This window comes from Oppia nitens, unplaced genomic scaffold (genome assembly GCF_028296485.1).
Source record: "Oppia nitens isolate AA-2021 unplaced genomic scaffold, nextdenovo-longstitch-racon4-pilon3 scaffold7_pilon_pilon_pilon, whole genome shotgun sequence".
In the NCBI taxonomy this organism is placed as follows: domain Eukaryota; kingdom Metazoa; phylum Arthropoda; class Arachnida; order Sarcoptiformes; family Oppiidae; genus Oppia; species Oppia nitens.
Window position 1 is genome coordinate 4,268,310 of NW_026533251.1, and position 141,205 is coordinate 4,409,514.

Here is a 141,205-nt window from a genome sequence, read left to right on the forward strand (position 1 = left end):
TTTTGTAATACCATCTGTTAGCCATATATTTATTGTTGCACTGATAAATTTTGCCACAAAATATGTTTCAACAAATATAGTGACAAATATTATAAAATATCCAATATTTCTAATACGTTTAGATTGTTTAAATTGTTTATCATATGTAAGTCCACCAAATGTTATGCCAATAAATCGGTGACAATATATTAATAGTTTTATTAATGAAATAAAGTTTTTAGAATTCATAGCTATTAATAAATAAATTTATAACATTAACTTAATATAAAATAATAATGAAGTTATGTTAAAAATAATATATAAAATATAAATTTTTATCAATTATCTGTTTTATTCACTTATATTTTTATAGATTTTGAAAATAATAATTTGTATATTTAATATATCTTAAGTATTTAACTATTCAAATAATGGCTTAATTAAGTAATTAAAAAATTATAATAATTAAAATAATTATTTTGTTTACAAAATAAGAATTTACAAAATAATTGTTATCTACTGTAAGTGATTGTTATTTATAGAAATAATAAGATTTTTGTTTATAAATATAATTAAGTTTAAATGTAGTTATTAAATAATCAATATGATAAATACTTTACATAATATTTTTTAAATGCAATAGTTAAAATACAATTATTATTAATTTTATATTTAAAATTTTAATTGTAAAAATGTCAATAATATTTTTATAAATATTGAATATATAAAAATTATTTTTTATGATAGTTAATAAAGTATAATAAATTTTATTATCAATGATAACAAGATTAAAACTTAATCAATAAATACAAAATATATTAAAGTAATATTTATATAAATTTTTATTGTAAAACATTAAATATTGTAATACTTTATTAATAAGATATGATATACAGTAAACTACTCTACTATACGATTGATATCAGTAGATATAAAATTAATATACAATACTTATAATTTTAACATTTAATTATAATTATAGTTTTTAAAAAAAAATTTATTTATGATATAATTATATAGTTTTAGTTTAATGTAATAGATTAATTTTTTTACTTTAAATATAATAAAAAGTACTAATAATAAAATTTAGTTATTATTTATGATTATAATAAAATTGTTATTTAGATGATACATATTAATATTAAGTAAAAAATATTTACATAAGTTCCTATAGACAAAAAATTATAATCATTTTGGTTAATAACATTTATAATTAATACACTATCAAAGTAACAATTTTTTAGGTACAAAATATTTTTCATTAATGTTTATGTTTTTACAATATTGTATTTTATTGTTTAGATAAACTTAAATAACTAAATATGGCTGAAAAAAGTTAATAATGATAAAACTATAAAGTTTAATAACTATAATATTATTAAAATGAAAACATTTTATTTTTATAATTTAAATATTATAATTTACAAATGTTAATATGACTAGTTAATATACTTATACAGTATATTTCATAAAATATATATATTGTATATAAAAACCTTTTCAATGATATATTATATATCACCCCTTTCTATATTTAAAGTTATACCACTTTTAGTGGTAGTAGTAAATAGCCGAGATTTTATGCAATATACTGTATTATGTTATTTAATTGTATATAATATAACAGTATAATATAGTATAAATGTGAATATCTATAAAATTGAAAATAAATATTTGATAATTATTTTTAAATAAATAAATAATTTATTAAAATAAATAAAATACCGAAATAAGTGTTGATTTGTTGAGTTTAGCGAACCCTCCGATTGTCGGACACATTGTCGCTGTGTTTCCAATGATAGCCTTCAATGCAATCCATTGTCTAAACTCATAGTCAGTCATCACTCGGGTATTCATATTATTGACTAACTGTTCAATTGATACAAATTTTTGTTGTATAATATCGCCTAACAAACACATTATAATTAAAGTAAACACCGATAGTGTAACCGTTACTTCCATATAGATATTGGCTTCTTTTGAATTGCTAATAAACTTATCTCTATAATCCATATGCGATACACTGTATATACTATTGACAACTGTCATAATTAATGCACAATCCATGACATTATTTAGTGAATTTACAGTTTTACCAAGCTTAATTATAATAGTTTTACTTTCTATCAGTAAATCATTAGTTAATTTTTCAATAACTAGATTTTCTACATAAATTATAAATAACATTATTGACCATGTTAAAAATATAAATGTGTATACTATTAATGTATATGTAAAAAATACAAATAAAAACAATAGGTTATCGATTGTAGAATTATCATTAGCCAATAATATCAAATTGATAATTTTATAGATAAAATATATTAGTGCTACTGAATCAAACATTGCTAACATAGCAAGCATAATATTATGCAATCTACCTATAGTATTTTTATTATAATAATAACTACCTAGATCATTAACTAGTGTACATAGTAGCATGCACATTTTTGTCGAATTTAGTGTGTAAAATGTGATCATTTTTCGCATATAGATTGTCATAAAAAATATTATGAATAATATTATAACTATTTTTTTAATATCAATTGTTAGCCATAAATGTATTGTTGCGATCAAAAAATTTGTCACATAATATATTTCAAAAAATAAAAATACAAACGTTATAAAATATCCAATATTTCTAATACGTTTAGGTTGTTTAAATTGTTTATCATAGTTATCATATGTTAGTCCACCAAATGTTATACCAATAAATCGGTGAAAATATATTAATATTTTTATTAGTGAAATAAAGTTTTTAGAATTCATAGCTATTAATAAATAAATTTATAACTTTAACTTAATATAAAATAATAATGAAGTTATGTTAAAAATAATATATTAATTATAAATATATATATATATATATATATATTTAACAATTTTCTGTTTTAACCACTTATATTTTAATGGATAGTTAAAAAAAATAATTATCATATTAAACATATCTTAGATATTTAACTCTTTTAAATAATACCTTAAATAATTAATTTTTATATAATAATAATTAAAATAATTATTTTGTTTACAAAACAAGAATTTACTAATAATACTTATATACTGTAAGTAATTAATATTCAGTATAATTATGTTTTAATGTAGTTATTAAATAATCAATATTATAGATATTTCACATAATATTTTTTTTAAATGCAAAGCTGTAATAGTTAAAATACAATTATTATTAATATTTTTATATTTAAAATTTTAATAGTAAAGATGTCACTTAAAAATTATATATTTAAGACATTTTATAAAAGTATAATAAGTTTAATAACAATAATAACACAATTAAAACTTAATCAATAAATACAAAATATATTAAATTGACATTTATCGATATATAAATTTTAATTGTAAAACATAAAATATTTTTAAGTTGATATATTAGTTATTAGTTTGGTTGAATTATTTGCTGTTTGTAATAATATAACAGTGTAATTTAGCATAAATGTAAATAGCTGAAATAAAATTTAAAAAAACAATAATTCATTATTATTTAATTAGAAAAAGTAAATATAAAATTTTTAAAATATTTTTTACGGCAATAAGTGTAGTCCTATTGAATGGCGCGAACCCACCGATAGTAAAGCCAAACGTTTGGTTTGAGCGCAACATATGTTTAAACATAAGCCACTCCTTGTACTCCGTGTCCGACAAATAGCGGGCATTCATGGCGTCCAATGTGTGGCCAACAGTGCGACACTTGTCGGCAAACGATCCGCATATGTAACACGTGATTAGTGTTTCGGTAATACCCGATAGTAAACCCAATCCCATTAGTTTGCTTATCGATGCCTTAGTATTGGACATATGATGTATAATAGTGAACAAATAGATTTGTATCATAATATCAATAATACGTAATGTTATTTTAGCTATATTTATAATATTAAATTTATTATCCAACTTTATAATTGTATCGATAATTTGCCAGCATAATTTTTTATTGTATTCAATACTATTTTTTGATAAATTTTGATAATTTAATTTAGTATTTTTGCCTAAAGAAAAATTAAGTATTATATATTACAATTAGTTAAATAATTTTTTTGAAAAAATTAATTAAAAAATATATACTATTAGCCAAATAAATTTTGCCAATTATTGTTTGATTAATGTCATCGAGTATATTGTTTGCATAGACTGTTATGTAGCACATCAATGCAGCAAATGTCCATGATACTTTATAATAATCGATATACATATAAATAGATATTAATCTCATTGTTGATTGATAATCAGATGAATCGTAATCATTTAGATAGAAAAACAATATCAACAAATCAAATAAAATATGATTGATTATCCACAATAAAAATACCATGGTTATTGTTTTATTAACTGGCTTATTATCTGTTTGCGACCAAATTGTTTTCGTAAATAACTTGACAATACTATGACCATGATAATTTAGATAAAATAATATAGAAATTTTCAAACTATTTGTTAATATTATGTTTAGATATCTGATAATCGGTATAATTATATTGATACGGGATGAAAATGCACTGGCAAATATATGAAAATTAGTGATCAGGTAGACGGCACCAATTATTTCATTTAGCAACATAATCAACTGTACCAAATAGCACCAGTATTTTAATTTAATAGATAGTACAGGTCTACCATTACGATAGTTATATATACCGCCAAATGTTAGACCAAAAATATTGTTGACTGTTATAATCAATAAAAATATATAGTAATTAATTTTTTTATAACTTAATTTTGAAACAAACATTATTATTAATAAGTTAGTATAATGTGAAATAAAATGTGCAATAAATATTAAATATTTCATAAAAATAACTAATTTTTATTGTTTTAAAAGTAATTTATTGAAGAGTGTAAAAGTTGGATATATGAATTAATATAATAGTTTAACTATAATATATTGTAAACTAATACTGTAATAACAAAATATGTATTCAATGTTTAGTGTATATGAAAATAATTATTTACTTAATTTTATATTAAAAGTAAATAAGTTTACTTTTTTATTGTGTTTTATTTTATCAATTAGCTGTATAAAAATATATAATTATATTATTATTATTATATAGAGTATTGCATATATTTATTTATTTATATACAATACTCTGCAATATAAATAAATATTGATATTAAATTATATAACATACTATAGTATAAATATATTAATTTTTAATCATATCTAATGTTAATAGATAAACATTATTTGGTGCACTAAACATCAATGTCTATAAATGTATTGCACTAACTAAATATTTATACCTTAAAAATTAATTAATATATAAGTATACAATAGATATTATTATATATTATATATATATATATATATATTAAAAATATATATATTATAGTTGTATTTTATTAATCATGACAATGTACCTTATATAATAATAAAAGAAATAATAAATAATAGTAAATAAATCTATTTCAATTTTTAATTTAATAGAAATTAATAATATATATCTAAAAATGTTTAAATAATTGTATATATGATAACTTATATATTGTATTTATATATTGTTGTATAAAAAACTAAATGCTTATAAATGTAAATATTGAACATTATGTATTTAGAAAATATAATGTTTTAGATGATTTAAATAATAGAAATATTTAAATAATTATTTTTTTTTAATTATTAGATTACTTTATAAATTAATAATTTTATTAACATTTTTAGTTAATTTTATATTTTCAGTATCTTTTGTGAATAGATTAAAATATATTATTAATAAAATTACATTATTTTTATCAACAGTTTAATGTAATAAATTTTTAAATTAATTATAAATAAAATAATTTTTATTGAATATTTATAAATGTATTATTTCACAATATAAATTTTATATTATCTAGTTAAATAATAAAATATAATTGTTAAAAAAACAATTATAAAATCAATATATTTAATTATATTACATTTATAATTATATTACAATTATATAAAGTAACAAAAATAATTATTTATTTTATTTTATTCATACAAATATGAATAATTATGAATAAAATAGGATGACATCAAAAGAAATCAATATAATTACAAAAATATATTAAAAGTATAATTCATATTTATTAAAAAATAACATTAAAATAGATATATAATTGTTAATAAATATATAGTTTTCAAGCTTATAAATTAGTCTAATTAATCCTAACCTATATCAAAATAAAAAGTCTGAAATTAACAATTATGAAAATTAATTTTAAAATATTATATAACTTTATAAACGTTGTATTAATATTATATCGTTGTATTGGCGTTACATTTAGTGGACTAAAATTTGATACACAAAACTTAAAGATTACAAAATCAAAATGTTTAATTTACCTTGGTTATTTAAAAATAATAGTTACACTAATAATTGTTACACACAACTGTATTAAATTTATCAATCAATATTTGACATTACATTATCAAAATTCAATTATGTTTATTATAGATGTAATCAATTGCTTGCTAATTAACTTACAAATATTAATCACTATATGTACATTAAATTCATCTAATATGTACTTGTTAATTGTTAATTTTATTGAAAATTTTGGAAAATATCTAAAAAATACGTTAAAATTCGGACAAATAATTTTAATTTTATTTAGTTTTACTATATTAACTCTTTATACTGTTAATTATATTATTGATTTAACTGAATTGAACAAAAATCATCAATATCAATTTAAATTATATTTATTTTCAACATTATTTACATTACATATGTACGAAATTACATTATTGTTGACAATATTATGGATAATCTTATTGAACTTATTGGACGTTTTAAATATTATAAAACAGCAAATTATAACCAAAAATATAAGTAAGATTTAGTTTATTATAAAATGTTTTTTTTTTAAATAGTTATAATATTAATTTAATTTATTTGATATGTATAGGTAATATGCTTTTATTAAATGAACCTGGTCATCAATCAATAGTTTCTAACCCAAAATATTTTGATGAAATTCATACAATAATTAGCAAAATTGCTATTTTTATTGATTTATTAAACAATACTTTAAAATATTTTCTACCAATTTTTATTATGGATAATACATTCATTATAATGCTTTGTTTATATGTTTCAACAAATACTAATATAATAGATATTTCATTTAATAAGTATAAAAGAGGTTTATTGTCGCAAATAGTAATAATTATATCCCCAATGTCTATAATTATTACATGTTTTATAAGCGATTTAATTATAAAATCTTTAAAATCACTTAAACGATCGGTTAATTCTATGAATATCCGAGTGATGACTGACTATGAGTTTAGACAATGGATTGCATTGAAGGCTATGATTTGAAACACAGCGACAATGTGTCCGACAATCGGAGGGTTCGCTAAACTCAACAAATCAACACTTATTTCGGTATTTTATTTATTATATATATAAATGTTTAAAAAATATTTAAAAGTCTATATTAATATATATATATTATTTTAATTACAGATATTTACTTTTATACTTAATTACACAGTTATATTATTTCAGACAACAAAATAAAATAATATTTTTATTATAAAATCAACTCTATTTATAATAGTTATGTGTCAATTTGATGTATTTAATATATTTAAAATTTTAAAATATTATTAAAAATCGAATAATATATAACATTGAATATTTAACTATATTATAACTATATTATACTTAAAAAAAACTATTATTATTGTTTCTATTATTATATTTATAGATTTAAATGATTTATTTGTAAAAATAGTTTCATTTTGATTACTATCATTTCTGATACTATTTATTAAAAGATAGAAATTTTATTTTATTGTATATTTGATAAGTATTAGTATTATTGTTATATTAATAAATTTATATTAAAATTAATTATATATTTTTGTTATTATAAAAATTTGACAAAGTATAATTTAAATTATTTTATTATTTTTTTAAAAATATTTTCTCATAATAGTGAGTGATTTTGATTTTTTATGAAATAATCTATTATTTTTAAATTATATATTTTTTGTACACATAATTATTTTCTAAATAAAATCTAGATATATGAAATAAAATATTGTAAACAAAACAATTAAATAATCAATATATTTAATTATATTTTTGATTATTTATTTGTACATATAAGTAATAAAAATATTAATATATCACTATTATAGTTTTATTTAAATTTTTTATTAAGATAACATATAAAATAATATAATTTTTAATAATTTTATTTGTAATTTATAAATCTGTCTAACACTAATCACTAAATCTAAAAGTTTTAAATTTTAAAATTATGAAAATTAATATTAAACTAATTGTTTATTTTATAAACTTTGTATTAATATTCTATCGTTGTTTTGGCATTACATTTGGTGGACTAAAATTTGATACACAAAACTTAAAGATTAAAAAATCAAAATTTCTAATGTATCTTGGTTATTTTAAAATATTTATTACAATGATAATTATTATATACAGCTGTATTATATTGATTAGTCGATATTTGACATTACCCTATCAAACTTCATATATGCTTATCATCGATATAATTAATTGTTTGCTATTAAATTTACTAATCTTACTAACTGTATTTACATTGAATTCATGTAATATGTACTTGATGATTGTTAATTTTATTGATAATTTTAGAAAATATTTAAATAATACTAATGTATCATTTAACAAAATTATTTTACTGTTATTTTGGTTTACTACCATATTTTTGTACACTGCTAATTATCTAATTGATTTGTACAATAATAAACATAAATATCAATTTATCAGTTATCTATTTTTAACATTACTAACATTACATGTGCATGAAACTATTATACTATTGACAATATTATGGATAATGCTATTGTTTGTATTAGATGTTTTAAATATCATCAAACATCAAATTGAAACCAAAAATATAAGTAAGTTTTAGTTCACTATATATTTTTTAAATGTTAAAATATTGATTTTATTTATTTTAAAGGTATAGCAAATATGCTTTTAGTAAATGTACCTGGCAATCCATCAATAGTTTCCAGTGAAAAATTGTTGTCAACATTTTTTGATGAAATTCAATCAATAATTAGCAAAATTGCTAATTTCCTAAACTTGTTAAACAATTTGTTAAAATATTTTCTACCCGTATATATAGCACATCATATGTGTCTTATAATGTTTTGTTTATATGTTTCGACAAATACTCATATAAAAGATACTTCATTTAATAAATTTAAAAGAGGTATAATGGCAATATTAGTGATAATTTTATCCCCAATTGCAATAATTATTACATTTTTAATATGCGATTTAATTACACAACATTTACAATCACTTAAACAAACTGTAAATAATATGAATACCCGAGTGATGACTGACTATGAGTTTAGACAATGGATTGCATTGAAGGCTATCATTGGAAACACAGCGACAATGTGTCCGACAATCGGAGGGTTCGCTAAACTCAACAAATCAACACTTATTTCGGTATTTTATTAATTAATTTTATAAAAATAATAATATAATAATAATATATTTTTGTTTTTTTTTAATTATAGATATTTACGTTTATGCTTAACTACACTGTTTTACTATTTCAAACAATAAAATAAGATTAATTCATTATTTAATATAAATTAAACTTTCTGTACAATAATTATCTTTAAATTTAATGTACTTTATTTACATTAAAGAAATCTAATTAAAAATCTAATCATAAATTACACATCAAATGACATTGAATGTAATTTTATCAAATTTTTAAAAACATTAATAAAAAACAGTAATGATATATTTTTAAATATTATAAATTTAAAATAAAACTTTAATTTATATAAATAATATATAAAATACTTTGTTTAACTTTTATATAAATATGTATCACAATGTAATATCATTATTATTTTTATTAATAAGTATAATAATTAAATGTATTGTCTGTACAACTATTGAACCATTGGTGACCACTAGTTCGGGTACTGTTAGAGGACAGACATTGCATTTGCTAAATAAAAAGATCGATCAATATCTGAATATACCGTTTGCCGAACCACCGGTCGGTAGGTTAAGGTTTGCTAAACCCGTACCATTGATAACATCTAAAAATGTATGTTTTTTCTAGAATTTTAAAAAGTAATATTTATTGATTAGATTTTTACATTAAATATTTATATATTTAAAATTAATTAGGATATCATTGACGGCACAAAACCGGGTAATAGTTGTATACAAACACAAGCAGAAAGTATTTCCAATTTGTTCAGTGGTTTACAGGAAAGCGAGGACTGTCTGGTACTAAACGTATGGTCACCACAAACAACTGGTGCCATCAATGTTGGCGGTGGTGATAGTGATGTTGATCAGCCATTATTAAAGCCAGTAATGTTTTGGATTTATGGCGGTGCTCTCAGTAAGGGTAGCATATTTCAAGACATATACAATGCATCAGCTTTGGCCGCTACTGGTGATGTAGTGATAGTTGCGGCCAACTATCGTGTGGGTGCTCTCGGATTTCTATACGGTGCCGATGATAGTGCACCGGGAAATGTAGGTTTTTATGACCAACTCGTAGCACTTCAATGGGTCAGAGACAATATTCATGCATTTGGTGGCGATAGGGATCAGATTACCATATTTGGTGTGTCAGCCGGCAGTTGGTCTGTATCGGCACACTTACTGTCGCCGCTATCCATAGGACTGTATCGCAGAGCTATCATGCAAAGCGGTGCCGTTATGTTTAACAAGGATCGACCGATTTTGGATACTGTCGATGCTCTAAGCAAAGCCAAACAACTGGCCAACCGTGTCGGTTGCGATCCCTATGACTATTACTGGTTAGACTGTTTGCGTGCAATCAATGATCCGAAACTATTGAAGGACATCAATCCATACGGTGGCACTTATGTTGTAACCTATCCAGTGATTGGTACAGAATTTCTACCAGTGCTCACACAAAAAGCATTTGAACTAAACAATTATAATAAGGGTAACTGTTTAGTACACTATTTTAATAAGTAGCTAGATAACTTTTTATTATTAAACATAATATTTTTAATTGATAATCACAGATATTGATCTGCTTATTGGTGCCACCAGTAATGAGGGCAACGGTTTACTATTGTTAGTCTATCCTGAAACTACCGGTGCAAACATTACTATTGAATTGTTTTATAAAATACTAGACTATATCGACCAAGACATTCATAATGTAGATAAGCTTAAAATTGCCGATTATTATCTGGACAATGTTGACACTACTAACAGTAGCCAATTATTGCGTGCAATGGGCGATCTGTTTGGCCATCTATTACTTTTGTGTCCAACATATAAGTTTGCCAAACAATTTGCCGGACGTACCGCTAGCGGAACAACTAGGGGTGTCGGTGGCGAACATCAAGTCTACTATTATGAGTGGGCGTATAAATCCCGCAACAATATTATGCGTGCATTGGAACAACAACTAGGATTGCCAGCTGATCTGATTCATCATGGTGCTGATATTGATTTTATATTTGGCAAACCATTTATCACCGATGATAACGACTACAGTAAACTGGACTATGATTTTAGTTTAGAAACAATGAAAATGTGGACTAATTTTGCTAAATATGGGTACAGTATTATTATTAGTATTATCATTTATTAATTGCATATAAAATTTAATTTATTATTATAAATACTTTATGTAATTTAAATAATTTATCTTTTTATACTTAATTTTAGTAAACCTAACAATGAATGGCCTGAATTTTTGGACAACAATAATAAAATCAATAATAATAATCAATTAAAAACAATTAAAGTTAAATATTTGTCTCCAAATATCAAACAAATCAATAGTATTTTAGACGATCCTTATGTCCGTACGTGCGATGGTATATGGAGTGACTATTTTTAATAACAGTAGAAATAAACTTATTTTAAAATACATTTATAAAATGTATTTCTATTTTACAATTTTTAATCACTGAAATAGAAAAAATAATAATAAATTTTAATTTTTTAAATAATTTATTCATTCTGTTATATTTTTAAAAGTTTAAACAGAGTATAGTTTCTATTTTCTATTTCTATTTAATAGTTTATTTACAACAAGTTTTTGTAGTATTTTTTAATGTAAGAAATAATTTTTTAAAGTTATTAGTTTAATTATTTTTTGTTCAAGGTCATAATCAGACCCATAACAACTAATAACAATTTTAAACTATTTAGATTTTAGATTTATTTTTAAATTAATTTTTTCGTATCATTAATATAAATTATAATATATTTCATTTTCTTAATAACTTTTAAATCAATATACTATATTGTAATTTAATGTATAAAAATTAAATTATTTTATTTATTATATTAATAAAATTAATATTATTAAAAATAATTTATAACATTTTATTTATGTATTTATTTAAATTGATTTTTTGGATAATAAAAATATTTTTTTTTCTTTAATATCTTTTATCGAATCTAATTATTTTGTCATTAAAAGAACTTTTTAAGTTTATTAAAAAAAACACAACAATTATATATTTCCTAATATATTATATTTTCTATTCATTTATTTTTTTTAATTATATTATTATATATAAATTGATAAAATTGACATTTTAGTTTGAATCTATATTTATCAAGAAAATAGTTTTTTTAGAATTATTAAATAAATAATTATTATTTATAGTAATAAAAAATATTATTTTAACTATTTTTAAAAATTTCATATATTCTTAGTAAATATCAGCAAAATAACAATAAATATGTATATAAGTTTGAGAAAATTTGTTTTATTAGTAAATTTTTTATTATTATTTTATCGCTGTATTGGTATAACATTTGGTGGTCTAAAATTTAATACAAAAAATTATAAGATTACAAAATCAAAATGTTTAATGTATCTAGGTTATGCAAATATTTTAATTACACTAATAATTGTCATATACAACTGTACTATTATGATCAATCAATTTTTGATATTACATTATAATAATACATTTATAATGTATATTGAAATTTTAAATTATTTTATTTTTAATTTGCAAATCTTTATTCTAGTATTGACACTAAATTCATCTAGCATGTACAAAATGATTAATAGTTTTATCAAATATTTTGGCCAATATTTTAAACTAAATATAACATTTTTTCAATTATTACTAATTGTTTTTTGTTTTATTATTATTACTTTTCATACATATAATTTTCTAATTGTAATAATTGATTTTAACACTAATCACCAATATCAATTTGATAAATGGTTGTTTCAAATACATTTAACATTACATTCATATGAATTATCATTGTTTTTATTATTATTTTGGTTAATATTATTGCACGTATTGAACGTTTTGAAAATAATCAAACATAAAATTCAAAGACAAAATCAATTCAATCGTAAGTAATTGAAATAAAATTTATAAATTAATTTACTTTAGACGAAATATATAAAATAATTAAAATATTTTTTTTAAATAGATAAACTGTTTAAAAATGCTAATACTTTTAATACATCTATAACAACAAACAATAAATTTTTATCTATATTTACTGAAATTAAATCAGTATTTAGCAAATTTGCTAATTTTATAAACACATTGAACAATACATTAAAATATTTGCTACCCGTCTATATAACTAACAATATATTAATAGTAATGATTTCTGTATATTTGTTATCAAATGCTAATCAAATAACAGACATGTCTTTTACTGATATTAAATATAGTTTAATACTTAAAATTATTGTAATTATATCACCAGTATCATTAATTATTTTATGTTTAATAATTGATTCAATTCAACAATGTTTACAATCAATTGAACAGTCGGTAAATGATATGAATATCCGAGTGATGACTGACTATGAGTTTAGACAATGGATTGCATTGAAGGCTATCATTGGAAACACAGCGACAATGTGTCCGACAATCGGAGGGTTCGCTAAACTCAACAAATCAACACTTATTTCGGTATTTTATTTATTTTAAAAATTAAAATATTTTTTTTTTAAATAATAATAAATATATCTTTTAAAATTAATAATAATATTTATCACTTATTTACAGATTTTTACTTTTATTTTAAATTATACGGTCATCTTATTTCAAACGGCTAAAATTAAATAATATTTTCAAAATGTCAAATATGTGAATAAAATTAATAAATTGTTTTAAAAGGAATTACATATTTTTTATATTTACATAATATTTTATAGACTATTATAGTAAAATTATTTATTTATTACATAATATATACAATATTAATATTTTGATTATATTAACATAACTTTATTTTTTGGTCTGAAAATCTTATAATAATATTTTAATATTTCTAACTAAAATAACAAATAACAAACATTATTATCATATATTGTATACTTAAAAGATAATTAATATAAAGTACATTATTTTTTAAATACATATAATTTATTTGTTGATATTTTGTCTTTATTTATTTATTGTACTTTATATAATTAATCCATATGTATACAGTATATTAACATATAAATAATATGCATTATAGATATGAATTTGTTAATAAAGTCTACAATTGTATTTACATATTGTTTTAATAAAATTCAATAAATTTATTTATTATTGAAACAAATTATAATAATATATTTTATTGTATTGATCAAGGAGATATATGTAATATTAAGTACAGTATTGTATCAATAGTATATAATACAGTATATAAACTATAGTATTTTGTTTTTAAAATTATATCTATAGTTAGATTTATAAATTAAAAAATTTTCTTTTCTAACATAATGTCTAAACATCACAAATTTGATAAAATTATTAATTTAATTTCATTAAAATTATTTTCAATAATATTATTGTTTTATCGTATATTTGGTATTACATTCAATGGTTTGGTAGTAAATCAACATAATGGTAGTCTAACACAATCACCAAGGCTAAAATATTGGGGCTATCTATCAACATTTTGTGTTGTAATTTTTGATCTAGTATCCTTAATAATGTTGCTATCAAATTTTAACATGCTTACGATATCATTTGGTACCAGCAATATGATACTACCTAGTTGTTATATGATTAGTTTTATATTGCTCAATTTTCAAAAAGTCTATATGTTTGCTTATTTGAATACAAATCAATCCTATTTAATGGCAAAATTATTTCTAAAAAATATTTGGCGACTAGTATTGATTAAAAATAATAGATATGTATTAATGATTTTAGTCTATTGGCTATTGCAATATTTTATTCATGCTATATTAGTTGTAAACTATTTAACCTGGATCATATCATCATGGCAAAATGAATCAATTGTATACAGTGTATCTTCATTTATTATACATGAACACTATGTATTATCATGGTTGTTTGCCACATTTATGTGGATAACAACAATTTATTCAAACAGTATAGTAGATACTGTTAATAAATCATTAATCAAGTATAACAAACAAGGTTTAATAATTTATAATATACAAATTTATGTTTTATATATACTGATTGAATAAATATGTCTAAAAAAAATTATTTATTTTTAGTTATTGCTAACAGAAACCAATTATCGGAAAATATCGGAAATTTATGTATAATTGAAAAAAATAAAAATCTCTTTCAACACATTGTCGACACTATCAATGATTTTGATCGACGATTAAAATTACTTAACACTATTAAACTGACAATTAATTTATTTGTAATTATGATTCACGTCTACAATATTGCAAATGTCGATGAAATTAAAACTCAAAAGATATCGACGAGCAAACTGGCCATCTATGGTATAGTGTCCAGTATTGCCGAAACAGTTATCACATGTTTCATATGCGGCACATTTGACGACAAATGCCGAACCATTGGCCAGACATTGGACGCCATGAATGCCCGCTATTTGTCGGACACGGAGTACAAGGAGTGGCTTATGTTTAAACATATGTTGCGCTCAAACCAGACGTTTGGCTTTACTATCGGTGGGTTCGCGACATTCAATAGGACTACACTTATTGCCGTAAATAATATTTTTTAAATTATATTATTAACGATATTTATAGTTTTAAATATATATATATATATATAATTATTTTTTATTAAATTTAAAATAGATATTTACATTTGTGTTGAATTATACAATAATATTATTACAAACTTCAAACAATTCATCCAAATCAACTATTATTAACAATTATTATGGAAACGTTACAAATATTTAATAATTTATAAAAATAAATAACAGTAAATCTTATAATTATTTTATTAGTTTCTAAACTATTAAAACCTCTTTAATATTTATCTAATGTTCTATAAAGTAATACTAATATTTTATTTAACTATTAATAATTATTTTTTTAGAAAATTTTATTTTATTTATTCAATAATAATGTAAAAAATAAAGCTCTAATATTTCTATTTCAATTTTAAGTTTTAAAAATACGAGAATTATCAGAATATTAAATATATTATTATTACTATTTAATAATTTAAAATACTATAGAATATAGCTGTAAATACTAATTTTTTTATTTTTAAAAATATTTTAATTATATTTTTTATTTTTCTCTAGAATCTAATCAAAAGTAACTCAAATAATAAAGTTATATTTTTTAAAAATATTGTTACTAAACCTACATATACTGTACTATTTAACTTTATGCATATTATTTACATAATAATCATTATTATAATCAATAATCAAAATCATAAAATTTAATTTATTTATATTTAATCAATAATATTTGTATTATTAATTTTCTTACATTATGTTTACTATTTGTTCTTATATAGTCAATAAACAATGTTATTAGAAAAAAGTAATTTAGTTAAGGGATGATTCATATATAACTTTCGCACTTTTTAAGTAATCTAGACCCCTCTATGTTTGCAATTTTTAGCATGTAGTTCTTCGCAAAAATTTGATTTGGCTGACACCCCTTCCCCCCAAGTGCGAACGTAATATGTGAATCACACCAAATTGATATTTGATTTAGTTAAATACAACTAAATAATTTATTCTATACTATAAATATAATAGTTATAAAATATATTCATCTAAATTAGTTAGAAAAATATGTTGAAACATTATAGACATACCCATAAGCTTACTATTTATACAATGCAATTGAAATTATTATCAATTATATTATGGAGTTATCGTCTATTTGGCATTACATTCAATGGTCTACTAATAAATAAACATGGTAATCTAATACAATCTAGATTAATCAAATATTGGGGTTATCTATATATAATGGCAATCGCTTGTTACGAGATTACATCAATATTTATTATGTTGTTTCAAATTAGTAAAATTATTTTATCATTTAACAATATAATACTGTCAGTTATTTATATGATTAGATTTGTATTATTATCATTGCTAAAATTTTATATGCTAGTTTTTATCAATACTAATCAATCATGCTCAATTGCTAAATTATTTCTAGATAGACAGTGTACTAGCCAAACAAATATTATCATGTTATTAATCTATTGGATTGTGCAATATGTTATCTTGGTAATTGTGTTAATATTGTATTTATTATCATTTGTCTCATTATCATCAATTTTATCCATATTACGTTGTGTGTCAATATTAATTTTCAATCAACAATATCTACTATCGTGGATATTCACAATGTTTATATCGATCACAACAATATATTTTAATTGTTTTATTAACAAAATTAATCAAGCATTGATTAAATATAATAAACTAGGTAAGTTACATAAGTTTATATTATTAATTGAATTTAATTGAATATTTTTTTTATAAAAATTGATCTGTTAATTGTAAAACATTTAGTCACTGCAAACAATAGTCATGCAAATAGTATTCAAAATTTACGTGTAATTGAAGAAAATAAAAATCAATTCAAACATTTAGTCGACACAATTAATAACTTTGATAATAGACTTAGATTTATAAATAGTTCAAAATTTGTGATAACATTGTTTCAATTTATGGTCCATATATACTATATGGCAAATGTGAATCATATGTCTGCTAATCGCAGATCACTGAGCAAACTAACAGCTTATGATATAATTGTAAATATTGTAGAAATAGTTATTACATGTTTTATTTGCGGTACATTTGACGACAACTGTCGCACTGTTGGTCAGACATTGGACGCCATAAATGCCCGCTATTTGTCTGACACGGAGAACAAGGAGTGGCTTATGTTTAAACATATGTTGCGCTCAAACAAGACGTTTGGCTTTACTATCGGTGGGTTCGCGCCATTCAATAGGACTACACTTATTGCCGTAAATATTATTAATAAAAATTAATTTTAATTTCAATTATATTTATTTGTTTTTTGTTTTCTTCAATTTTTTTAGCTATTTATATTTGTATTGAATTATACAATAATTATTTTACAAACAGCACAAAATCCTTTAAACTCAACTATCAATAATAATTGCAATTGCAGTATAAATAATAAAACTAATTTATCTAATATTTATAATTAAAAAATTATTATTATTATATAATAAAAAATAATAAAAAGTTAATTTTAATTTTGTATATTTTAAATAAAATAAAATTAAAAAACACTGCTTTTTAAAACTATGATTTTATTATGTAACAGATTATAAAAAATAATTTATATAAATTAAAACACAGAAAAAATTATTATAACTATTATTATAGGCATTACACAAATTATTATAGAAGTAGTAAACATACTAATTATATAACAAATTAAAAAATACTAATTATAACAATTGTTTAAATGTAATAATTTTAGTCTTAGTGTATACTTTATTATAAAATTATAAATTTATTTTAAATTATTATTATTGTATTATCAAAATATATTATATGTAGCAATTAATACAATAAAACAATCAATATATTATTTTAATGATATATTATATTTCAGGTTTATTAATAAAACATTAGTAAATTTTTTATTTTAAGTATGTTATAAAAAATTAACTAATTTTATTATTTTTATAAAAAGTAAATAAAGTTTATATGTACTGAAAAATCTATGTAGAAAAAAATAATTTTAATATACAATAATTTAATGCATATTGATTCGTATGTTACATACATTTTATTGATATTTTATCTAAATTTACTTATTTGGATAACTAAGCAAATATTTTTTATAACAAAAATGTTATGAAATTAATAGATAAGTTTTAAATAATAATAATAAAGTAGCAAAAATGTAATTGTATTAAAATAATAACTATATTGTTTACATAAATAATAGCTAAATTGTAAAATATCAATACAAAAAATACAAATTTAATAATATTTATGTGCTTTTAGATTAAATTTTTTTTAAAAATAATTATGTTTATAATTTTTAAAAGTTGTATAAATTATAAACTAATTTTTGCCACTTGACGTTGTTTGAAATAATATGACAATATAGTTAAGCATGAATGTAAATAGCTAAAATAAAATACAATAAATAAGAAAAACATTAGTTTAATTAATTAAACAATTAATTAAATTTTTTTTATAAAATATTTACTGAAATAATTAGTGATTTATTAAGTTTGGCGAATCCGCCGATTGTGAACCCATAGGACTCTCCATTACCCACACATGACTTAAACTGTAGACAATTGGCATATTGTTCATCGTTTAGGTGTCTCCTATCGATACTATCCAATGACTGTCCAATACGTTTGGCACTACTCTCGACAGTACCGCATATAAGACATGTCAATAGTATTTCAGTTATACCCGTTAGGTTAGTCCACATCCATAGTATCCATAACGTGTAGGTATTATTTTCAAATTTATTGTTAATAATTATTACGTATATCTGAGCCATTAAACCAATCAATGCAAAGACAATAGTCATAATTATAATATATTTGTATCGATTATCCATTGTATTTATTATTTTACGTATATTAATAACAATATGTTTATAAATAGAAATGTTAAATACGGGTACACTATATTTAGCTGATAGTTGATATGCTAAACATATAAAGAAAAGATATAAAAAATATTAAAGTTTAAAAAATTTATTATTATAATTAATTAATTTATAAGTTAGTCTATAAAGTATTTATTACATTTATATTGTTGTCCAAAATTGTCAATATTATCGGCAATAGATTCCATAATATGTGAACATGATAGTGATATTAGCCAGGGAAATTTTGCAAAAATTAAAAAATAATATATCGCAACAATATAATACAAAGAGTTAAGTGGTGAAATTGCAGTAATGTTGATTAGTATTATTATAATAAACACCAAGATACTTAATATAATTGCCAAATACGATATAATGATTAGATAAATATAATGCTTAATTTTAGAAAATCGACATAGTTTATATTCAATTAGTAATAAATAACGTAATTTGTATAAACAATCTTGAAATTTTGTATCGTTTAATTTTATCATTACCAATGGTTTACTTATTATAGTAAGCAAGTGAGTTAGTAAAATTGTACCTAGTATAATTTTTATATTGGGATTTATCAAATTTTGATTAAAAGTTATTTGTATGAAAGTTAAAATGATTTCATAATAAACATATAAATCAATAATAATCATAATCAGAGTAATAAAATATCCATAATATCGATAAAATTTATTAAATGATAATTTATAATTGCTGTCCAAAATTTTTAGTCCACCAAATGTTATGCCAATTAACCGATGAAAACAAATTAGTATATTAATTGATAGTTTAAATAAATTCATTATTTTTTTTGTAATATATAATTGTATAAAGTATTATACAAGTGTACAATATAAAAAAGCTAATTGAAATAAAATCTATATAAACTTTTATACAATAATAAAAGTATATTTAATAGCAGTTCAATATATATTTATTATTTTTAGTATTTTTTATGATTATACTGTTTTTTCTTAAATTATAAATGCAAAATACTGTTTTTTCAAACTAACATTAGACATACTGTATGTATCTAAGTTTAGTTTTATAATTAATGTTTTTTATTTATTTTATTAGAGTTGCAAAACTTGACAAAATAAAGATAAACATAAAAATAATTAATTTTACTTTACTTATAATGTTATATTTGCTAATATTTTGTTGTTTACATAACTAATTACTTAAATATATAGATTACTTTAATAAATTAATGTCAGACTATACTGCATATTGATTAAATTTATTCAATAAAAGTGTAGTGGCATATAAATATATTTATAGTAAAATAATAATTATAATTTATAATTTTATAATAAAATTAATTATATTTGATAATGAAGTTTAGTAAATTATTAATACAATAAATAAATTTAATGATATATGATTTAAATAAATTATAAACTATTGTTTGCCACTTGAAGTTGTTTACAAAAAATATGACAATATTAAAGTTTTCATAAAATAAATCTATATATAAATATAATTTCTTGATTAATATCAAACTTGAATACATCCAACATAAATATTAAATATTAAATTTTATGTTAAACTATTGTTTGCCATTTGATGTTGTTTGCAATAAAATAACAATATAATTAAGCATAAATGTAAATAGCTAAACAATAATGAGAAAATAAAACATTAATATATAATTAAATTAAAAACTTATTTTATTAAAATTAAAATATACTGAAATAATTAGCGATTTGTTAAGTTTAGCGAATCCGCCGATTGTGAACCCATAGGACTCTCCATTTCCAACAATTGACTTAAACTGTAGACAATCGGCATATTGTTCATCGTTTAGGTGTCTCCTATCGATACTATCCAATGACTGTCCAATACGTTTGGCACTACTCTCGACAGTACCGCATATAAGACATGTCAATAGTATTTCAGTTATACCCGTTAGGTTAGTCCACATCCATAATACCCACAATGAATAGTTATTATTTGCATATGTATTGTTAACCATCAATACATAGATTTGTGCCATTAGTACAATCAATGAAAATACAATGTTTAGTATAATGATATATTTGTATCGGTTGTCCATTATGTTTAGTATTTTACGTATATTAATAACAATACGTTTGTATTTAGTGATATTAAATATAGGTAACTGATGTTTAGGCGACAATCGAGATGCTAAAAATGTAAAAAAGAAAATATTTATTTTTTAAAACTAGAAAACTATAGACAAATTATTAGTTTATTTTTTACAATTAAATTGTTGTCCAAAATTATCAATATTATCAGCAATAGATTCCATAATATGTGAACATGATATTGATATTAGCCAGGGAAATTTTGCAAAAATCAAAAAGTAAAATACAGCAATTATATAATACAATGACATTTGAGGTGAAATCATGGCAATGTCTATTAGTATTATTACAATAAACACCAAGATGCTTAATATAATTGTCAAATAAAATGTAATGATTATATAAATATAATGCTTAATATTAGAAAATCGACATAAATTGTTTTCAATTAATAATAAATAACGTAATTTGAACAAAAAATCATGAAATTGTGTAGTATTTAATTTAATCATTAACAATGATTTAATTAATACAGTAATTAAATGTGTTAATAAAAATGTACCTAGTATGAATTTTATATTGGGATTTCTAACATATTGACTGTAAATTATTGTTAGTATGAAAATAAAAATAATTTTATAGAAAACATATAAATCAAGAATAATCATAATCAGAGTAATAAAATATCCATAATATCGATAATATTTATTAAATGATAATTTATAATTGATGTCCAAAGTTGACAGTCCACCAAATGTTATGCCAATTAACCGATGAAACCAAATAAGTATATTAATTAATAGTTTAATTAAATTCATGATCTATTAGTATAATATTATCTTATTATATTAGTATTATACAGTAGTACTGATATAAAATAATACAAAATAATAATTTTTAACTTGAAAAAATGCTATCTAAAAGTAACTAAACTATTTGATTATTTATTTTATAGTCTTCAATTTTTATGTAAACTATATTGATTTATTTTTTCATATTTAAATTGCAAATCGTTTTTTATAAATTAAGTCTATTAATATAAACTGATTTTTTGATTAATAAGATTAATGTCAAAGTTTAATACTTTACATATTAATAACAAATAACAAATTTTATGTTACATTTAAACTATTATTTGATCAAATTTGTTATTTTATTTTATTTACATAACTAAATAAATATTTTTTACAATAAGAAATAATTTAATAAAAATAATGTTAAATTATACAATATTGATTATGTTAGACAAATAACAAAGTAAATGTAAAAATGTATTTATAGTAAAATAAAAATCTATAATAAAAATCTAAATATTATAATACACTTTAATAAACAAATTACTTTATTATTATAATTTAATTTTTTGTTATTATAATACAAAATATTCTAACTATTTTTTGCCACTGGACTTGGTTTGCAATAATATAACAATATAATTAAGCATAAATGTAAATAGCTAAACAGTAATAAGAAAAAAAACATTAGTATAATCAAATTTAAAAATCATTTAATTAAAATTAAATAAAAATATATTAAAATTTACTGAAATTATTAGCGATTTGTTAAGTTTGGCGAATCCGCCGATTGTGAACCCATAGGACTCTCCATTTCCAACAATTGACTTAAACTGTAGACAATCGGCGTATTGTTCATCGTTTAGGTGTCTCCTATCGATACTACTTAATGAATGTCCAATACGTTTAGCACTACTCTCGACAGTACCGCATATTAGACATGTTATTAGGATATCGATTAGACCCGATAGGTTAGACCAGATAAACAATACCCACATCGCCGTAATGTTAGTACCTTTGAAAACATTGTTAATCACCATTACATAGATCAGTGACATTAAGGCAATGAATGAAAATATAATGTTTAATATTGTAATATATTTGTATCGATTATCAATTATGTTTATTATTTCCCGTATATTTAGGACAATACGTTTATATCTAGAGATGTCAAAAACAGGTACTCGATAATTGGTTAATTGTCGATTAGCTTAAACAAATATAATATAAAAAAATTATAAATTATCTACAAGGTTAATTAAGTTTACTATTTATTTTATTTTTGTATACAATTAAATTGGCGTTTAAAACTGTCAACATTATCGGCAATTGATTCCATAATATGCGAACACGCTATTGAAATTAGCCAGGGAAATTTTCCAATAATTAATAAATAATATGATTCTAGAATAAAATATAAAGTTCTTTGGTAGGTATATAATTTTGAACTATCGACTAATCTAACTATAATAACCACCAGGATACTTATCATAATTGTTGAATAACATATAATCAATACGTAAATATAGTGTTTGATTTTATTAAATCGACATAATTTATGTTCAATTAATAATAAATAGCGTAATTTATGTAAGAGATCTTGAAAAATTTTAGTATTTAATTTGATCAAGTACAATGGCTTACTTATCATGCCTAGTATATATATTAGTAAAATTGTACCAAGCACAAATTTCATATTATTATTTTGATCATTATATTGACTATAGATAATAAAAACAATGATAATAGTAGCAATTTCAATTAATAAATATAAATCAACAATGATTATAATTGTTGTAATAAAATAGCCATAGAATCGATAATAATTATTAAATGACATTTTATAATTACTATCCAATGTTGTCAGTCCACCAAATGTTATGCCAATTAACCGATGAAACCAAATCAATATATTAATAGATAGTTTAATTAAATTCATTTTTTATTATAGAGCAAAAAAATATTTATTTTCTATATATAAGTTAGTATTTAAAAACTAATTATTTAAATAATAAGCAACTTATTTATTATTATAAATGTATTAATATTGATAAAAGTATATTGATTTTGATGAATATTTTATTTACAGTTGAATTTCTGTACTATTTTTTTTGCAAATAAAATTTAATTCATTAAATGCATTTGTAAATAAATTTAATGTTATATAAAAACTTTTGTATTAATTATAAATAAATTTATTATTTAGATACTTATTTATTTTACATTACCTGTACATAAAAATCCATTACATTATATAAAATGTTAGTAAAAGAAAATTAGCATAATCAAATTAAAGATAATTTTTAAAATAATTAAATTTAATTTTTTAAAATGTTAAATAAATAATCAAGTTTAAACAGATTTTAATTGTATTAACTATTTTATTTTAATAAAACTATTAATGTATCTTAAACAACTAGTTTCAAAATAAATTTAGCTGAATATAATTATTTATTTTAAGTTTTTAAAAAAACATTAGTATCGATCACTATTAATAAAATAACTATAATAATATAAATTTACTTTATAGTATATAATTATTTATATTTACCATTTTATTAAAGACACAATTTACAATATAATTAATTGTATTATTTAAATTAAACAAATCATATATTTAAACAAAAAAATTCAACAAAAATTATTTTTATGTTTTTTATATACATTTATAAATTAATATTTAACAATTATTACAAAATAAAAACAATCTGTGAAAATATTTTAATTAAATAAAAAAATTAATATATATATATATATATATATAGCAAACATTTATATTGTGATATTTTTATTTTTCCTAAATGTTTATAACATATAGTAATGAAAATAATGAATGAATTTATCGACAAAATAAAGTTAATTATATAATATTTTTTAAAAATATAGATATTAAATGTATACCTAAATTTTTATTAAAAAAATGGCGGCAAATAAGTGCCTATTATGGACTATTTGCCTATTTTTTACATTAATTGGTAAATATATATGTTTTAGATTATTATAATTATCATCTTATTTATTATATTAAAATAAATTTTCATACAATAATTTTGTATTATATTTACACCCACTAACTCATCAACAGGTATACTAACGCAAGGGTATGCCGTCAAAGGTCAGTATCCAAATGTAAACTACTTGTGTGCACACATGATAAAAGTGCAGATAATTATTTTAACAACAATTTTATTTTATTTTTATGATTATCATCGGACAGCACAAGAAGGTAAATCATCCAATCAGGTGGCCGTACAGCGTCCGGTCAAACTACAGGTGTCCGATGCAAAACCCGAACCCACACCGCCGTCATCGTCGCTGTTGAAGACACGGGTTGTAGTTGTACATAACAATATGGTACCGGTGCCTATTGAATGTTTTCAACCGCCCGATTCGGGCACCTGTAGCAAAGATTTAGCCCGTATTTACTACGATCACGAAACCCGTACCTGCAAACCGTTTTCCTATACGGGTTGCGGCGGTAATGCCAATCGATTTCAGAGTATTAAAAATTGTTATCGTATTTGTCATCCGTATAGGTATGTTATGTTCAGTGATAAAAAAAACTTTTTAGACTTTTTTTTTGCTAATTTTCTATTCAATCAACAAAAATATATTATTATAGATACAAAATTAGACCACAGGTGGCACACGACCGATCCAATAAAGGTAACCAAGCGCTCAAAATTAGACGGGTACCAGTGCATCCCGTTGGGCATGGCACTCCTCAAGCAACCTATGCTATGGGTCAACAACAGGCTAATTATGGTATGGGTCAACAACAGACTAATTATGCTATGGGTCAACAACAGGTCAATTATGCTATGAGGCCTCAACCGGCCAATTATGCTGTGGCTAATCAAGCAGCTAATTATGGTATGGGACAATATGGTGCACAACATGTCAATTATGGGGTTAAACCTGGTGATCCAAATTGTCCAAAACCAGTAGCCAACTACGCTCGACCTATGCCTCCACCACCTCCTCCTCCTCCACGTCCAACTTTCTGTCCGTCTCCTAAACCTACTTACTGTCCTAAACCAGTAGCCAATTATGCTCAGCCACCACCACCACCACCACCTCCTCCTCCTCCTCCAAAACCAACATTTTGTCCAAAACCAGTAGCAAACTATGCTCGACCACCACCTCCTCCGCCTCCTACACCTCCAAAACCAATTTTCTGTCCGCCTAAACCTACATTCTGTCCTAAACCAGTTGCCAATTATGCGCGACCACCACCACCACCTCCTCCTCCTCCAAAACCGACATTTTGTCCTAAACCGGTAGCAAACTATGCTAGACCGCCACCTCCACCACCCCCTCCAAAACCAACATTTTGTCCTAAACCGGTAGCAAACTATGCTAGACCGCCACCTCCACCACCCCCTCCAAGACCAACGTTTTGTCCGCCTAAACCAACTTTCTGTCCTAAACCAGTTGCCAATTATGCGCGACCACCCCCACCGCCTCCTCCTCCACCACCACCACCACCCACAGCGTGTCCCAAACCACAACCTCCGCCAACATACTGTCCACCTGGTAGTCGACCATTTTCTCAACATGGTCATCGTCCTGGTGGTCATAATTATCATCCATCTAATTACGGTGCACCACATCATTCAAGTTACAATTATATGGGTAATGGCCATAAAAGTCCTAATTATGGAGCCTATGGTGCCGGCCATGGTGCTCATCAACCAAATTATGGTGCTTATGGTACTGGCCATGGAGCTCATCAACCAAATTATGGTGCTTATGGTACTGGCCATGGAGCTCATCAACCAAATTATGGTGCTTATGGTACTGGCCATGGAGCTCATCAACCAAATTATGGAGCTTATGGTGCCGGCCATGGCGTACCTCAAGCAAATCATGGTGCTTATGGTACTGGCCATGGTGTACCTCAAGCAAATCATGGTGCTTATGGTGCCAGCCATGGTGCTCATCAAGCAAATTATGGAGCTCAGGGTAGTGGCCAGGGTGCCGCTCATGCAAATAATGGAGCTCGGGGTAGTGGCCAGGGTGCCTCTCATGCAAATTATGCTGCAGAAAATGCTAGTAAAAAGTCAAAAGGTTGAATCAAAAATAATAATAATTAATATTCATTATAAATATATTATATTTTTAATAAAAATTGTTATTATTTTTAAAGTTATTTTTATTGAGAGTTAAATAAGTAATTTAAGCAATTTTTTCAATATTTACATTATATAGTCTGTTAATACACATATTATAAAGTTTTATATTTATTTTTTAAGACTTACATTAAATATACAAACAATTGTAAATTATTTTATGTTATTAAGTTATTAAATATATCTTTTTGTTAATATAATTATGTTAATCTAAATTTTATTAATATAATTAAAGACTAATATTTATATTTATATAAAAAATATTTACAAACAAAATAGAAATAGCAAAATAACAAATTTAATTTAATTGATTTTATAAAATAAACATCAATTTAATTAAATTTTTATATGAAATTAAGTTGTAGAAAATAAATATAAATATAAAAATTTTATTTTTATATATTAAAAAATTATTTATTTATTTAATTGAAATACAAATTATTTAAAAAATCCCAAAATATTATTTATATTTTTTACTAGTTAAATGTGCAAATTAGAAACTATTTATTAATAATAGACATTTTATTTTTAATTTAATTGTAAATATTTTTTAACTAAATTTTTAAAGAAAGTATTTAATTTATAACAACTAAAAACAATGTGGTATAATTTATGTATAAAACTTATTTTATGGTTTAATAGATTAATTGGCATATCATTTGGTGGTATAATTATTGACACAAATTTTAATATCAAAACAAATAGATTTTATAAATATTACGGTTATTTTATTATAGTAGCTTTTTTATTAATGAATCTATTTATAATGTATACAATGATAATTTGGGCAATTGTTTTACCTAAAATATTTGCTCAATATAATACCAAATTTGTTCAAAAAATTAGCTTGACTATTATCATGGGAATTATATTGCAGGCTGGTACAATAGTATTGATACCACTAAGTTTATGGTACATGAATAATTCATCATGCAAACTAATTATACAATACATTAAGGAATTAATAGCAATTGAACGTAATATTGTTGGTAAATTGAACAAGCTCAGTTATCTATATGTATTATGCACATGGCTAACTATAATTATGATTAGTATCATTGTAATAATTGTGATATCATCGATTGATAGCAGTAATCACTTTTCAATATTTATTATTACCTATTTAGTCATTGAAATTTACTATGGATTAATTTTGAGCAAACTGATCTGGCTAGTTTCCATAGCATGTTCAAACATTTTTAATAGTTTAGCTAGCCAATTTGATGTTAACTATCAGGGTAAACTAAATAATATATATAACTTTTATTTTATTGATTAATTTTCTATCAAACTATAATCTATAATATAATATATTATATTTAATATTATAATAAACATTTTGATTGTGTATTTAGAAAATTCATTGCAAGTTTCCGCAAATAGAAAATTTCCACAAATTGCCCCATTGAAAAAATTAACAATACGCATTAGACAAATCATTGTCGACATTGATGATAAACTAAAATATTTATTAATAATAAAAACCATAACCATGATATATAGTGTAATGGTTCAAATTAATATTATGATATTGAGAAACAGTTTCAGGGATACATCGGCCGCCCCTATGATGACAATGTGGAGCTGGAGTACAATCTCCAGTCTAACCGATTTTATCCTAACATGTCTGACATGGGGCTCAGTTAGCAATAGTGTCGGACGGCTAAGCACTTCATTGGATAGTATAGATAGGAGAGACCTAACCCGTCAGGAATACACTGAATTGCTAATGTTTAAGACAATTGTGGGAAATGGAGATTCGTTTGGATTGACAATCGGCGGGTTCGCCAAACTTAACAAATCGACAGTCATTTCGGTATAAATGATATTTAATTAATTAATAATAATTATAATTTTTATAATTACAATAATTTTTGTCATTATTTTTTACTTGAAATAGATATTTGCATTTATGCTAAATTATATTATTATTTCTATACAGACAACTAACGCTTATAAGTAGATTTGTTGAGAAAAATTGCAATTGTAAATGTAATTCAATATAATTTATTGTAATAACAAACAATATACTCAAATTGTAATTTAGTAATTTCCAAATTATCATTATTTATAATTCAAACTATAAAATGTATAAATACTTTATTTGTTATTTAAATAAAAAAATATTAACAATCAAATAAGATTAGAAAAAATAAAATTATTATTATAAAAAATTATTTATTTATTATTTATTAATAATGATGAATAATTATGTTAATTAAATTATTTAAATTATTGAAAAAATATTGTAATAATTTTTAAAATAAATGAAATTTTTTCTTTTTATTATCATAGTATAAATTATTAATTTTTTTAATTAATATATCAAAATATTAGTTGTACTAAAGCTATTTATTTTAATTATTAAATATATTTTATTGTAAAAATATTTATTTTATTAAATGAGTAAATGCTTTTTATTTTTATTATTTTATGAAGATAAATAAATAAATAAAATTTACTAATATTTCTAACGTAAGTCTAACACAATATACTGTATTTTATTGATTTTTATTATAAATATAATCAAATAAAAAAACATTTATTCATAAAAGTATTTACTTAAGGTTTATAATAATAACTAAACTAAATTTTATGTAAAATATTAGATTTTATAATAAATACAGATAAGTACATACAGTATAATAAAATGTTACGACAAATATTTATTGCAACATTTTTATGGTTTCATCGTTTAATTGGCGTAACATTTGGAGGTATTGTTATCGACAATGCATTTGGTATTAAAATAAACAAATTATACAAATATTATGCCAATATTATTATTCAATTATTACTACTAATATCAAGTTTGATAGTAATATTTGGACTAATATTGCAACTAATAATACAACCCAAGGAATTGATTATCAAAAAAGTTAATCAGGAAATAGTTAGACAAATTAGTTTATTAATGTATTTAGTTATAGTATTGCAAGCATGTTCAATGGTAATATTACCATATAATTTAGTTTGTCTAAATAATTCAGCATGCAAACAAATTGTCGATTACATCAAGGAACTATTGACAATTGAATATGAACTTGGTCAATTAAAGTTACGAAAATATGGATTCGTATTTTATACCTGGATTATTTACATTATTATAACATTTATAGTTTATTTTATGGTTTCGTTTGTATTTACAGATAATCAAATCCCATTTATTTATATGTTTTATTTTGTAATTAGTATTTATTATAAATTTATTTTAACAAAATTCATGTGGATCATTTCAATATCGTGTTCAAGCATATTTGAGCATGTTGCTATGAAAATTAGCAGTGATACGATGCTTAGTAGTAATGGTAATAAAATAATATAAATAATTTTTTTTATAGATATTACTCTAGTTCTTAAAATACTATTATATTATATTTATTGCTTATATGTTATACATATTTTATTATATTATTTTAAATTTATTTAATATTTATATACATATATCTAGATATATTGTCTAGGCAACAAAATTGTTTACGTCAACTACAACATTTTAAATACTTAATTGTTAAAATAAATACAATAATTGTAAATGTTGATGGTAAACTAAAATATGTTCTAACCTTGAACATTTTCTATACAATATTTGACGTAATGGCAAAAATAGGTATTATGATATTGTTTGTACGGTTATCCAGGTCACATTCAGTGACAATGATGTTGATATGGACATGGAGTACAATAGCCAGTCTAACTGATCTGACCATAACATGTCTGATCAGTGGTACAGTTGCCAGTAGTGCCAAACAGATTAGCCATGCATTAGATAATATTGATGGCACAGTCCTTACTGATGAGGTATACAGAGAGTGGTCAATGTTTAAGACAATTGTGGGAAATGGAGAATCCTATGGGTTTACAATCGGCGGGTTCGCCAAACTCAACAAATCGACAATTATTTCGGTATAAATTATTAAAATAAAAACTAATTAATTATATTTTAAATTAATTTTGTATAAAACTTTGTTTATATTTTTTTATGTTATAGATATTTTCATTTATGCTAAATTTTGTTATTATTGTCATTCAAACAACTAATCATCCAATTTATAATTAATAAAAGACATTTATAATTAATTGATTATTGTTATTGAATTATTATTTTGATAATTAATTTAGTTATTTTAAAAATTTTATTTTAATTATAGCATTATATGATATCATTTTTAAAACTTGTGCAAAATTTTGTATTAACACTGTTGTTAGTTTGTATAATTTTAAGTGTAAATTCTCAAATTATTTATTTTTTTAGTAAAATATTTTTTTTAATTAAATTAATTAATTATTAAGAATATTAAGTTTGAAGTTTTTAATTTATTAAATGTATTTAAAATATTTTAATTTAATAAATCATATTTGTATTTTATACAAATTAATCTATTAATATTATTTTTTTTGCTTATATTAACATTTGCTTAAAATATTAATAAATACATTAATACAATATTATTTATTTATTAATATTTAAATAAGAAAATAATATAGTGTAACAAATAAATATATATATATAAGTAAGTTTTTTTATTAAGTTTTTTTTAATATATGAATATAATTAAATTTATATTGATTATCTATGATATTTACATTAAACATAAAATCTACAATTCAAATAAACATTTTATTAGCAATTCAATAATAACAATATTTAGTAATATTAATAAATATAAAATTAGAGTATATTTGATTGAATAGTAAGTAAAATAGTTGACAAAAATTTTTAATAAAAAAATACATTTCTTATAATAAAAATATGGATTTAATTCGACTAATTATTAATATACTTATTTGGTTTTATCGGGTAATTGGCGTATCATTTGGTGGATTATTAGCATTGAATGACCAGTATCAATTAAAATACAATAAATATTATCGATTTTATGGATACTTTATTACAACATTTGTAATTATTGTAGATTTATATTTTCTATGGACTTTAGGTCATTATTTTATAGTAGTATTAATTTACGATAAATATATGAAACCTAATTTAAAGTTTGTACTGGGTACAGTAATACTAACACATATATTAAACTTGATAAATATACTGATGTCCCTTATATTATTGAATAATATAAAATTTCAAGATTTTTTACACAAATTACGCTATTTATTATTAATTGAAAATAAATTATGTCAACAAATTAAAAGAAATCACTATATTTATCTGTTATTAAAATGCTATTTGGCAATTATATTAAGTATCTTGGTGATTATTTCAATCAAGTTAGTCCATATAGAAAATTGGTCTCACTATTTGTCAATTATTTATCATATTTATAAAATGCTTTATTTGTTAATAATTTATAAATGTATCTGGCTCACATCAATAGCATGCTCAAATATTATGGAATCTATTGGAAATGATATTAATACATTTAGTAAACAATTTGATGGTAATATAGAAAATAAAATTCAACACTTAAAAAATTTAATTTAGTGTATAATTTATTATTTAATAAATAATTTCTATTGTTTTAAAACATATTTATTTAGATGACCGACAATTATCAGCTAAATATCGAATAGTACCTGGTACATTTAACATAAACAATTACAAATGGATAGTTCTAGACATACGCAAAATACTTAATTTACTGGACATACGGTACAAATATGTTATAATATGTAATACCGTATTCCCTTTGATTAGTCTAATGGCACAGATATATGTAATGATGAACAGTTCAGTATTGTTTCAATTGCATAATTCAGCGCTATTTGTATTATGGGTTTGGAGTCTACTATCGAGTATATCCGATGTTTTGCTAACGTGTCTGATATGCGGTACTGTCGAGAGTAATGCCAAACGTATTGGACAGTCATTGGATAGTATCGATAGGAGACATCTAAACGATCAACAATACAGAGATTGTCTACACTTGAAGACAATTGTGGGAAATGGAGACACATATGGGTTCACAATCGGCGGATTCGCCAAAATTAACAAATCATTACTAATATCAGTAAATATAATATTATCTATAATTTTAAATTAATTAAATTAAATATTAATTTCAACTATTTATTTATTTATTTTAATTTTTTAGTTATTTACATTTATGCTTAATTATTGTGTTATATTATTTCAGACAACAAAACAATAAAGGTAATTAAATTTAATGATTAAACAATTTGTATTTAAAATAAAATAAACATAAAATAAATGATTTTATTTTATTTACTAATAATTTTTTTTAGACATTTAATTGAAACATTATGACTGTGTAATTCAATATAAATTTGAATATCTAAAAACAAAAACAAAATAATAATAATTAATGCAATTATTAGAGTTATATAAAAAAATTTATTAATAATTTACAAATAAAATACCGAAATAAGTGTTGATTTGTTGAGTTTAGCGAACCCTCCGATTGTCGGACACATTGTCGCTGTGTTTCCAATCATAGCCTTCAATGCAATCCATTGTCTAAACTCATAGTCAGTCATCACTCGGGTATTCATAGCATTTACCGACTGTTCAATTGAATGAAATTTTTGTATTATTGAATCGCATATCAAACAGATTATAATAAGTGAAATATTGGCGATAAATATATTTATGAGAAAAAATATATCTAAATATTTTGTTGTTTGCATTTTGCCTAACAATGTTATCGACCAAATACCCATCATTATGTTATAAATTTCATATATAAATATATTTATTATTGGATACTTAATAATTGAATTTAATTGTTGCATATAATCGTAGATATTTTGTATGCTTAATTTTATGTAACATAGTTTAGCATTTAATGTATTAAATTTATTATAATTGTATGCAGTATTTGCTATATTAATATATAAAAAAATGAAAATATTATTTTAATTAAATTGAAAAATAATAAAATTTATTTATTCTTATTATAAAATAAACTTATTATAAAATAAACTTATTATAAAATAAACTTATTATAAAATAAACTTATTATAAAATAAATTTATTAAAAATTACCCTGGTGATTTTGACTTGTTAACTTGTGTGTAGTATTTTCAATTACAATTATCAGATCCCGGATATATAGCAATAACATTATTAGTAATATTAAAAATGTTTGTACATAAATATTATTAATAAAATACAACAAATAAGCAAATATTAAATTTAATTTACATAACTCAAAATCTATTGGATCATATATACTAATAAAATAACAAATAGTGTTTACAATTATAAATAATATCAAATAAATAAAACTTATTAATCTATAGAATTTAATAGATTGATTAGTATTATTGTTTGTTTGAATATTATTGAAAATTTTAATAATAAATCTAGATGTACAAGGTGAATTTAGTGACCAACTAATAGCAACATGTTGATTATGAGTTAATATAACTGTTAGTGAAGTAATATATTTCATTATCTTAAATATATTTCCATAACGTTTTTGTTCAAATGATTTATATACTAAAAAGTATAGACTAATTGAATAAGTTTCCCAAATAATAAATACAATAATACAGATATAACCAAAATATTTTAAACGGTTTGATTGTCTGATTTTGTTATCTGAGTTAACAGTAATACCACCAAATGTTAAGCCAATAAAGCGATAATAATATAAAAATATTTTTGTTAATATTTTTACCAACGATTCTATAAAATTCATATTTAATTAAATTTTTTTTAAAAAATTAATAACTAATCTTTTACAATCAAAAGATATTTTTAAAAACATTAATACCAATATAATTTGAAAACAGAAAATTTTATAATAAATCTTCAATATTTTCTATTTCAAAAACATTTAATTATTATTGTTATTAATTTTTTAAAGTTTCAATATAAAACAATTAGTACATTGTTTTGTAATTATTATGTCAAATTTAATTATGATAAAATAAAATGTTTATAAATAATATTATTCGACAATATTTATTATTTATAAGTTGTTTTTTAATAACATCTATTATTAATTATGATATTTTTTAGATCTTTATTGACATTTTTGAATAACTAATATAAAAACTATAAAATATTATAAGAATAATCAGTAATAATTTAATAATAAACTGTTATAATTTAATAAATAACAAATTAATAGTTAATTATATATTAGCATACAATTTATATTCAGTAATATATAAGTTTATTTTAAAGTTAGATAAAATTTGTATTATTTGTATATTATTAATACAATTGAGAATCTAATATAAACTAAACAAAAAGTTCAGAAATGTTAAACTACTTTATAACTAAATTTAAAATATACAACTATTATACAATTATTGTCAAAATAGATGTCAAAAAATATTATTATTATTATTATTATTATCAAAGTTGTGTCTCAATTGAAGTTTTTTTGTTAGCATCAGTAATTATTTATACACTTAAAATATGTCAATTATTTAGTTGTCAATGTATTGTGTTATACTAAAAGTCAATTAATAGCCTTAAAAATGTTTGATAACTTTTTAATTAAATGTTCAATCGAAAAGTTATTATTAGTATTATTATGTTAATTATTATTAAACTGATTAACTAATTATAATTTATTTAATTTCAAAAATATATGAAAAATTATTTCTTATTGTTGTAGACCTGTCTCATATAGTTTTTATTTTCCTCAATCGTTTAATACTTTTACTTTTTTAACTTTTATTCCCATTTAGGGAGAAATGATTAATACTTATTTCTATGACAACAATTGAGTTTTAAAACTTTATACATATTTACTAAGAAAAGTGCATAAATAAAATAATTTTTTTTTTTAAAATTATAACTTCATTTTTAATATTATTCTGTAAAATACAAAATAAAATAAAACTATTTGTTATTTTAAATATAAATACAATTTTAAAATTAAATAATCATTAACATTAACAAATAATAATGTTTGTTTGTTATTTAAAATTTTAATATAATTAATGATTTTGTTTGTAAGTTTTTAAAATAAATTATAAAAATTATGAATACTCTAATCAATAAATTATAAATAAAGTAGCAGTTAATAGATGTTATTAATAATAGTTTTATAGTTTATAGATGTGTTTTAGCAGTAGTTTATATTGTGATGACTAAATTTTAGTCTATCTTTTATTATTATATTATTAATAAGACAAGCAGAGAGAACTGACATACGCCATTGCTTTTTACTCCCAATAAAAATTATCATAAGTCCGGACCTGTATTTCCGGTGCCGTTTGATACAACTCACTTAACTAATACTCAAAATTATATAATTTGTAAGCAATGGTCGCACATATGCTCTCTGGATTCTGCTTGAATGGGGGTTGTAGCTTCCACCACCTGATTTTTATGGATCAGGAACCAGTATGTGGTAACAGACCACTTGTATCATCGACCGTTGGCTAGGCGGCCGGAATCCTATTCTAGTTATTATTCTCAATTACTAATATTAAGTACACTTACAGGTTACTTATAAAATGATATCTAATGTAAAGTTATATTATTGGCAATAAAAATAACAGTAATTTAATAAGGTAATAATGATAAACTGGTCGGTCTAAGTGTTGATATTATAGTAGGTTATCTTATTATCAGGAATTCAATACAACAATACTCAATCTTAATTATCTCAACTTTAAAGCACACAAAGTACCTCAAATAAATCTATATTCTATCTCAATTTCAATAATCAATCCAACAATAAACTCATATACACCCAGTATACGTCTATAACTATTCTCAAAAATCAATACAATTCACAAAGAAATTCACTCATATTCTTTAGATACTCACAAAACCTATCTATATTCAACTAATGATTAAAATCTATAACAGAACCAATTAATATTAATAAGACGTAAATCATGGTAGTCGTCTCAGAGTATAAAACAACACTAATCCAAATACTATGGTTAGCCACGGCTGCCGGCCATTTCCTTTAGACCCGCCTGGCTACCTACAAAAGACCACATCAATCGGGTCTATAATCTAAATACATTATATAAATATCCCATGTACCCTGTCCATGACTAACTTGACAAACATTTAATCTATATTAACTCAACTGCTGTTTGCTATATACTATCATTACAACTCAAGTCTTTACCGGATCGGCCGCCAATATTGGTCCAGTGCCTATCCCAGTAATTGCTAAGGATATATCTATCAACTCTAAATACAGTACAATATCGAGACAATCCCCACACCCATATAAATGTGATGCAATGTCGGCCTGACCCCCGTATTGAACTCATACAGTGCAATGAAAGGACGACCCCCACACCTATATACATGTGATGCAATATTGAATCAATCTCTGTATCAAATCAATCATTTATTTTCATACATATAACCACGTCCGCCATACCCTCATATCTATAAATATGATGCAATGTATGTTCGGTACAATCTAATCCAATCTATCTTCTAATAATCAACTCATTTCTCTAATATAATGGGAATCATAATTCCCAACAAATCACTTAAACAAATTATATATTTGAGTCTTACAAGTGTCACAATCAAGCTAGATTTATTGAATCCCCACTTAACCGCTACATTTCTAAAACTCAACCCGATTTGTGTTTATCCCTGATATTTAACCAAATCAGTTTAATTACTGATATTACCAATATCAACCGACAATCTAATGTCTAGACTCAAACCATGACTAAACTCAACTCAAATACAATCACTGTTATGTTGTTAATAAAAACTTATTAATATAAATCATTATTGTCGTATAAATCTATAAATGTATTTCATCCATAAATCTATTACTTCTAATGGTTACCCGGAGGGTAACACTAAACAAGTAATCTATAATATATTCGTATAATTGAAATCAATCATTGCGATATATGTTTAATAAATAACTAATAACAAATAAACTATACACTGTCTAAGATGTAAGTTAAACTATTTGTTATATAATTATAAATAAAATATCTGAATTTAAATAAATCGAATTCGTATCCTAAATCCTATCAAGTTAAACAATAGTTAGAACCTAATCTAACCCTAGCTATTATTAATAAAACTAACTAATAAATCAATTAATCAACCAATCAATCAATTAATTGATTGAATAATTATTCTTAATTAATAAATAATAGAATAAATATAACTATTAATGTTACATAATAAGTAGTCTAACTCTGACGAACGAAAATAATTGTTATTAAAAGTAAAACAACGGAAATCTTATATATATTAATCCCAATCTAAATTAACCTAACTTAACCTAACCTAACCTATTATTACTTAAATGTATATACTTTATAAGTTAATATATTAAATAATTCGAATATTAAATAAATCTATACTTAAAATAAATGCAACTATTATCTCAATTCTAATTTCAATAAAATATATATCGTATACTACCCGGCCTCCTGGTCAGAGACAAGTATACCTATATCCGTACCTTATATATATATATATATATATATATATATATATATATATATATATATATATATATATATATATATATATATATATATATATATATATATATATATATATATATATATATATATATATCCATATATATATATACACCAATACCCCCTCATACATTCATATTTAATTACCAAACGTTATCAATAAAAAATACCAAAGATTCAATCATTATATAAATAATACTATAATAATTAAATAGTATTAATACTATCATAGGTCATATAGTCATTGGTCTGTATTAAGTATCAAATACTAATGACTAAGATTTAATAAAATCGATTACTATATTAAATAATCGACCAAATATACAAATTAATATTAAATAATACGTATAGGAACGTATATACACTATATTACAGAAATAATAGACAAACCTATAGGTTGTCCTATAAATATATTTATATACTGTATATTACAGCATACAAACCGTACACACGCTAGCAATATAAAACCTACACCGCGCATACACGTGGGTCATAGCCACCGATGCTAACCAATGATAATGAGTAAAACTCATTATCTACTTATTGAGTTTCATATAACTCAGTTAATACGCGCAAGTGCCGTACCGATCGGCACTTCCTAACCCCAGACGCGTGTCTATGTTGACTACAACGTCTATAACCATATTTTACACGATACGCATAGTCATGCGCATAAACCTAAACCCCAACCTATATACCTAACATCCTACACTATTGGCTCGAACCGTATCGTCGGCCATTTTGAAGATCCCCCACCGGATTAGTCAAGGCAGAGCAGAGTTACAAGAACTCTACTGGCCCAGACCACCAAGTTTCTGTCGATCCCCCACCCAGCCAATCGCCGCAGAGCAGAGTTACAAGAACTCTACTGGCGTCGACCGCCGAGTTTCTGTCGATCCCCCACCCAGCCAATCGCCGCAGAGCAGAGTTACAAGAACTCTACTGGCGTCGACCGCCGAGTCTACCAATATACAATCGAATCCTCTCGATTGCATTAAACATGTATATTAAACGCTGCGCCCCGCCCGGCTGCCGTCGGTATATCGGCGCCCGCTGGCTGCTATCTATCTACTGAACAGTCACTAATGCGTAGGACTGGTCTCAGTAACTCAATACTAAACTAATAGAAAGAATACGGTACAACCGCACTACCGGTGCACCGCCACCACCTCACATGCGGTGTAATCGGTGAACCTCGAGTACCGATTCAGTCGGTAGAGCAGGGTTACAAGAATCCTACTGGCCGACCGAAAGGTACGGTGAAACGAATTTGACACTTTTAATACATATTATTTAATTGCAACGCTACTCTCTGCCTGCGCCGCCGCCAGAATGGCCGTCGCCCGCATAATCGCTCAATAATTTAAATAAATCATTTGAATAGATTAAAACATTTAATTACTTGACTTAAATTGACTCATCAAACAAAACCATGAAAGAGAGAGAGAGAGACCGGTGTAGCCGTCGTGGATGGCCACCAGTGCCTGATTCTGGAGATGTTCAGAGATAATCGCCACAGTTGAATTGTGATGATGTCTTGAGTTCACTTTAGCATAAATACAGTATTGTAGTATTATAGAGATAACACAATAAAGGTTTGCTAGGCGTGAGTTCGGATAGCAGGCCCAAAACTCTTCAATGAAACGTGGACTCGGATGGCAGTCCTCGAACTCTTGATTTTGTGTTGAAAACCGAGGTTTATATACTCGTTTTGTGACATCAATCGATATTAAAAAGCACTACGAAGGCTGTATATTGATTTTAGATTACTGATGTTGTATGTGTCCGCCACTGGTGGTTGTCTATGGCTACGAATTCATAGGCTGCGTAGGTCTCGATGATTGACAGGTTTATTGGATTTAACATTAGGGCGGTTAATTGTAATTTACATAATTGTGGCTACAATTATAGTAAATTAGTTAATATGTATATGTTAAGATTTGGCCAGTGTTTACAATAATATTAATTAAAAGTGTGTATTATTTATAACAAAAAAGTTATATTGAAAATAAATTTAAAAGTCGATCGATAGATTTTCGAACGTTAATTAATATATAATTAAAATTAGTATCGATAGATAGGTATATCTGTGAGAATACCGGCACCGGTTGTTGTGTTTAATTATAATTTGTGATTAGTGAGTTATTACTAAACTAATATCACAGTATATATACATATTAAGTCATAGATCATTGATTAATAAAATGGCATATAAAATAAAAATCAATAAGTATATAGAATATGCTGGCGACAAGAGATACTAACGTTTGTTGTAATAATCATAATAATAGTAATAGTAATAATAGTAATAGTAATAATAAAAATAATTGTAATAATAATAGTAATAGTATTCACTGATTGGGTCCATGATTATTAGGGAGGGGGGCACCAGTAGGGTGAATGTAATTAATTTAATGTTTCAAATTAATTAATTGTTGTAATATATATATATATATAATATATATATATATCTGTGATATAGTGTAATATAATAGTATAATATAATTTCATGTATAGTGTATATATATATAATTAGTACAAATTATAAACAGTTAATATAATATGTATATAATTTATAATATTTAATATAATGTATATAATATGTATATATGTGTATAGTATGTGTATAGTATGTTTTTATATAATATATATAAATGTATATAATGTATGATAATGTATATAATTAATATAAACTATATATATATATATATAATAATATATATATATAGTTTTATTCTGATCGTTGACCCCGTACTTGTGTGTGTATGTGTGTGTATGTGAGAGAGAGTGTGTGAGTGTAAGCGTGTGTAGTGTGAGTGTAAATGTGGAGATGGCGTTAGTTGTGAGTGAGTGAGAGAGAGAGAGAGAGAGAGAGAGAGAGAGAGAGAAGAGAGAGAGAGAAAGAGAGAGAGAGAGAGAACGGCAAATGTGTTATCATTAATAGTCATTAATAATTAGATACCGGTGATATACTAGTCAGTTTTGTACGGCCACCAATGCTTTATCCCGGTGATACCGATCCTAGTCGAACCCCGTGAATATCAATCCCGGTTTATCGGTTGGCCACCAACTGGTTGTCAAAACTCCCGGTGCTGTCCAACTCTCCAGATACCGGTGCTATATGGTTACTAGTCAGGAATAGTTAATTTTAGGCAGTTCCCGGTGTATCACTTTTCTAGTCTTTTCTAGTCACTTTCACAAACGAGTACCGGTATCGAAACCGGTGAGTTGGCCAACAAGTGGTCAACTTAATTATATTATTGTCCGTTTATTATTATTATTATTATTATTATTACACACAAAACTAGTCATATAAAAACAATACTGTGATATTATTCTAGTCAATGATATATGTGATATCAAATGCTGGTCAAACACGTCCTTCCCGGTGAGCAGTTGGGCCGCAAATGCGCCTCAACTGCTATTTTGTTGGTGGCTATGGCGATGCCAACCAATTGTATTGTAGGGACTGCTAAACATCGGCAGATGTTTAGTTAGCAGTCCCTATTGTGATGTATTCCCGGTTTTTCTTTTGTACAAATATTTCCCTCTCTTCTCTATTGTTATCTCCCTTCTTCTCTCCCTCTCCCGGTGACCCTAACTATTGTTATTTTTTATATATATATATTTTTAAAAAAAATATTAATATAATTAATTTTATATTTGTTATAATATTTCGTTTTTAGTTAATAAAACTATATTATCCACTATTAAGCATAACATTTGTAATAACTAATTTAGATATACAGTAATCTTATAATAGTTTATAAAGTAATTTGATATTATTTTTAATGAATAAAATTACTAAATTAATCCCACAATCACTTTGGCTGCCGTTAGCCGCACACCAGTTGTATAAAATTGGTTTAATTATATCCAAACCAAAAACTGGTATTACTAGACTTCGGATCAATCATCCAATTGTATTGTTGGCTATATTTTGCTATTATCTAATTTTATATACAATACAATTCATAAATAATGGTAAAAATTTTACATTAATTATATTGTTTGGAAATTTTTCTCATTTATTAGAATTTGGAGTTATATATTATGTAATCAGTTTATGTAGTGTTATATTTGGATTAAATACACTTTTAATATACTATTTCAACCATTTATTTGGTATTTCGCCGACATTTATGTCAGTATTTGATATGATGTCTGGTTTGCGGACACCTCTTAGTGTTGGTCTCACTGAAAGTGAATCTATTATTAAAATACAAAACATCGCAAAATGTTTTGCTAAATATTTTAATATAATACCCTTTTATATGATAACATTTAGTTTTTTATGTCCCATAACATTTTTAATCTATTATCCATTTTCAATATTTACAACAATTTGTTGTTTTATAAATTGTCTAACATTTGGTCTATATATTTATAACTTTTATTCAATACTTTTGTGGCAATTATTTTATTTTTATTTTCTATGTTATTATTTTAATTTACGAATCAAAGCATTAAATCATAGACTTAATGATTGTAAACGTAAACAAAATAATTTTCGCAAAATTTTAATTATATTGAAATCATTGAATAAACTATTTATTGAAATCAATGAATATAACACTACTTATTGGTCAAAATATTTATTAAATATTTGGATTATATTTGGATTGATTTTAATATTTTTGTTAATTATGACCCTATTTTCTAATATTATATTATTGTTACGTTTGTTTTATTTGTTTGCATTTGTATTGTTGGCAACATTTTTCTTAACAATTTTAATGACAGCGGCAAACATTAATTTTCAATCAAATAAATAAAAATAAACTATTAATTAATTTTTATATTAATATATTTATAAATCCAGATAAATAAGTATCTCTTTAGATCTATTTCAACAATTTTGATGACAGCGACGTACAGTAAAATAAATTTTGTAAATTATTTCATCATTAATTGCAATAAATAAATAATTCATAAAATTATAAATTGTTAGATTAAACATAAATATTTATATAATGTTATATTGTCTATTAATTGCAAATTTTAGTCATTTCTTAATAGAAATCGTATTTAATATAATTTAATTAATTCTATATATAATTTTTAAACTATATATTTAAATATCACAAACATTAAATGCCGATTAAAATAGGATAAAATTTTATTATTTACTTTTTAATGTTGTCATTATTATGTATTGTTGCATACAATCATTGATTTACAAAATTACTTTAAACAAAATATCGCTTATAAATATCAATATTCTTGGTATTATCATTAATGTTGACATTACTACAAATCCAATGGGAGTTACAGTATTGATGATAAAGTTTGAGACGATATCTTCAAACTTTTCGCCCAAAATGTCAATTATACCAAAAATACTGTAATTGATTACATTAGGAGCACCAGTAGTATTACTATTACCGTCTATAGTCATTAGTACAGTTGTATGATTAGACATCATCATCACTAACTGTGCGCTTAAACTAACTGTAACTATATAGAAATAAATATTTAATTAATTAATTAATTAGTTGATTTTATAATTATTTTTTTTATTTAATTAATAATTATACCAAACAAAATTGTAAACCATAAATTTTTTAACATTATTCTAATATTAATGTTAAATTGCAAATTTTAACAAACATTACAATTAAACTAAATAAATAATATTTTTAATTATTATTGCAATCTAAATGTAATATTTAACACTAAATGATATTTATTAATAAAAATATGACTTAACATAATTTCAATTAATAATAAGATGATTATTCAATATTTCCAATAGTTTAGCATTTATTTATTTATTTAAATTTTAACAGTGATCATAAGTTTCTATATAATTGTTTTAATTGATTTAAATAAATTTATTCAATTTTAGTATTAGATTATTAATTGTACGTATTTTTAAATATTATAAACTATTGTAATTTACATTGAAATTACATTTATTTAATAAAGTATATCAATAGCTCTAATATATTATAGTGATTTTAGTTCAATTAAATAAAATACTTACAAAAGTATAAATTACAAATTATGATTAAATTTTATACTAAATATTGTATAGTATATTTATTATAATAATGTTAATTATTTTTTTATATAATAATTTTTTTATTTATATTATTGTTGTTTAAGTTATTATATTTTCAGTAAATTTTTTATTGTTTTAATTATTTATTACTACTGTATATGTTAATAACTATTAATAATGATAATACTAAATAAAAACAAACTAATTTAACTAGTACAATGATAAATAATTTTTTTAAATGTTTAAATAAAGTTATTTTTGTTATAGTTTTTTTAAATCCTTACCATAACTAGTATTGATGGTATTTTGAAAAATTATATTATTGTCTCTAAACAGAGGACATACTTGGATGGTATGGATCCAATGGGAACAACATTCATATAAAATATTAATATACTGTATGCATACAAATATGTATAAATTTGTGAACAATATATGCATATTTTTACATAAAATACTTATTTTTTGTTTTTATTGAGGAATAATAGCATCATGGTTCTTTGTCTTGATATGCATGGGTCCATTAAACATCATATTTTTGTTGTCCAATTGTTTGACCATTTCATCCACTCTATCGACCGATTGTCTCCATTCAGCTTTGGTTTCCTTGTTGTATGGATTCATTAGATCTGATCGTCTATTTTTCAAGAAATCCCTGATCCACGACTGTTCACCACCACTGCCGACATGACCACCGTTTGTCTTTTTAATGATGGCATTGATAGAGTCCGGGTCATCACCGTCTCCGTGTTGAATGATACAGTCATATAATGCACACAAACCTAATTGTGATTTGACACCAGCTGTCTGTCCGTGTTTGATGGCTGGTCTGGAAATAATAACAAATACATATTATTATTATTATTATTATTAATTATTAAAAATAAAACTAAATTTTAATTAAAGACATTATTTTTATGTATACCTATAATACATTTCATCGCTAACTTGATCTTGAATTTGACGAAATGCCGGATCTTTAGCCGCCTGTTTCCAAGCCTCACAATAACCTCCAAGTTTGCTAACATCACTGCTTCCCTGTTTAGCTAGTTTTTCTAATACGGGTAAAAATCTGGCCAAAGGGTTGTCTGATTTTTTTATTTGTATATATTTTCTGACCACAACAACTGCATCGCCAGTTCCCGTACAAAAACCGGCCCGACCTGAGGTATATCCTCGTCCGTCGTTAATGTTATCACAGTAACCGTATTGTAAGTCAATGCTGTCGTTCTCAAAGATGGACGTAAACTGTTGGCACCGGTGTTTGGCGCCGGCATTCATGTCGGCCTTCACTCGAAAGGCTATAAATATTATTAGAAATATTAGCGAAAACTTCATTAGTATTAGTTATTGAACTGTTTTTTAAATTGATTTTTTTAACTATTATATTAAAACAGATTTAATTGCTTTTCCAACAGATTTTGTTCCTTTTTATATACTTTTTTTAAAAAAGTCAAAAATATTCTGATTTTTATTATTATTATTATTATCTCAATAAATAATAGATATCATTGTTTATCAGACTAACAATACAAGTAAATAATTTCATTAATTACAAAATAAACAATATTATTTTAATTATATGTTGTAATAATCAATTTAAAAATATAATAATTAATTATACTGTAATTAATATTAATATAAAAAATTAGGATAATATTGTACATAAAATTATATCAAATACTTTTTATTTATCAGTATCATTATTTTTATTTATTATGTTATTATTTAAAATTACGCAAAAAAATCACACTCTTATTGCTTTTAAGCGTTGACTTAATTATCGAAATACATCGCAAACATTATGTTCATTGAATACACTGTTGACATATAAATGTTTATTCAGATAGACTATGTAATAATTTTTATATATTGATATATGCTTAATTTATATTATTTAATTTTTTTTATAAATTATAAAATTTATAAAATATATTATTTTTCACCAGGATGTTACTAATATGGAAATGCCCATAATATATATAAATATCTATGCTATTAACCATTTATGTTATAATAAAAACACATTAAAAATTATATAGGATATGATATACACTGTATATTATACAGTACAAATACAGTATTGAGTATAACCATATATTATTTATGATTATTTTATATATACTTATGTAATATTTTATTAAAACTCATTAGATTTTTGATACATAATTTACTATTATAATTATTGTTAAAATTAATTGATATAATATAATGTTATACTTAATTATTATAAATTGCAGTTAATTTTTCTTTAATTACTAGTACAATAATTTTAATGTAACGTAATGTAATAGTTTATTAAAAGTAACAAATAATTTATTTATATCTATTAATTTGTATATAAAAATTATTTATTTTTTACATTATTTTTATGTATGTAATACTCAATTATCAGTATTATTATAGCACTGACTGTAATAATAGACAATAAAACTAATAAATCAAAAACAAATCTCTGATCAATATATATATCATTATAACTGTTAAACAATTGATATTTTTCCAGATATTTTGCATTTGTCGGTTCACTACTGTGTTGGCTAAACTCCCGTTCAGAGTTCAGTTCCCAAAATATGGTGTTCCTATCGTAGGCCGCATTGTTAATACCCGATTCAACCAAAATTTTCAAACTAGTTATTTAATTTTAAATAAAAAAACAATTTATTATTAAATTAGATTATAGTATTTAAAATATAGAAAATCAAATTATCATACATTTTAAGCAATCTCTCAATATTTTTTGTAGTTTTTTTGTAGTCAATATGATAGAAGTATTGGATGATATTTTTTATCGCTTAACTCCAAATTAAACAATTGATAGCCAAGTTTAGCGTCCAATGCATTTAAGCCGTCTCTAATAAATACCATTTTATAATCGGAAATATTTTTTACATAATTCTACAAAAAAAACATATATATATGTAATAACAATAAAAACATTCATATTTAATAATCTGTTACAATATTAATTAATAGCATAAATTGTACTCTAATTTGTTATAACGCTATAAATATAGATAACAAAAGATAACAAATAATCTAATATTAATAATTTTTTTTAAAAAATAATATTTACTATGTTATCCCAAATTTGTCCATATTGAATTCTACCTTGTTCATACATTTGTTGCATGTGCAAATTTATCATTGATGGTACACGATCATTTTTATAATCATCAATATCAGGATAAATCCACGAATCATTGGGTAACAGTGCTGTCATTTTACTGGTCGCCACCAATTGATCGGTGCTATCAATTTTGACGACATCGACATTCATTATATTATTGATAATATCTTTAGTAAAATAAATTGATAGTATCATTGCCAACGATGACCACAATGTTAGCAATAGATTATGTTTAAATAATTTGCTATCTTGCGATTGATTAACTAGCGTACGTACTATGTTTTCAATTACATCTAGCATGGTCAATTTGTTGTTGTTTTTGTTGCAATTATCAATCAAATATTTTAGATAAATTGTACATGATAATATGACTATTGATGCTATAATTGATAGCCAAATAGTGATGCTAAACGATTGCATAATAGAGCTTAAATCAGTTAGTTTTTTGTATTGACCAGTGACTAGTACTAGACTATAGTCATCTTGATACCATTGACCCTGGGCAAATGTGTAAAGTTTTTCGGTAAGTCCCCATGCGTTTAAAATTATATCTATTTCCTTTTTAAAAATATTTTAAACAAAAAATTAATTGTTATATTTTATAATAATTTTTATTATGTAATATTAATTAGCTATTATCAATAATTAATACTTTATTATTTTCCATAACACTGGGAAAGTCAACATAACAACATTGCATTTCAACTGTTGTATTAAATTTGCTAAACAATGCTCTCATTACAAAACTATCGTAAAAACAATTGGTTCTCTATTTATTAAAAAATTAATAAAAATATAAAAATATTAACATATCTTAATTACATTATTATTGATTATGTATTAAAAATTATATACTTACAAACAAAATTTTAAAAATATAAAGTGGCATGGTATTATTATTTTCATTGAAATAATTAGTGCCCTCATTTAAATTCAAACATCGGCCCAAGTACAATTTAAGTAAAGTAAAATACATTATAAAATTTTAGATATATTTTTATAGTTTATGTGCTAACTGTATATATTTATTATTATCTATAAACTAATTTATATAATAAATACTGTAAAGTACTATAAAATACTGTATAAATATATATACATATGATATATAAATACAATAATGTCAATTTATATAATTGAAAACTAATATCAGATTAAGTTGTTAAAATATTTAGTTATTACATTTTATTTTGTTCAATTCAAATTTATTATATTTGTAATATAAAATATTGGTTATGTTAATTTTGTCAATTATTATTACAAATAAGTTTTATAAATATTCAATATATGTGAAAATAAAACTAATTTGACTAATTAAATTACATTATTATGTTATTAATATGATTAAATTATTTAGTATTAATAAAATAAATATATAAAATCACAATACAAAAACAGATTTTTATATCTAATAATAATTTTTATCATAATTGAAATATTATATTTATTACAATTAAAAATATAATTTATTCGTGAATATCTAATAAAAATTTATGTCTATAATGTTATTCTGATATATTTTCATATCAAATATAGGATGAACAATATATAATATATATCATAATATATTAATTTAACATAAATAAAAATTGATTATATTTCATAATATTTCAATTATTGGTATAGCATTATATTTATGCATAATGAAAATATTAATGTTAACATAAACAATACATAAATACTACTGAAATTAATAAATATATTTTATTAAAAAAAATTCAAAAATTTATATTTTTGATGGCATTATTGGCATTTATCAATAAATAACAGTAAACACATTCATTAATAATTGTTTACTAAAAAAAATTGCGGAAAATTACTGTTAATGGCAGTCATATCAATCATAAAATTAGTAAAAATTTTCAAAACAATTATTTCAATTTTATAATAATAATGATGCAAATAAAATCAGTAACATACTATTATTAATATTAAATTCAATTTCAATGTTGTCAAAAAAATATTATGAATTATGCTATTATTTAGTGCATAAAAAGATATTAATTTAAAACATTATTTAGTAATATAATACTCAATCAATAGTATCAATAGAGAACTCGCAGTGATTATAGACAATAAAACTAATAAATCATAAATAAATCTCTGATCAATGTATATATCATTATAACTGTTAAACAATTGATATTTTTGCAAATATTTAGCATTTTTCGGATCCCTACTGTGTTTGCGGAACTCCCGTTCAGAGTTCAGTTCCCAAAACATGGTTTTCCTATCGTAGGCCGCATTGTTAATACCCGATTCAACCATAATTTTCAAACTAGTTATACAATTAGAAATTAATTTATTATTAAATAAAAACTATTCAATATAAAAAAACTATTAAAATAATTATCAAACATTTTCAACAACTTGTCAATAGTTGGCGTTTTTTTCCTACTAATTACATATGAATTTAAAATTGGATGATATTTTTGTTGGCTTAACTCCAGATTAAACAATTGATGACTAAGTTTAGCCTCTAATGCATTGAAACCGTCTCTAATATAAACCATTTTATAATCGGATATATTTTTTACATATTCCTTACAATAAATAATTTTAATTAATAATTAAATTTGTTTTTAGCTAAAAAAATGATAAATATTAAACAAAATTATTAATTTATAATATATAATTACAATATTATCCCACACTTGTCCATATTGAATTCTACCTTGTTCAAACAATTGTTGAATATCTAAATTAGACATTTTTGGTACTTGATAGTTTTTAAATTTATCAATATCAAAGTAAATCCACGAATCATTGGGTACGAGTGCAGTCATTTTACTGGTCGCTATCAATTGATGGGTGCTATCAATTTTGACGACATCGACATTCATTATATTATTGATAATATCTTTGGTAAAACTAATTGATAGTATCATTGCCAACGATGACCACAATGTTAGCAATAGATTATGTTTCAATAGTTTGCCATATAGTCCTTGATTAACTAATACACGTACTATCTTATCAACTATATCTAACATGGTCACTTTGGTACCAGCAATAAATGATTTTAGATAAAGTGTACCTGATAATATAGCTATTGATACTATAATCAATAGCCATATATCTATGGTAAACGACTGCATAATAGAGCTTAAATCAGTTAGTTTTTTGTATTGACCGGTGACTAGTACTAGACTATAGTCATCATGATGCCATTGACCCTGGGCAAATTTGTACAGCGATTCAGAAATTCCATATGCATTTAAAATTATATCTATTGCCTACAAAAACAACATTTAGTTAAATAATTAGTTAAATAATTAGCATTTAATTTATAAGTACACTATTAGTTTCCATAACATCACCAAAATTAACAAAACAACAATGCATTTCAAGTGTTGTATTAAATTTGCTAAACAATGCTCTCATTACAAAACTATCGTAAAAACAATTGGTTGCCTTAAATTAATAATTAAAAATTATTTTTTTAAAGTTGTAATTAGTAAAGTAAAATAATATACTTACAAACCATATTTTATAAATATAAAGTGGCATGGTACTATTATTATCATTAAAATGATAAATACCATCATTTAAGCCCAAACAGCGACCCAAATATAGTTTTAGAAAATTAAAATACATTATATACTATTAAATTATTATTAGTTAATTATAATAATTTTCATAAATCACTATAAGAGCACATTTATTTATATATCTTAAAAATAGAAAAGTAATTAAAAAAGTTTAACAAAAAAATAAATATTGTATATAAAATTAATACATTAATTATATGATATTATTACATTTTTAAACTCTTATATTTTATTGTTATAGATATTTTCAAAAATGCTATATTTATTATGTTTTTCTAAAACTGAATTTATTTGCAAAAATCTATTCTAGTTTGTAAAATAATAAATAATATTCATAATAAATCATAATTTATCATTTAACACAATGAAAAATATTGAGATTTTTTTTTTAAATATAAATAATATTTCAATCATTATTGTGACACTATTAAATTTAATATAATTTCTAAAATTAATCAAAATTAATATACAGTATAATAGTTATACTGTATTTATTTTATACTTTTTTAATTAAAGTTTTATAAACAGCAGCTATTTATTTGTAATATAAAACTCATTATAATTATTTAATTACAGTTAATATTATATGTGTTTATTTTTTGTAATAATGCTAATAATGTATTTATATATTAATTATGCTAATTTTATTATAATTAGAATATTATAGTAATTAATTTTCAATATTTATTTCTAAAAATATTATTTGCAAAAACTTGACTAAAGTATAAAACTAATTAAATTGCCCACTATATTGATCCCCTGATAATAGGGTAGCAAATTGTGCCAACCCGTCGGTCTACTGTTTGAAATGTGGATACTCTGTGAGATACTGATCCAAGAGTGTCGTATCAGCACTGGTGGCTATTGCCAGATGAGGTATTAATTTACTGTAATAGTTATATACAAATAAATTTATATTTTTTAATAAAACTAACATTTTATTTATACAGTATGTTTAATCATCATACAGTATTTAATTATTATTTTATAATATATAGATACTAATTACTTTTTATATTGTATAATAAAGTAATTACTATAGTATTTATAGAATAATTCTAAAGTTGTTATTGTATTTTACTTATAATTAAAAATTAAAGATAATTATATAATAAATATAAATTTATTTAAGGTTAAACATAATGTAATTTATCTAATTTACATATTATTATAATAAAATAATTAATAAAATATAAAACAAATTAATAATATAATTTTAATAGTAATTGATAATATAATTTTAATAGTAATTAATAATATAATTTTAATAGTAATTAATAATATAATTTTAATAGTAATTAATAATATAATTTTAATAGTTATTAATAATATAATTTTAATAGTAATTAATAATATAATTTTAATAGTAATTAATAATATAATTTTAATAGTAATTAAAATTATGACTAAAATTTCTCTAACTTGTTATATAAGTAGTTTAAATTAAATATTATTTTTTTAGTTATTAATTTTTTTTTGAGTCATAAAAATATAACATTGTTTGCACATTAATTGACTATTTAATTAATTTTTTAAAAACTTCAATTTTATATAATTATTAAAATAAATAAGGTTTTTGCATTAAATATAGTATAAATTGCTATTAAATTGATTGAATATATAAAAATACTTTTATGATATTTTAGTAAATAATTGTTTTTTATATATTATTAGATAAATCTTAATTAATCAATAATGATAAAACGTTATGAATTAATCCCATCATCACTGCGGGTGCCGTTAGCCGCACACCAGTTGTATAAAATTGGTTTAATTATATCCAAACCAAACACTGGTATTACTAGACATCGGATCAATCATCCAATTGTAATGTTTGCTATATTTTTGTATTTTCTAATTGTATATACAATACAATTGATAAATAATGGCAAAAATGATACACTTGTCATCGTGTTTGGCGATTTTGCACATCTATTTAAACTTGGATTTGATTATTATATAGTGATTATAATAGTTATGATTTTCTGTATAATTACTCAATCGATATACTATTACAATCATTTATGTGGTATTTCGCCGACATTTATGTCAGTGTTTGATATGATGTCTGGTTTGCGGACACCTCTTAGTGTTGGTCTTACAGACAGTCAGTCTATCATTAAATTACTTAAAACATCAAAATTATTGTATAATTATTTTTATTATCTTCCATATATCCAAATGATTTGTGCATTTATGTGTCCTCTATCTATTTTATTATTTTATCCAGTTAATTTATTAAATTTAACACTTTGCTTAATAAATAGTATATTATTTAGTATATTAGGCCATAATTTTGTTTCAATAATAATTTGGCAATTATTTTATTTATATTTATTGTGTTATTACTGTAAATTGAGAGTAAACTCATTAATTGCTAAATTTATTGTTTGTAAACGACAATTGAATTATCAAAATTTATTGAATAAATTGAAAGCATTGAATATATTTATTAATCATATCAATGAATATAATATTACTTATTGGTCTAAATATTTATTGAATATTTGGTGTATTTTTGGTTCAGTATTAACATATTTAATATACATTATTATTTTTAGTGATATGTTATTAATGATGAAAATTGTTATAATTTATACAGCATTTTTGATGTCTATATTTTTTTTATTAATTATATTCACAGTATCATCAGTAAACTACCATGCTAATAATTTATATAAAATATTGTTAAAATTCTAAAGTGTTATATTATATTTATTATTATATTTACTTTAACAAATTAATGTTAATTAACTATTTTGTTTATACATTTTTAATTATAATTAAGAATAACTCATTTATTATTAAATGTTAATTTTGTAATATTAGATTATTTAAAATACATTAATAACTAAATTTGATTAAATACATTATATGATTAAAAATAATTTATAATTTTAGATAATACTTATTTATTGTAATTATGTATTTATAATGGAATTATTCATAATTAATTTATTAAATTGATGCATAATTCTGTTAGTAATACCAGTATAGCACTGGCCGTTACAATACACAATACAATCAGCAAATCGTAAACAAATCTCTGGTCAATGTATATGTTGTTATAGTTGTTAAACAGTTGATATTTTTCAAGATATTTGGTATATGTCGAGTTGCGACTGTCCTCGAGAAACCTCCGTTGGCCATCCAGTTCCCAAAATATGTTTTGTCTATCATAGGCCGCATTGTTAATACCATATATTTTAATCTAATTAAAAATAATTTTTTAACTAAAAAAACAAATTTAAATACAACATAAAATTTCTATACATTTTTAATAATTTTATAATAGTTTTAGTTGTTTTGGTACTAATTAGATATGACATATAAATTGGATGATATTTTTTATCACTTAATTCCAGATTAAATAATTGATAATTTAATTTCGCTTCCATAGCATTAATACCGTCTCTAATATAAATCATTTTTGTGTCGGAAATCTGTTTTACATATTCCTATAATAAAATATTTTTTTTTATATAATAAACTTTAATTATTTTTATTTTTTAACTTACAATATCATCTTTCATTTGTCCATATTTGATTCTACCTTGTTCATACATTAGTTGCATATGTGAATTGACCATGGATGATTTATATTTTGTTTGCATATTAATTATATCGTAATAAATCCACGAATCAATTGGTAACAGTGCTGTCATTTTGCTGTCAACCAATTGGTCGGTTGTATCGATTTTGACAATATCTGTGTTCATAGTATTGTTGATAATATCTACGGTAAAACAATTAGATAGTATCAGTGCCATTGATGACCAAATTACTAACAATAGATTATGTTGTAGTACTAGTCCATCATAGGATTGTTTGATTAGATGACATGAAGTTTTTATTAGAAAATCAATCATGCTAATTTTGTATCCATTTAATCGATATCTAATAAACAATGTAATGGATACTAGAATTATGGACAGTCCTATTAGAAGCCATAGTCTAATAGTAAATGCCATCATTATTGAGCTGAGATCTGTTTGTTTTTTAAATTGACCCGTCACCATTACCAAACTAAAATCATCTTTGTACCATTGACCCTGAGCAAATGCGTACATATCTTCGCTAATAGCCCATGGACTTAAAATTATATCGATTAACTATTATTTTAAATTACAAAACTTTTTAACTTATTATATATATATAAAGTATATCCAAAATATTGTCAGATATTTTTAGTTTTATTAAACATTTTATTTTAACTTTTCTAATTGATTTTATTCTCTTAAATATTACTTTAAATATAACCTATTTTTATGTTGATTTCAATATATTAAATATAAAACATTTCATGTATTTATCTTAGTATATCATTTACATTTGAATTTATGAATATAACTATGAATTTTGTTTTACTATATAATAATATTAGACTTAATATAATTTTTATTGTATGTCTAAAAGGGCTACAATCCAAACATTAAAGTATTTCAAAGTAGCCGATTGTGCGGCCACTTACCCATACATGTGTATAAAAATAGGACACCGATTGACCATTAAGGCAATCACTCTCTCCACACACACATTACTATACTTTGTTAAACTTAATTTCATTGACTATTGTAATACTTTTAATAATAAATACCATTTCAATAAAAGTTTTTATAATTATTTCAAAATTACGACTGCAATTATTTTCATATTTTTTGTTTAATAATTTATAATATTTTCAAGCAACTTTATATATATAATAATTAATAGTACAAATGTTTTTTGTAATAATTTATATATAAATATATAGATACCGGATTATTTGTCATTAATTTATTAAAGTCAATCCAACAGCATCTGTACTCAACGGTTGTATCAAATTTTTCAAATAACACTTTCATCACAAAACTGTCGTAAAAACAATCGGTTTGCTATATAAACAATTTTTTTATTACTAAATTTTATTACTAAATATTACTAAAAATATTACTAAATTATATTTAACGTTTAACTTTTGTATTAATATTATATATAATCTAGATTTGTGATAATAATAACTAATAATTTACATACAAACAAAATTTTGTAGATATAAAGTGGTAAACTGTTGTTATTATAATTAAATTTATGTTTACCATCATTAATATCTAAACATTTACCTAGATACTCTTTTAAATTCCAGGTCATTATTATTTTTACTAAATTTTTCTTTAGCACATAATTTTTAAGTTTTGAACTTATTTATGAAATATTTATATAAATGAACTAGTTTATTATATTATTATAATTATACTTAATAATATTAATTATTAATGCAAAAAAATAATTGATTTTTATTAATAAGTTATAATATATTTTTTAGCTAAGTAAATAGTAATATATATTTTTACTAGTTTAAATAAATATAATTAATTTATAATACACTGTATATATATATATAATATATATTTTATATTAAAAACAAATTTGTCCTATAAAATTAAATTAAGAAAATAAATTTCTACTATTAATAAAATATTAAAATCAATAAATTATACCCCCTCGTTTTATTTATTATACTAATTATGTTTATAGTATATTTATATATAAAGTTTTTTTGTAAATATAAAAAATTAATCACTTTAGATTTTAGTTTTTTAATATTTGTACAATATTATTTATATTATAATAAATTAATTAATTTTATTAAATTTTGTTTAAATTTAGTTTATCATATTGTATTGCAATAGTTTTTATGTAAACATAATAAACTAAAATAATTTTATTGTATTATAAAATAAATTAAATGCAATAATTTTTTTTTTGAATTATTAATATAGACTTAATTTTAATAATAATTAGTTTATTTTATGTTTAATATCCTTAATTTTTTTTATTAATTTATTAAAATAATTTAAAAAATAATTTATAAAATTTTATTAACAATTAATTGTTATTAATTGTTATTTATTCATCATTTCCTTCATCTTTGACATATAAGCTTTCATATTGTTAATGAACTGTTGTCTGACTTCCGGCGCCACGATATTGATCTCCTGATAATAGGGTAGCGATTGTGCCAATCCATCGCTCCATTGTTTGAAATGTGGATACTCTGTGAGATCCTGATCCAAGAGTGTCGTACCGGCACTGGTGGCCAACAACGACAAATCGGCGATTGTTAGACGATCGCCGACCAGGTATTGCCGATTGCCGATCAATTGATCGATGAGTTTAATGTTAGCCCACAATTGTTTTTCATCTTCAGGTTTTACAGGCATACCATAATAGCCGGTAACCTAATTATACATTTATAAAAACAATATTTTAAATGTTAAATTAATTTAATACTAATTAATTGTTTTTGTTTAAACAACATTTATTACTTACCAAAGTTTGTCTTATTTTAATATACAATGATATATCCATATTGAGCCACATATCTACCTGTGCTCTTAGTTTAGCATCTTTGGGATACAGTGTACTATCCGGTGCATACTTGTTGCACAGGAATTGCATTATAGCCCGACTTTCCCACATAACAAAACCGTTGTCATCGATAGCGGGAACGGCATGTGTGGGATTCAACTAAAAAAATATTGGTTAAATATTAATTATATTTTTAAAAAATCTTATTTTTATAGCATATAATTAGTTAAATTAATTAAATAATTATAAATACCTTAACAAAATCTGGTGATAATAGTTCACCTTTTGATGGATCTATTAGTTTTTCATTGAGTTTTACATTGATTTCCAGAGCTGTCATCAGCACTGCCCTACAAGGAGGACTAACTTTAAACATGTATATATCAATTGGCATATTGTTTCTTATTAACTTATTCACAAATGTAATAAATTTAAAAAACAAAACTTTCTTTACTTTGCTATTTCTAAAAAAATAATTGTATAAAAAACTGAATAATAGTTTTTTTTATTAATTAATACAATTGTTAATAACTAATAACAAAAATTTGTCTTTTCAAAAAAAAAACTTTTCTGCTTTATATACTAAATGTTACCATAAAATTGTAGTATAAGTTACAGGTAAACCTTTGTAAGTTTGTAATTTCTGAAAAATTTATTTTTTTGCGCACCCACTATTTAATATAAGGTATTAACAAAATAGATTAAAAAATATTACCACAAATACTAATGTATAATATTATTAATGAAAATATTTGCACTATAACATAAACTATTATCTAGTACATTTACTGGCACTGATAGATATCACAATTGATAAAGTAAATATTTTTTATTTTATTTTTAAACTATTGTATTGTTATATATTATACCTGTTTTATTTCATAGTTTATTTCAATACAAAAGTGCATAAACTGTTTTATCAATAATTATTTCGATATTATGTTTAATAACATTGCATTATTTACTACTTGAAAAGTTTATTACAGTATTAATAGTTTATTATTAAAACCAGTATTAAAACAGTAGATTTTAATGCAAAAGTGCAAAAACTGTTTATAAATTTATTGTTTTGTCATACATTAATATATAAAGAAATACAGTATTATATTTTTAACTTAAATGTCAATACTATGGCAATAATTATTACATAGTTTTTACTATTTGTAGAATAAGTTTAGTAAAAATAATAATATCTAATAAATAACCTTGATAATTTGTTTAGATGTGTATGTTACCTTGACACTAAAAATGGCATATGTGTTTATTTATTTATTAATAACATTTAAGTGATTTTATGAAAAATTTAACGTTTTCATAAAAATTATCTATCATAATTTCATTTTTTTAAAATTATAAATAAATATAAAATAATAATAAATAAATTATATGAATTAAGATTATGTAAAAGTGGGTGTATGTGTTTGTTTGTTAATTTAAAAAAAAACAATAATTTGAATTAAAAATTTTATTTATTTTCAACATTTATTTTGTTTTAATTAAGACAAAATTATCATTAATATGGCAAAACATTGCCTCTAAAATCAATTATTTTGCCCCGGTGCTCACTAACTACATTGCGCATAACTGTTAGCAAATCGGCACATGTAGTATCCACTTCCTGGGGCGCCTCCTGTCCACCCATGTCAGTTTTAAGCCATCCCGGATGCAGTCCGACGACCAGTATGTTATCGGCTTTAAGATCATGGGATAGTTGTTTGGTTATCATATTGAGGGCCGCTTTGCTGGCCCGGTAGGGATAGGCAGATATGTTAAAGTCGCTGATCTCGTCAAACATACCAATTGATCCTAACATTGACGTAACATTGATTACCAATGTTTTGCGCTTTGATGAAGCTATCTGTAAGTATTGGTTATTATTAAAATTTAATAAACAACTATATACTATATAAACATAATTATTTTAATTATTAAAAATATTAGTTGTATTATAATAGTTAAAGGGTGTAACAACAAATTGACATACTCTGAGCACCGGTAGTAGGGAACGTGTTAGAAATAATGGTACGACAGCATTGACCTCAATATTTTCAACCATTTGCTCGGGTGAGACATCACTGAGCGATTGGTCAAACTTTATGCCGGCATTATTGATGAGTACGTCTAACCCGTGGTCGCCAACTATGTCGGCCACCTGTTTGGCAAACGTATCGAAACTCTTATAGTCTTTACCCTCCAGTTTGAGAACATGTAGATTAGGATATTGTTCTACGAGCTGATCCAAATCCGGATTAGTTGATTGTCTTGTAGTTGCAATCAAATGTATCGGCGGTTCGGTAGCCGATAGTAATTGTCTGGTCAGTCCCAGACCTATGCCACGGTTGGCGCCAGTGATGAGTACCGATTTGAAGCTCATTGTGTTTTAATAGCATATATTATTTAGTTTATCTATTGTCTAAATGAATGTATAATATAAAAAGTTAAAGTATTTATTTAATACACTTGAATAAAATAAGCAATTAATACAGTAGTCAATAATAATAATAACTATTATTTATATCACATATTAAATACAATATACTATTATTTATTACAATATTTATTTGAAATTAAATGATAAGAATTTCTTGTAAAAAATAGTTATTAATAAATTATATATTATTATACATAAAATATATATATTCTTTATATAAAATATATGTATATAAAAAGTAAAAATAATAAATATTATGCAAAATTAGCTCATTTTTGTAGTTTAATATAAAGTACTAGACGATGGCGCTCAAACAATATAATAAAGGACCTTGAACAAAAAAATATATATTTGTTTTAAATGACTTTGCTGAGTATATTTTCAAAAACTATTCATAATATATTTAAATAATAAAACAATAGAGTTTACTATTTATTATTATACCGGTATAATAAAAATTATTTGGACTAAAATTGATAAAAGTAAAAATCATTTAACAATATTTTAATACATTAATGATATAAATATTAAATTTGATATTATTATTTACATAATACAGTATATTAGTTAACATAAAGATATAAAATTATTTTTAAAATATCTATAACATGTAAATTATAATATTTTTATTTTTCTGCTAAGATATTTAATATTTATTTTTTTTTATTAACAATTACCATGGTAAAATACCGCCCGTATAGTTAACTAATCTACCATTACTACTATCATCAATGAGTTTGATTTGTTTGATTATCCCATTGCAACCATCGGCCACTTCAGTTAGTGCCCTGTGTCCCCCCATATCGGTTTTCAAGTGTCCCGGATGCAAACTAATCACATATATGTTGTCCCGTTTGAGGTCAATAGACAAACATTGGCTAATCATATTGAGCGCAACTTTGCTGCACCGATACGGGTATCTACTGAACCACTGGCCATCGGGTTTGGGTTTAGTCAACTCTATTGAACCCAAATATGCCGATATGTTTATCACTGCTGTCTTGCGTTCAGCAGATGCTACCTATCAATGGATATTAATATATTATGAAGTTTTTATTATATAATAGTATACAGTATATAATATTTATAATACTAGTTATGACATACCTTTAGTTGTGGTAACAGTGCTTTTGTTAACATTAATGGTGAGACAGTATTGATTTCAAAGTTTTCAATCATATCGTTGGCGGTGACGGTATCCAGCGGCGACGTGATGTATACACCGGCATTGTTAATCAATGTATCCAAACCACGGGCACCGACTATTTGCTGTACCTGTGCGGCAATACCAGTAGGTGTGTAGGCCGTAAAACTGTCGTATAATTTGCTATCCATATGCAGCACATGTAGGTTCTGATGTTGTGCGGCCAAAGCGTCCAACTCGGCTCTGTTGGCCGTTGGTCTAGTGGTAGCAATCAGGTGTTTGGGTGGATTCGGTTCGGCCAACAATTGTCTGACCAGTTCGAGACCGATACCCCGGTTGGCACCGGTAATCATAACTGTTTGTAAACTCATTGGAAATTTATTATTTGAAAAATATAAATGCAAATTTTGCTAAAATAAGTTATTTAACAATTTATTTAACCGTATTGTATATTAAAAAAAAATTGAAATAAAAATATCAATTTTACTGCCAATAGTTATTTGTCAATAATTTTATAGTAAAACTGTTTATTTTGTGTACATTTGTACAACTGTACTAATTATGTACTCAACATTGTAATGATAATATTGCAACTGTATATAAAATGTGTATATAAATGTGTGAACTGCAGTCATATAGCATTTAATTTTTATGATAAAATAAATTTTCTAAATTTTATTTTTTATATAATATTTTAATAAAATATTAGTTTTTACTTTTTTATTGCTAATTATTGTATTATAAAATAAAGTAGTAGCAAAAAATGCAATAGTAATAATAATAATAATAATAATAATAATAGCATTGATAAATATAAATTTTTAGAATTTAATAATAAAAACTTCATCATAAAAAATCATTATATTAAAAAACACAATTAGAAATATAAATAAATAAAAATTAAATGTAAATAATTATAATTTTTGTTGTTGTCTTGAATTATAATCATTTTTACTAGACAATCACCAAGGAACTAATCCTCCCTCATGACTAACCAATTTACCATTACTATTATCATCAATTAATTTGATTTGTTTGATCACCCCTTTGACACCATCATTCACATCAATTGGTGCAGTGGGTCCACCCAATTGGGTTTTAAGATGACCCGGATGCATACTAATAACATATATATTGTCCTGTTTGAGGTCATTAGACAAACATTGGCTAATCATATTTAGCGCGGCTTTACTGCACCGATAGGGATATCTACTAAACCACTGGCCTTCGGGTTTGGGTTTAGCCAACTCTATTGAGCCGACTCTCGACGATATATTTACCACTGCTGTCTTGCGCTGAACCGATGCAACCTATCAATTAAAATAATGTATAAACATATGGATTAATATAATTTTTTTATAAACTTGAAATAATAATGTTTAATAACAAATAAATATATTTAGTGTTAATATTAAATAAATTATTATTTTTATATTATTAATAAAATAATAATTTATATTATCTGTGACTATAGAGTAGTTTAAAAGTTCAATTTATCTTTATAATATTATTTTTAATAAATAAATATTATAAAAATTTATATAATTTAATAATTACTGTAAAATCAGTAAAATCATACCTTAAGTAATGGTAACAATGCTTTTGTTAGCATCAATGGTGAGACAGTATTGATCTCAAAGTTTTCAATCATATCATTGGCGGTAACGTTGTCTAACTCTTTAGATATGGCAATACCGGCGTTAATAATAAGTGTATCCAAACCACGGGTGCCAACTATTTGCTGTATTTGGTCGGCAATACCGCCCGTTGCAGCAAAACTATCGTAGGCTTTGCTTTCCATATGCAGCACATGAAGGTTCGGGTGCTGTGCGACCAACGTATCCAATTCGACTCTGTTAGTTGTCGGTCTAGTGGTGGTAATCAAGTGTTTGGGTGGATTCGGTTCGGCCAACAATTGTCTGACCAGTTCGAGACCGATTCCCCGGTTGCCACCGGTAACTAAAACTGTTTGCAAACTCATTGTAAAGTTTATTTATAACAAAATCTTAAATTTAACAATTAAATTAATAAAGCTATTATAAAAATTTAGTACTTTTTATAGTATTCACAGAATATAAACTAAGCAATTGTTCTGCAATTTACTGCAATTTTATAGATAATATATTAATATTATTATTACTATTAGATATATTGTATTGTATAGTATATTATGTATAAATACTAACAGCATTTAATGCACTTCAATGAAATAAGCGATTATTATATTAATAGTAATATACTGTAATATTAATTTAGCAAACATTTTAATTCACTTATATTGTATATTAAATAAAGATAGTTTTTGATATATTATGTTTGATAATACAATAATAAACTTTAGTTTTCAATATATTGAATCAATCAATATATTCAATATTTATACTAAAATATAAACAATAAATACTCAAACAAATTGAAGTCATAATATAATATTGATTTCTAAACGACCTTGTACCAAAATAATATTGACTTTTTTATATAATACTGTATAGTGATATTGTTATAATTTATAACTTATAAGTAACTATTTACAAACACACTAAAATAAATAATTTACTATTTAACAGTATTTTGAATTTTAAAAATAAATTATAATTTTGATCTATATTTTCATACTTAACTGTAATTATTTTTATAGTCAATTTGTTGTTAGTATAACTAACTAACCTGTAAGTATAATATTACATGTATTTCTCATGTGTTAAATTAAATTAAAAATTTTAATTTATATGTTAACAATTTACATTGTTAAATTAATTTTTTATATAATCCTAAAATATTTAATTAATTATTACTGTAATCAGTATATGAAACTTTACTAATGGTAATAATAAATATAATTTTTTATTTAATAGTTTAACAATTTTATTAAGCAACATTTATAGATAAAAAATGAATACCATAATTATTTATTTATTGTTTTTAATTATTAATATTTTAACTATACAATAAAATTACCATGACAATATTCCTCCCGCATAGCTAACTAATTTACCATTACTATTATTATCAATCAATTTGATTTGTTTGATAATCCCTTTGACACCAGCATCAACTTCAACTGGTGCAGTGGGTCCACCCAATTGGGTTTTAAGATGACCCGGATGCATACTAATTACGTATATGTTGTCCCGTTTGAGATCAGTAGACAAACATTGACTAATCATATTGAGCGCCGTTTTACTGCACCGATAGGGATATCTACTGAACCACTGGCCATCGGGTTTAGGTTTAGCCAACTCTATTGAACCCAATAATGACGATATGTTTACCACTGCTGTCTTCCGCTGAGCCGATGCTACCTATCAATTAAAATACAATATAATAATATTTATTAAATATTATTTGCTTTATAACTGAAATTTATGCAAACTTTATATTATTTATATATTTTATAATTTAAACCATACCTTAAGTAATGGTAACAATGCTTTTGTTAGCATCAATGGTGAGACAGTATTGATCTCAAAGTTTTCAATCATATCATTGGCGGTAACGTTGTCTAACTCTTTAGATATGGCAATACCGGCGTTAATAATAAGTGTATCCAAACCACGGGTGCCAACTATTTTCTGTATTTGATCGGCAACACCGCCCGTTGCAGTAAAGCTATCGTAGGCTTTACTTTCAATATGCAGTACATGAAGGTTCGGGTGCTGTGCGACTAACGCGTCCAACTCGACTCTGTTGGCCGTCTGTCTAGTTGTGGTAATCAGATGTTGGGGTGGATTCGGTTCGGACAACAATTGTCTGACCAGTTCGAGACCTATTCCCCGGTTTGCACCGGTAACTAAAACTGTTTGCAAACTCATTGTAAAATTTATTATAACAGCAATTTATTAAATGTATGTTATTATACTATAGTTAAACATTAAATACAATTGTATAAAGTTAATAGTCTTTTTATAGTCAACTTTTTTTTGTAATCAATACCTGAAAATAGTGTAGTGATGTACTAAGTATGCACTAACAAGTAAGCATTGGTACTGCAATTTACTGCTATTTTATCAATAGTTATTATTATCATTAATTTTAATATATTAAATAATACATTAATTATTAGATATAGATTGATGTATTAATGTATATGTAATTTATAAGAGAATATTTAATGTATTTCAATGAAATCAGTGACTATTATAACCAGGGTTGCTAAAGGTATCGATCTTAGGGGGGTATAGGGGATGAGCATTTTTATTGCACTTTTAAACGATATTTTTTTCAAATTTGACTAAATTCCCAATAAATTCCCAATAAATTCCCAATAAATTCCCAATAATTTCCCAATAAATTCACACTAAATTCACACTAAATTTCCAGTAAATTCCCATTAAATACCTACTAGATTGAGTTTTTATAGTTTTGTTATATATATTATGTTATTATGTAGTGTAAATAATGTTGAATAGATGTAATCAAGTATTTTATCTATTTATTTTGTATACTAAAGCTATTAATTTATATTAAATCTCACTTAGTATTTATTTTTTTGTTTAATACAAAATTTTACATAGATGAAAAAATTATCGGCGTTTTCGGCGTCAAAAATTGGTAGGGGGCACCATAATTTTTTAACTTCAGGCTAAGATAAAAGTAGGAACTACCCCGTTATAGCACAATGCACTACCAAGGCTACAGCTCCTCCCCTTTTGCTAGGCAACCAATGGGAGAGCAGCAATGGCGGACAATAACAATGGCGGACAATAACAATGACGTAATAACAATGACGCAATAACAATGACGCAATAACAATGACGTAATAACAATGACGTAATAACAATGACGTAATAACAATGACATAATAACAATGACGTAATAACAATGACGTAATAATTACGTCATAAACCGGTTTTTTATTTTATACATACCAGTTTTGCTTACCCTGGGGGTATTAGCAAGTTTCATCCCCTTCTAAGTCATAGTACCGGACAGAGAGAAAAGACCACCATTATACAGTGGTTCGGGAAAGATATTCTGGCATTATGCACCAGACTTAGAGAGAAAAGACCACCATTATACGCAATAATAACTTGGAGAGTTATACCTTTACACTTAAATTGTGACACTTATGTTTGTTTCTTGCTGTATATATAATTCTGCAGTCCGGACATTGTTTAATATATTTACACAATTTATTCTTCTTGTGTCTGTCGTAGCAATCTTGTTTATTGAATATCCTGTTGCAATCAAAACAGGATATATTTATTAACTCTCCAGAACATTTATCATAGCACTGGGAACATTTAAATTTGCACTTGTGGTCGCAGAAATTGTGATAGGAGATCATACACTCTTCACAATAATATTGCTTCCCAAAGTAACCTCTTATATTCACAATGGCGTTGTAGTGCTCATTATAATGTTCGATGTAAACTTTTTTACTTTTATCTGGACAATGACAATCTTAAACATGACATCTGTCCAATCGTCTGCATGAATTACTATAATTTGATGAAATGGAAAAAACCCTTGAATATGTTTCCATTCATCATGCCCCAATCTTGTGTTTAAATCCATACTACATTTCATCGCCAACTCATTCGCTCCATTATTCTGAGCCAAGTTCTTGTTTTTTCTTATATTCTCCCAAAGTTTTGCATTTAGATTGTTCTTGTTGTCCGTGTGATACTTGGATACGAATAAAGCTCTTAGGCCACAGCTGTTATCGTTATTTATTATGCGTACAACTGATCTCTTATTATGGCTTTGTTGTTCTATAGTTTTTGGATTTTTTTCAATTTTAGGTTTACCGCCACCATCTTGAGTCTTGCTTGTACTAATTGTTAAGTTGAAAAGTTTATCCAGGAAAAATGTCTTGAATGATTGAGCCACCATTTCCATCTTTTCATAAACCATATTAGTAGTGAAATTTTCCTTTCTTGTGTTAATGTATATAGGCGTTTTCATGTCGCGATGAGATAATATTAAAGTAATGACATCCTTAGCATCAGCATCAGGCATCATTTCTTCAATAATTTTATCCAACTGGGATACTAATTCGTGTCTAATTTCATATAAATTGGGATCTTCATTTAAATCGTGCTCAATAGTAAATGTAGTTGATCTTGCCAATTTCAGCTTATTGTAATACTTGGTTGAAATAGCAGAGTGTCTTATTAAATTCAACATTGGAAAAGGTTGCGGTTCAGACATGTTTGATAGACAATTCATTGTAAAATAATTACTATTATACTCTCGGTTTTTTAAATATACTATTACTGATAACGATCTAAAAATCAGTTTAGGGAAAACCCAGATTTCAAAGTATCTAAAATTGGAAAAACCCAGTTATTTCAAGGTCATTGACCTTAAAAACTGGAAAAACTCAGACAAACAGCAATTAAAAGTTCATTGACCCTAAAAACTGGAAAAACTCAGACAAACAGCAATTAAAAGATCATTGACCCTAAAAACTATAAAAACCCAGACAAACAGCAATTTCAAGGTCATTGAGCCTAAAATCTGGAGAAAAAAAAACAGTTAAACAGGAATTTACATAATATAGTCTATAATAGAAAAACTTGAAAACTAATAAAATTAAAATGGAATTAATAAGCTATAAAGAAAAGAAATATTATATATTCAGCACTATTGAAAAAGTTTTTAAATATAATGTTAAAAGTTTATTTTGTATAACTCAATTAAATTTTATATTAGATGAAGAATTTAATAAATATAGTGAAGAAGATATGTTTTGTTTAATATTAACTAATAAACTATATAACGTACCTTTTTATTATGCGCCAATGGAAATAATAAATTATAATTACGAAAACATACTTAATATGATTAATYAAAAACACCACGACTTTACATTTTCACAACCCAGGACTCATAAATCTTAATATGTACGTTAAATAGTATTATATATATATATATATATACTTTAGATATGTTAATACTTAACTAAAAAACACATTTTATAATACAAATTTGATTGAAAGTTACCCAATGGGTCATCCGAAACTGCCTAAATCGACAATTATTGCCTGTCACTTGTAACTATTAATTTATTATAAATATTAATAACCAAATAAGCCTAACCTATCCTAAACTAACATAAGTTAGCCTAAATTAGGCTAATTAGACTAAACTAGCCTAAATTATTAAAAATATCAATTAAACAGCAAATTTAATTAAAATAAACAAGAATTTAGCATAAATATTAATAAACTATAATAACCAAAATAGCTTAATCTATTCTAAATAGCCTAAACTATTTAAATATTAATAAACTATTATAACTTAATCTAATCTAATCTAATAAAAGGTAATTATACTGTATTTTAAGAAATGACTTGTTTACTTTTAAACATATTGTATTTAAGTTTATTTCTTATATTTATTTTTCTGTTATTATTTTTAAGAGATAAAGAAAAAATAATTTGGAATTGTTATTTTGATAACAATACACAAATAAAACTTTGCGAATAATGTAAAAATATATTGATTTAGTTAATATTTTCAAAACATTTGACAATAAAATGTCAGATTTTAGTATTAAAAGATAAAAATAACACAGTTATTGCGGTATCAACTAAAAACTGGAAAAAAAAACTTAAAACAGACTAATTAACATAAAAAGCAATTAAAAATGGAATTTCCTAGAAATAACATAATAGCTATGGTAAACCTACATTAAATAAATAAAATATAGGAAACACACTAATTAACATAAAAAGCAATTAAAAATGAAATTACCTGGAAAACTACATAAAAGCTTGGGAAAACCCTAGTTTCTGTTATTAAAAATCTAATATGTAGTAAAACGCATTAAATAACTAAAATCTACAGAAAAAGTATAATAAACATAGCAAAACCATTAAAATAAGTATAAAATAGCTAAAATCATAGATAAATGCTATTAAAATATACAGTAATCTAAATGATCTTAAAAACTGGAAAAGCTCTTAAATACAGACTAATTAGCATAAAAAAGCAATTAAAGAGGGAATTTCCCTAAAAATAACATAAAATGCAAGTAAGGCTTAGATAAACCTAGACTAAATAGATAAAGATCTAAAATACAGAAAACAGACTAATTAGCATAAAAAAGCAATTAAAGAGGGAATTTCCCTAAAAACAAGCTATCTAAAAACCATATATTCAAAATCCGGTTAAATCTATACACATGACAAAAGATTCACTATGTCTACATTAGTAAATATACGTTGAAAACATCATAAAATCTACTAAAAAAACGAATTTCCCTGAAATCAACATAAAAAGCAACTTAAAGTTGCGAAAACCCAAGTCTATATAGTTACTGATAAAGATCCAATATGTAGTTAAACACCTTAATTAGCTTAAGAAGTAAAGTAAAGAAAATCCTAAACTATGTAGATAAAGATCTTATATGTAGCAAATCGCATAAAATAAATAAAATCTACTGAAAAAGCTAACAAACATAGTAAAACCATTATAATAAGTTTAAATAGCCAAAATCCTAGATAAAAGCTATTAAAATATACAGTAATCTAAATGATCCTAAAAACTGGAAAAGCTCTTAAATACAGATTAATTAGCATAAAAAACAATTAAAGAGGGAATTTCCCTAAAAATAACATAAAATGCAAGTAAAGCTTAGATAAACCTTCACTAAATAGATAAAGATCTAAAATACAGAAAACAGACTAATTAGCATAAAAAAAGCAATTAAAGAGGGAGTTTCCCTGAAAATAACATAATAGCTATGGTAAGTCTACATTTTTAAAAGATTTAAGTCTGTTTTCAAATAAACTGTAATTAACATCTAGAGAATTCATTTTCAACTGCCAGAAATATTCAACTTTCATTGATTTTATACTATTTTATTAGGGAATAAAATTTAATTATTTAAATGCTAAACTATATTAAGCTATCTAAATCCATACAGTCAAAAACCGGTTAAAACTATAAACATATCAAAAGATTCACAAAGTTTACAATAGTAAATATACGTTGAAAAAAGCATAAAATCTACTAAAAAAAAAATTTCTCTGAATTTAACATAAAAGCAACTAAAATTGGGAAAAACCAAGTCTATATAGTTACTGATAAAAATCTAATATGTAGTAAAACAGCTTAATTAGCTTAAGAAGTAAAGTTAAGAAAAGCTTAGACTATGTAGATAAAGAACTAATATGTAGCAAATTGCATAAAATAATTAAAATCTACATAATAATACTAATAAACATAGTAAATTTATCAAAATAAGTTTAAATAGCTAAAATCCTAGATAAATGCTATTAAAATATACAGCAATATCAATGATCATATAAACTGGAAAAAACCTTAAAACATACTAATTAGCATGAAAAAGCAATTAAATAAGGAATTTACTTGAAAAATAAAATTAAAGCAATGGTAAGCCTACACTAAATAGATAAATATAATCTTAAAAACAGACTAATTAGCATAAAATATTTAAAATAAGTATTAAAAATACTAAAATAGGGGAATTCCTATGAAAACAACATAAAATATTTATATATCTACACTAAATAGATAAAGATATAAACAATATAAAAACAGACTAATTAGCATAAAATAACTAAAATCTACAAAAAAAAAGGCTAAGAAACATAGTAAAACTATTAAAATAAGTAGAAAATAGCTAAAATCCTAGATAAAAGCCATTAAAATCTAAATAATTCTAAAAACTGAAAAAGCCTTTAAATACAGACTAATTAACATAAAAAGCAATTAAAAATGGAATTTCCTAGAAATAAACATAAAAGCTATGATAAACCTAAACTAAATAGATAAAGATCTAAACATCTCAGAAAAGTATTAATTAGCATAAAAAACCAATTAAAAATGGAATTACCTGTAAAACTACATAAAACCTGTCTACAATAGTAAATATATGTTGAAAACAGCATAAAATAAACTAAAAAAAAGGAATTTCCCTGAAATCAACATAAAAAGCAACTAAAGTTTGAAAAAACCAAGTTTATATAGTTACTGATAAAGATCTAATATGTAGTAAAACAGATTAATTAGCTTAAGAAGTAGATTTATGAAAAGCCTAGACTATGTAGATAAAGATCTAATATGTAGAAAATAACATAAAATAATTAAAATCTACAGAATAAAGCTAACAAACATAGTATAACCATTAAAATAAGTTCAAATAGTTAAATTCTAGATAAAAGTCATTAAAATATACAGCAATTTCAATGATCATATAAACTGGAAAAACCCTTAAAACATACAATTAACATGAAAAAGCAATTAAAAAGTGAATTCCCCTGAAAAATAAAATTAAAGCTATGATAAGCCTACACTAAATAGATAAAGATCTAAACACTTAAAAACAGACTAATTAGTATAAAATAACTAAATTAAGTATTAAAAAACACTAAAATATGGAAATTCTCAAGAAAACAACATAAAATATATATATCATTACACTAAATAGATAAAGATCTAATATGTAGTAAAACGCATAAAATAACTAAAATCTACAGAAACTGGCTAATAAACATAGTAAAGCCTTAAATCAGACAAATTTGTATAAAATTAACATAATTTATGCCATTAATATATTATAATTTCATATAATTAAAACGTACTTACCATTAAAATCTAGAAAAAAAACCCCGTAATATAATAAAAATCAAATGTTAATGATTGGCTTTAAGACAAAAGTATTTTATATATTGAAGGCTAATTTATCGATTGTATTATTTGTATACATGTAAGTTATTTACTATCTATATATTAAAGTATTAAATACTATTTATAAATATAAATTATTTTAAACTAAATAAGTATATTTTAAGCAAATTTATGCAAATTTATGCATAAAGTATGCTAATTTATGCAAATAACCTATATCACGCTGTACTTTGATATGATATAACTATAATATGGTACATAATAACAGCTCAAATCAGCTGTTTTATTGTATTTATTATGTCTTTATAGGTATATATAACATTAATTTTAAAGTCTATTTGACAAAATATATACATTTTATTAGATTAAATGTAAATTTAATTATAAAATTAAGTAAAAATTGATATTTTAACTTAATTAGTAATGGTTACTAATAATAGTACAAAATAACAGCTCAAATAAGCTGTTTTATTGTTCTTTTTATAAGTATTTAGTAGGTATATATAACATTAATGTTAAAACATATTTGTCAAAATATATTATTTTATTAGTTAAAATTAAGTAAAAATTTATATTTTAACTTAATTAGTAGTGGTTACTATAAATAGTACATAATAACAGCTCAAATAAGCTGTTTTATTGTACTATTTATAAGTGCTTAGTAGGTTTATATAACATTAATGTTAAAGCCTATTTGTCAAAATATATACATTTTATTAAGTGTAAAATTAAGAATAAAATTAAGAAAAAATTGATATTTTAACTTAATTAATAGTGATTACTATAAATAGTACATAATAACAGCTYAAATAAGCTRTTTTATTGTACTTTTTATAAGTATTTAGTAGGTWTATATAACATTAATGTTAAAGCATATTTGTCAAAATATATACATTTTATTAGATAAAATGTAAATTTAAGTATAAAATTAATATTTTAACTTACTTTAGTATTAGTTACAATAAATAATACATAATAACAACTTAAATAAGTTGTTTTATTGTACTTTTTATAAGTATATAGTAGGTATATTTAACATTAATGTTAAAACATATATGACAAAATATATACATTTTATTAGAATAAATGTAAATTTAAGTATAAAATTAAGTAAAAATTTATATTATAACTTACCTTAGTATTAGTTACTATAAATAATACATAATAACAACTTAAATAAGTTGTTTCATTGTACTTTTTATAAGTATATAGTAGGTATATTTAACATTAATGTTAAAACATATTTGACAAAATATATACATTTTATTAGAATAAATGTAAATTTAAGTATAAAATTAAGTAAAAATTTATATTATAACTTACCTTAGTATTAGTTACAATATAAAGTACAGCGTGATATAGGTTATTTGCATAAATTAGCATACTTTATGCATAAATTTGCATAAATTTGCTTAAAATATACTTATTTAGTTTAAAATAATTTATATTTATAAATAGTATTTAATACTTTAATATATAGATAGTAAATAACTTACATGTATACAAATAATACAATCGATAAATTAGCCTTCAATATATAAAATACTTTTGTCTTAAAGCCAATCATTAACATTTGATTTTTATTATATTACGGGGTTTTTTTTTCTAGATTTTAATGGTAAGTACGTTTTAATTATATGAAATTATAATATATTAATGGCATAAATTATGTTAATTTTATACAAATTTGTCTGATTTAAGGCTTTACTATGTTTATTAGCCAGTTTCTGTAGATTTTAGTTATTTTATGCGTTTTACTACATATTAGATCTTTATCTATTTAGTGTAATGATATATATATTTTATGTTGTTTTCTTGAGAATTTCCATATTTTAGTGTTTTTTAATACTTAATTTAGTTATTTTATACTAATTAGTCTGTTTTTAAGTGTTTAGATCTTTATCTATTTAGTGTAGGCTTATCATAGCTTTAATTTTATTTTTCAGGGGAATTCACTTTTTAATTGCTTTTTCATGTTAATTGTATGTTTTAAGGGTTTTTCCAGTTTATATGATCATTGAAATTGCTGTATATTTTAACTTGACTTTTATCTAGACTATTTAACTATTTGAACTTATTTTAATGGTTATACTATGTTTGTTAGCTTTATTCTGTAGATTTTAATTATTTTATGTTATTTTCTACATATTAGATCTTTATCTACATAGTCTAGGCTTTTCATAAATCTACTTCTTAAGCTAATTAATCTGTTTTACTACATATTAGATCTTTATCAGTAACTATATAAACTTGGTTTTTTCAAACTTTAGTTGCTTTTTATGTTGATTTCAGGGAAATTCCTTTTTTTAGTTTATTTTATGCTGTTTTCAACATATATTTACTATTGTAGACAGGTTTTATGTAGTTTTACAGGTAATTCCATTTTTAATTGGTTTTTTATGCTAATTAATACTTTTCTGAGATGTTTAGATCTTTATCTATTTAGTTTAGGTTTATCATAGCTTTTATGTTTATTTCTAGGAAATTCCATTTTTAATTGCTTTTTATGTTAATTAGTCTGTATTTAAAGGCTTTTTCAGTTTTTAGAATTATTTAGATTTTAATGGCTTTTATCTAGGATTTTAGCTATTTTCTACTTATTTTAATAGTTTTACTATGTTTCTTAGCCTTTTTTTTTGTAGATTTTAGTTATTTTATGCTAATTAGTCTGTTTTTATATTGTTTATATCTTTATCTATTTAGTGTAGATATATAAATATTTTATGTTGTTTTCATAGGAATTCCCCTATTTTAGTATTTTTAATACTTATTTTAAATATTTTATGCTAATTAGTCTGTTTTTAAGATTATATTTATCTATTTAGTGTAGGCTTACCATTGCTTTAATTTTATTTTTCAAGTAAATTCCTTATTTAATTGCTTTTTCATGCTAATTAGTATGTTTTAAGGTTTTTTCCAGTTTATATGATCATTGATATTGCTGTATATTTTAATAGCATTTATCTAGGATTTTAGCTATTTAAACTTATTTTGATAAATTTACTATGTTTATTAGTATTATTATGTAGATTTTAATTATTTTATGCAATTTGCTACATATTAGTTCTTTATCTACATAGTCTAAGCTTTTCTTAACTTTACTTCTTAAGCTAATTAAGCTGTTTTACTACATATTAGATTTTTATCAGTAACTATATAGACTTGGTTTTTCCCAATTTTAGTTGCTTTTATGTTAAATTCAGAGAAATTTTTTTTTAGTAGATTTTATGCTTTTTTCAACGTATATTTACTATTGTAAACTTTGTGAATCTTTTGATATGTTTATAGTTTTAACCGGTTTTTGACTGTATGGATTTAGATAGCTTAATATAGTTTAGCATTTAAATAATTAAATTTTATTCCCTAATAAAATAGTATAAAATCAATGAAAGTTGAATATTTCTGGCAGTTGAAAATGAATTCTCTAGATGTTAATTACAGTTTATTTGAAAACAGACTTAAATCTTTTAAAAATGTAGACTTACCATAGCTATTATGTTATTTTCAGGGAAACTCCCTCTTTAATTGCTTTTTTTATGCTAATTAGTCTGTTTTCTGTATTTTAGATCTTTATCTATTTAGTGAAGGTTTATCTAAGCTTTACTTGCATTTTATGTTATTTTTAGGGAAATTCCCTCTTTAATTGTTTTTTATGCTAATTAATCTGTATTTAAGAGCTTTTCCAGTTTTTAGGATCATTTAGATTACTGTATATTTTAATAGCTTTTATCTAGGATTTTGGCTATTTAAACTTATTATAATGGTTTTACTATGTTTGTTAGCTTTTTCAGTAGATTTTATTTATTTTATGCGATTTGCTACATATAAGATCTTTATCTACATAGTTTAGGATTTTCTTTACTTTACTTCTTAAGCTAATTAAGGTGTTTAACTACATATTGGATCTTTATCAGTAACTATATAGACTTGGGTTTTCGCAACTTTAAGTTGCTTTTTATGTTGATTTCAGGGAAATTCGTTTTTTTAGTAGATTTTATGATGTTTTCAACGTATATTTACTAATGTAGACATAGTGAATCTTTTGTCATGTGTATAGATTTAACCGGATTTTGAATATATGGTTTTTAGATAGCTTGTTTTTAGGGAAATTCCCTCTTTAATTGCTTTTTTATGCTAATTAGTCTGTTTTCTGTATTTTAGATCTTTATCTATTTAGTCTAGGTTTATCTAAGCCTTACTTGCATTTTATGTTATTTTTAGGGAAATTCCCTCTTTAATTGCTTTTTTATGCTAATTAGTCTGTATTTAAGAGCTTTTCCAGTTTTTAAGATCATTTAGATTACTGTATATTTTAATAGCATTTATCTATGATTTTAGCTATTTTATACTTATTTTAATGGTTTTGCTATGTTTATTATACTTTTTCTGTAGATTTTAGTTATTTAATGCGTTTTACTACATATTAGATTTTTAATAACAGAAACTAGGGTTTTCCCAAGCTTTTATGTAGTTTTCCAGGTAATTTCATTTTTAATTGCTTTTTATGTTAATTAGTGTGTTTCCTATATTTTATTTATTTAATGTAGGTTTACCATAGCTATTATGTTATTTCTAGGAAATTCCATTTTTAATTGCTTTTTATGTTAATTAGTCTGTTTTAAGTTTTTTTTTCCAGTTTTTAGTTGATACCGCAATAACTGTGTTATTTTTATCTTTTAATACTAAAATCTGACATTTTATTGTCAAATGTTTTGAAAATATTAACTAAATCAATATATTTTTACATTATTCGCAAAGTTTTATTTGTGTATTGTTATCAAAATAACAATTCCAAATTATTTTTTCTTTATCTCTTAAAAATAATAACAGAAAAATAAATATAAGAAATAAACTTAAATACAATATGTTTAAAAGTAAACAAGTCATTTCTTAAAATACAGTATAATTACCTTTTATTAGATTAGATTAGATTAAGTTATAATAGTTTATTAATATTTAAATAGTTTAGGCTATTTAGAATAGATTAAGCTATTTTGGTTATTATAGTTTATTAATATTTATGCTAAATTCTTGTTTATTTTAATTAAATTTGCTGTTTAATTGATATTTTTAATAATTTAGGCTAGTTTAGTCTAATTAGCCTAATTTAGGCTAACTTATGTTAGTTTAGGATAGGTTAGGCTTATTTGGTTATTAATATTTATAATAAATTAATAGTTACAAGTGACAGGCAATAATTGTCGATTTAGGCAGTTTCGGATGACCCATTGGGTAACTTTCAATCAAATTTGTATTATAAAATGTGTTTTTTAGTTAAGTATTAACATATCTAAAGTATATATATATATATATATAATACTATTTAACGTACATATTAAGATTTATGAGTCCTGGGTTGTGAAAATGTAAAGTCGTGTTGTTTTTCATTAATCATATTAAGTATGTTTTCGTAATTATAATTTATTATTTCCATTGGCGCATAATAAAAAGGTACGTTATATAGTTTATTAGTTAATATTAAACAAAACATATCTTCTTCACTATATTTATTAAATTCTTCATCTAATATAAAATTTAATTGAGTTATACAAAATAAACTTTTAACATTATATTTAAAAACTTTTTCAATAGTGCTGAATATATAATATTTCTTTTCTTTATAGCTTATTAATTCCATTTTAATTTTATTAGTGTTCAAGTTTTTCTATTATAGACTATATTATGTAAATTCCTGTTTAACTGTTTTTTTTCTCCAGATTTTAGGCTCAATGACCTTGAAATTGCTGTTTGTCTGGGTTTTTATAGTTTTTAGGGTCAATGATCTTTTAATTGCTATTTGTCTGAGTTTTTCCAGTTTTTAGGGTCAATGAACTTTTAATTGCTGTTTGTCTGAGTTTTTCCAGTTTTTAAGGTCAATGACCTTGAAATAACTGGGTTTTTCCAATTTTAGATACTTTGAAATCTGGGTTTTCCCTAAACTGATTTTTAGATCGTTATCAGTAATAGTATATTTAAAAAACCGAGAGTATAATAGTAATTATTTTACAATGAATTGTCTATCAAACATGTCTGAACCGCAACCTTTTCCAATGTTGAATTTAATAAGACACTCTGCTATTTCAACCAAGTATTACAATAAGCTGAAATTGGCAAGATCAACTACATTTACTATTGAGCACGATTTAAATGAAGATCCCAATTTATATGAAATTAGACACGAATTAGTATCCCAGTTGGATAAAATTATTGAAGAAATGATGCCTGATGCTGATGCTAAGGATGTCATTACTTTAATATTATCTCATCGCGACATGAAAACGCCTATATACATTAACACAAGAAAGGAAAATTTCACTACTAATATGGTTTATGAAAAGATGGAAATGGTGGCTCAATCATTCAAGACATTTTTCCTGGATAAACTTTTCAACTTAACAATTAGTACAAGCAAGACTCAAGATGGTGGCGGTAAACCTAAAATTGAAAAAAATCCAAAAACTATAGAACAACAAAGCCATAATAAGAGATCAGTTGTACGCATAATAAATAACGATAACAGCTGTGGCCTAAGAGCTTTATTCGTATCCAAGTATCACACGGACAACAAGAACAATCTAAATGCAAAACTTTGGGAGAATATAAGAAAAAACAAGAACTTGGCTCAGAATAATGGAGCGAATGAGTTGGCGATGAAATGTAGTATGGATTTAAACACAAGATTGGGGCATGATGAATGGAAACATATTCAAGGGTTTTTTCCATTTCATCAAATTATAGTAATTCATGCAGACGATTGGACAGATGTCATGTTTAAAGGTCCAGATAAAAGTAAAAAAGTTTACATCGAACATTATAATGAGCACTACAACGCCATTGTGAATATAAGAGGTTACTTTGGGAAGCAATAATATTGTGAAGAGTGTATGATCTCCTATCACAATTTCTGCGACCACAAGTGCAAATTTAAATGTTCCCAGTGCTATGATAAATGTTCTGGAGAGTTAATAAATATATCCTGTTTTGATTGCAACAGGATATTCAATAAACAAGATTGCTACGACAGACACAAGAAGAATAAATTGTGTAAATATATTAAACAATGTCCGGAGTGCAGAATTATATATACAGCAAGAAACAAACATAAGTGTCACAATTTAAGTGTAAAGGTATAACTCTCCAAGTTATTATTGCGTATAATGGTGGTCTTTTCTCTCTAAGTCTGGTGCATAATGCCAGAATATCTTTCCCGAACCACTGTATAATGGTGGTCTTTTCTCTCTGTCCGGTACTATGACTTAGAAGGGGATGAAACTTGCTAATACCCCCAGGGTAAGCAAAACTGGTATGTATAAAATAAAAAACCGGTTTATGACGTAATTATTACGTCATTGTTATTACGTCATTGTTATTACGTCATTGTTATTGCGTCATTGTTATTGCGTCATTGTTATTACGTCATTGTTATTGTCCGCCATTGTTATTGTCCGCCATTGCTGCTCTCCCATTGGTTGCCTAGCAAAAGGGGAGGAGCTGTAGCCTTGGTAGTGCATTGTGCTATAACGGGGTAGTTCCTACTGATAAAAAAAACAATCTCAGGGAGTAGGATGTATTACCCCTCCCTAACCCATACCCATATAACAACCCTGATTATAACATAAATTACATAACTGTAACAATTATTTTAATTCACTTTTTTCTATATTAAATACGTATAAATTTTCTTACATTTTAAAACTTTTAATAATAATTGAAATTAATAGTTTACCATATAGTTTGCATATTAGTATAAATTAAATTTACATTAATATTAAATGTATAGTTTTCAATATAAAGTTTATAAAATGTTTGTTCTAAAAAAAGTTAGTCAAACAAATTGAAGTAATAATAAAATATTGATTTCTAAATGACCTTGTACCAAAAAGACATTGTTAAAACAATTTTTAACAAAATAATAAAATTAATAAATATTTATTTATTTTTTGATATTTATTTATAAATATAATATAATACGGTATAGTAATTAATACATTAAAATAAAATTATGTATAAATATTACATTAGGTTAGTATATTTTTATTACACAAAGCACACAATTTTTGGTTATATTAACTAAATTAAAAACAATCACCATGGCAATATACCTCCCGCATAATTAACTAATCTACCATTACTATTATTATCAATTAGTTTAATCTCTTTGATTATCCCATTGACACCATCGGCCACTTCAATTTGTGCATTGGGTCCACCCAGATCAGTTTTCAGATGACCCGGGTTCATACTAATTGCGTATATGTTATCACGTTTGAGATCAATAGACAAACATTGGCTAATCATATTAAGCGCTGCTTTACTGCACCGATACGCGTATACACTATGCCACTGACCATCGGGTTTAGGTTTGGCCAACTCTATTGAACCAATTGATGACGATATGTTTACCACTGCTGTCTTGCGCTGAGCCGAAGCCATCTATTAAATAAATATTATTATATTAAGTAATGAAATTTAAAAAGTTTATAATAATTATTGATTATTGTTATATATTTATGACATACTTTTAGTTGTGGTAAAAGTGCTTTTGTTAGCATTAATGGTGAAACAGTATTGATCTCAAAGTTTTCAATCATATCGTTGGCGGTGATGGTGTCCAACATTTTCGGTATAAGTATACCAGCGTTGTTGATCAGTGTATCCAAACCACTGGAGCCAACTATTTGTCGTATTTGATCGGAAACACCACCCGATGCGGCAAAACTGTCGTAGGCTTTGCCCTCCATATGTATTACATGAAGATTCTGGTGCTTTGCAGCCAATGTGTCTAATTCAGTACTGTTGGCCGTCGGTCTAGTTGTGGCAATCAAATGTTTGGGTGGATTCTGTTCGGCCAACAATTGTCTGACCAGTTCGAGACCGATTCCCCGGTTAGCACCGGTAACTAAAACTGTTTGTAAACTCATTATGTATTTAATATTTAATTTAAATTTAAAAAATTGAATCAAATGTGAATAGTAGTTAAATTTTTATGAACTTATTGTGTATTTTCACTTTTATAGCAAAATTGTTTGGTTTTGTTTGAAACTTTGATCAGTACTAAGTATATACTAATCAAGGTCATATTTATTTAATAGATTATACAATAATTTTAATAAGATTCAGATAGTATTGACTTATATATACACTATATAAAGATTATATTATTGCAGAGTTTATAGTAATAATAATAATAATAACATATTTTTAAATAATAAATTATTCTTTATTTTTTGTTATTGAAAAAAGTAAATTACTTCTTAATTGAATAAATTAAAATTGATAATTATTTAATTATATGATATAAAGCAACATCTACCGATAAATAACTAATAAATAAATATAAATTTTGTTAACTATTATATTTTATTTATTATTTTTAAATATTAATATTTTTACTATACATTAAAATTACCATGGCAATACTCCTCCCGCATAGGTAACTAATTTACCATTACTATTATCATCAATCAATTTGATTTGTTTGATCACACCATTGACACCATCGGACACTTCAATTTGTGCAGTGGGTCCACCCAGATCAGTTTTCAGATGACCCGGGTTCATACTAATTGCGTATATGTTATCACGTTTGAGATCAGTAGACAAACATTGGCTAATCATATTAAGCGCTGCTTTACTGCACCGATACGCGTATACACTAAACCACTGATCATCGGGTATAGGTTTGGCCAACTCTATTGAACCAATTGATGACGATATGTTTACCACTGCTGTCTTGCGCTGAGCCGAAGCCATCTATCAATTCAAAACACCACCCGAAACGGCTAAGCTGTCATAAGTTTTGTTTTTCATGTGCAGCCCATGTAAGTGCAGGTGCTGTGCGGTTAATGCGTTAATTCATGATTTTTAATTATATTTTTAATGATATTGATTATCATTACAAAATAATGTAAATTACTAATCAATATCGTATTAATTTATAATATATGACATTAATATTCTTGTATTATAATAATATATTTTAGTCTATAGTTATATAAAAAAATATATGAAAATATATAAAAAACAATAATTAATTACAATAACAACAAAATTTACATATAAATTATAATATTAAAATTTCTTACACTAATGATACATATTGTTATAAATGTTTACAAACTGAATAATAAAAAATTATATATATGTAAATATTTTTTTTATATTAAATTTATTAATAAAAATAAAATTTTTGATAAGTATTTCTAAGTTTGTAAATTACTAAATAAGATCGTATTTATTCATTTCATTAAAACGATATTACATTAATATTTTTGTATTATTATATGTTTTAGTTAAAAATTTTATAAAATGTTTAAATTTTTAAAAACACTGATTTTACATAAATAAATAATATACTTATATAATAAATTTTTAAAATATTTAAATTTATAACACTAATGAAACCTATTGTTATATATTTACTTGTTTAATCAATAAATTATCATGGCAATATTTACCTATTATGATTGATTTAATATTATTAATTATTATATTTTTTATTACACTTTTAAAATTTATTCTTATAAATAGGTTAATACAAGCAATCACCATGACAATATTCCTCCAATATAATTAACTAATTTACCATTATTATTATCATCAATCAATTTGATTTGTTTGATTATACCATTGACACCATCGGCCACTTCAATTTGTGCAGTGGGTCCACCCAGATCAGTTTTAAGATGACCCGGGTTCATACTAATTACGTATATATTATCACGTTTAAGGTCAGTAGACAAACACTGGCTAATCATATTGAGTGCGGCTTTACTGCACCGATACGGGAATATACTGAACCACTGGCCATTGGGTCTGGGTTTAGCCAACTCTATTGATCCCAATGATGACGATATGTTTACCACTGCTGTCTTCCGGTGAACGGATGCAATCTATCAATTAATTTTGAATATACTGTATTTATTAGTATAAAAATATTTTTTTAATATATTATACAGTTATGTATAAAAATAATATTTTAACTAATTATTATAAAATATTGTCAGTTTTTGCACAATAATCAAAACAATTGGATAGTTTATAAAATCTTTGTATTTAAATAAAAATTTATAGTATAAGTACAGTAAAAAATTATAAGTTTTTAAAAGATTTGCTACATTAATTTAGTATTATTTTTATTTTTATTAATTTATATGTAGATTAATATTTATGACATACCTTTAATAGTGGTAAAAGTGCTTTTGTTAGCATCAATGGTGAGACAGTATTGATCTCAAAGTTTTCAATCATATCGTTTGCAGTGACGGTGTCTAACAGTTTTGGTATGAGTACACCGGCGTTGTTGATCAGTGTATCCAAACCACTGGAGCCAACTATTTGCTGTACTTGTGCGACAACACCTGTAGGCGTGTATGCGGTGAAACTGTTGTAGTCTTTGCTCTCCATATCTATTACATGTAGGTTCGGGTGCTTTACGGCCAACGCGTCCAACTCGGCTCTGTTAGCCTTTGCTCTAGTAGTAGCAATCAGATGTTGGGGTGGATTCGGTTCGGCTAACAATTGTCTGACCAATTCGAGACCTATACCCCGATTAGCACCGGTAACCATAACTGTTTGTAAACTCATTGAAATTTTATTATTTAAAAAAAAGTTATTGAATATAATAACAAATTTAGTGATTTATTATAAATCTATGGTACAGTAGTTGCAAAAAATTATAGTATTGCTTTTGTTTCTATTATTTTATACTTAATTTGTTTATATATAATATGTTTGTAGGAAATATATGTACATTTGTACTAAACAGTACACTAATCAAGGTCATATTTAAGTGTTATTTTAGATTAAGTTTTTTTTGCATTAATATATTTGTACTGTAATTACTATTAATAAAATACAGTATATTACTTTATACTAGTTTATTTATATTTTTTCAGTAATGATAAATAAAATATTTTATGTTATAAAAAAATACAAATTTGTAAAATTTTACATATTTTTAACATAAAAACCTAATAAATTTTGAGATAATATTTTAATATTTAAATAAATTGATGAGGCAGTAAATATTATGGTCATAAAAAATGTAAAAAATGATATACAAGCTAAAATACTAAAAATTTTAATTATAAACATTAAATCATTAAATATTATTGCATATAACATAAAGGTTGCAATTGAGCCAAAATTAAACCATATATTTAGCAAACATTTTGACCAATAGGTTGTGTTAAATACATTTATATCAATTAAAAGTCTATTGATTTCATTCAATATTTTACGTGAATTCAATTTATATTTACTATCAATGATTGTCGTATTTAATGATTTTAAACGCAATTTCAAGTAATAACACAATAGATAAAAATAAAATAATTGCCAAAATATTAAGGCATAAATATGATAAAATACAAAACTGAATAATATAATATTTACTATAAATGATATAAATATAAATATAGTAATTGGATAGTAATATAAAAATGCAATTATACAAAATGCTGCAAATGATAGTCCAAAATATGGCATTAAATGTGTGTATTTATACATTAGTTTTGTTTGTTTAAGTAATTTAATAACTGATTGACTGTTAGTAAGACCAACACTAAGAGGTGTCCGCAAACCAGACATCATATCAAATACTGCCATAAATGTCGGCGAAATACCACATAAATGGTTGTAATAGTATATTAATTGAGTGCTAATACAGAAAATGACCATGATCAAAATTATTATATTAACAACATAGGACTGGCCAAATAAATGTGCGAAACCGCCCATTAGTATAATAATTGTCTCATTTTTGCCATTATTTATCAATAATATTGAATATACTATTAGGTAATAGCAAAATATAGCCCACAATGCAATTGGATGATTGATCCGATGTCTAGTAATACCAGTGTTTGGTTTGGATATAATTAATCCAATTTTATACAACTGGTGTGCGGCTAACGGCACCCGCAATGACAGTGGTATTAATTCATTAGTTTTGATCATTTTATTAAATTTAATTTAATATTTTATTTATAAACACTCAATTGTTATTAGAATATTTTAATTTATTTAAAAGTTTTATTAATAAATGTTATTATATTTTATAATTTTTTATTATTTATACATACAAATAATTATGAATTGTATATTAGTATATTTTTAAAATATATAACGTTTTAGTTTTACAATAATAAATCATTATAAATAAAGTATATATTTATTTATATAAATTTGTTTAAATTCATTTATCAAAATTGTCAATTTTAAATATTTCTGTCAATAATAATTATTCATTTATTGACTAAAACATTATTTTAGTCATTTATTTGTATATTTTACTATAAAAATATTTATAATAACTATAATATTTGAATATAATGATTATATGTACAGGTATGTTTAAATAATAATAATAACATAAATCAAATTACTTTTATTAGTATACATTGCTAATTGCTTATGTATCCAATTTCCATTAAAAATAAATGTTTTTTAATTATTAAGATTAATGCAATATAAACAGCGTTATTATAATTATATTTATTATAGAAATTATTATTATTATATGTAAGACTAGCAGTTTTACAAAGTTATAATTATTATATAATAGTTTTGATGCAGTCGTATATTAACCACTAGTCCAATGGTTGGTGATGATAATGGTGATAATTTGTGACACAATTTAGTTGATTAAAATAAGTTTATATTTTATTGAAATATTAAAACAATTTGATTAAATACATTGATTATAATATAATAATATTAAAACAATAAGTTTATAAAGTATTGAAATATAGTAATAGTGGTGTCAATGAGGTGATCACTATATTGAATCAAGTATCTGATCCAGTGATCTCATGGACAATAAGTTTTATACTCAATTAAGTTGAGGCGTATTGCTTTGGTAGTTACCAATCAAAAGTCAGATTTGTTGTTGCATTAGTACTCCATTGGAGAACTAAGTATTGATGCAACAGTGGAAGGCCTAAACATTATCTGTAATATCTTGGAAGGTATTGACCGTGCAAAGTTGGTACCAATTAATTATGATTTATTATTAGTTACTTTACTCTGAAATCAAATTTGGCTTCAATTAGCGCGCGGGAAGTGCTTTTTATTTGACATTATATTCTGTGATATATAGGGTTTTATAAGTAAAGTAAATATGTCTTAGAATGAAGGAAACTGTAATTAATGCCAGTTGTCTCTAATAGTGGACAACATATATAAACAAATATATTTTATATGAGAATGTTTTTTAAGTAAAAACATATAACTATTTATTATTTAGATTAAATATTTTTCACATGTCTTACATATATAAACAATTAAAGTACCGAAAGTTCATACATAATTAGTACTCTACCATTAATTAAGTTTAGATATTAATATAGATATAATGTTATATAAACACATATAAAAATATTTTTAATCTTTTTTTTATACTAACAGATAATCTAAATAAATTATATAATATTAACATAACCTAATGTAATTTGAGCTTATTTGTTTACTATTTTATAATGTTTTATAAAGATATTAATATATTATTTTATAATATATTTATTTTGATATGAAATTAATTTTTATTTAATAGTTATCTAGTAATTAATTAATATTGTTTTTATTTTGTACATATAATTAAGATTTATTTTATTTTTTAGTTATCAATAGTATACTAGTAATTGTTATTCATTCAAAAAATATGATCGCAAAAACCCATCACATGTTTTGGCAAAAAGATTTTCAATAATGTGATCATCTTTTGTTGGATTAATTTCTTTGATTTTGGACACCGGATCCACACCATCGGCAGCACCGGTAGTCTGGATAAGTCGGGGCCACTGATGACCCGTGCCTTCCATAGGATTACTATACAGATAAACAAATTGGTATAGAATTAAAAGAAATTATACAAAATATAAAAAATTATTATTTTAATAAATACCCATTTTTAGCAAAATTGGTCCACATTTTCATCACCTGTTCGCTGAATGCCTGTTCCTCGCCATGCATGATGACTGGCAGTCCAAAAACAAACGGTATGTCCATTGCATGACAGACACCCATTTCCTTTGTGCAGCCAAACAGTGAACTATAACTTTCTGAATAGTAGGTCCACTGATAGAACATAACGTTTCGTTTAGGTGTGTGCTGAGCAAACTGTTTGGCAAACAAATAGGTCGGACAAGTGATAACGTGATCGCCGAAAAGTTGCCAAAATGCATGGGTAACGGCACCGGTAACATTGGTGTCGACACCAGCCAAATAAAAACTGGTCAATTTTTTCGGGTCCAGTCCAGGTATGAGTGTCACCTGTTTAATCATATCTGAAAAGTCTTGTTGATTACGCAATTTGTCCGATTGTGGGTACAAATGATGGGCCAGTAGTGAGCCCTCGTCGTGCATAACACCGGCCATTATATCGATTTCTAATGTAAATTGAATGATATTTATATATGTATACAGTATTTACACTACTAATAGCATACCTGTGTTATAATTGCCAGTTTTGAATGCCTGTTGGGCACTGATAGGCAAATATTCGGTGCCATACATCGGAAAGATATCCAACGATGAATACATGAGTATTGCCTGTGCATCGACTTTCCTCAGACATTGTAACCACTGTTTATCGTCCGTACAGTTCAATTTGCTGGCCATCAGTTTGGCCTCTTTGAGTGCCTTATCTTTGCTCAATACTTCTTCGTCTTTGTCCATAAATATGGCACCCGATTCCAGTATAGCTCTCTTGAAAAGACCCTTAGACAGTGGCGACAGTACGTGTGCCGATACTGACCAACTGCCGGCCGATTCACCAAAAATGGTGATCTCATTGGGATCGCCTCCGAATCGTTCGATGTTGTCCCGAGTCCACTGCAAAGCCATTAGCTGGTCGTGAAAGCCGACATCGCCCGGTGCCGATCCGTCGCCACCGTATAGGAAACCGAAAGCGCCCAGCCTATAGTTGGTGGTCACCACCACTACATCGTGAGCGGCCAACGCTTCGCCATAGTATACGGGCAAAAATATTGAGCCACTGGTCAGCGAACCGCCGTATATCCAAAACATTACTTTTTTCAACGGTTTGTTTGCCACTGAGTCATTTGATGCCTGATTTGGTGCCCAAATGTTCAAAAATAGACAGTCCTCGTTGACTAGCAGTATATGTGTGCCATCATTTTGCAGACATGAGTTTTTAACAATAGTAGCATCGATAATTTTCTATGAGAGGAACGGTAGGTTAAATATATGTTTTAGTTTTTAAGTTTTACATTACTTTTGATGGTTCTCGGATGGCCACCGGTTTGGAAAATCGAAGCTGGCCGACTGGTGGTTCGGCAAACGGTATGCCCATAAACTGGTCAATAGGTTTGTCCAGCATTTTGATGGTCGTTCCGCGAACGACACCCGATGTGGTATTCACATCGATTGTAGGGTCGGCACTGGTTGCCAACCCTACTAATAATAAAATATTAATAAAAATAATTGTATTTTTCATAATTTTTTATATATACAGTATATGAATCATAAAAATTTATACTCTAAAAAATAAAATAAATCTAAATTATTAATACTAACCTAAATCTAACCCTTCCTTATATATGTACAGTTTAGTGATAATTTTTTTTTTGAATACTTTATTATTTAGTTTAATCAATTAGTTTACACTATAACCTGGATTATTAATCCAAAGATATTATTAATTTTTTTCCAGTTATTACTGTTAGTACATTAAAAATATTTCACATTTATCTAATATCATTATAAAAATATGATTGCTATTATAAATGACATTTATTGATTGATTATTTTTTATTAGATTATAAAATTTAATGTTGACATATCAATATTAACAATCAATTTTTTGACATAATAGACATAGCAATTGTATTTTATTTGGTAAACAACCTATATAAAATTAAGTCTAATATATATAGATATCGTGATAAATATTGATTGGAGAAAATACATTAATTGACATTGAACTTTGTTGTTTTAATACATTTTTATGGATTAACATAGACTAATTTTAACAATGATTATTATATCAAAATGACATTTTTTTGATAATAAAACAAAAAAACAATTTAAGTTTATACCGATTGATAAAAAAATTATAAAATAAAATTTTACTTGTTTAGTAATTTACATTTTTATTACAGCTATTTTATTAAGCAAAAAAAACTAATATAAATATTTTTTTTAATCACAATGTTTTATAAACTTTACAAAAATAATAATAAATAATTTATTTTTAGTTTCTACTTACTATTACTCTAATCAAATAACAGTATTTTCTACTACTTTTTTCTACTAACCACTGTAAATAACCTAGCTAAATATGTCCATTTTAATTCAACTAAAAGTACAACTATTGTTATTAGTGTAACAAATGCTAAGACAACCAGCAAATCGTATATGAATTTGGCGTCAATATAGATATCATCGTAACTGTCAAACGAGTCATAAATTTTTGTAAATTTACTATTATTTTGATTTAATTTATCTAGCTCCAATTTCAAGTTGCCCTCCAATTGCCAACACAATTCTATACGATCGAATGCCTCATTATTTATACCAGCTTCGACAAGCAATTTTAAACTAGATAAATTATTATTTATAAAAATTATTAACTTTAATATTTTATTTTTTAACAATTAAATTAGCTTACATTTTAATTAGCTTGTCAATGTTGGCATTACGCTTTTTGCTAACTACATAGGTCAAATAAATAGGATGATATTTTTCATTGGCAATTTTATAATTATATAATTGATTGCTCATTTTAGCATCCATAATATTGATACCGTCCCTGATAAATACCATTTTTGAGTCGGATACTCGGTGCAAATTATCCTAGATAACAATTAAATATAGATTATTATTATGTAATTAATTAACTAAGAAAAATTTAACAATATTACAATATTATCAGTTAACTGTCCATACTCCAATCGACCATGGTCAAACATGTATTGCATATATGGATTAACCATATGACTAATAGACCCTCTATTATATCTGACCATGTCCCAATAGATCCACGAATCAAAAGTTATCATAGCTCGCATATTACTTGATTCAATTAATTCATCAAGGTTATTAATGCTGACAATATTACTTGACATAATATTGTTAATAAAATCTTTAGTAAAATACATTGTTAATATCATTGTCATAAATGCCCATGTTAATACTAGTATATTTCCATTTAGTAAACTACCATAATATATACTAGGATGAATTAGGTGCAGGGCAATTTTTAATAATAATGTAACTACTAAGCTAGCTGATGATGGTGATGATGATGATGTTATACGACTAGATAATGATAGTTTCAAACGTAACCAGATTGCCAATGTCATTGTCATAATGGACATAGCGATTAGATACCATGTTGTCGAGTGAAATGCCTGAAATACTGAGTATAAATCAATACGTACTTTGTATTGACCACTCAATATAACTAGACTATAATCATCCCGATACCATTGACCCTGACCAAAACGGTACAACTCTTCTACCAGTGCCCATGGACTCAATATAACGTCTATATACTATACAACAAAAATAATAATTGTATAGTTTGTGTATTTTTTTTAAATTATTAAATATATTCATCATTTTTATTCTAATAATTTTTTTGTTGATAAATTAATATTTTATTTTTTTAATATTTAATATGTATTTTTTACCGTATGTTTATTCATATGTCCCTCAAAGTCCAATCCATGAGCTATCCATTGAAATGTTGTATTAAATTTGTTGAATATAGCCGTCAGTACAGTACTGTCATAAAAACAATCGCTTCCCTAAGTAAAAAAAAATCATCTAAAATCATATAATATTATACATTATTTGTTTTAAAGTTAATAAAAACTTACTGGCCATAATTTTAAAACATATAACGTTAAATTTGATTTATTACTATAATTAATATTATGTATTTTGTTGGCCGGTATACTCAAGCACCGACCTAATACATGTTTGATTGACATATTAAGTGTATAATTAAAAATTAAAATAAAGTTTTGTGTTTAACATTTGATATTTTTAAAGCAGTATTTATAAGAAAATAAAACTATTATTTCATTCAAATTTTCTATTATATATATATATATATATATATATATATATAAATAATTAACATTTGCATTTTAATTATTTGTTAATCATCATATTAAGTGCAATTTTTATAACTATTAAAAATATAAAAATATTAAATGAACATTTGCCTCATTTGTATTAGAAAATATTAATTAATTAAAAGTTTATCTATACTTTAATTATCTAAATATAGCGTAAAATAATTTTATTTGAGAGATCATTGTCTGTATGGAAATTGATGCATATGTTTGAATAATAATAAATATTAAAATAATATTTTAATTGTTTTGACCGCATAAACATTAAATCAGTAAAGTACAGTATATTGTCATTAAATTTGTCTATTTTTGCATATAATTTCATAGGTTTACTAGTAATCAATATTAATCGTACTAATTTATAAAGCAATATTCAATACATAACGATTTTTATGATATAAAACATTAATCAATCATATTAATTTTTTTATTATTAAGTTGTTAATACTTTAGTATACAAAAATATAATCATTATTTGTACGAAATTTTAGTCAATAGTATTGATAATATAATATGATGATAACTTAATTTTTATTTGATATGAAATGTTAGTTATTTATAATAATAGAGTTAATACTAATAAAAATTTTAAAAAATAACTCAATATACTGCAATACTGCATATTAAATAAACAATAATAGCAATAATAATAATTTTATTTTCAAAACTAAAATATCTTTATATTTTACAAAAATAATATTATGTTAGTGTATAATATTATAAATTATTAATTTAGTAAATAAATATTTATTTTATTATTATGTAACTAAATATTTAAAAATATAAATTTTACAATCATTTATTGTATCTACAGTAATGTTAGAATAAAATTTTTACACTAATTCTAGTCTAATAATTTTTTTAATAAATACCATATTTTTGTTATTAATATTATTATTACTTTTTGTATTATTATTATTAGTTATTATTCTTTCTTATATTAAAGCATAGCTCAGTTAGTAATACTAGTATAGCAGTTGCCGTTACAATACCCAACACAACCAACAAATTGTAGACAAATCTCTGGTCAATAAATATGTCGCTATAACTGTTGAATATTTGATATTTTTTCAAATATTTAGCTAATGTCGGATCGTTACTGTGCTCGAGGAACCTCCGATGACCATCCAGTTCCCAATACATAACGTTTCTATCGTAGGCCTCATTATTAATACCGGCTTCAACTAAATAGTTTAAACTTTATACCAATATATTAACAAATTAATGTAAAATTGTTATTATTATTATTATTATAAAGAAAATAAATTATAAATAATTACATTTTAAGCAATTTGGTTACAGTCTCTGTTTTTTTAGTACTAATAAGATATGACAAATAAATTGGATGATATTTTTTTTCACTCAATTCAAGATTAAATAACTTAAACTTAAGTTTAGCGTCCAAAGCATTATATCCGTCCCTAACAAATACCATTTTATAGTCAGAAATGTTTTTTACATAATCCTGTTTTACATAAATTTAAAAAAAAAAATAATTTTATTAAAATAAAATTATTAAATAAAATTAATATTTTTAAAATAATATACTTGCGTAATATATACAACAACAAAAAACTATTTACTATTTTATCCAATATTTGTCCATATTGTATTCTACCTTGTTCATACATTATTTGCATATCTGAATTGATCATGGGATAATCTTGATTTTTTTGCATATCAATTATATCGAAATAAATCCACGAATCATTTGGTAATAGTAATTGCATTTTGCTTTTAACCAATTGTTCTGTGCTATCGATTTCGATAATCTCGACATTCATAATACTATTGATAATATCTTTGGTAAAACAATTGGACAGTACGAGTGCCAGTGCCGACCAAATCAATAATAGCTGATCCCTACGTATTTGATGGCCAGTGTATGGTTGATTAACTAGGTAACGTGCAATATTTATTAGCCAATCTAACATGGTAAATTTATTGCCAGCAAATCGATATTGAATAAACAGTGTAGTGGATACTATAATTATGGACAGTCCTATTAGTAGCCATATTCTAATGGTAAACGCCATCATTATTGAGCTGAGATCTGTTTGTTTTTTATATTGACCCGTCACCATTACCAAACTAAAATCATCTCTATACCATTGACCCTGGGCAAACTCGTACATTTTTTCGCTAATGGCCCATGGACTTAAAATTATATCTATTGACTAATTTGGTAAAAAAAATTACCAATATTTTAGTATAAATTTAAAATAATCTTATTAAAATAGTTGTTTGTATTTTTAAATTGGGTCTTACTTTTTTAAATTTTATTTATTTATTTTATAAATTATTTTTTTAACATACATAATATAAATAGTTTTACAAAAAATTGTAGCATGTAATTTGTAACAAATTAAGTAAATAAATAAATAATTTATTAATAATTATAAATTAAATAAATAATTACTAAAGTATGTTATAGAAATTTTTATAATAATTAATTAAAAAGATAAAATAATTAAATTATATTATCTGAATTATATACAATATATAGATTAAATTAATAAAATAAATTTTAATATTATAATAATAATAATAATAAACTATAGATACCGGATTATCTGTCATTAATTTATTAAAGTCAGTCCAACAGCATCTGTACTCAATAATTGTATTAAATTTTTCAAACAATGCTTTCAACACAAAACTGTCGTAAAAACAATCGTTTCCCTATTGAAACAAACAAATAATTATATATATATTTACAAATTTAATGATAGATTAGATTATTAGATTAAAAATGTAAATTTGTGATAATAGACAACAAAAAATTATCTACATACAAACCAAATTTTGTAAATAAACAAGGGCAAACTGTTGTTATTATAATTATATTTATGTATACCATCAGTGATACCTAAACATTTACCTAGATACCATCTTAAGTCAAAAGGCATTTTAAATTAAAAAAAATTTATAATAATAAATTTTAGTGATTTTATGTATAATAACTATAGCTAATAAATACTATTTAAACTTATTTTACTAATAGTTTTATATAAACATATAGTATTTAATAATATTAATAATCTTATTTTCAAACAAAATAAATTATAAGTTATGTTAATTTATTAGTAATTTTTTATCTACTGATTAAAAAAATAATTTTTTATTTTCTATTTAAATTACATTTGAATAGTGTTTATTATAGTTAGTAACTATTGTTTTGTTGCATTTGTATTACACAATAATAGATTATTTTTGATAAAATCTATATTTTAATAAAAACAAAGCAAACAATTTTATTATTGAATATTTTACATTCAATTAATTGTAGACTTTTTTTTTAATATAAAAATATAATAATTAGTTTGTGTATACTAAATAAATTTCTATGTACTCTATTTGTATATATATATTATAGTAAATGATTATAAACATTTTGCCCATTTATAAAACTGATAATTACAATATACGTTTACTAGTACAGTGTATTGATGAATATTGTTTAACTAAAAAAATTATCATGGGAATTATTTAATTTATATACATATGTCAAGTTTATATTAGTAGCAACAATCACGGTGCATAATTAATTGCAAGCATTGGTGCAAGGCAAAAAAAACACAATCAATATTATAATAATATTGTATAATAAAATAATTTTGTTTATGATTTAAGGATATAAACTAATTAATCAATAATATTGCAATTGTTAAATATAACCAATTATTAATTATTTTTATTAAAAATAACTAAAGAAATATAATTCATCAAATTAAATAAATGTGTTTTTTTCATATAAAAATTAAGTTTTTTTTCTAACATTTACATTTAAGTTTAATATTCTAATTTTCTATATTGATTATTTTAAAAATAAAATGATGAATTTATTGTAGTAATAAATGAATTTACATTATTATAATATAATATTTAGAATAAAATCAAAAATATAAATTTTATTTATAATTTTCAAAGCAATTTTTTTGATTCAATTTTTAATATGTTAAGTAATATTTTTTTTATTATAAATAATAAGATAACAGTTTATCAAAATAAACTCATAATTAGAATATAATTAAGTCCTGAGATATAAACAAATTGATAAAATTCATTACTAGTCATCGGAAATAAATTATAACAATAGAGTCCTATTTCAGGTCCCGATAGTCTCTCAATAAATTGTAATACTTTTAACATCATTTGTTTATCTCTATTGTTATTATTATTATTATTATCAATGTTTGCAAAATACGTAAATAATTTTTTATATGACTTATGAGCCGAACAGCTAACACGGGTACACATAATTGTCATCATAATTACGGCACAAAAACAAAATGCTGTCAAAAATACATAAAATAATTGTCCAATTGGTGAGGTGTCGGGTTTGTGGACACCATAGAGTATGACTTGAAATCCAGGTGTTGCCATATAATACATAATAAATAAAATATATTGAAATGTATAATTAAAATCTTGTGTTATTAGTTCAACATATTTGTGTTCACGTATTGCCTGCAAAAGCATTTGATTGTTAGCCGATCGGAGACTGACTTTAATTTTAGTATTAATTTCCAGAAATTTTAGTTTCAAATAATAGGTAAATGCTATCCAAAATGTTGCCCCAACCCATAGGAGGCTATAGATTTGAAAACTCAATACAATTATACATAAACACCAAAATATTAGCATTAATACAGATTGTTGTTTGCCATTTGGATCCATATAAGCAATTATATTACATATAGAGTGTACACATATATTGATAACTACCGACGGTTTAAATAATTTGTTAATAAAAAAATTGATTAATACATGTAATCGTTTTGCAAATTTTTGTCTATTTATATAATTTAATGAGTATTTTATGCGATTTTGTTTAATAAGATCAGTCCATAACAACATCGGCAGATCATTATTGATATCCTGATAGTGTAATACCATACCAATAGACCAGCCGACCATTGTTATGATTATAAGCCATGAGTGAGCTAACAGTTCATTGCCAAACAAGTGGACATACGGGCACAGGTAGTACCAAATATACGAGTTATCCGATAGTAATACAATTAACACAAAACGCATCGGTATTAAAATATACAATAATTTTGACACAATTATTGAAATATTTGTTTGTCTATTAATAGGCTGACCCATAACATAGTCATAGTTATATCGTGTTAGTACTAAATATTTTTTATAAAATTTTTCAATTTTATTTAATGAATCAATTGTATTATAATTATTATTATTATTTGTTCCTAACATGATTAATTAATTTATTTTTATAATATTATCAGTAATAATACAAATTAATAAAAGCGACAGTATTTTTTATTACTAAATGTAATGAATATTATTAAAAAACTTAAATAATTAATATTATATTAATTCTAATATATCTGTATTGTAATTTGTTTTAGTTAAATATTCATACTATTAAAAACTTTAAATATAAGCAGAATATAATTAAATAAATAAAATACATAAAATTGAAAATATTGTTTTATACTATTTTATAAAAACATTTTTGTTTTGTTTAACAAAATTTCTATATTTATATTTCAGTTTATTTAATATAATTTCTTATATTGATTATTTAAAAAATACAATCATAAGAAATATATTTATATTTCATTAATAATATAAAATTCAATAAAAATATCTATTTTAATAACTAAATTATAAGTCTATAAAGCAAAAAACAATAATATTTGAAATGCAAAAAAATAAATGTTTAGATTTTAATTATAGTTTTCAAAAGTTTTTATTGATTTAATTTATAATCTGCTAATTTTATTATAATTAATTTTATTGTTACTAAAAATTTTATCAAAAATAAACCCATAATTAGAAAATAGTTAACGCCGACTATAAAAACAAATTAATAAAAATCATTACTAGACATAAATTATAATCTTATTTCAGGTCCAAATAGTCTATCAATAAATTGTAAAACTTTTAAAATCATTTGTTTATTTCTAGTGTTATTATTATTATCAGTGTTTACAAAATATGCAATTTTGTTACAATTTTAAAACAATTGATTTTTTAGGAATATGTAATATTTTAATATATTAAAACATAATTATAGTTATATCGTGTAAATACTAAATATATTTTTTTAAAAGATTTCATTCTCTCTAATGCTTAACTATAAATAAATAATTATTATTATATACATAATGTTAATACATAATTGTTATAAAAATTATGACTAATATTAGTAAATATTTTATTAAGTTTAGTATGTTTCTCATAATGTAATCTAATTGTTTTTACAATAATTGTAATCAATATTTTAGTAAAATTATTTTAATATTGTATAATATTAATAGTATTTTAATGTAATTTACTGTATACTTTAAATTAATTATATTTTTTTATCAAGACATTTGTTAATAGTTAAATAATTTTAATATTTATTTAGTATTATAGTTTAAAATTTAATGTACAGTGTAGACTATCAAAAATTTGATTTTTTTAATATAATTAATTACAAAATAAACAGTTCAATACTATAAATAATATAATTTAAACAAACAATAAATTAAATTTAGTTAATTTAACATTTTTAAATAAACTTATATTGATATTTTTATAATTAAATCTAAATTGTTTACAATATATTTTTAGTAGTTTTTAATAATAATTTAAATAAAATCAATATAAATTTCATGTAAAGTAATTGTACAGTTATAAAATATTATTTATAAAACTTTATGACAAAAATACACATACAAACATTTGATTTATTATCATAACTTTATACATATATATATATTAACCACCAAATTAATTAATACTATTTGTATTATATTAAATATTAAAATAACTTAATAATTTATATTACAATTTATGTATATATGAATCGAATTACTTTACTAACTTAATAGTAATCTATATTTATAAAATATCTATTATTTATCTGAATTATTATAAAATAATTATTTTTATATCATATTACATTTTAAGTTTGCACTTTTTATATAATTTAGTAATATATATATATTTAAGATTACATTACTAGATGTTTTACTAACTAAAATAAATATTATATTTTTAATTGCTAGTTTTGTAATTGTAATTATTGTACTTAAAATTTTTATTGATTAGTGAAATAGAAATTTCAAGTTATAAATTAACACCTGTTACCTGAAATGATTAAACATATTTTTTAAAAGATAAATAACGATCATCAATAATTTTTAGTATTTCATAATGTTTTCTAATATATTTTGAAATATTTTAACAATAACAAATTTACTAATAAATATTCATATTGTAATTGATAAATTATTTCTAAATACTAATAAAGTAAAATTTTTAAACTTATTATTCCATATTAATAATGTTAAACAATTTTTAATGACTAAACAAATATAAATACAATTATATTGATAGCAACTACCAAAAAAAAAATATTATTATTATTTTTATATTTATAAATATTAGTAGATAATTTTATCTTAAAACTAAAAAATTTTCTTATAATCTCTCTCTCTCTCTCTCTCTCTCTCTCTCTCTCTCTCTCTCTCTCTCTCTCTCTCTCTCTCTCTCTCTCTCTCTCTCTCTCTCTCTCTCTCTCTCTCTCTCTCTCTCTCTCTCTCTCTCTCTCTCTCTCTCTCTCTCTCTCTTTAATTGATTGTCAATTTTATAATTATTCAATAATATTCCTGTTAGTGTACTTTAAGATTAATTTTAAATGTTTGTACATATAATTTTTAAAATGACATTGTTTTGAATTGTTATACGGTATATCATATACAAAATGAAATCAGTCTCTCTCTCTCTCTCTCTCTCTCTCTCTCTCTCTCTCTCTCTCTCTCTCTCTCTCTCTCTCTCTCTCTCTCTCTCTCTATCTATCTATCTATCTATCTATCTATCTATGTGTGTGTGTGTGTGTGTGTGTGTGTGTGAGAGTATTTTTTGTAATTAATTGCCAATTCATGTTACTAACCTAACAACAGGTACACTATTGTTTAGTATTAAACACTACATTATTGTATAATAATAAGTAGAGTATATAAATACTAATAGCACAGGTATTACAAGTCATCATATTATTTAGTATTCAGGTGTTTACGCGTCAACAGTGTTTGAACGGACATCAGAATTAAAATAAAAAATTGTCTTATATTTTCATTATTACATTAATTGACAATAATTTTATAACATATAGACAATAATTTATTCTGATTTTTTTTAAAATAAAATAAACACTTAATATTTATACTAATTTATATATTTATTATTAAAATATATATAATTTATATTACTAATAAATCTCAAAGTCAAATAAAATAAATTACCAAACTGCCAATCATCAAGTATAAAAAATTGAAAATGTCTAACCTAGTTAGTCAGGTACGTCAAAATTTCCATCATGATACCGAAGCCGGTATTAACAAACAAATCAATCTGGAACTACACGCCAGCTATGTGTACGAGCAATTGGTACGGTTGATAATAAAATTAACTAAACCTGATCATATTGAAATTATTAATTATTTAATTTTTATTTATTTATTCAAAATAAATAGGCATGGTGGTTCAATCGCGATGATGTAGCACTGGACAATTTTCATACATTTTTCAAGGCTCGTGCTGATGAGGAACGGGATCACTCCCGTAAGTTCATGGAGTTCCAGAACAAACGAGGCGGTCGTATTGTGCTCCAGGATATCGCCAAACCGGCCAAACAGGAGTGGTCGTCAACCGTTGAGGCACTGGAAGCGTCCATTCAATTGGAAAAGACAGTCAATCAGTCGCTGTTGGACTTACAGGCTATCGGCGATCGTACTAACGATGCAGAGTTTACCGATTTTATTGAGTCGGAGTTCCTGCACGAACAGGTAGACGACATCAAGAAACTGGGCGATCATATAACTAACTTGAAGCGTGTGGGCACCGGTCTCGGAGAGTACCTGTTCGACAAAAAGACCCTGGGCTAACTAAATAGCTTACTGTGCTATCATCTATCGATCAATATTTTATTGATTTGATTATTAATAATTTGTTTGATTTACTAAATAAAGAATTTTTTATGCAATATTAATAAATTAATATTTATTTATTTTAGAAATAATAATCAGAATATAATAAAATACTTACTAATTATATATTTTTTAAAAATTTTTGAATATTTTATAAAAAAAATTATCATTGAAATTGTGAATTAATTGTGTCAATTATAATCTATAAACAAAATTATTCTAAAAGTTATAAATAATAATTAAAATTAGTTTTATCCTTCAATTTATATTTTTTTAATAATATTTTTATTTCTAATGTTTTTAAATTTTTTTATGTAAGCACTCAAATAATTAGAATTTTTTATTAAAAATAATGACTACACATAAATAATAATTTTATTAATTGCATATATTGTATATTATAATAATGTACTTATATTTTATATATATTAGCAACAAATTAATGAAATTACAATTACAATTATTTTTTGTATATGCAAATTATTCATATATGAACAAATATATTTTTTCAATTATTATATAACAGTAATTCAATAATAACAATAAGCATTCAAACAAACACATACAATATAAGCACAAATACATAGTCATAACTATACACAAAACAAATAATCTATTTTTTTAACAAAAATTTATTGATATTATCGATTGTAGCTAACATTGTCCTTCACAATCAAAAACAATTATTATTAATAATTAATTAATTAATTGTAAGCACCGGTTGAATTCTATGCAATGTAGTAAATAACTTACAGTATTAGATACAAAACATTTAGTAAATGTAAATGTATTACTTAATGCACTGTTATTTTAAATAATAATTTGACAGATTTTTTGTTTTATTTTAATAAATTGCAGTGCAGTGCAAATTTAGCCAAATGTTAACCAATTAAAAAATATCATTATGTCATTTTTGTTTTTGATTATTAGTTTATAGGCACACAATGATAATCAAGTATCTGACAAATATTGAATATCATTTTTTTAATAAATTAATATATAATAATAATATTGTAGATATCATATATGCAGTAGTTTTTTATCAATATTATATGATATGATCTCAATTGCACTGTTATACTACATGTGTGTGTTTGTGTAAACCGAGACACTTGTTGTTAGTTTTTTTTGCTGATATTATTTTTTCTAGATTTTCTATAATTAGTGTATATAAGGACATGTAGTTTGTGTAGTTTGGAAAGTCATACAATATTCAGGTGTTTAAGCGTCAACAGTGTTTGATCGGACATCAGAATAATTTTAAAAAATTTGTCTCATATTTTCATTATTTAAAAAAATAATAATTATTTTTTCTAACACTGATATTTATTTTGTTGAATTTAATTTATTTTTAAAAAGAAACGTTTTATACCTTTATATTTAATAAAAAAAAGTCAATTTATTAATTACAATTGATTTTTGTTGTTGTTTATAATTATTTGATTTTAAGTACTTGTTTTTTTTCTATTAAAAACAATATAATAAGTGGATCAGTATGTCGAGCACAGTTAGTCAGGTTCGCCAAAATTATCATCAAGATACAGAAGCCGGTGTCAACAAACAAATCAATCTGGAACTACACGCCAGCTATGTTTACGAACAATTGGTATGTCATATCTGTTGTTAAACAAAATATTCATTTAAAAAAAACAATATTATATTAATACCGTAACTAAAAATCATACCTATCCTCTATCCTCTCAACACGTTTGTTATCCAGGCCTGGTATTTCAATCGCGATGACATAGCACTGGAAGGTTTCCACGGGTTTTTCAAGTCTCGCGCCGATGAGGAACGTAGTCATGCCAGAAAGTTTATGGACTACCAAAACAAACGGGGCGGTCGTATTGTGCTCCAGGATATTGCCAGACCGGTCAAACAGGATGGCTGGACACCGCAGTCGGCCATCGAGGCATCACTCGATTTGGAAAAGACAGTCAATCAGTCACTGTTGGACTTGCAGGCTATCGGCGCCCGTACTAATGATGCAGAATTCACCGATTTCATTGAATCGGAGTTCCTGCACGAACAGGTAGATGATATCAAGAAACTGGGCGATCATTTAACTAATTTGAAACGTGTCGGCACCGGACTCGGAGAGTACCTGTTCGACAAACAAACCCTCGGCTAAACTCCCGGAGCTAATATACAAACACACAGATTCTGTTCACTATATTATAATAAATTTTCTATTAATAGATTAGATTTAGTGTTTTATTAGTCAAAATTAATAATAATGTTTTTTTGGTGAAAAATATTAGATTTTTGTTTTTTTTCAATTTATTTGATAATATGTATTTAATCTTCAAATAATTATCCAATAAAAAATCAATAAATAATTAACAAAAATTGTGGATATTAATATTATGATATTACTATTACGGAAATATTTACAACAAAAAACATTTTAACTTTTACTTTTAACTTCAACTATTATTGTGTTTTATTGGAAAACAAATTATAATTTAATAATTTTTAAAAAACAATACAAATTTAATATATTTAATTTAATTTGATTGATATCCCAAAAATAGTTTAGCAATATGTTTATATTTAATATGATTAGCTAATTGATCACTACTTGCAAAACATTGATAACAATCATAGTAATGACATTCAAATTGATTATTATTTTCATTACTATTAATAATATTAGTATCTCTATTGAGTTGATAATGTAAATGATTATCAGTGTTGTAATTAATATCACTTTTTTCAGTCACAGTTTTATTACTATCTTTATTACAATTATTATTATTATTATTATTATTGTCTTTAACTATAATTTTCATTAACAAACAATCATTTGTTATTAAATTCAAACTATTTTCACAATCAATTGCTTCACATAAAACTTGATGACAATTAGTATTCAGCAAACTTTGTAAATGATTGTCAACACTGTTAGCCAAACATTTCAAACGATATAATTGTTTCAATTGACGATTGATTTTAGTGGTAAACAACCATTTAATCAAACGGTCAGCACATGATAATGATGATGATTGCGATGACATATTTGTGTGATTATCAACAAAATGAATAAATAAATTTGATTTTTAGAAATTAAAATAATAGCCATAGACTACTGGTGCCAGAGTTTAATTAGTACTGCACTAAAGTTATTACAGTATATGACTTTTCAACTATTGATTTGAATGAATGAAAGAGAGAGAGAGAGAGAGAGAGAGATTCATAGAGTTTCGACAACAGTATCATATGATATGACCCTTATATCAGTAAAGTTTGAAAGTATTTATTAAAATGTTTACAAAACGTGTTTTATTTGAATTTTCATTTTAAATATCATAACAATGATAATATATTAGGCGTAGTTCACATATTACGTTCGCACTTGAGGTGGAGGGGGGGGTTGGCCAAAGCGAACTTTTGCGAACGAGAGGGAGGGGAGGGGCATAGTCTTTAAGAACGTTCGCATTTAGATATTTTATTTCTTGTGGGTGAGGGGAGGGTAGCGGTTAGGGACATGAGAACGTAATTTTTTAAAATGATTACATGCGAACAAATGCGAACATAGGGGAGGGAGGGGTCTAGATTTCTTAAAAAGTGCGAACGTAATATGTGAATGACGCCTTAGCGATATTAATACACTACCAGTGCTTACTTTCTAAGTAAATTGTATTATAATTTATTGTACTTTATGTCTACATTGTGTAGCTTTAGTAGTGCTGTTTAACTTTTATCCCAATATTTACGGTTTTATTTGAGTTTTAAAAACATTGTGTGATAAGTAGTGTCTTGATTTCCAACTAAAAAAATTATTTTGTCAGTTCAACGCTTATAACTGGGACTTAGTATGTCCACCGAAGTTGACCAGTGGACGCTATTTCCGAAATTTTATTATAACTATAAATAACTATTTGTTGGGTTAGAAACTATAAAAACTTATAAATAACTATTTCAGTTATTTTGAAAAATATAAGCATTAAATTGTAAAATTAAGCACAAATATATGTAAAAACAAAAAGTAATAGTTATATAAATTATATAAAATGTGTAAACTGTTATCAACTCATATTACTTTTTTAACAATAGAATAATTAGTTTATTTATATAAATCATTTTTGTAAATATGCTGAAAACAAATGAATTATATATCAGTTGAAATATTTATAAAAAAATAAATAACTATTTCAATAACTATTAGGCTTTTTTAGCAACTATATACAACTATTTAATACAGTTTAAATAACTATTTTAAAAACTATTTGACTTTTTTTAGCAACTATTATAACAACTATTTAGTAGAGTATAAAAAATTATTAATCAATACACTAGTGATAAGCCATAAACTAATCGACAAATATTGCAATAAAATTGATAAGTCATGTAAATATCAATCTATATATTAATTAAATAAGTGTACTAAATAATAATACATATGATTAAAGTAGTCTTTATTATTTTTATTTATAATAAAAATATTTAAATATTATAAATTATAATTTATAATATACATAAAATAATTAATGGTATAGAAGTCATAATATTTCATAATTATTTTTAATTTAAATTATTAAAATTCAAATATAAATTAAAAACAAACTTATCTACTGATGTTGTGATCTCATGATGTCGCAAAAAATAGCAAATTTTAAATTTGATTTTATTAAAAAGTTAATTTTAAATAATCAATGATATAATATCTATTAACTTCAATAACATCTTAAAATTTATTCAGCAATTTTTCAAATTTTTCGGCCTGCAACTTTTTCTGTTATAAATCGAAAAACTCTTCGTTTCCCATTTTGACTTCTTCTCGATTTTCGATTTATTTGCCGCCTAGGAAGTGTTACATTGATCGAAACAAATACTAATCTGACAAAGCAATATCTGGTCAATACAATGATTCATCAACGGTTTTAATACATCATACAAATCCGTCAAATTTTAATTGTAAACAAAATATTGGCAAATTTTTATCAACTTTGCCTATTGTTTAGGAGTGAAATCATAATGTAATTAACTTAATTACAAATATCCTATGTCAATTTAGACTAAATTCCTTTTAATAGTTTATATATCATAGCCGGATATTAATCGAATTTATTTTTAGAAAAACTTAAGATTTATCACCACTAATAGTTTTTATTTTTCGTTTTGAATCTTTGATGATTTTCCCGCGCTTTATTGTTTCCCACGTCAACACCGTTTTCTTTTCATAACTTTCATTAAAGGTGACTAATCATTTTATTAACGGCTTTAAGATAGACATCACTAATATTTATTACCGCCATCGATGGATTAGTTTTGGGACAATATTCAAATTTTATCACAAATCTTATCTGAATGTCATGAGAGTTTAAGCAGTGTAACGGATCCATTTAAAGTGATATAACAAATATTTCTTAGCATACTTAAAGACCAATAATCTATGTTATATTTTATCAAAAAATAAATTTAAAAACATTGCTAGGACTATTACAAAAATAAAATTACTTTTAAAAATATTTTATGCGACAAGAAGAGATCACACTATCAGTAATTTAAATATATTGTTATTAATTGATGATGATGTAAAGATAAAAATATTATAAAGATTAAACACAACTATAGAAGTTATTATTAAAAATATTTTCAAAATTATAGTAGTATTAATAAATATAGTAATATATAAAAATAATATCAAAATTGCACCCAAATTAAACCAAATAATTAATAAATATTTAGACAAATAACTAGTATTATAATCATTAATATCATAGCAAAGTCTAGTTAAGGTTTTCAATGTATTTAATATATTTCTAGTATTTATTTGACGTTTACTATCCATATGTTTCTCTTTAAATGTTTTAATTCTCAATTTTATATAATAACTTAATAAATAAAAATAAAATAATTGCCATAATTCAACATTATATGAATAGTACATTAAAAAGCTAAATAATAAACAATTTATAAAACATGCAATTAATGTTAATAATGATATATCGTAATAACTAAATAAATGCAATATTGCTGTTATTGCAGAAAATATTGCAGTAATAGTAATATAATTTATATATTTGATTATAAATTTTGTTATTTTAAGTAATTTAACAACAGATTCACTTTCAGTGAGACCAACACTAAGAGGTGTCCGCAAACCAGACATCATATCAAACACTGACATAAATGTCGGCGAAATACCACATAAATGGTTGTAATAGTATATCAATTGAGTGCCAATACATTGTAATGTCCAACAAATAACAATTAAATGATATGTAACACCAAATCTTAAAATTTGCGAAAAATCGGCAAATAATATAACAATTGTCTCATTTCGGCCATTATTTACTAAAAGTATTGAATAAATGATTAAATAATAGCAAAATATAGCCGTCATAGCAATTGGATGATTGATCCGATGTCTAGTAATACCAGTGTTTGGTTTGGATATAATTAAACCAATTTTATACAACTGGTGTGCGGCTAACGGCACCCGCAGTGATGATGGGATTAGTTTATTAATTGTAATCATTTTTAATTATATTTGTTTATTTTTATTATATTAAAATATCTTTTAAAAATTTATTGTTAACGTTATATTAAAAATTTATTATATTATTTAATAAATAATGTATAACACAATAGAAACAATAATTCTGTAAATATTGATATATAATTTAAATAATAATATTATTCATTATATTATTTTCTAATAATGTATAACACATTAGAAACAAAATACTGTAAATATTGATATATAATTTAAATAATAATTTTGTTTATTAAACAACTTATATAATATATAATGTATATTATTTATTGTATGTTACAGGCATTTTAATACAGTATTAACTATTGCTTGATGTTAATTAACTATTATTTCATTTAATGATCAGATACTGTATTAGTATTGTGTCATGGTAAGTTAGATTTATATATATATAGAATATCTATATATAGAATTATAAGTTCACTAAAATTTAATTAAAACTAATTTTAATGATAATTATTTGCTATTATTAATATCATTTTTATTAACTTATTAAACAATTATAATTATTAATATTTAAATATAATTTATATTTTTTAATTTTATTTAATTAAATTTGTATTACTGGTATAATATAATACTGTATATTATAACTTTATAATAAATATTTTGTTTAATAAGAAATAATATTTGCTTTACTATTATAGCAAAATGTATTTAATGAAATTATTTTAATAATATCTTATTATTTCCAACTATTTTAACATTTAAATAACATTTTTATTATATACATTATACTATTGATATAATATTTATTATTGATTTTAGCATCTAATAAAGTATAACTCAATATATATAATGTTTTAATTAATACAGTATATTGTTTAAATAAAAATATAATTTATGATTATAATTATTGTTTGTAAAGAATATCGGCATATTCTGGTTTTTTAAATAATGATATGCATTAATAACATTAATTTCATAGTATAAGATAATATATTTATTAATAAAGTTTTTTTCAATAAAAAATAAAGTATTACAATAAACATTAGTAGCAAAAACAAACCTAAATTTTATATTACTGTATATATAATAATTACTATAAACAAAACAAAATAAATTTATTTTAAATTTTAAACTTATAAACAAAACAAATTTCGATATAATTAGAATAAGTATAAAATATAAAAAATATAAATAAAATTAAACAAATTATTATATAAATTACATTACTAACATATAATAAATAATATTTATATTGCTTAATTATTTAAAATATTAAAATAAAGTTATTAATTAAATAAAAGTACAATACAAACAATAAACACAAATATTAAAAATATTAACTATTTTTAGAGTATTATTATTATTATTCATTAAGATTAATAATAAATATAATACAATCTGTTTATTCTGGTTGTCTGTCTGTAAATTATATGTTAATTTTAAATTATAATTATTTTAATACATTTTTCATTACAAATATAATTAGTTTTACAATATTTATAATACCTATATAAGAAAGTGATTAAAAAAAATGATTGAATTTTGTTATTATAAAATAAAAATAAATTCAATTAAATGTTTTAAAAATAATTATTAAGTATTAACAAATTATTTTTTATATTTATTTTAGTATTTTTCTTATTTACATTATAATTTTTTAATTTTTTAAAAGTTTGTTTAATATTTAAAATCTATTAATAGTTAAATAAAAATCTAAACAAGATTATTGGACAAAATTTAAGTTTTAAAATAGTTATAACTATTAATAACATATTTAATATTGTCAATTACAAAATAAATACACTAGATAAATTATTTACAATTGTTTATTAAGCAATGCTAACCAATATAGATTATTTTACATCAATTACTTTTATTTTTTTAATTTACAATTAATAACTTAGACATAGCTATGTCTGATGTATTTTATAATGTTAATAAAAACAATACCTATAAAATAAATATTAATTTCAATATTTTTAATTAAAAATTAATTATATTTATTTTTTTATTAATTAACTTTGTTAGAAAATAATAATATTATAAACCTGTATATTAGTTGTTTAAATAACAATGTGTTATAAAAAATTATTATATATTAATAATATTAATAATTTATTTTCTATTTATATCATGTTATTTTAAATGAGTCTATACTTATTTACAATTAATTTAATAATACTTATGATAGTTATATAATATAATTGAATATTTATTTTATCTATCTATTAATATTATTATTATTACTATAATATTAATGTTTATTCAACTTATTTCAAGTTATCATTGAACTTATAATATTATAATATGTCATTGAAGTATGTCATATTATAATATAAACATTAATTTAATTTTTAATTAATTGTTAATTAAATAAAGTTCATTATTTATTGCAAAGATATCGGTTATAACATTAAATAGATATTTTTAATTTAATGTCTAATATACTTAAAAGAAATATAATAGAAATAAATATTAAATAAATATACATTTTTACTATATTTACTATAATTAAAGTATTAATTATATCTAGAGTTTTATTATAATATAATTTGATACGAAGTTTTATTTCAAGTATTTTTAATTAAAATTTACTTATATAATTATACAAAAATTATACTAAATATTATCAGTATTATTATTACTTAAATTAAAAATTAAAAACTTTACAATTAATAATATAAATTATTTTTAAAAATATTTAGATTTAATAATTTAGTCAATATCAATTAAATTCTATTTACAATATTTTTTAAAATCCATACAAATTTAATTTGTTAAAATATTTATGTAATTTAAATATATTGTTATTAATTAATGATGGTATAAATATAAAAGTATTGAATAGAAAAAATACAATTATAGAAACAAATAAAAATAATATTTTAAATATAATACTTGAATTAATAAATGTAAAACTAAATATAAATAATACCAAAATTGACCCTAAATTAAACTAAACTATTAGCAAATATTTGGACCAATAAGTTGTATTATAAACATTAATATCATTGCAAAGTATATTCAATGACTTTAATGTATTTAATATATTTCGATAATTTAGTTGACGTTTACTATTCATGTGTTTTTCATTAAATGATTTTATACGCAATTTTATGTAATAATATAATAAATAAAAATAATATAATTGCCATAAATTAATACTATATAAATAATATAATGATAAACTAAATAATATAGAATTTATAATACTTGACGCTATGGTTAATAAAGTAATATTATATATAGTAAATAATTATATGAAATGGACAGGCTCCTCCTATAATTACTCCAATATTAATAATAAATGTTATATTTTTAAACATAAATTTTGCTATTTTATGTAATTTAATAATGTCTTCAGTGTTAATGAGACCAACACTACGGGGTGTCCGCAATCCAGACATCATATCAAATACTGACATAAATGTCGGCGAAATACCAGTGAAATGGTTGTAATAATATATCAATTGAGTGCCAATACATTGTATTGCCCAACAAATACCCATTAAATGAAATATTGAACCAAAACCTGAGATTTGTGCAAAATCACCAAACAATATGACAATTGTCTCGTTTTGACCATTATTTACTAAAAGTATTGAAAACACAATTAGGAAATAACAAAATATAGCCAAAACTACTATTGGATGATTGATCCGATGTCTAGTAATACAAGTGTTTTGTTTGGATAAAATTAATCCAATTTTATACAACTGGTGTGCGGCTAACGGCACCCTCAATGATGATGGGATTAGTTTATTATTTTTAAGCATTTTATTATATTTAATATTATATAATCTAAGATAATATTAACTAGTTTACAAAGTTATTTTTTAATGTTAATATTTAGATATTATCAAACAGTTGAAATAATTTTTAAATAAAGTGATGTTTTACTTTATCAATATTTAAATACTGTACATATTTTAAAAAATAATATCAAAATAAAACTATTTAAAGGTATTATATACTGTACTTGTATTATAAGTTTAACAACATATTTTAATATTAAAGTTAGTAAAGTCAAAAACCTAGACATTTTTTATTGATATTGTAAAAATAATTACCTTAATTAACTAACATTAATTAATTTTCAATTAGTATAGTATATTTATTTACAATTATTTTTAAGCATTATAATTGAACTTTATTAAACTTATTGATAATTATTGCTAAATTGACCAGTTTCATACTTGAATATTTTCTTCAATATATTTATATTACTTATTAACTTAATTATAAAAAGTTTATTATAAATTAAAAATATTTAGTTGTAAATTCTTAAGTTAAAAATTATAAAAAATTATAGTTTTAATATTCAGCTTTATATCAATTTAAAAATTAGATTTAAATTATAATATACAGGTATAATTGATTTTGTATATTATTTAACAGTAAAGTTTTAGTTATAATATAATTTTTAACATAAAAATTTACAACTTAAATATATTATATATATAATAAACTTATTATAATTAAGTTAATAAGTAATATAAATAAATTTTTAAAAATATTCAATGATTATTGCTAATTATTAAATATTACTGGTCAGTTTAACAATAATTATCAATAAGTTTAATGAAGTTCAATAATAATGCTAATAATAATTATAAATAAATATACAATACTAATCAAATATGAATTAATTTTAGCTAATTAAGTAATAATTTTTGCAATATCAATATAAATATCAAGGTTTTTTTTACTTTAGTAACTATAATATTAAAATATAGACAGTTAAAAAATGCAATTAAATGTTTCTTTTTTAAATTAATAATAATTCAAAACTTTAATTGATTACTATAATATAAAAAAGTATACTAGATAACAAAATATAAATTAATTATAAACTCGTTTATTAAATAAAAATAATATATTGTATATTATATATATATATATATATATATTAAGTACGGGCAATTTAATTAAAATAATACTACTTATTAAGATATAATTTGATTGCGCATTTTAACCTTTTATTTTCTAACTACCCTGCTAAATTCCCATATATTGTACAGTGTATATAATTAATACATATCAATATTATTATCAATTATACAATAATGTACCCAATTAAAATGTTAGTTGATAATTTTTTTAAAAAGTTATATATAAATAAATATTTTAAGTATAACTATAATTATAAATGTATAAATATTAAAAATATTCAATTAAATATTTTTAAACAGTATTTTTTGTATTAATTATATTGTGATAAAAAAAATGTCAAATTTTATTATATATTTTTGTTTGGTCTTAACTGTCAATGTTTTTAATGCTAAATCCATTGATGTGAAGACCAGCTCAGGTACAGTAAGAGGACAACAGATACAAGTGCTCGACAAACGGCTCAATACTTTCATAGGTATACCATATGCTGAGCCACCAGTAGGTAGTCTACGATTTGCTAGACCTAAACCATTGACAAAACCATTTCCCGTAAGTAATATAACCTAACCGTCCTAAAATAACTAACCTAATTTACTATATTAAACACAGGGTATTATTGATGCCACCAAATCAAAGAGCTCATGTATGCAAGGCGGCACCGGACAAATGTCCGAAGACTGCCTGTTCATCAACATATGGGCGCCAGAAAACATGACACAATTGAAACCAGTAATGTTTTGGATCTATGGTGGCGGCTATGGCTCCGGATCTATATTTTCTGGCGCTAACGATGCCAAGGCATTGGCCACCGACGATGTTGTAGTTGTGTCAGTTAACTACCGACTCAGGGCTTTTGGATTTATCTATGCGGGACAGGACAGTGATGTGCCCGGAAATATGGGACTCTATGATCAAGTGTTGGGACTTAAATGGGTTAGTATACTAAAACGTTTAGTAGTTTAATAATAATTTTTAATGTAATAATATTTTTATAACAGGATTTGTATTATAATTAGTTTTTTTAAACTTTTGTCCTATTTATTAGATGCGCGAAAACATCCATTTGTTTGGCGGAAATAAAGATATGATTACAATATTTGGTGAGAGCGCCGGCAGTTGGTCGGTATCGGCACTGGTATTGTCGCCACTGACTAAAGGAATGTTCCGGAGAGCTATCCTACAATCGGGCGCTGATTATCACAATCTAAAAGGCGGTGGTTTGGTTAATACGGAAAGTGCGTTAAGTGCCAGTGAAAAGATGGCCAAACATTTTAATTGTACGGTTGATAGCAATCAGGAAGCAGTCAACCGGTCTAACAAATGGGTGGACTGTTTGCGTAAAGTAGACTCAAAGCTTATTAATCAATATCCATATCCCGGTTTGTTTCCATTGGATGGCACAGAGTTTCTACCGTTGACGGCACAGGAGGCCATAAAACAACATAAGTACAACACAGGTATGTTATCGTGTGTTTTGTATATTAATTAAGCAAAAAAAATAGTTATAGATACTATAATATATATATACTTTTGTGTCTAAATTATAATAAACTAATTTTTTGTTTTTATAAAATATTTATTTAAAAAAATCAATGATTGAATTTTTTCACGTAAAAAACTGTGATTTAATTACAGACGTCGACATAATAGCCGGTTGTAATCGCAATGAAGGATCCAATTTGGCGCCGAAAACATCGGAAAAATATACGGAACAGGTATTTGTCAAACAAGTGACTAATGCTAATCACACGTTTCACGAGTTGGACATCAATCGGATCAAAGAGTTTTATCTGAATGGTGTCAACACATCAGATCCAGAAGCTGTTCACTGGGCGTTCACTGAGTTTTACGGTGACGTCTTCATGAAGTGTCCGACATATTTGTTGGCCAAAGGTTTCGCCGAACATTCAACTGCTGGCCGAAACGTCTACTTCTATGAGTTGACTTATCAGAGCGCCGGTATGTCAAAGCATTGTCAGGGTGTCTGTCACGGCGCCGAACTGGAGTTTGTTTTTGGTCGACCACTGGTCAGTTCGGGTCCCAAAATTGATCAACAATTGAGTCGTGAAGTAATGTCCTATTGGATCAACTTTGTTAAGACTGGGTATTATAGTTATTGAAATAATATTTTTGTTTTTTTTAAATATATAAATATATATAACTTTAAATGTTTTATATTTAATGATCCAGTATACCTACCAGTGCTGATAAATGGCCAAAACTATTAGCCGATCCGATAACACCAAAAATTAAAGATATTAATCCAAATAATTTCAAGAAGATATTAGATAATCCATTCAATAGGGTTTGCAATGAATTTTGGGGAAAATATTTTCAATGATTTTATTTTTGTAATTAAATTATAACAGATTTTTTTTTTAAATTAAATATCAAAAACAATGCAAATGTTTTTATTGTTAATGAATTATTGACATAATATAAATATAATTTATTTTAGAAACTTCTATAAACTATATTTTTATTTGGAAAAATTAATTTAATTTAAATACAATAATTTGTTGTTTATCTACTGATATGATTTTCTATCGATTTGTTTTTATTTCTGAAAAAAATATATTTTTATTTTCAATTATGTAAATTGTTTGTTTAAAACTAATAAATTTTTAATCCAAACATTTGTCTGTCATATTTGTTGTTAAAAAACAACAAACTAATGACATTCAAGTCACACATTTGATTATGAAATCTCTAACAAATTAATTTATGATTTTTTGTGTATTAATAATATCATTAATTATTTTAGATACATAATTGCTATAATGTATAAACATATAATCAATTTTTGTTTATAGATTTTAGTAATAAATTGTATAAATTAATAAAAAAAATATTAATTTTTTGTTTCGTAATTTTTAAGCATGACGTACATAAAAAAAGACAAATTCAATTTTTCCAATATTTTTATGTAAATAAAAAAATTATTTTTTAATATTATTCAAACTAATTAATAATAAAGATGTTTTTAATGTTTAAAACAAATGTTTGCAATATTTTTTTTTAAATATTATTATATTTGATCTCCTGATAGTTACAATAGCATCATCTGATATTTTATAGTTAAATAAAAAGATATTATAATTAATAAATTTATTTTCCCATAGAGTAGTATATAAATATATACTGTATAGTAGTATGTGTTTAAAACCACGTTTCAAACAAATGTTAATCAAGGAATGATATAATAAAAATATTAATATTAATTTATTTAATTTTTTGCCAGTCATATGTCTATTTAACTATTACATAGCTATTTAATTATTTAATAATTTGTTATTTGACTTTATAGATATAAGACACAGACATTACTTTTGAAAATAAATTATTAGTTTGTTTTGTAATGATTTAGTTGAATAAAATAAAATTTTATTCTGTATATTAATATTGAATAATATTTTGACTAAAATTTAGTAAAATTTTATAATATACATTATTTTAACTGTTAAATAAATATATATTAGAAAATAATAATGATTTATCTATGCATTGCACTATTCATCGGATTTAAAGTTTTTATTTTAAATAATGTAAGTATTTTTTACTCAACTATTTTGTAGATATTTATAAATGTTCAATACTAATAACTAATTAATATATTTTTAAAAATATTAATAAATATTATATGTAGATTTTTTTTTAAAAAAATACTTTAATTTTCTCATAGGATACAATTAATAGCTTCGGTAGCAAAAATGATATTCCATACATAGACCCGGTGCCCGTTTACAAGTTCAACATCCCTTCAAAATTAAATTACAAATCTGTAACATTTAAATTATAGAAAAATATTTAATTTTTTTTTTTGTAAAAAAACCAGTAAAATGCTAATTAACAAAATAAAAATAACATGTATATAATTTATAATATTAAAGTATAATAATTAATGGATTTTTTTTTAATTATCAATTTAAATGAATGTACGAACTCTGTAATAAAATTAATAAATTTTTATGATATTATACTACTATAAATTTATTACAGTATAAAACATATTGAGTAATTAAAAATTTATTTTTTTTTTGTAAAATTTCATGTACACTATTAACTTGCAATTTAATAATTTTTTAAAAATATAATAATTTTATTGTGTAATTAAGAAAAATAAATAAAAATGCATCTGTATTTTGATTAAATATTTGTAATTTATATTTAATAAATAATTATAGATTATTTACCTGTACTTTTTATTGCGTAACTTTTCAAAATCGTACATATGCTGCACATTCACATAAATAAAATAATAATATAAAACCCATAAAATTTTACTTTTTAAAATTAATTTATAACATAAATTAAATATTTATTTTATAAACAACAAAAATACAAAATAATTTCATTTTAGACATCATTTTTAATTAAACATTAAAGACGATCCAAACTTTTATGTAAATTAGTTAAATAAATTAGTACACAATAATTATAATATAATTAACAAATTGTAAAACTGTATTACTTTTACCCGTAAACAAAAACATCTAAATTATATAATATGATATAATCTTAATTAACACAATAGTTATTATAAAGATTACCGTAATATTCAATTACAGATAAATGTTAGATAAAATATTATTACCGGTAATTACTGTAAACACAAAAGTTTTATTATTACCGGTAATTAAAATAAAATATTATTTGTCACACAAAAAAAATAATTTTCTACATATCTTTGATATCTGATATTTAAAGCTAAAAAAATTTAAACAAAGAAATCATCAAATTTGTCAAATAAAACAATTATAAATAATTGTTAATTGAATCAAATGATATACAAGTTTTATACTACAACAAATAATGTTATAATTTCTAGAAAATATTATTTATCATTAAAATCAATAGTTTTTTACATATCATTGATATTAAGTTTTTAATTTACCGCTAATCTCTTCGGTCAAAGACTTAATTAAGTTATCCTTTTCGTCGATTATTGTCTTCATTTTCATCAATTGGTCAATCAATCTGTCTTTTTCATTCACAATTTGTGTCATTTGACTGAGAAAACAAGCATTTGTATCATTTGTAACACTATTTTTAAAAAATAACAATTAATTTTATTCAATTCATTTCTGATTATATCTTACACTGAATTCGTTGATTTGAACACAGATTTAGTGACAGTTGTTTTGTTGTTATTGTCTTTATGATCAACGAGTTGGCCAACTGATTGTTTGTCACAGTTTTGTGTATCAGTTTCTGAATCGACTAAAATATCGGTCAAATAATTAGTAATAACTTTTGTTTGGTTTATTAAAAAACCCTTTAAACAGTCTATCAGTTCTGAATTGATTAGATCACTGAAAAACAAAAAACAAGAAATTAATGCAAAATTTTTATGTAAATTAACAAATACTTGTTATCTTTGTATTCAATGATGGTTTTGGTTTGATTTTCAAAACACTTTTTCATATTATCCGACAATTGTGTTGACAATTCAATCATCTTAATGGCCATTATATCACTAATAAAACAACAAATAATTATGAATATCAAGAATTTTTAGATAATCATCAAAAAATATACTCAATATTTTTGTTTGCATTAATCACTGAATCGATAATGTTTTTGATATTTTTTTCATAGCATTCATTGATAGTCTTTGTCTGTTTAGCGATAATTATATCACTGATAAAAATAGGTATAAAAATATATTATTATAATTTCAAACAAACAAAATAGTTTAGTTTAGTTATAATTATTATTGTCTTTAAAATTAAAATTGTTTTTTACTTATTGGCGTTGATTGCAGTGATAAGTGAATCAGTAATCAGTTTTGTATGGTTTGCCAACAATTTTTCATTAGTCATCGACAGAGTTGTCAACTTTGAGAGAATAAGATCACTGAAGTAGTAGAAGAAGAAGAATAAACAGATAATCAAAATCTAAATTTTTGTATTGATTTAAATCATACTTTGATTGACTGATAGAGTTGTTAACAAAGTTGAAGATACCATTTGGTATAACATTGATTACACTGCGATTAAAGTGTGGGTAAAACCAGGCATTTTTGACGGCCATATCATCACTGAGTTGACGATTACTAAGATGTTGGTCAGTATCGGACAAATACAATGAAACCGATTCGGCGGCAAACATGTACTCAATGGCCAACATTTGTTTCAACTGTCCAATTGTCGGTGTCTTTAACGGATATATTCTATACTTAATCAGTTTAGCCGATGGCTGTGTTGTGACCAACGATACACTAATAGTCACCAAAGTTGCTCTGATTTCCAGTTTATGTTTGTGAGTATATCGACTAAAATCAAAGAAGTGGTATTTATTATACCATTTATTGTCATAATTGGAGACATCGCGTAACTCTAACTGAATATCTTCACTATTATAGTCATAATTGTCGATAAACTCTGTGAATATATCTTTGACGGCAACCAGACTTGTGTGACGACAATAGTTGTATTGCAAACACTTGTCTTTACTGTACTTACAGTCGATCAGTTCCGGTGATATCTGACACAACAAATTGTCACACGATTTCTTTAAACACTCACAACAAGACATTCTTGTTGTTGTCGTATCTGTCGATAAGGGTCTTCGTGTGTAATGTCTTGAGTGATGTATGTATTTGTGGTGATAGTTATTGTGTCCAATCGTATGGCAATACAATGTATGCCAAACAGTATAGTGTTGTGTCAATCAATCAGTCAATCAATGCTTTTATGTGTAAAACAAATTCAATCACTTTTTTTTTATTAATGTGTCGTTAATTTCAAAGCCAATAAAACATTGACTACAATCATACATGTGCTGCACATTCACATAAAAGTTTATATCAATAACAATAAAAAACGATCAAATAAAACAAAGTTTTAATACTTATTAAAATTAATTTGAATAACTTTGAAAAAAATTAAATATTTATTTTATGCTTATAATTAACCAAATTATAAATATTAATAAAGGGTTAATAATTTTAATAATAAAAGTATATCAAAATAATTACAAATAAAACAACTTTAGTGGAAATGCAAATAATGTATGTTTTATTGTAATCATTGGGCTTGACTTTAAATAAACAATTCAAACTTATAAGTAAAAAAGTGTTTTACATTCAAATGTGCCCTTAAAATGTTTGTTTATATGTTTGCAATAATTAAAATTAGATAATATTGTTTAAATAATTATAATGAAATTAAAAAATTGTTAAAATTAAATATTTTGATTATAAGAATACAAAAAATGTCTGAATTAAAAAAATATAACTTACGGTAAATAATAGAGTATAATACTGTATTAAAAACACAATTATAAATGATTAATAATTACTTACTGGAAAATGTTATACAAAATAACGGAATACCGTAAATCAAATGATATACAAAAATAATTACCATATCGTAAATCAAAAAATTTATAATAATTTCTAGAAATTATTAATTATCATTAAAAAACCAATAGTTTTCTACATATCATTGATATTAAGATTTAATTTCATGTCTTTCGTCAAAGTCTTAATTAAGTTATCCTTTTCGTCGATTATTGTTTTCATTTTCATCAATTGGTCAATCACTCGATCCTTTTCATCCGCAATTGACGTCAATTGATTAAGAAGACAAGCATTTGTATCATTTATATCACTATTTAAAAAAATAACAATTCATTTTATTCAATTCATTTCTGATCATATCTTACACTGAGTTCGTTGATTCGGACACAGATTTAGTGACAATTGTTTTGTCGCTATTGTCGTTATCATCAACGAGTTGGCCAATTGATTGTTTGTCACAGTTTTGGGTAAAATACCGGTAATTATTAAAATAAAACAAAATTCTTAAGGATAAGACTTACACTAAGTTTACTAATTCGGACGTCGATTGAGTAACAGTTGTTTTATCGCTATTGTTATCATCGATGATATCATCCACGAGTTGGCCAATTGATTGATCGCAACAGCTTTGGGTATCAATCTCTGAATCGACCAAAACATCGATCAAATACTTGTCTCTAACTATCAACTCATTGGTAATAAATGTTGTTTGGTTTGCAAAGCATTCTTTTAAACTGTCCATCAGTTTTGCATTGAATTGATCACTGAAAACATATATACAATAATTAATGCAAACTTCTAAGTAAATCAATAAATACTTGTTGTCTTTGTTTGCAGTTATCATCGCATCGGTTATGGCTTTGGTTTGATCAGCGAAACACTGTCTTATTGTGTCCGACAATGTTGTTGACAACTCAATCATCTTAGCGATGAAATTATCACTAATGAAAAAATGATTGCAAAATCAAAAAAAAAATAGTTAAAAATATTGTCAAAATACTTCATATTTATGTTTGTAGTGATAATCGCATCGGTGATGGCTTTTGTTTGTTTAGCCATACATTCTTCATTAGTTATCGACAGAGTACTGAACATTGAAAGAATTTTATGACTGAAAAAACAAAATAAAAAAATTGATTATCAAATAAATTAAATAAATCTATCAATTGATATCATACTTTGATTGACTGATAAATTTAGTTATTTATTTGACGCCACAGTTGGGTATAATATGAATAACACTGCGATTAAAGTGTGGGTAAAACCAGGCATTTTTGACGGCCATATCATCCAAGAGCTGACGATTAGTAAAATGTTTGTTAGTATCGGACAAATACAATGAAACCGATTCGGCGGCAAACATGTACTCAATGGCCAACTTTTGTTTCAATTGTTCAATAGTTAGTATTTGTGCCGTATTTATCCTAAACTTCATGAGTTTATCGCAAGTGTGCGGTGAGAGTGCGGCCAACGATACACTTACGGTCACATAATTTGCACGCATTTGAAAGCGAATCAGATTTTTCTGTTTGTCTTCATCAGTATAATCACCAAAACTGATAAAATTGTACCACTTTTTGACTTCATTGGAAGCGCTGCCTAACTGTAACTGAATATCCTTTCTATTAATGTCATAATTGTCGACAATTTCTTTGAATATATCAATCGGATTGATAAGACATGTGTGTCGACAATACTTGTATCGTCTGTTATTGGATGTATTGTAGTCGGCGTCGACCAATTCGGGTGATATCTCACAGTAATATTCACACAATTTTACTATACAAGCGACACAAGACATTGTTGTTGTTGTCGTCGTCTCTGTCGATGATAATTGTATTGAATGTCTTGAGTGATGTGTTTGTGGTGATAGTTGTTGTTGTGTCCAATCGTATGGCAATACAATGTATACCAAACAATACTATTACTACTAAACCGGTCGCACTCATAAGATCTAAACTCATTTGACCCAAACTTACTTGACCCAACTCATTTGATCCAAACTTATTTGACACAAATCACTTGACCCAAACTTATTTGACCCAAATCACTTGACCCAAATCATTTGACACAAATCATTTGACCCAACTCATTTGACCCAAATCACTTGATCTAAATCATTTAACCCAAACTTATTTGACCCAAATATTTATTATTTTATTTTTTCAAACTATAATTATATATAAATAATATAAAACTTAATAATTTTATTTAATTAATTATATAAATAATATAATAATCTATTTAATCTATAAAATAATTTAGAACTTAATAATATTAAGTTATTACATATTTATTTAAAAAAAAATAAAAAAACAGAAATATTTCCAATTATTAAGTTTGTATTATTTATATATAATTATATAGTTTGAAAAATAAAATAATAAATATTTGGGTTAAATAAGTTTGGGTCAAATGATTTGGGTAAAGTGATTTGGGTCAAATGAGTTGGGTCAAATGAGTTGGGTCAAGTGATTTGGGTCAAATGAGTTGGGTCAAATAAGTTTGGGTCAAGTGATTTGGGTCAAATGAGTTTGGGTCAAATGAGTTGGGTCAAATAAGTTTAGATCAAATGAGTTTAGATCTTATGAACTAGACCCCTACTAAACAGTATAGTGTTGTGTCAATCAATCGATCAATGCTTTTATATGTTAAACAAATGCAATCACTTATTGTTGTGTTAGTTAATTGTAAGCTTTATTAAAACATTGATGCAATCATATATGTCTTACACATTCACATATACTTTACAACCAATAAAAATCGATTTTACATTTTAATTTTAAGATTTTAATTAATTATTATTAAATTAATCTAAATAACAAATAGTTATTTTATAATCTAATAATATTAGTAGAAATAAATACATATTAATAATTCTTTTTTAAAAAAAATATTTTTTTATATTTAGTAAAATAAATTTAAATATTATTTAGTGAAACTTCATTGATATTGTATTGATTTTTTTCAATAAACTTTGTCCTTAAAGAACAGTGTATATCTAAATAATTGCACCCATTGTTTGCAATAAATTTTTAATAAAATAATTGTTATAAATTATAATTCATATTTTATTATTTAAAAAAAAAATAATAAAAATTTATTTATTATTTTACATACAGTTATACAAAATCAATTGATACTAAATTATTATTTTATATTTTGTATGAATTATTTTTATTATTTATAAAAATTATTAAAACTATTTTTTAAAAATATAACAATAATAATTAATTACTTTTAAAATCATATTATTAGAAATTGTAAAAATTTTAGATATAATATTAGCATGAATTGATAAATTAGTTTAATATTTATTTGTTATATAAATTCATATAATTATTGTTTTTTAAGATATCACATTGATATTAATATTATAGCTATTATAATATTTATAATTTATTTATAAATTAAATTATTAGTTATAGAATTATATCTACTATTATAATTAGGTTTATTAATAACTTTAACAAACATGTTATTATTAAAATGATAATTATTAGTATTATAAATAATATTATTATTATATTTCTTTTTGTTTAGAAATAGTTTTGATATAAAACGATACAACAAATTAATGGCAAAATCGCTGAAAGTTAAGACAGTAAAACCAAACCATAGACTTAAAACACTTCCCAATAGACAAAGATATTCTTCGGCAGACATTTTCAACGAAATCTCGTATATTGTCATCGGTTCCGACGGAAACTCTAACTCGAGTTGCAATTGAGTGGCCGGACCTTTGATAGCATACATTGAATAGTAATATTGAATACAATTTAATTTTAATTTACACTTATATTCACATCCATTACTAATACTATTATTGATTGTTGTCTCAAAATAATTGCTATCATAACGACTACTGTTTTTGTAATATAAAAATTGTATTGAATATCTTGAATAATGTCTAACGTATGCATCGATTTTACAGCCGATAACACACTCATCCATTGTTTGCCGATATAGACATTGATTGTTATCGTTGCCAAACATATACCGTACGACTGTCTCCTTATAGGACACTTCGCATAATGTTTGTGATCCAAGTTTCTGATTTGTAACACCATGTCTATCGGCTTTATAGATACGTTCACGTTGTGGATGCAAATGTAAGCGTAAATTAATAAATTTTATTTTATTTGTGTGCAAACGTTGCCAAAAACTATTGGATACCCAATATTTTACCATAAATTTTGGTCGTGTTTCGCTAAAATCATCCATGTTCAATTCATTTACATTATCATCAAGCCAATTTTGCCATTTAGAAAATTGTGTATAGCAAACAAATTCACGATCAATAGATATTTGATATTGGGCAATAATTTGGCATGGTATAACATTGCTAATATTGTTACTACCTAGGATTGTCGAACAATTGAATATACTACCTGGCTCAACTAGTCTATCCAGCTGTTCCCTGATAGTAAAATGGTGATTAATTTTTCGGACCAAGCTCATATAAAATGAGTATTGACTTGTAAATTTAATCAATTCATCTAGGTTATAATATTTATCATATAATTCGTACATTGCGTACAATTTTGGCAAACATACGGTTATACCTGGAAATGCTATTTTGTCGGTTCGCTCGTATCTCACGTTAGTAATTGTTTCGCGACTCAAATAAATATAACTAATTTTATAGGTTTGATACAAACATCCCAATAGGCATACAATAAAACATATAATTTTGCTAATGCAAGCAATATTTAATAAATGTCCACAATAATTAAACATGGTTAATTTTTCAATTAATTTTGCCATAATTTTTTTATAACAACAGTGCAATAATTTTTTTTCTCAAATAAATCTAATAGTAATTTACTATTGAATTGAATACAGTATTTAATTTACAGTATAGCAAAAAATAAATTATATAATTAAATATTAAAAATACTTATAATATAAATTTATGTATTATTGATTATTATTATGATTATACTATTATTATTATTATTATTATTATTATTATTAATATAATAGATGTTTATGAAAAGTAAATTATAACATTAGTTTATAAAAACTTTATAATAATAATAATAATAAACATGATATTATTCAGTGCATAATAATTATAAAAGTATTTTTAACATGTGTTGTTGTTATTCTAATAAATCTATATTTTATCGCATTTTATTTTATTGAATTTTATTTTCTATAGAAATCCAATAAAAAAAATTATTTATTTTTTTATGACAATGATTTATTTTAATAATAACAATATACAATATTTATATTTACTTTTGAAACTTTAAGTTATAGACATATAATTATGATATATGTCTATATTAAAAATATTTAAACTATTAATAAAATAGTATTTCAATAATAAAGATTGCTAAATTATATTGGTAATATTAAATATATTTCACAATTAATATTACTGGTATAATCTATTAATGCGATTTATTGCGAAAAATCACTGTAACTTATGTTAATAATAATATTAAGTAAAAATAATCTTTTTTTTATTTTTTTAATAGTACTGTATGTTAAAACATTAATATGAATAATGAAATATTTAATTTATTTTGTTTGTAATTAATATAATTTGAAATTTATTATCTATTATATTAAATTATTTATTTTTATGATATAATTATTTTGTCAATAAACTAAACAGAAATACATTATAACTTGAATACAAATATAGTTAATTTAATATTCAATTATAATGAGTTTATAAATAATAAAATTCAGGTTATCTATTATAAGAAATTTAACTAATAATAACAAATATTATATAAACATTTTTATAGGATTTATTATTATATTAAATGAAATAATTTTTTTTACTTTTAATTTTATAAAATATATAGTATCATAAATTAGGATTCCTAATACAGGTATATTATATTAATGTAAAAATTAATTTTTATGTTTTTAAAGTAAATAAAATATATAATAAACCATCACTGAATAAATAAAAATTTATTATTTTAAAAGGAATATTATTGTTTTTTAATTAATCCGCTAAAAATAAATAATTAGAAATATTGATGTAGTTGGTACCTAAGGGTTCACATGAGGGAAAGCACAGTGCTTTCCCCCATATAGCTGTGTCACGGAGAGGGGGTTCACGTGATCACGTGACTCCACCTAACCTAACCTAAGTGAAGTACACCAATGACGTCACTACTACCTCTACCCAATCTGACCACCTACCCGAACTGACCACCTACCCGAWCTGACCACCTACCCGAACCGACAACCTACCCGAACTGACCACTTACCCGAACTGACCATCTTACCCGAACTGACCAACTACCCATAACTGACCAACTACCCGAACTGACCAACTACCCGAACTGACCAACTACCCGAACTGACCAACTACCCGAACTGACCAACTACCCGAACTGACCAACTACCCGAACTGACCAACTACCCGAACTGACCAACTACCCGAACTGACCAACTACCCGAACTGACCAACTAACCGAACTGACCAACTACCCGTTCTGACCAACTACCCGAACTAACATTAACTATTGCATACAATACATGTAATATAATGACATCACTGTATTGAAATAGTATGTACACACTGTATAGCAATAGTAATACATATACTGTATATATTAATTAACTTAAATTGTTAATAACTTTTTTAATTGTAATTAAAATTAAAATTTTTTATTCTTAAAAGATGCTTAAAAATGTGTAGTTTAAGCTAATAAAAAAAATAATTATGAAAAATTAACAAATAAGCGGTCAAATTAACAAATTAGTGTCTTATAGACTGTAGTACGGAATACATTGGATTGAGGCTAGCATTGTATTCAAACATACATCAAATTAACTCGCCAGTGGAAGATATCAGTGTATAACTGAGTCTTGAATTTATAATTTGTGATTATTTATATAAAAAAATAAAGTAAGCACAAAAAAATTTTTTTTTTAAAAACTTTTCAAAAAAAAACTTCAAAAAAAAAACTTTATTTTCAAAAAAAATATTTTCAAAAAAAAATTTTCAAAAAAAAATATTTTCAAAAAAAAACTTCAAAAAAAAAACTTTTCTAAAAAAAAAAACTTTCAAAAAAAAAACTTTTTAAAAAAAAAAACTTTTCAAAAAAAAAAAAACTTAAAAAAAAAATTTTCAAAAAAAAAAACTTTTAAAAAAAAAACTACAAAAAAAAAACTTTTAAAAAAAAAACTTCAAAAAAAAAATTTTTCAAAAAAAAAACTTCAAAAAAAAAATTTTCAAAAAAAAAATAAAAAAACTCAAAAAAAAAATTTTCAAAAAAAAATTTTTCAAAAAAAAACTTTTCTAAAAAAAAAACTTTTCAAAAAAAAAAAAAAAAAAAAAAAAAAAACTTTTCAAAAAAAAAACTTCAAAAAAAAAACTTTTAAAAAAAAATATTTTAGAAAAAAAAAATATTTTCAAAAAAAAATATTTTCAAAAAATATTTTAAAAAAAACTTTTCTAAAAAAAAAACTTTTAAAAAAAAAACTACAAAAAAAAAAACTTTTCAAAAAAAAACTACAAAAAAAAAACTTTTTTCAAAAAAAAAAATTTTTCAAAAAAAAAACTTCAAAAAAAAAATTTTCAAAAAAAATTTTTCAATAAAAAAACTTTTCAAAAAACTTTTCAAAAAAATTTTCAAAAAAAAACTGTTTAAAAAAAACTTTTCAAAAAAAAACTTCAAAAAAAAACTTCAAAAAATATTTAGAAAAATATTTTTCTTTTAAAATAAATAAATAGAAAAAATAAATAGAAAAATATTCAGAAAATTTAATAAATAATAATTAATTAATAAAAATAAAAAATTATTTTTATTAATTAATTATAAAATAATATATTATTTTATAAAATCTAATATTTTAACAAATTTTATAAAAGTATACTTTTCAGTATTTCAACTATTATTTTTATCGATCAATTCAACGCAATGGACAACAACAAAGCTATCCCGGAGCCAATGGTCGAGACGGAAGTCCCTATGGTCGAGACAATGCCGGTATCTATGGTCGAGTCGGAGGTTCCTATAGTCGAGTCATTGGCGGTCCCTATGGTCGAGTCAATGGTGGTATCTATGGATGACGCAATTCCAGACCCTAGAGAATCAATGGATGACGAAATACTTGATGTAAATGACGACATGTTTAACGATGATTTCAGTGACGACTTCTATGTAAACCTTGATTTATTGGTAAACAATAATTATGGTTTACCAGTACAAGATGGTGCTGGTGCTGATGAGTCGTATATGGAAAGTCAGGACTCACTTATGGACACACCTCCCGACTACATACCTGTCAATGACAACAATGACAATGACAATGACAACAACGACAACAACGACAACAACGACAACAACGACAACAACGACAACAACGACAACAACGACAACAACGACAACAACGACAACAACGACAACAACGACAACAACGACAACAACGACAACAACGACAACAACGACAACAACGACAATGACAACAATGACAATGACGACAATGACGACAATGACAACAATGACAACAATGACAACAATGACAACAATGACAACAATGACAATACAGGTATGTATTAAAAATTAAATAACTTATTATGCAATTATTATAATTAAAATTTTTGTTTAGTTAAACAATTGGTCAAGTTTCATGTATTGAATGAGTCATCTCATTCATACATTAAATTTAAACGGCAAGAACACCGTAAAGACATCCGCTTTCAACACAATTTGGGTTCAATTGATAATTTACTTCAATTAAATGATCAAATTGATGAGATGTATGAGTCATTGGTGCGACCGGCATTCCGTAACCACAATGTTGGCGATTATTATAGTGTGATAATTGAAGCACAGGGCTTGAATAAACCATTATATATGGGTGGAAAAGCAATCTCACAATTTGATAAACATGAGTTTGCCAACAAAATCTTTGGACTAATACAATCTAATACAGAGTTTTTACTTTCTGTATTTAAAATGAAAATCTATGTAACTGAAGCACCACAGGGATCAGGACCTAATATGAAAAACAAAAGACATTTACCACCAGAAACTTCAGATGAAAGGAGTAAACGTATAAAATGCATTGTTAGGATTGATAACAAAAATGGTATTTAAAAGATTATATATTTATTTTTATAATATTTACAAATATATTTATTCATATAATTTCAGATGTCGGTTGCGGTTATAGAGCTGTTTGGGTTGGTGTTATGTGGTTTGTCGAAAGTTTTACTAATCAAACACTTCGAGGAAACAGTAGGTGGAGAAAAATTACTGCTAACAATAATTCCGACAAATATCAAAAAGAAGAATCGGAAAAGCTGTGTAATTTGGCCGGTCTTGATTTCAACAAACCTTTTGGAGAAAAACATTGGAATCAAATGCAGGAGTATCTCAGCACTATTAAATTAACTGATGGTTCAAGTGGATTACAGTTGATAATTGTCGACTCATCAAATGTCGACAATTATCTATTTCAAGGCTCTATAGATTTTCCCAACAAATTATTTATGGAGCACATCGACTACGGTAAAAACACTGGACATTATAATTTTATTAAAGACATCAATGCTTACACACAAATATCTGATCTGTGTAAGTATTGCTTAACAAAACATCAGAAAATAAATCATTCATGTAAATATGTGTGCAACTACTGCTCAACATATCCAAAGTGTGACGTTAACAGTGATAAAGTAGACTGCGATTTATGCAATCGTAGTTACGCAAATGATAAATGTTATCATAATCACAAAGCTAACAATATCTGCAAAGTAAAATCAAAAATATGTAGTACTTGTAATGTTGAATACTCAACTCATAGAAGAGCAAAACATGTTTGCTATCAACTAAAATGTACAAAATGTAGTGTGTATTACAAAGAAACACCGCATTTTTGTTATATAAAACCTTTGGATATAGAAAAACTGGAAAAAGAAGACAAAGAAAACAAACTAATAGTTTGTTTTGATATTGAAAGTGAACAGATAGCTCAAAATAATGGTTTTTATGATCACAAACCTAATCTACTCATTTCATGTAAGTTATTATATAATCATTTTAAGAAATTACAACTAATTACAAATATTTTACACAGTATGTGTTTGCGACAAGTGTTGGGATTACCAACAAATGGCGAAAAGATGCGATGTCTCAATTGATGAACCAAATGACGGATGTAAAGTGTGCGGATATGGTATCCGTACATTCTATAAAGAAAATGTAGTCGAACAGTTTTCAGACTATTTATTCAAAGATGTCGCTGTAAGAGCTTCAAAAATTAAAGCACAGCTATACGTAATTGCACACAATTTCCGAGGATATGATGGTCACTTCATATTTCAGGAAATGTTTGGAAGACAGTTTGGTGATCCGAGTGATATAATTATGAATGGTATGAAAATACTTAAAATTACAAACAACAACACATCATTCATAGACTCGTTGAGTTATTTCCAACAACCACTGGCTTCACTGCCAAAATCGTTTGGCTTTCAAAACATTGTCAGCAAAGGATTTTTTCCCCATCACTTCAACAGAAAAGAGAATTACGACTACTCTGGTGAAATACCAGATATCAAACACTTTGGCATTGATGAAATGAGGTCTTCAAAAGAGTGTGTGGAGTGGTATAATGACTTCAAAGCAAACAATTACATATGGAACTTTGAACAACAAATCAAAAAGTATTGCTTAAATGATGTAATAGTACTCACAATTGCGGTGATGGAGTTCCGCAAACTGTTCAAAAACTTCACTGGTTTGGACCCCATAACTCGTAGATTCACATTAGCCGGTGTTGGACTGGAGTATTTTAGAGCTAAAATTCTAAAAGACAATATGATTGGTGTCACACCTATCAACGGTTATATCGATGGACGACATAAGTCAAACAAAGGTAATGTATGGCTTGATTGGATGGAGGAGAAGAGAGGTGTAAAAATCTGCAGAGAGATGAGAATTGGTCAGAACTATGCTGATGGGTGTATTCGAGATGGTGTACTCGGAGAGATATTTGAGTTCAATGGTTGCTATTGGCATGGATGTCAAAAATGTACCCATCTGTTTAGCCTTAGAAACACCTATGATGGCAATGAGCAAGTAGATCCTATTAAAGATTATCAACGAACAATTGAAAAGGTATTTATATAAATAATTGTATTTATACAATTTTACTTACATTTATATATTTTTAGGAAACATATTACAAGTCTAGAGGTTTCAAAGTGACATCTATTTGGGAGCACGACTTCGATAAACTGTTGACAACTGATGTTGAGTTCAAAGCATTCCACAAAAAACGTATGGCATACTATAAAACAATTGACAAAATAGGTCACGCAAACATACGTGAGTCGTTTTATGGTGGTCGTACAAACAATTTGTACTTCAACGCCGACAGTACCGGTACAGAGTTGATTAAATATAAAGATGTGTGCAGTCTGTATCCGACTGTACTTTCAAAATGCGAATACCCTATTGGTCATCCATCTATAATCAGTAAATTTATCGACACCTCAATTTATAATTACTTTGGATTCATTAAATGTAAAGTATTACCACCTAAAGATCTATACATTCCTGTATTACCATTAAAATCAGAGACCAAAAAGTTAGTGTTTGCATTATGCAATCAATGTGCAAAAGATATGAGCCCTAACAAATGTAGTCATAGCGATAAAGAGAGAGCTATCAGCAGTACTTGGTACTCTGAAGAGCTTAAATTAGCAATAGAAATGGGATATAAAATTCTCAAAATATATGAAGTGTTGCATTACGAACGCAAAACAAATGAAATATTTAAGCCATACATACAACAATGGCTTAAACTTAAGACCGAGGCAAGCGGATGGCCTGACAATTGTACTACTGATGAGTTAAAGCGAAACTACATCAGTGAGTATCAGAGTCGTGAAGGTGTGGATTTAGAGTTTAATAAGATGTCACCAAATCCTGGTCTCCGCTTCATTGCAAAGTTAATGTTGAATAGTTTGTGGGGAAAACTAGCCCAAAGACCCAATCAAAAACAAACTAAACTTTGCAAAACATATGACGCATACCGTAGTATTATATCTGATGCTAAAATACAAATAAAAGGTTTGTTAAAATACATTATAAAAACATAATAAATTAATATAAAATATTTATTTATTATACTATACTTTAGGAGAAATTATGCCCAATGATGAGACTATTTTAGTCAATTACCAATACATTGACGACAACTATTCATCTGCTGGCAATACAAACATAGCATTGGCCTCGATGGTCACCGGTAATGCTCGTATTCATTTATATCGTGAATTACACAATATTGAAAGCTCAGCAAAGGGACGGGTCTTGTATTTCGATACAGACTCTGTAATCTATCGACACGACCCTACCAAAGGGTGGTACGACCCTCCGATCGGTGATTTCTTGGGTGATATGACCGATGAAATAGAAAAAGATTACAAAGAAGGGTCGTATATCAATTCGTTTACTTCATGTGGACCCAAAAACTATGGTTATCAGGTCGTTACTGGTGATGGCCGTGTGATTCAAAAAGTAAAAGTAAAAGGCATTTCAATCACTGAGGAAGTAAAGCATAAAATAAACTTTGAAAGAGTTAAAGAGACTGCTCAACACTACTTTAACAATACACCAATCACAACACTGGCTCCACAATTATGTTTCCGTTCAGATAAACTGCACAACGTGACAACAAATAAAGTAAATAAGATATATCAGGCAGTATCTGAAAAACGTAGAATTGTTAGGGGACACCCTATTTATCAAACTGTCCCCTATGGATTTTATGAATAATATGTTAAAACTATTTAATACTATTTATATTTATATTATTGTACTAATTATTTGAAATTATTTTAAATAAAATGTGATTAAAAACTATTTTTATGTTTAATTTATTTACATCAACTATAAATAAATATCTAAATATAAAACTAAGAATACATATTGAGGTCATAATTGACTATATAAAGTAATGTTTTTAATAAAATTATTTTATATTCATTAACAAGTATGGCTAAACGACACTTTAAAGACAGTTATTTAAGAAAACTATTGGAAGGTATTGTATTTTATATTAATATATTTTATTAATTATATATTAAAATTTTTATATTATTTCAGAGCCACCGTTAAAGAGACCAAAACAAGACCAGTGCATTCAAACTGAATTGATTCGGCTAAAAAACATGAAATTTTATATGTTGTCAGAGCCGGGAATGAAAATCATCGTCGATAGACTGACTGCAATTGGACATAAAAATGGTATAACAGAAGATACTAACAAATTAGTAAAATACTTGTCTGAATTGGCTACCTGTGAATGGAAATTTGATACAAAATCAAATGTATAAAATTTTATAAAAGATGAATAAATTTTTTTTATTATTAAACCTATGTTTTATTTAAAATGAATTGCATTAAAGTGGATCGAAAACACATTTCATTTAAACACCCATTCACTTGTATGGTCGCTGGACCTACAAGTAGTGGTAAAACTGTACTACTTAGAAATATATTGGAGAATTATAAACAAACTTTATATTTTACTGATATACCAAATAAGTTAAAAATTGTGTGGGCATACGGACAATGGCAAGAATTGTACACTAAATCTATTGCTGACTGTGATATACAATATATTGAAGGCCTACCCAATGAAGAAGAAGTAAAAGAGATTAAACCTCATCTCATAGTTATTGATGATTTGATGACTGAGTTGGGAAATAATGTTAAATTAGCAAATTTATTTACTAAAGGTAGTCATCATATGAATATAAGTGTGATATTTATATCACAAAATATATTTCATCAAGGGTCCCAAATGAGGACAATTAGTTTAAATTGTCACTATTTGATATTGCTTAAAAACCCAAGAGATAAAAGACAGATAATTAGCTTAGCCTCACAGATATATCCGGAAAACTCAAAATACTTTATAGAAGTGTATACTGACGCCACATCTGTTCAATATGGTTATATTAAAGTAGACCTAAAACAGGATACACCTGAAAAATATAGAGTACAAACAAATATTATACCAATTAATAATAAATTGAAAATTATTTGCTATATACCTAAGTAATGTCTGATAATTTGAAAAAATATTTTAGAGACTTGCAGTTTGTTTCTAAAATAAAATGTAAGAAAACACAAAAAACATTATTGAATTATTTAGCTAAAGACCCAAAAGTATATTTAGCTATAAAAGAAATTGGATTAAATGTTATAAAAGGAAATATAAAAACTAAAAAATTGAATAAAAGTAAAAAACTTTTACTTAAAAAGTTTGAAAGGAAACAAAGTTTAAAAACTTGTAAAAGTGTTGTACAAAAAGGAAACGCTTGGATGTGGTTAATACCGTTACTAACAACTGTATACGAATTAATAACAAAATAATGTCATTCAGAAAAGTTGAATTGGTTACTAATGATAGTGATGATGACATCGATATGGATATATCTTCAATGAGTGTGGATAGTAAACCATTTGAAAAAATTAAACAAAATACATTAGTAACTAAAAACATTGTTGACAATGTTACAAATGATAACAATATTAAAAATAATTTGCCGAATATTAATAATTCATTTCTAAGTATAATAGAAGATATGGTTTTTAAAGTATTAATTAAAAATAATTTAATCAGTACAACTAAAAAACAAAGCAAAGTTACTACAAAAGTTCATAAACCTAACAAAAAAGTTGTTAAAAAAGTAGTAAATAAAAAGACTGTTAAAAAATCTAAATCTAAAAAATCTATACAATGGATCAAAATATAAATGAGTTGTTGAATATAATATATTATGATCCACAAAATAGTGGATCATTTAGTGGTGTAAATAATTTGTATAAAACTGCTAAACAATTAAATCCAAATATAACATTAAAATTAGTAAAAGATTGGTTAAAAGGAGAGTTAACTTATACTCTACATAAACAAGTACACAGAAAATTTATACGAAATCCAATTGTTGTGACATATATTGATGAACAATGGGAAGCAGATTTAGCTGATATGAGAGAATTTGCTAATAAAAATGATAAATATAATTATATTTTAACAGTAATTGACTGCTTTTCTAAATTTGCATTTACTGTTCCATTGAAAGTAAAAACTGGTAAAAGCATTACAAATGCTTTTAAAACATTATTTAAAAACAGAAAACCATTATCTTTACGTACAGATAAAGGTAAAGAGTTTTTAAATGAAATATTTCAAAAATATCTAAAATTAAATAGAGTCAACTACTTTCACTCAAATGATTATAAAATAAAATGTGCTATAGTTGAACGCTTTAATCGTACATTAAAGTCACGTATGTTTAAATACTTTACTGCTAATGGTTCGCGAAGATATGTAGATGTACTACAAAAACTTGTTAAAGCATACAATACATCATATCACAGATCTATAGGTATGTCACTATTGAGGTGACTACAGAAAATACAAAACAAGTATACAATAACTTATATGTTAAATCTAAAAAGTTTAAAACACCAGATGTCGCTACAGGAGATAAAGTACGTAAAGTGTACGAAATGTCTAAATTTGATAAAGGTTATTACCCTAACTGGACTGATCAAGTCTTTACTGTAGTAAAGACTATAAAAGGTGATAATCAATATGTGTTTAGACTAAGTGATGGACAAGGAAATATTATTGAACAGCGATTTTATCCACAAGAGATCCAAAAGATCAAAGAAAATCTATACCGTATTGAAAGAGTTATTAGAAGTCGTGTTAGACGTGGTCGTAGACAGTATTTTGTTAAGTGGTTGAACTATCCGGAAGAATACAACAGTTGGATTGATAGCATTCAAGATGTCTATACTAAATAAATTGTGTAAAACTGAATTAATTTTGTTTACTATTCAAATGTCATTAATGACAATTGTAATATTTGTAAGCTTAATTAACTTAACTTTTGAAATTGGCAACAAAAATTTATGGGCAATTATTTTAACTAGTTGTATTGGTTATATAATGCCTAACCCTAAACTTAAACTATGTAAAAATGTTATAAAAGGCTCTGATACTGTATTTTAAAAATAAAAATGAATTGTTTACTAATTAACATATTGTGTTTTATTTTATTTATTATATTTGTTGTTGTATTATTATTTTTAAGAGATAAAGAAAAAATTATTTGGAATTGTTATTTTGATAACAATACACAAATAAAACTTTGTGAATAATGAGTAAATATATTACTTTAGTTAATAATGTCAAAACATTTGACAATACAATGTCTGATTTTAGAACAAAATTAGGCAAAACAGTTAAACTTGATGATAGTTGGTGTGTTGGTATATCTGAAATAACTTATACCAAATCATGGTATAATATATTAAATGATCATAAAATTACATTATTTGATGAAATGGGCCGTATATATGGTGATAAGTCTAATCAATATGATGATAAGTTTACACTTAAAGCTGGTTATTATGAAACACCACAGAAATTAGTTAATGAAATTAACAATATTTTGACTTTATTTACTGATATTAAACCACCAAAATTAGTTTATAATGAGATTAATAATTTTATTACAATTAATGTTGGTATAGTTGAAAGTGTAGTTAAAATATTTCCTGACTTGGGTGACGAAATTGAAAACATTTTAGGATTAAAAGATAGAAAAGCTACACATAATTATTATTATGGTAGCAATAGCTTAGTTAATATAGTATTCAATGGAATTGAAAATAAAAATACTATTAAAGGCTTTCATCCCGTAGAGATTAGTGGTGGTTTTCATTCACTATATTTATATAGTGATATTGTATACCCATCACTAGTTGGTGATACATTTGCACCTCTACTGAGAGTAGTTGAAATACCGCGTAAATATAAATTTGGAGATACAGTACATTTAAATTATGAAAGACCTCAATATAGACCTGTAAGACTCAATGAATTTGAAACACTTGAAATATCTATAAAAGATGATAGTGGTTTATCTATACCATTTAAATTTGGTAGAGTAACTATAACATTGCATTTTATTAAAGTATGAATAATCCATATATTGATTACTATAAAATCCAAGCCGGTAACGGTATTGTATCTTATGCTGGGCATAGATACCAGTCCGGTAATGGTATATTTGGTAAAATATTTAAACACATTAAACCTGCATTAAAATATGTAGCAAATAAAGGATGGGATGCATTTAACGGTATTGGTAATGATATACTATCTGGTAAATCATTCAAAGAAGCCGGCACAAATCAGTTGATAAGATCAGCTGATACTATTTTAACAGATGTTAAAAATAAAGTTTCTAATGTTAGACAACAAAAAGGTTTAGGACGTAAACGTAAAGTTAAAACTAAACTAAAATCTTATAAAAGACGTAAAACAGTTAAGAAAAAACAAAGAAAATACTAAAAATGTCTACAATACACGAATTATCATCTCTAATGACACTTCCAGAAATGGATGTGTTTGGAGTACCACCAACACAACTAATGATTGAACGTGATGTTCAAACTGAACACCGTCCAATAAGTACATTATCTAATTCAACAAATACTATTGAATTTGAAATACATACAGGCTTAAATGAATATATTAACTTAAGCAAAAGTGAACTTTATTTATGTTTAAAATTTAAATTACAAAAGTCTACTGTATCAACAACACCTGAAGTTAAAGCAGAAGACTGGAAACTAATATCTCCAATCAATTATTTAATGCATTCATTTATTAAACAAATTGATGTAAATATTGGTCAAACAACTGTTACAACATCATCAGTGAATTATTCATATGTGTCATATATTGACACTCTTCTTAACAGTAATAGTGATGCTAGAAATACACATTTAGAGACTGCATTTTGGCATAAAGATGAGACACCTATGGATTCGGTAAATGAGATAAGAAGTAGTCGTATACGACCGTCAGGTAACTCATTATCTGACGGGTGTGAAGTCGAAATGTATGGCAATTTGCACATTGATTTAGCATCGCAAGTAAAGTCTTTACTTGGAGGGGTCACACTGAATATTAAAATTTACCCACAAGATCCCAAGTTTTATTTAATTTATGATAAAACATTGATACCAACAGTTGAAATAATGGACGTAAGATTGTTTATGCATAAATCTATTGTTAACCCACAAGTAGTTGTGGCACACAATAGAGCACTTGAAAGTGCTAATGCCCGCTATTTTATTACACGAAAGGAAGTAAAGACATCAATTATAGCTAAAGACACATTAGATTGTTATTTAAATAATGTCATCAATGGAGTGATTCCTAGAAAAATATATATTGGTTTTGTTAGTAACGAAGCATATAATGGTTCATATAATATGAACCCATTTTATTTTAAAAATTACAATATCCGACACATTGCTTGCTATGTTGATGGGACTCAATATCCACACAGACCATACACACCAGACTTTACAAATAAAAAATATATGCGTGAATACTTTGGATTATTTGAAACAGCAAATCAAATCAAACATTCAACAGATATTGACATAACACGGGAAGAGTATGCTGAAGGTTATACACTATTTGGATTCAATTTTACACCGGATTTATCTGATGGAGTAGCAAAAAGTGGTTATGTATCAACTGTGGTTAGAGGTAACTTACGAGTTGAACTAAAGTTTGCCTACCCTATACAAGAGACTGTAACTGCAATCATATTCTGCGAATATGATAGTTGTGTAGAAATAGAGAGCTCAAGATTTGCTATTAAAAATTTTCAATAAATATGAATACATTACAAATAAATAACTATTTTAAAAATTGTAATAAATATTATGGTACATATCCGAGAGATATGTTACCAAATATTATACCAAAAGATAGTGGTGTTATTATTAATACAGATAAAGCTAGTGCTCCTGGGGAACACTGGGTTAGTGTATACAAAACCAATTATGAAATCATTATATATTTTGATTCATTTGGATTACAACCACTACATAATGATATCTTAAATTTTATAAAAGACAATACTGTAAACGGTTGGTATTACAACTGTATTAATTTTCAAAGTGTATACTCTAATACTTGTGGATTATATTGTATTTATTTTTTAACTAATTATTTTAATGGCGGATCATTTGAACAAATCCAAACTGTGTTTGGTTTTAATCCTCACATTAATGATTGTGTTGCCAAATTATTATGTAACTGGTAAATGTCATTTATCAGATGTGTATAAAAATTTTAGTGATTATTATAGAATATACATTAAAATAAAAGATATTTATAATGAAAAATTTCTTATTGTTATGACTAATGTAAACGTAATTAATGGTACGTTAGCAAATATTGCGTCAACATATAGACATCGCATTGAGCGCTATTTTATAGAAGAAGGGTTTCCACTCAACAACGAACACGACTTACTTTTTATAGTAAACAAACTTAATCTCTAAAATGAGTAAAATTAATCAAATCTGTGGTGTAATGGACGCACAAGGCTTTGTTTATAACAATATCTTTGTCCCGCGTGAGATTGCAATAATATCTCACACTTGTAAAATGTCTGAGTTGTGTGAGACAAACCTAACTTATAGAGATATGGAATTGAAAGATCGGATTACTAACCTTTATTTGGCCAACAACTTATTGGGACTATCGTTACGTACAGTAAACACTGAGATAACACAAAACTCAACAATGGATGCCAAACAGATTATTATTGAGATGTATGAGAAAATCAAAAGCAAAGAAAAGCCATACATTGGAATTAAGTGCTCTCAATTGGCGGATATATTGGACATGTGCGCTATACCTTACGTTGAATTGGATCAGTATAGATGTCCTAGTCTTAAAACATTAAAGAGAATGTATGGTGGCCGTTCATGTCATTTTCATGAACGTATCATACCCGATAAATCAGATATGAGATGCGCTCAACACAAGTGTGAGCTATTGTGGAAATGGCTTAAAAATTACTATTTGTTTTTAATTTAAAATGTAAATAATTATACAATTTTTATTTATTAATAAAATTTATTTTATTCAGTTAATTTGTTTATTTATTACAATAATAGTTTTATAATATACAAATATTATTTTAATTAAGATATTTAATGATATCATCTTTCATTGACAATATATTGTCAATTTCAGGAAATATAACATTTAATTTTTTAATGCTACCGCTACTTATGATACTAAAACAATACAATTGTTTTTTTAAATGCATGAATGATATCACTCGATGATCACCAAACGAACCGAAATCTTGGTTTTCTARCTTTTTTAACAACTCTTTGAATTCATTACCATATAAATAAACGCCATGTTTGGTGTAGAAGACATCTTCTCCATCATTGCAAACAGTSAGTCGRATGTCCACAAATTTTTCACCGTTTTCGTGTTCCAATACACGAACAAATTTRTCAAATTTGTTTTCACCATCAGATTTGGTGAAAATGGATTTTTGAAACAATGTTTTGCCAACCATTTTGATGATGAAAAATTTAATTTACAATAATAATCAGTTATAACAAAACTAATAAACACTAATACAATAATAGTGTATACACTTTGCTTTTATAAGTTAATATTTTATAGAGTAAACAGGATTTACGATAGTGTAATACACTATTTGTTGTTGCAATAGTAGTTAAACTACTTATTGCAACAGATGTTGCAATAATTGAAGCAATAGTTGTTAAACAACTTGTTTCAACTGTTTTTGTAATAGTTGATGCAATAGTTTATGAGTTTATAACTACATCAACATTTATTATAGTAATACAATTTGCATTATCAATATGCCTGTGATAACTAATGTTTCGATGACTGCTGATCTCTTTGATATGATTGGTTTTATTGATTTAAGAAAATTGTGTAACAACTGTTGTAATTGTGTATATCACAATTACCCATTTGTGAGAGTAATTAAACGGTATCGTAACCCTAATGCCACGGTTATGATATACGACTCTGGTAAACTAGTATGTGTGGGTGCAAAATCAAAAAATGATGGTCGAATAGCATTACGAAAGACTGCTCGCATAATACAAAAACTCGGATATGATATCAAATTACATAACTTACGTGTGACTAACATTGCTGCGTCACATAACCTGAAAAACGACTTGAATGTAGAGAAACTGATGAATCAATTTAATTGGAGCAGTAATTATGAGTTGGAAATATTTCCACATTTGAGGATCAATTGTGGTAATAAAAGACATATAACTCTCACTAGAAAAGGGAAAATGATATTGACTGGTGTTTATACTAGAAAAGCATTGAATGAATTATATGAAGAGTTTATGTTTAAATACTTTGATTACTTAATAAACAAATAAATATGAAGAAAGTTAGATTTGATGACAAAATACAGATAAAGACTATGTATGTTTGGTCATATGCTTCAAGACAGGCTCGTATATCTAACTGGCATTGGATAGTTTTTAACAGACGTATTCATGAATATAAGTGTAAACTAATTGAAGAAAATATATCATATGTATTAGATAAAAATTTTAGAGAGAAAATATTTAATGAACGCTTTTGTAAATAAATAAAATGTAAATAAATTATAAATATTATTTTAAAAATAAATGTATTTATATTTATTTTGTTTACATCTACACTCATGTTAGGTCACATGATTTCCGCTATCCCCTCTCCGCTAATACATCGGAAGGTTGACCAGTTCGGTAAGTTGGTCAGTTTAGGTAGGTGGTCTGTTAGGTTAGGTTGGGTTAGGTTCGGGTAGTTGGTCAGTTCGGKTAGTTGGTCAGTTCGGGTAGTTGGTCAGTTCGGGTAGTTGGTCAGGTCGGGTAGTTGGTCAGGTCGGGTAGTTGGTCAGGTCGGGTAGTTGGTCAGTTCGGGTAGTTGCTCAGTTCGCGTATGTGGTCAGTTTGGGTATGTGGTCAGTTCGGGTAGGTGGTCAGTTCGGGTAGGTGGTTACTATGGGTAGTTGGTCAGTTCGGGTAAGATGGTCAGTTCGGGTAAGATGGTCAGTTCGGGTAGGTTGTCGGTTCGGGTAGGTGGTCAGATCGGGTAGGTGGTCAGATCGGGTAGGTGGTCAGTTCGGGTAGGTGGTCAGATTGGGTAGAGGTAGTTGTGACGTCATTGGTGAACTTCACTTAGGTTAGGTTAGGTTGGGTCACGTGATCACGTGAACCYCCTCTCCGTGACACAGTTATATGGGGGGAAAGCACAGTGCTTTCCCCCACGTGAACCCTTA

General features: G+C 24.1%; 17 protein-coding genes across 17 annotated transcripts; 7 read left to right on the forward strand and 10 right to left on the reverse strand.

Annotated features, from left to right (window-relative positions):
- The first annotated feature begins 9,287 nt into the window (after nucleotides 1–9,287).
- On the forward strand, nucleotides 9,288–11,832 carry LOC128963747 (cholinesterase 1-like). Its single transcript, XM_054310261.1, has 5 exons — nucleotides 9,288–9,385; nucleotides 9,849–10,038; nucleotides 10,122–10,917; nucleotides 11,000–11,543; nucleotides 11,655–11,832. Exons 1-5 carry the CDS (start codon nucleotides 9,288–9,290, stop codon nucleotides 11,827–11,829), a joined length of 1,803 nt encoding a protein of 600 aa, XP_054166236.1. The 3' UTR covers nucleotides 11,830–11,832.
- A 13,609-nt stretch (nucleotides 11,833–25,441) lies between these two features.
- LOC128963109 (uncharacterized) lies at nucleotides 25,442–27,734 on the forward strand. Its single transcript, XM_054309583.1, has 4 exons — nucleotides 25,442–25,599; nucleotides 25,710–25,739; nucleotides 25,842–26,160; nucleotides 26,247–27,734. Exons 1-4 carry the CDS (start codon nucleotides 25,545–25,547, stop codon nucleotides 27,697–27,699), a joined length of 1,857 nt encoding a protein of 618 aa, XP_054165558.1. The 5' UTR covers nucleotides 25,442–25,544; the 3' UTR covers nucleotides 27,700–27,734.
- A 29,959-nt stretch (nucleotides 27,735–57,693) lies between these two features.
- LOC128963748 (glutathione S-transferase 1-like) lies at nucleotides 57,694–58,553 on the reverse strand. The gene is made up of 3 exons (XM_054310262.1): nucleotides 58,413–58,553; nucleotides 58,121–58,318; nucleotides 57,694–58,029 (listed from the first exon to the last, which is right to left on the reverse strand). Exons 1-3 carry the CDS (start codon nucleotides 58,551–58,553, stop codon nucleotides 57,694–57,696), a joined length of 675 nt encoding a protein of 224 aa, XP_054166237.1.
- Nucleotides 58,554–59,672: 1,119 nt separating this feature from the next.
- Nucleotides 59,673–60,533, reverse strand: LOC128963749 (C-factor-like). The gene is made up of 2 exons (XM_054310263.1): nucleotides 60,144–60,533; nucleotides 59,673–60,017 (listed from the first exon to the last, which is right to left on the reverse strand). Exons 1-2 carry the CDS (start codon nucleotides 60,531–60,533, stop codon nucleotides 59,673–59,675), a joined length of 735 nt encoding a protein of 244 aa, XP_054166238.1.
- A 730-nt stretch (nucleotides 60,534–61,263) lies between these two features.
- On the reverse strand, nucleotides 61,264–62,185 carry LOC128963750 (C-factor-like). Its single transcript, XM_054310264.1, has 2 exons — nucleotides 61,698–62,185; nucleotides 61,264–61,611 (listed from the first exon to the last, which is right to left on the reverse strand). Exons 1-2 carry the CDS (start codon nucleotides 62,103–62,105, stop codon nucleotides 61,264–61,266), a joined length of 756 nt encoding a protein of 251 aa, XP_054166239.1. The 5' UTR covers nucleotides 62,106–62,185.
- Nucleotides 62,186–62,650: 465 nt separating this feature from the next.
- LOC128963176 (C-factor-like) lies at nucleotides 62,651–63,797 on the reverse strand. The gene is made up of 2 exons (XM_054309671.1): nucleotides 63,314–63,797; nucleotides 62,651–63,044 (listed from the first exon to the last, which is right to left on the reverse strand). Exons 1-2 carry the CDS (start codon nucleotides 63,713–63,715, stop codon nucleotides 62,697–62,699), a joined length of 750 nt encoding a protein of 249 aa, XP_054165646.1. The 5' UTR covers nucleotides 63,716–63,797; the 3' UTR covers nucleotides 62,651–62,696.
- An 891-nt stretch (nucleotides 63,798–64,688) lies between these two features.
- LOC128963751 (C-factor-like) lies at nucleotides 64,689–65,546 on the reverse strand. Its single transcript, XM_054310265.1, has 2 exons — nucleotides 65,145–65,546; nucleotides 64,689–65,036 (listed from the first exon to the last, which is right to left on the reverse strand). The coding sequence occupies exons 1-2, from the start codon at nucleotides 65,544–65,546 to the stop codon at nucleotides 64,689–64,691; spliced, it is 750 nt and encodes a 249-aa protein (XP_054166240.1).
- A 14,792-nt stretch (nucleotides 65,547–80,338) lies between these two features.
- On the reverse strand, nucleotides 80,339–81,347 carry LOC128963189 (C-factor-like). The gene is made up of 2 exons (XM_054309685.1): nucleotides 80,856–81,347; nucleotides 80,339–80,769 (listed from the first exon to the last, which is right to left on the reverse strand). The coding sequence occupies exons 1-2, from the start codon at nucleotides 81,255–81,257 to the stop codon at nucleotides 80,422–80,424; spliced, it is 750 nt and encodes a 249-aa protein (XP_054165660.1). The 5' UTR covers nucleotides 81,258–81,347; the 3' UTR covers nucleotides 80,339–80,421.
- Nucleotides 81,348–81,741: 394 nt separating this feature from the next.
- LOC128963752 (uncharacterized) lies at nucleotides 81,742–83,922 on the reverse strand. The gene is made up of 3 exons (XM_054310266.1): nucleotides 83,515–83,922; nucleotides 82,964–83,228; nucleotides 81,742–82,028 (listed from the first exon to the last, which is right to left on the reverse strand). Exons 1-3 carry the CDS (start codon nucleotides 83,920–83,922, stop codon nucleotides 81,742–81,744), a joined length of 960 nt encoding a protein of 319 aa, XP_054166241.1.
- A 2,976-nt stretch (nucleotides 83,923–86,898) lies between these two features.
- On the reverse strand, nucleotides 86,899–88,773 carry LOC128963803 (cholinesterase 1-like). Its single transcript, XM_054310334.1, has 4 exons — nucleotides 88,574–88,773; nucleotides 87,786–88,518; nucleotides 87,242–87,725; nucleotides 86,899–87,165 (listed from the first exon to the last, which is right to left on the reverse strand). The coding sequence occupies exons 1-4, from the start codon at nucleotides 88,676–88,678 to the stop codon at nucleotides 86,982–86,984; spliced, it is 1,506 nt and encodes a 501-aa protein (XP_054166309.1). The 5' UTR covers nucleotides 88,679–88,773; the 3' UTR covers nucleotides 86,899–86,981.
- A 10,684-nt stretch (nucleotides 88,774–99,457) lies between these two features.
- Nucleotides 99,458–102,727, forward strand: LOC128963379 (soma ferritin-like). The gene is made up of 4 exons (XM_054309882.1): nucleotides 99,458–99,854; nucleotides 99,941–100,190; nucleotides 100,298–100,320; nucleotides 102,114–102,727. Exons 1-4 carry the CDS (start codon nucleotides 99,744–99,746, stop codon nucleotides 102,522–102,524), a joined length of 795 nt encoding a protein of 264 aa, XP_054165857.1. The 5' UTR covers nucleotides 99,458–99,743; the 3' UTR covers nucleotides 102,525–102,727.
- Nucleotides 102,728–112,118: 9,391 nt separating this feature from the next.
- Nucleotides 112,119–114,078, forward strand: LOC128963753 (acetylcholinesterase-like; the record flags this gene model as incomplete). Its single annotated transcript, XM_054310267.1, has 5 exons — nucleotides 112,119–112,286; nucleotides 112,347–112,670; nucleotides 112,783–113,194; nucleotides 113,373–113,841; nucleotides 113,928–114,078. Coding segments are annotated over 5 exons (1,524 nt in total), but the record flags the coding sequence as incomplete, so codon positions are not given.
- Nucleotides 114,079–116,614: 2,536 nt separating this feature from the next.
- LOC128963755 (uncharacterized) lies at nucleotides 116,615–118,520 on the reverse strand. The gene is made up of 6 exons (XM_054310268.1): nucleotides 117,664–118,520; nucleotides 117,483–117,593; nucleotides 117,276–117,377; nucleotides 117,106–117,213; nucleotides 116,837–117,049; nucleotides 116,615–116,780 (listed from the first exon to the last, which is right to left on the reverse strand). Exons 1-6 carry the CDS (start codon nucleotides 118,272–118,274, stop codon nucleotides 116,615–116,617), a joined length of 1,311 nt encoding a protein of 436 aa, XP_054166243.1. The 5' UTR covers nucleotides 118,275–118,520.
- A 1,594-nt stretch (nucleotides 118,521–120,114) lies between these two features.
- LOC128963374 (uncharacterized) lies at nucleotides 120,115–120,996 on the reverse strand. Its single transcript, XM_054309876.1, has 2 exons — nucleotides 120,219–120,996; nucleotides 120,115–120,151 (listed from the first exon to the last, which is right to left on the reverse strand). Exon 1 carries the CDS (start codon nucleotides 120,839–120,841, stop codon nucleotides 120,245–120,247), a length of 597 nt encoding a protein of 198 aa, XP_054165851.1. The 5' UTR covers nucleotides 120,842–120,996; the 3' UTR covers nucleotides 120,115–120,151; nucleotides 120,219–120,244.
- A 12,415-nt stretch (nucleotides 120,997–133,411) lies between these two features.
- On the forward strand, nucleotides 133,412–134,855 carry LOC128963756 (uncharacterized). The gene is made up of 4 exons (XM_054310269.1): nucleotides 133,412–133,493; nucleotides 133,910–134,206; nucleotides 134,303–134,431; nucleotides 134,518–134,855. Exons 1-4 carry the CDS (start codon nucleotides 133,412–133,414, stop codon nucleotides 134,853–134,855), a joined length of 846 nt encoding a protein of 281 aa, XP_054166244.1.
- Nucleotides 134,856–136,412: 1,557 nt separating this feature from the next.
- On the forward strand, nucleotides 136,413–137,750 carry LOC128963757 (uncharacterized protein F54H12.2-like). The gene has a single exon (XM_054310270.1). It carries the CDS (start codon nucleotides 136,413–136,415, stop codon nucleotides 137,748–137,750), a length of 1,338 nt encoding a protein of 445 aa, XP_054166245.1.
- A 2,025-nt stretch (nucleotides 137,751–139,775) lies between these two features.
- Nucleotides 139,776–140,672, forward strand: LOC128963758 (TATA box-binding protein-like 2; the record flags this gene model as incomplete). The annotated part of the gene is made up of 2 exons (XM_054310272.1): nucleotides 139,776–140,187; nucleotides 140,616–140,672. Coding segments are annotated over exons 1-2 (469 nt in total), but the record flags the coding sequence as incomplete, so codon positions are not given.
- Nucleotides 140,673–141,205: the final 533 nt, after the last annotated feature.

Coding starts and splice junctions, on each gene's coding strand:
- LOC128963747 (XM_054310261.1), top strand. CDS start 9,288: ATGAATACCCGAGTGATGACTGACTATGAGTTTAGACAATGGATTGCA. Junction 10,039..10,121: donor CATTGATAACATCTAAAAAT/GTATGTTTTTTC, acceptor AAAATTAATTAG/GATATCATTGACGGCACAAA. Junction 10,918..10,999: donor ACTAAACAATTATAATAAGG/GTAACTGTTTAG, acceptor TGATAATCACAG/ATATTGATCTGCTTATTGGT.
- LOC128963109 (XM_054309583.1), top strand. CDS start 25,545: ATGGCGGCAAATAAGTGCCTATTATGGACTATTTGCCTATTTTTTACA. Junction 25,600..25,709: donor CCTATTTTTTACATTAATTG/GTAAATATATAT, acceptor ACTCATCAACAG/GTATACTAACGCAAGGGTAT. Junction 25,740..25,841: donor GCAAGGGTATGCCGTCAAAG/GTCAGTATCCAA, acceptor ATCATCGGACAG/CACAAGAAGGTAAATCATCC.
- LOC128963748 (XM_054310262.1), bottom strand. CDS start 58,553: ATGCCAATTGATATATACATGTTTAAAGTTAGTCCTCCTTGTAGGGCA. Junction 58,319..58,412: donor TATCACCAGATTTTGTTAAG/GTATTTATAATT, acceptor ATATTTTTTTAG/TTGAATCCCACACATGCCGT. Junction 58,030..58,120: donor TTAAAATAAGACAAACTTTG/GTAAGTAATAAA, acceptor ATGTATAATTAG/GTTACCGGCTATTATGGTAT.
- LOC128963749 (XM_054310263.1), bottom strand. CDS start 60,533: ATGAGCTTCAAATCGGTACTCATCACTGGCGCCAACCGTGGCATAGGT. Junction 60,018..60,143: donor CCCTACTACCGGTGCTCAGA/GTATGTCAATTT, acceptor CAATACTTACAG/ATAGCTTCATCAAAGCGCAA.
- LOC128963750 (XM_054310264.1), bottom strand. CDS start 62,105: ATGAGTTTACAAACAGTTATGATTACCGGTGCCAACCGGGGTATCGGT. Junction 61,612..61,697: donor CACTGTTACCACAACTAAAG/GTATGTCATAAC, acceptor ATCCATTGATAG/GTAGCATCTGCTGAACGCAA.
- LOC128963176 (XM_054309671.1), bottom strand. CDS start 63,715: ATGAGTTTGCAAACAGTTTTAGTTACCGGTGGCAACCGGGGAATCGGT. Junction 63,045..63,313: donor CATTGTTACCATTACTTAAG/GTATGATTTTAC, acceptor TTTAATTGATAG/GTTGCATCGGTTCAGCGCAA.
- LOC128963751 (XM_054310265.1), bottom strand. CDS start 65,546: ATGAGTTTGCAAACAGTTTTAGTTACCGGTGCAAACCGGGGAATAGGT. Junction 65,037..65,144: donor CATTGTTACCATTACTTAAG/GTATGGTTTAAA, acceptor TTTAATTGATAG/GTAGCATCGGCTCAGCGGAA.
- LOC128963189 (XM_054309685.1), bottom strand. CDS start 81,257: ATGAGTTTACAAACAGTTTTAGTTACCGGTGCTAACCGGGGAATCGGT. Junction 80,770..80,855: donor CACTTTTACCACAACTAAAA/GTATGTCATAAA, acceptor TTTATTTAATAG/ATGGCTTCGGCTCAGCGCAA.
- LOC128963752 (XM_054310266.1), bottom strand. CDS start 83,922: ATGAGTTTACAAACAGTTATGGTTACCGGTGCTAATCGGGGTATAGGT. Junction 83,229..83,514: donor CACTTTTACCACTATTAAAG/GTATGTCATAAA, acceptor ATTAATTGATAG/ATTGCATCCGTTCACCGGAA. Junction 82,029..82,963: donor AGTGGCCGATGGTGTCAATG/GTATAATCAAAC, acceptor TTGGTTCAATAG/AGTTGGCCAAACCTATACCC.
- LOC128963803 (XM_054310334.1), bottom strand. CDS start 88,678: ATGCTGGACAAACCTATTGACCAGTTTATGGGCATACCGTTTGCCGAA. Junction 87,726..87,785: donor AACTGGCAATTATAACACAG/GTATGCTATTAG, acceptor AATTTACATTAG/AAATCGATATAATGGCCGGT. Junction 87,166..87,241: donor ACCAATTTTGCTAAAAATGG/GTATTTATTAAA, acceptor TTATCTGTATAG/TAATCCTATGGAAGGCACGG.
- LOC128963379 (XM_054309882.1), top strand. CDS start 99,744: ATGTCTAACCTAGTTAGTCAGGTACGTCAAAATTTCCATCATGATACC. Junction 99,855..99,940: donor GCTATGTGTACGAGCAATTG/GTACGGTTGATA, acceptor CAAAATAAATAG/GCATGGTGGTTCAATCGCGA. Junction 100,321..102,113: donor GTGGGCACCGGTCTCGGAGA/GTACCTGTTCGA, acceptor TTTGTTATCCAG/GCCTGGTATTTCAATCGCGA.
- LOC128963755 (XM_054310268.1), bottom strand. CDS start 118,274: ATGTCTTGTTGTGAGTGTTTAAAGAAATCGTGTGACAATTTGTTGTGT. Junction 117,050..117,105: donor ATTGAATACAAAGATAACAA/GTATTTGTTAAT, acceptor TTTGTTTTTCAG/TGATCTAATCAATTCAGAAC. Junction 116,781..116,836: donor TTCAAATCAACGAATTCAGT/GTAAGATATAAT, acceptor TTTTAAAAATAG/TGTTACAAATGATACAAATG.
- LOC128963374 (XM_054309876.1), bottom strand. CDS start 120,841: ATGTCTTGTGTCGCTTGTATAGTAAAATTGTGTGAATATTACTGTGAG.
- LOC128963756 (XM_054310269.1), top strand. CDS start 133,412: ATGTCATTCAGAAAAGTTGAATTGGTTACTAATGATAGTGATGATGAC. Junction 133,494..133,909: donor ATCTTCAATGAGTGTGGATA/GTAAACCATTTG, acceptor CATTAAAATTAG/TAAAAGATTGGTTAAAAGGA. Junction 134,432..134,517: donor ATCATATCACAGATCTATAG/GTATGTCACTAT, acceptor TTAAAACACCAG/ATGTCGCTACAGGAGATAAA.
- LOC128963757 (XM_054310270.1), top strand. CDS start 136,413: ATGTCTACAATACACGAATTATCATCTCTAATGACACTTCCAGAAATG.